Source organism: Panthera leo, chromosome C1 (genome assembly GCF_018350215.1).
Source record: "Panthera leo isolate Ple1 chromosome C1, P.leo_Ple1_pat1.1, whole genome shotgun sequence".
In the NCBI taxonomy this organism is placed as follows: Eukaryota; Metazoa; Chordata; class Mammalia; order Carnivora; family Felidae; genus Panthera; species Panthera leo.
In genome coordinates, this window is record NC_056686.1 from 80392320 (window position 1) to 80497990 (window position 105671).

The following is a 105671-nucleotide window of genomic DNA, read 5'->3' on the forward strand; positions in this document are numbered from 1 at the left end:
CGAGTTGGTTCAGATTGGGGGAATTTACAAATAACCGTGGAGGTAAGAATCAGGATGATAATGGTTAATCTGGAAGGCTTCTGGGCATTGAAGTAAATAGGGATGAGAGCAGGCTGTCAATTCATTTCAGTTCAGTTCTACTAGTACCTAGTATGTGCAACTTGTTGGGGGTACAGTGGTAAGGCAGTAAGAGTTAATACCCAAGCAGTGACTTAACAATGAGCCTGACTATGTGAACTGCACACCTCTTGACAGGGCCTCCTAGAGAAAAGCCACCCAACCCATGCTTTCATGGACTGCTTGGAGTATGGGCCACTAGGGACCCTGGCAGGTAGGCCCCTTCCCACCAGAGTTCAACAATCTTCGATCCTAATGAGGGTAGTAAAGTGCGGGATAAAGAAGACTGAAGCTCTTCTGCAAGAGCCAGAAAGACCGCTTTGGTCAGCATTATGTTTGCCCATGACATGGTAGGGTAAAGCTGGAAGGGAGTTCTTAGTGTGGGCCACAGACAGAACTGTGAACACCAGGACTGATGGTAGTATGCCTTACCATTAAAGATGTTCTGCAAGGTTGGGTAGGATAGGTGATAGAAATTGTCCCCGTACAACCCAAATGATCTGCATGATAGCCAAGTCCTTGTGAGATATGCTAATATATGTTTACATTGCAGTCTTTCCTGGATAAAGCCACTTGCTAGGATTCCTTGAATGCTAACCCTTGAAGGCTAAGGCAATTGTTAATACGTAATTGGCATTTATTTTGTGCTTACTGTATGCAGGCACTTGGAGCATGAATTAACTAATTCTCACAATAACCCTACAAGGTAGGCATTATAATGATACCATTTTACAAATGAAGACATTAAGGTATAGAGAGATCATTCGCTCTGGGTCACACAGCCAGGAATTGGCAGTCAGAATTCCAAAAGGCTCACACTCTTCCCTTCTACAGTATCATTAAAAGTATTCATCATATATTTACACCAGCTGTTGTGCTATATATACCAAAGGAAGGAAGATAGAAATATAATGCTATTTACTATGACTAACTTTTCCTTTATAAAATTAGAACTAAATAGCAGGCAAAGGATTTTTAAAATGTGGCTTTTTCAGGGGTACTTGGCAGATTCAGTTGGTGAAACTGAACTCTTGATCTAGGAGTTGTGAGTTCAGATCCATGTCGGGCATAGAGCCTACCAAAAAAAATTTTTTTTCAGTGGTTCTTTCATATTCCAGTAAAGAGTTGCTTCTCTGTTTTCTAGATTTTTGTCCAACTGCATTCCAAAATGATACCAGGTTAAATAGATATATATCTGTCTGTCTGTCTCTCTGTGTATAATCACTCTTGATTCATGCCTTTTTAAGATAAATTTGCAGTGGAGGCGCCTGGGTGGCTTAGTCGGTTAAGCGGCCAACTTCGGCTCAGGTCATGATCTCGCGGTCCGTGAGTTCGAGCCCCGTGTCGGGCTCTGTGCTGACAGCTCAGAGCCTGGAGCCTGTTTCAGATTCTGTGTCTCCCTCTCTCTCTGACCCTCCCCCGTTCATGCTCTGTCTCTTTCTGTGTCAAAAATAAATAAACGTTAAAAAAAAAATTTAAAAAAAAAGATAAATTTGCAGTGAAATTACTAGACACACTAATTTTATTGCCTTACCTTATGTTCACTTATCTCAGATACATCTTTCCAGATATCTTTATAAATTCCTTGCCCTAGCCCTATACACACAAAATGCCTTATCAGTTCCAAATTTAACTAGACATTAAAATCTCATTTAAAAATACATTTCCAGACAATCATGGTATCACACCATGTCGTACTGTTTATTAATGACAACCACAGCAGTAATAGCTCTTTTCAGTTACCATATTTCCAGTTTTAGACCTATAAATAAAATCAGAAACAACTCTGTTTCTGCACTAAACACTGTTTGTCTTTGAAATCTTGCGAATTAGTTTTCTTCTCATCCAAACCCTCCTTCCCTGCAAAGCCTCTGCCTGGCACGTCTATCAAGTCTGTCTTGTCTTCTTCATTGTACATCTGCCCTTTTTACAATATCATTCCCAAATTATTTTTTTTAACTTTATTTACAGACCCTGAAACTTGATTGCCATATGCTTTTTTTCAATGTCTATTTGAGAGAGGGAAGAGAGAGTGCATGTGTGAGCATGAGTGGGGGAGGGGCAGAGAGAGGGAGCCCAAAAATTTCAGGTCCCGTCTTGAACTCATGCACCATGAGATCATGACCTAAGCTGAAACCAAGAGTCGGATGCTTAACTGACTGAGCCACCCAGCACCGCCCTCCCCCAAATTCTTTTTTTGCTGCGGCAGTGCTCTTTGTCCTTGTTAGAAACACACAAATTTATATCTTCTCTCTTATCTGACTATACATTATTCCTTAACTTTCTATGAAGAGAAAACATGGTCAACGTGTGAAATTCACATGCATGATAAAAACATGCAGGCTACCATTTTGTAGGCATTTATGTACTTTCCCAACTACCCCTCATTACCTCCTATGGACTTAAGCACTGTTATTATCCCTATTTTGTAGGTGAGGAAGTTGAGGCTTTACCACGCTAAATCATCACTGCTGCTGCTTTGATTTGATTTCCTGTGGATATACTGTGGCCATCTAGTGGCTTCAGGAATATGGTGATGTTACCTAGGGAAGGTACTTAATGCAGAAAACATGTTACGTTAGAAGAAGGGGATAAGAAGAATGAAATATACAGATGTGCTTCTTAAAGGTTAGTGTTATTTTTCTCTTGGAAGTGTTGTGTAAATAATATGTGAATACACTTTACAACAGCAGGTAAATAGCTCTTGCTGTGCCCTTTAACCTTGTTTGTTCCCAGCGTCTCCATGATTTATTTAATATCCTGTTCATATTTCCTCAACATTAGGTACCCTCTTCATTGGGAATCCCTTCTCAATTTGTTACAGACAGGCTTGTTAATTTACCAACAACAGCTTTTGATAGAAATCTCAGATGACTTAGCTGTTTCCCAAACTTAAGATTCCCTTCGCCACACTAGTACTCCGATGGGACTTTGCTGGTTGTATTTGTTTTGGAGTAAGTTAAAAGACAACTTAAATGAACCTGAGAAAGTCTTACCACTTTGTAATACTTAATTAGTATTTACCTAGGGAATTGTGGGATAACTGCATCTTAACTTGGAAATTTAAAAGAATCTTTAATAAAATTTCCCTTTCTGAACAAATGCTATAAACTAAATAAAACCTTTTATGGTCAGTGTCCTCCATCAATTATGCCCTGTCTTTCCTGAATGTAACCACTGACTCGCTGTGTCTTTATCCTTAGCCTATAAAGCTCAAGTCTCTCCCATTAAAAAAATAAAAGCAAAATCAATAAAACCCTCCCTCAATCAGTCTGGCTCAGCATAACTCCTTGAAACTACCAGCCAAGCACAGCCCAACCACATGAAAATGGCACTCCAGTCTTTAACCACACCTTTTACACTTTTGCCAGAGTGTTTTTCCACTCCCAGTCTATTTCTATGCAATTGGGCTATTTCATGGAACTGAAGCCTTCTGGTGAGCACAGAGCAGTTTTATTTCAGTTTTTGAGAGGCAGTCATCCTCATCATGTAGCCAGGCAGCCTATTCTGTGGACTCCTAGCATGTGGAGGGTTCCTCTCAGCATATGGAGGAAGCATGGCCCTCTCAATGCTACAGAAATAGGTATTGATTGACACAGGCCTTGCCCTAGAATGACACTGTCCTATGCATAATGGATCCCTCTATGGTGTACTGACCCAAAGAGTGTCTGAGTGTCTAAGAGCCTGGTTGAATTTGAGCAGACCTGATTTGCTCCTACAAAAAGAAACAGAGCCTTTCTCTGATAAAACAAGTAAATGGGGTATGTCAGATTTGCCCTATCTTAGCCTGTCTGTGTTCCCTAGCAGCCACCACCATAACTTTCTGAAAATACTTGACAAACCACCCAAGAAAGGGATTTTCAGATGCTTCCTCTCCATTTTTTTTACATTTCTTTCTTCTAAGTCTCTCATTCTGGCGGTCTCTCTCATCCTTCAGAAATATTCAACCACTTTCCATCAAAGGAGGCTTTATTTCTTGGTTTCTTTTTCCATATCCCAATACCTCAGACTTTATCAGAATGAGCATTCTTTTTTTTTTTTCTTTTTAACTCAGTCATTTGGGGCTCCAGAGGATAATGGGCTTAAGTCTCATGACTGAGGGTGAAGGTGAATCTTCCGATAGTTGGTTAGTCTCCCACCAAAGTGATCTCTGTGTCTTCTGAAATGTAAGCACACATTGCAACAAGAAGCACTTCTTTTCCTCAGAGACAATACACTCTTCTCCTTTATTCATGAAATATTCTTTCTTTTTTTTTTTTTTTAAGAATTTTGGCCTTATAGTATAAGAACAAGAGATTGCTACTTTCTCTTCCACTTTGCAGAAACAGCAGCAACTTTAAGTAGAATTTGTTGATTCTGGGTCTCTTATGGGAGTTTGGGGTAGAAGTGAGTTATTTTTAGTTTGGTCTGCCAAATGAAAGTACCTAATGTTTATATTTTACTATTGCTGATTCTTATTCCTCTGGTTCATTCATATCTATTGATTTATTGCCCCCCTCCACTCCCCACAATTGATATTCTGAAGAGGAAGGGTTTTGCCCAAAGTCCACCTGTGGCTGAGATGTTTTGGGTCCTTCATTTCCAGGCGAGCTTAGATCCCTGATTGTCCAGGGAACAAGCCATCTATCTCATGCAGACATGGCAACTGAGAGTGGAGTAGATGGAGGCACTGTCTCTGGAGGCCCCAGGACCCCATTACTGTGGGATTCAACCATTGTATCCAAGAGTAGTTCTGAACTTGGGGAAAACTTTACCAGCCTAAGATGCAGAGCACTTTGCTTTCCAGCTGTTCAGGGCACACATTATGTATATGCTGGGCAGCTGGAATTGGAGGTCACCCTCATCTCCAGAACCCGATACCCCAACTTAGTCCTTGGGGGCTGGTTCTCATCTTAGTCCACACGTAAGTGAAACTAGTCATAACTAGTTACCATTTTATCTCTCTCTCTCTCTCTCTTTTTTTTTTTTTTTCCAAAAACTCTGTTTTTAAAAGAGACAAGTCCATGTTTGCTGCCTCATTTTTCTTTGTTCATTTTCATTCTGTATTTCGCAGCAATCTAGCTTCTGCCACAGTGATTCACCAGGAACCTCTAGATTTTTGAGTCCAGAAGAGCATTTCCTTTTCTAGCCTTTCTTCTCTTCTCTCAGGCAATTGCATTTTTTTTTCCTCCCATTGACTTTCATTACTATATTTTCTTCTGATTCTCCTCACATCACTATTGTTCTATCTTGATATTCTTCTTTAATTTTTCTTTTATCTACTTCCCTTAAAATAAAAAAAAAAACTTAAAAACATATTTGGAAGATACTAGAAATAATAAAATGGAAACTTGCGTAGCCACCAGCTGGATTTTCCCTTTCTTTTATTCTTTGTCACACTGCTGTTCTCTTTCCTTCTAAGAAATAAATTCCTACTTACCACATTTTGGTCTTTGAATTTCTAAGGATTCTTAACTTTGGTAATCCTTTCTTCTTCTGTGGCAGATGAATGGCTGCCACCATAACATCTGTTCTTTCTGGTGTATGTTCGCTTAGCTGGAGACTCCTTCTTGTCCTCTTTTACAGGTAAGTATGGTTTTGTGGGGACGTTCTTGCCAATGGACTATAACTAGAAGTGGAGAGTACAACTTTGTCCTTACCTTTTTGAAAGAAGGCGGCTTGCCTTGCATTGTTTGCTGTCTCCTCCATGGATGGGTCTATGACCAGTTGCATCCATCAAGATGAGGAAGACATCCTAGGAGAGACTGGAACAACAAGATAGAAGGAATCTGGGTCCTGAATGACCTCACAGAACAGAGTGCCCTTTCAGTCTAGGCCCGACTATTAGGTGAGAAGGGAAGAAATTATTTTCATTTTTCATTTCTTTACTTTCATTTTTCACTGCTTTCTGGGGTTTCTGTGACAGCAACTTAGCCTTTAATACAAAAATTGATACCTGGAAATGGGGGTCCTCTAACAAAATCTTAAAACATATAGTATTACCTAAATGGTCAGAGAATTGTCAGTGAAGAAACAGATCTTACAAGCTGGAAAACTGGTGATTCTTGTAGTGCCATTGCAAAACATTTGGTAAAAATCTTACTCAATTTGGAAGACTGACCATGTTTCTCATATGGCTGCATTTTAGAGGAAGCATTTGGAAAGAACCAGAATACAAATGTGTAACTGTTGTTCCTTGGTTAGTTTAGGAAGGTTTTTCAAGAAAGAAATGAGCTCACATAGGAAATGATGGGTTTTCAAAGAGAGATGGAGGGAAATAGAGCATATAGAAAATTGGGGCCTCACGAGGTTGGAAAATCCAATTATTTCTATAGTCAAACAGGAGAAGACTGTTTTTCAGAGACTTTCTTAAAGCCCACCCGTTAAGATCCCTTAGCCAAAGAAATCTAGCCTTGCAGCAAAGGTCAGATTAGGGGTGTTACCCTCACTTATTTTTTTAAAGATTACCTCACAGCAGCCACCATCAAAAGAATGAAAAGAAGAACAAATAAAGCATAGAAACTAGAGAATAAGCAAGTTTAAGAGCTCGGTCCAGAAAAGAACTTTGGGTATAGTTTCTGGCACATGTAACAGATTGGAGATGAATAGCATGGAAGCCTCCTAAGATCTTGAGGAATTGTATTGCCAAAGAAACCCAAAATCTGACATGCAAAAGCCAATCATTGTGTCCTCAAGCCATCTCCAGGAAAGCATACTCTCCAATATTCACTGAAATTTTGAACCTGGAGGATTACAGGCAAGGGAGAACCTCCTGGAATATTGAACCCAGGGGGCACTGTGGGCATAACCAAATGCATCCAGGTGGGTTAATCAGGGAACTCCTTCCATGGCCAGGGCAGGAATTTCTGTCTGCAAAAAAAACTATGAAGGACTACTGGTTGTTGCATGTTCCCATTCTGTCCTTTTTGAAATGGAAGTTTTGTTATAATTAATTCTATTCCTGCTTCACCACTGCATATTGGGTTAAGAGTGGGAATCAAGTGGGGTGCCTGGTGGCCTGGTGCCTGGATAGGCCCACATATGGTCTCTCTTAGAGAGAGAGGTCAAGAGGTTTGGGAAGAAGAGTACACTCAGATATTTTGAGTGTCTGAAGGATCAAGTGAACTTCTTTGTTTACCTTTGCCTTAATTAATGCAGTCTTTCTGGGGATTCTGATTTGCTTATTCAGAAACCTATCACCTACATGTTGACAACTCCCAAACCTGTATGTCACGCCAGGATTCCCTTTTACGTTCTAGATCTGTATTATCCAACTATAGTTAACCCTTAACAACATGTACAGGTCCACTTATATGTGACTTTTTTTTTTTTTACAGTACATGACTGTAAATATATTTTCCTTATAATTTTCTTGACATTTTCTTTTCTGTAGCTTACTTTATTTTAAGAATACAGTATACAATGTGTATAACATACAAAATGTGTTAATCGACTGTTTATGTTATCAGTAAGGTTTCCAGTCAACAATAGGCTATTAGTAGTTCAATTTTTGTAGAATCAAAATTTATGTGCAGATTTTTGACTGCATGGGGGTCAGTGCCCCTAACTGCCATGTTGTTCAAGGGTCAGCTGTACCAAAGTTATCCAGGACACCTTTGCCTGGACTGACCGCAGGAGAGATCATAATCACAATATGGCCAAGACTAAAATTATTTTTGTTTAAACATGTACCTGCTCTGTGATTGCAATTAATGGTCACAAACTCATCCCCCCACTATATATGCCCCCGTGCACTGTGACTTTTCTGTTCTTCCTATCAAGAAGTAGATTCTGGATCTCCACCTCTTAATATCTGGGCTTGCTTTGTGACTTGCTTTGGTCAGTAAAATGCAGCAAAAGTAAGGAGGTGGGAATTGTGAGTCTAGAGTAAGAAGCCTTGCAAGCTTTGCTGTCACCCTCTTGGCAAGCTTCTGTCATCATGTGAAAAAATGTGGGCTGACTTCTTTGAGAATGAGAGGCTATGTGGTAAAAGATGCCCAGCTGGCATCCAGCATGAACCACCAGCATGACCGGTGACATAATTTGCAAGGCCCAGTAGCCTCTTTATTCTATAATTATTGAGAATCTCAAGACAGGAATAGCAGAACAATAAAGTCAGCACAAGTTGCATGCCCATGAAGCTGGCCTTGACCCTAGAGAAACCACCTTGGGCCATCAAAGCTCCTGCTAAGCTGCCATAGCTGACTGTCACTATGAGTGAGCCCAGGCAAAACCAGCAGAATTTCTCAGCCAAGTCCAGCCCAGATTGTTGACCCACAGAAGTGTTAGCTAATAAATGATTATTATTTTAAGCCATGAAATTTTGTGATTGTTTAGGCAGCAATAACTAACTAAGAAATCCTTGGTTGTAATCTCCTATCTGGGATGAGTAAAGCCTGAATCATTCACCCTCACCCATATATTGTCACATCATCTTATGAGGCCTGAAGAATCCTTTGTGCTTTTAATCTCCCTGTGTATTCTCTTCTTGCCTAGGAATGTGGGTTGTGGAGTCAAGAGTGTCCAAGTGTAAATCCTAGGTCCTCCCATTACTAATTGTGTGACCTTGGACACCTATTTTACCTCTTTGTGCCTCTATTTCCTTATCTGTAAAATAGGGCTAACCTTATCTTTCATTTTAGGGTCTGAGCAGGTTAAATGAGGGAACACTTACATAAACAGCACTTAGCACAGTGACCGTGGTGTTACTATGATTGCCTTGTTTGCACGCTGTCTGTGAGATTTAGGATGAACTGTGTGGGAGCCCCACCAAAGCCCTCTGGGGCACACAGACAGGTAAGAAAACAGTCCTAGAAGAACTGCAAAGTAGTATGAGGGTAGCAACTCGAGCTCTGGAGTCAGACTTGCATCCCTTCCATCTCAGCTCTGCCTTTGGTTCTGTTTCTTTTGCAAGTTATTCTCTCCCTTTAGGTCTTGCTTTTTGTGAACTGTAAAGTGGAAATAATAAGAGCAGATTTCTGATACCATTGTGAGGCTAGGAGGACTAAGTGATTAAGTGAGGCCTGGTGTATAGAGGAAGCCCATGAGCCTGGCCTGTAGAATATGCCTGCCACGTGATATCCGAAATTGAGTATTGGTCAGAAAGGCAGGCCAAGATCTCTCTGCGAGGGTAATTACCAAATATAAAGTACACTATATACAAGACTGTAAACAGGATGTGAGGTGAGAGATCAGGTGCCAAAGAGAGGGTGAACAGATTACATCTGGAGACCAAGGCAGAAGTGAAACCGTTTGGGACTGTGGTTGCTGCATCAGAAAGTCTGGACAATGTAGTGTATGTTTCCCAAACCTCTTGGTAAGCTACAATAGAAAGCAAAGTGCTCTAGAAGCTGATTTTGGATTAGAGGGAACAATTCAAACAAATCTCAGCTTGCCTTCCACCAATTAGCCTTTGAGGGCCCTCCCCCTTCATTTTTAGGTTGGTTCTTGTCTTTTCTTTCCTCATCAGTCAAGAATCCATTTATTCACCAATTATTTATTAAGTACCTTGGAATACAGTGGTGAGGGGCAAATCAGTTTCCTGTCCTCCTAGAGCTTCAAACTAGCAGGAGAATCAGACAATGAAACCAGCAATCTCAGCACTTTGTGAGAATTTAGGAATCAGGGAAACCTTCCTGGAAGAAGTTAGACTTAATGTGAAACTTGAAATTTAGATGAGAAAGGATCAACTAGTCAGAGGATTGGGGGAAGAGAAGAAGATTCCAGGCCAAAGAACAGCATATGCAAATGCATGGAAGGAAGAGATAACCAGAACTTTGTGGGATTTAAAACCGTTCAATAGTGCTGAAAAATTGAGTTCAGAGCCAGAAATGGCTAGAGAGGAGATAATGAGGTGAAATTTATTTACCCTGTTAAGGAATTTAGACTGTATCCTAAGACCAATGGGAAGCCAGTCAAGTGTTTAAGCAGAGGAATCACATTTTGAAAGAGTACTCTGATTATAATGTGGAGAACAGAAGGAGCAGGATAGAAAGTCCACCACCTGATTTTGTAAATAAAGTTTTATTGGAACACAACCATACCCATTCATTTACATATTGTCTTTAGCTGCTTCTATTCTGACTGTCCTGCCCTTTCAAGAAAATGTTTGCTGATCCCATGGTGACTGTTACAGTGACATGGGTAGGACAATGGTGGTCAGCTGTGGGGAAGGCAGTAGGAAAGTCGGAAAGGCATACCTATGGAGTTTGTACCAAATCATGAATGACTCTCAAGAAATCATGACCCGGATATCGGCTAAGATCATCTGTTTTGTTTTTTAACACGTTAAAATGGGTTCAGGACCCTATTACACAACTCTTAAATGAGCACAGTACCTGCTGATTGTTTTGCCAATTTCCCAGACATGTATGATTTGAGCATTACCTTGGGCCCTGGTCCTACTATTGGGTTCAGTTATGGACTCTGTTCAGGGTTTGCTGTCTCCATTTTGCTCCTTTTCTCTTTTAGAGTGGACCTTGGTCCCGTCATTTCTTCACTTACCCCACCCCCACCCCCACTCACATGGTGTATGTGTTTGTGGAGAGGGATGGGAGCTTAGGGATTATGGAAGGTTTACTGAAGATTTGGAAGACATGAGAGGAGTCAAAAAATGCAAAGAAGATAGAGTGTTATAAAAATATATACTATTTTATTATAAATGTTATAAAAATATTTTAGGTATGCTGTGAAGTTACTCTGTCTTCCATCTCTTTTCTCTCTTTCCCTTCTCTTTTCTAACTATTTCTTTCATACACCGAAGTGAGTGTCTGATGTGGAACAGTTTGGTCTCTTATGATCCTGTCTCTTGCTAAACCCAGCTCTTGATCATACCATCTACTCACAATAACTCATCTAGGTGCTTTCCTCTGAGAAGACTTCTAGGACCAACTGTTGAGAAAATTGGTTTAACTTGACCATAGTAACAAGGTGGCTCAGAACCAGGGTACTAAGGATAGGTTTGGATCAAATAGGTGTAATGTGATATGTCCAGCTGGAACAGCCAAGAAAGGAAGTAGTCCAAGGTGGAGGAGAAGGGCAGGTAACCAAGTAGGGAAACCAAGATCATTTCTGCAAGAGTAGTGTAAGAATAAGACCTTAGGGGAAGGTGAGGTTGTAAATAAGAGAGGAGGCCAAGATTCTCTGATAAGGCGGCACCAAAGTAACTATATTGTAACCTGTTGACTCCCTGTGAAAAGAGATCATGTCTTAATTATTTTTAGATATGTACCACGTAATAAAATGTTAGACACACACAGTGGGGACACAAAAAATGTTTGATAAACGGAACCCTTAACCTCATGCCATTCCTGAAATCTGGTTCTTTTTGTGTTCCTGGGCTTTGCTGTTTTGCTATAAATCAATCTACTGTGTCTGAACAAATCAAACAACCCAGGTAAAAGAGTATTGTAACATGTTCTTCCTTCAAAAAAACCTAAACTAGGTCTCTGTGTATTTGTATCACAACAAAAGTAGCAATAAACAGCTGTTAGTAACACCACCATCATGTACTGAATGCCTATTAGATCTGAAGTACAGTAGCAGATGCTTACCTACCTTCTTTCATTTAAGCCTCATGATGACACTATTATTATATTCATTTTACAGATGACGAGAGGTTCTCCTCAAAGGGGTTCGCCTTACTTAGGTCATGATAAGTGGCAGGTTGTTTGACTTCAAAAGTCTTGATCTCAATAATACTAGTCTTTGCTGTCTCATAAGTGTTTGCCTTGCCCCCAATTTCTAAACCTTTGAACCCATTCCCTTGTTTAAAATCTGTCATTGCTTTCATACCCTCCTGAGCAGAGTCTGCAATAGTTAGTATGGCATAATTTGTTTTCTCACAGTCGTTGCCTACTTGACTGGTCTTATCTTTTATTGCTGTTTCCATAAATGCATGTTGACTTCCAAACATTTCTGGTTCCTGGGACCATGCTAAGCTCCTCCATGCTTCTAGGGTTTTGCGTGTTCTCCTTGTTTCTGCAGTATGTTTCCTTCCTATCTGCCTGGCCTTTGAAACCAAGGACACAATTTCTGATCAGTCTTTCTGGGAGATCTCATAATCTCTCTCGGTTTTGATTCTTCTATTAGTAAATTGAGATGATATTTCCTACACTTTGGAAAGAGTTATCTGGGATGCATTGTGGCTTTGCCACTCACTGGCTGTATCATCTTGGGAGAGTTACATGATTTCTCTAAGCCTCAGGATTTTTTCTTCATAAAATAGGATAGTGATGGTTATTTAAAACAGCACCTGGCACAAAGTAAGTATTCAGTTAGAGTGAATAATAGAGCTATTATTATATGGCTCTTCTGTGAATTAAATAAGATTAACAAGCATAATGATCTAGCACAGTAATTGTGAGCACACTGTGCTTTCTTAGTGATTTCCTGCTCACCCTTTAAGATTCAGCTCGAATTCCCCTTTATAATGCTTTTCTGTGAGCATTCTGTACATTGCACACATGGTTGGCCATTTTGTCAATTGTGCTCACATACCTTTATTTTCACTTATTATATCCCCTTATAATCATTTGCCTAAGTTCTCATCTCCTTTGCTGGCCCAGACTTCTTGATGACAAAGGACTATTTTATTATCCACCCAAACCTCGCATGAATAGGTATTTCACACACATTGGTTGACTGACTGAATACAGCCATTAATAAATGAGGATGAATCTCAAGGAACTTAGAGTCAGTGGTAAGACTACCACTAGTCCTAGCACCACTATGTAATGTTTCTCGAGTATCACGTGCTTGACATCATCCTGGGCGCTTGGTGCTCATTAACTCATTTCATTCTCACAAGAGCAATATTAGTATTATCCCCATTAAAATGGTTTTTTTTAAATTATGAAGTCTTATTACCACTTTATAGATAAAGCAACTGAGGCTCAGAGAAGTTAAATAACATACTCAAAGTCACACAGCTAACAAGAGGTGTAGAAAAAATTTTATGTTTCAGTGGAGAACTGCATTGCCCAGAGGACATTTTCTAGACCCACCCGATTCACTGTCTTTGAGCTATTGCACATCTTTCTGGATTATCTGATGGTAGCCTTTTGTCATGTGCAAGCCATTTTATAGCCCTGTAAGTGTGTTTCTTTTGGATTCTGTTTCGACCAGGTTACAACATCTGCCTGGTTCCCTCATTGAATGAGTTAAATGAAGTCTTTAATGTTTTTTTTTTCTTTGTACCAGAGTCATAGTTTTAGCTTTTTCTGAAAATTATCTTTTGACAGAGACATAACTGGAATACAACTCCCAGTCTGACTGACTTCCAGGCCCAGTTCTGCAACTCTGAGGTCTCCGGGATCACCACACACTCTCCTGGGGCGCTTTGCTCTCAGATTGCAGAGCTCTTACCTCGACCTCCCGAGACTCTGCTTCTGTAGCATTTCTGTTTTCGTTTTTTTTTTTTAATTTTTTATTTTTAACATTTATTTATTTTTGAGACAGAGAGAGACACAGCACGAACAGGGGAGGGTCAGAGAGAGAGGGAGACACAGAATCTGAAACAGGCTCCAGGCTCTGAGCTGTCAGCACAGAGCCCGACGCGGGGCTCGAACTCACAGACCGAGAGATCATGACCTGAGCCGAAGTCGGACGCTTAACCGACTGAGCCACCCAGGCGCCCCTATGTTTTCTTTTTTTTAACAAGGTTCCAGTTATTCTGTCCCAGGTGGTCTGAAAAACACTCTTTGAACAACTTTTTTTAGTAGAAGAAATAAAATGCCTGTACAAAGTGAGTTGTAAATTAAAGTTCAAAGAAGGAGAGAAGAGGAAGAGGGAAATTCTGTCTGGAGGAATCTGTAAGTTTTATAAAGAAAGTGGCATTCTGTTAGGGTCTTAAACTAGGAATGCTTTTCGCGGGGAAAGAGGGGGAAGAAAAGACTTTCTGTGTTCCAGAACACAGCATGAGCCAAAAAGCAAGGAGTCAGGAAAATGCATGGCGTTTTGGGGGAATGGCTAGTGGCTGGATTTAGCTAGACTGAGTAAAGAATGTGAGAGGGAGAATATGAACCATAAGCCTGGAAAGGATAGGTTCCAGCTGGAATGGAGGCCTTTCATGCCATTCATGTATTTGATAGGTAATAAAGAAAGCTGACTGAAAGGGAAAGAGTAAGATCATCAACAGCAAGTTAGAGGAATCCTGAAGAAACATGAGGATGGAGAGACAGAGTCAATCTCTGAATGCCAAGGAATGGAAAGATGTGAGATCACAAGGATTTGATGTCTAACTAATGAATATTTACCAAGGGTTTGTTGTGTGTGAAACGAAGTGCTAAGCACTAGAAGAACATGGGAAGAGAAATTATTATCCTGATATACAAAGGCTCAAAAAGGGAAGATGCCAGAGAGACATCAGAGGTTGTCTGAGAAGGTATACAGGTCTAAGTTTGGAGAGTCATGGAGGAAGGGTGGAGGAGGTAATTATACGGAAGGTGATTAGCAAGTAGAATTGACAGAATTTGTTGTCTACTTAGATGCGGAGGAGAGTGTGTAGGGAGAGTCTAGGAAAATTGAGGTTTCTTAGGTTTGATGATTAGAAGCCTGATGACCCCAGGTCATCTATTTTATTGCATTTAAAGAACCTGGAACCTTTTATTGCATTTAAAGAACATACTGTGTAGTAGGATGTTGGGAATAAAGATCTGGAGCTCAAGAAAGAGAGTGTTAGGTATTGTATAAGTTGAGTTGGTACCAGATATACCTCAGTGTTTGGGAGAATAGAGAGGACAAAGATAAATACAAGCTGAGATCGGGTCCAAATTGGACGAAGCCATTTCTTGGAGTGGGTGGAAGTGAACTGAGCAAAAGGTTAATTGCAGACTTTGGAGCTCAGAATTAAGCAGAAAGGCCCATGTGCTATTGGGTGCAAGGAATCATCAAAGCTTGGAGATGAAAAGGTCAAGGGCTAGGAGTATGCAAGAGCTTATTAAGAAATGAGAGCAAAGAAGGGAGATCACACTAGAGAATGTGTTTCCCAGGACCGACTTTAGGGGTTACTGCTACATTTGTTTGGAAGAGCTACTTTCGGCGAGCAGTGAAGCTCCCAAGGAGTTTAAGCGACAGAAAATACTCCTTCAATTCCCACAGAGGGAAGAAAAGAGAGAAGTACACAGAGCTGATGGGAGGCCATTCAACTCCTCAGGAACTCCCTCATGTTAGGTGAAGTTGGGGAAAAATCTTGAAATTCTTGGAGATAATCTTCTACAGAAACTAGGAAGGGCTGAATTCTGGGTTCAGGATGATTAGGTGATAACAGGTATGTCAGTGAGTTAACTCTGTATTTTTATATTGATTTCCAAATTCAAAGAATGGTTAGTTTTTCTTGTTGGGAATAGTCATTACAAACCAAAGAAGGGCAGATCTGCAAAAAACAAACAAACAAACAAACAAAAAACAAACACACACATCTGCGGCTCCATTGTTTAGGAGACACGTGGTTTTGAACTTTAGCTCTATTTGTCCCCTCCACTTTCCAAATCAGTATAACAAATGTTCAAGGTAAATAGTTGTTTTTAATTGTTGGTTATAGTTACTTATTTCTCAAGAATTTCTTACATGGCTAGCAATCAGAATTTACACAATTGTTTTAAAAGTTTCCCAGGATGCTCTTAAAATGTGTATTCTTTGTTGAAAGAATTAATAATTTGGGTTAAGTCAGGGTGAATTGAAATGGAATTCCTTTCACCTCTACATTGATACATTGGGGGGCTACTTTCCCTTTCCCTCCTAGTAGAATACTGTGTGCATAAAACTGTGTTAAAAGCCACATCCTGATAGTTTTTAAAATGTCATCTGGTACAGGACTTCCACTGCAACCAGTGGTCAGTTCCTCTGTAGGGGCTCTAAAAGGAAAGGCAAAGTGGTTCTTTAAATTACTTGATTTTTTCATCTTTTAATTTTTAAAATTTTTTTTATTTTTTGAGAGAGAGAGAAAGCGGAGGAGAGGCAGAGAGAGAGAGGGAGGCAGAGAGAGAGGGAGACAGAGTCCCAAGGAGGCTACGCGCTATCAGCACAGAGCCCCATGTGGGGCTCAGACTCACAAACTGTGAGATCATGACCTGAGTGGAAACTAAGAGTTCAGATGCTTAGCTGACTGAGCCAGCCAGGTGCCCCTTGATTGCCTTTTATTAACTTTAATTGCTCAGGAGGAGAAATAAGTCATCTTTTGCTCTTTTCCTCTGTAGGGTGTAGATTATTGGTTAAGATTCTCCCTGAGCTGTAGAATTTTGGATTCCAAAAGAATTCCTTGACAGGCTGGGAAAAGCAGGGAAAAGATGTGAGGGGAGAATCCATGCAGAGCACCCTGCTTGCAGGGTGCAGTATAAGGTGCAAAGATGTATAGACAGAAACTTTGTCCTTAGGCAGCTTAAAATACAGGTGTCTTTAGTGACCGATCTCCCAGAACACAGTTGTGAGACTCTCAATTGTGCTTTGGACTCTGATGGACTATAATGTTGTCTTTTCCTTCAGCGATGGGCCTTGATAACGGGGCACTTGTCCAGAACTCAGCTGGACTTTGAAGGAATATATGATCTAATTTATTTATAAATTCAGAAAATATTTATTATTTTCCTACTGATGATAACAGAGGTGAATTAGAAGTTGTACGAAGAGGGCTGGAGCCAAGGAGAGTAGTTTGGTGATGGTGGCTCTGAGGCACACAGGGGGTGCTTCTGTGGGGCAGTAGGGAGTCAGAGGTGACTCCATGGTTGGTGGATCATGTAACCTTGCAGAGAGATTGAGAACCACTGAAGATAGTGTTCCAAAAGTCCAAATCCTGGAGACTTTAACTTGTGTCCGTAACTATTTAGGGGAAAAATGAGTTTCATATTTACATCAAAAGAAATAATTTCTATGCTTCAAAAATTTTGGACATTTTGTTTCAATTTGGTGTACATAATATTTTTTGTGAAATGTTTGATTTGTATTTTAGGGGAAGAATTCAGTGATTAAGTTAAATATCCTGATGGTCTTTTCATTATTGATATTATAGTTTCTAATGCATTATGCATAGTTAGTACTAATAATTAACCTTTCCCGTACCCCACAATCAATTTCTTCCTACATTTTGGTTATTAAACATTATGTTAGCATTTTGGGATACTCCATGTGTTGTTATGAAACATATTTGAGAAAGATTGAAAATATTTAATTGTAACCATCTTTCAAAAACCTGTTTTTACCTCATATTTTGTAGCAATGTGAATTTTAAAATCTGCGACTAGAATCATACCTTTCCTTGTGGAAAATAAATTCCCACAAGGTGATTTCTTTTTAATTAAAACTATATTGGCTTCAAATTATGGAAAGAGCCTAAATGTCCATCAACTGATGAATGGATAAAGAAATTGTGGTTTATATACACAATGGAATACTACGTGGCAATGAGAAAAAATGAAATATGGCCTTTTGTAGCAACGTGGATGGAACTGGAGAGTGTGATGCTAAGTGAAATAAGCCATACAGAGAAAGACAGATACCATATGGTTTCACTCTTATATGGATCCTGAGAAACGTAACAGAAACCCATGGGGGAGGGGAAGGAAAAAAAAAAAGAGGTTAGAGTGGGAGAGAGCCAAAGCATAAGAGACTGTTAAAAACTGAGAACAAACTGAGGGTTGATGGGGGGTGGGAGGGAGGGTAGGGTGGGTGATGGGTATTGAGGAGGGCACCTTTTGGGATGAGCACTGGGTGTTGTATGGAAACCAATTTGACAGTAAATTTCATATATTAAAAAATAAATTAAAAAAATAAAAATAAAACTATATTGGCTTCTTTTTGAAGTAAGAAAAATTTCTTAGTATATTGCAAAGTATAACAAAAGGATTTTGAAAAGAGATGGCAAAACATTTACTTGCTGGAGGGCAAAAAATTTTTTTTACCAAAATGCAAAGAATGCAGACCTCAAGATTAAGTGGGAGATCTGAATGCAGCATATACATTTTCTATGTAAATAATAATTATAACTTTTCATGTAGAGTGTCTAGAACAGGAACATATGTTGGTGATGACCACGATTTAGATGTATGGGCGTGGGTATATGCAATAGCATGAGCATTTGTCATAATGACACTGGGAAATCAATTTGATTGGGACATGTAAGGGAGAGATTATGTGTATTAAATAAATACTGTTTTTTCTCTTTTCAGTTATTTTTAGGATAGTTCATATAAATAGTGCAAGTAAACATATAACCAGTGAAGTAATAGATTTATATGACTACACAGATTTGATTTGGAATTTAATATGCTTATGAGTGGATGTGGTGGGGCAGATGTTTATACTAAGGAATATTTCTAAATTCTAAAATTGCATTTAGCTGTAAGGTCTGTGAAAACTACTTAGGAATAATTCAACTATCAACTTTATTTTTAAAGAACATCTTTGTTCATAGAATAGGATAGGGAATAGATTCTGACTTCTATCATATGGTATATGGGTTTTTCATGTTTCAAAACATTAAGCATGAATTTTAATATGTTGATAAACAATAATACTCTACTCTTACCCAGTTAAATCCTATCTGCCTTCTTAGGCAGACACACTTCTTAGAGGTGTTTGGGATCTAGAACTTAAAAAAAAATGTGGGGGGCATCTGGATGGCTCAGTCAGTTAGGTGTCCGACTCTGGCTCAGATCATGATCTCGCAGTTCATAGGTTCGAGCCCCATGTCGGGCTCTGTGCTGACAGCTCAGAGCCTGGAGCCTGCTTTGGATTCTGTCTCCCTCTCTCTCTGCCCCTCCCCCACTCACGTTCTGTCTCTCAAAAATGAACAAATGTTAAAAAAAAATTTTTTTTAAAGATATAGCTTCATAAATTTCCCACTTGTTCCTAAAACGATGATAGAGCCAATCAGAAGAGAACATAGTGAGAAGTAAATGCTCCAGAGTCAGAGTAGTGGGAAAGTAGAATAACAATCTATTTCTGGGATGAAGTTGGTTAATTTTAATTTGTATGTCTTTTATGAATGAGGGCCACTTATAATGTGTACAGGTCATTTTTGTGTTTCTTTTTTTGTCACCTGTCTGTTAATGCCCTTTATTTTTCTTTGGAGTGATGGGTCTTTTTCTTCTTGATTTCTAGAAGCCTGTTATATATGTTAAGGAGGGAGGCCTTCTTTATCTGTGATTTGAGTATCAAAATTTTTTTTCTTGGTTTGTAATTTGTGTTTCGACTTTGCATATGTTATTATTGGTATTTTTTTTAACCTCATAGTGGTTTTTGATTCTTTTTTTTTTTAATGTTTATTTATTTTTGAGAGAAAGACAGAGCGCAGTCAGGGGTGGGGCAGAGAGAAAGGTAGAAACAGAATCTGAAGCAGACTCTAGGCTCTGAACTGTGAGCACAGAGCCTGACACAGGGCTCCAACCCACAAACTGCAAGATCATGACCTGAGCCAAAGTTGGACGCTTAACCAAGTAAGCCACCCAGGCGCCACTGGTTTTTGATTCTTAATTAGTTAGATTTATTAATATTTATGGCTTCTAGATTTTAAGTCCTAGTTAGAAAGACCTTCCCATTCCAAGGTAAGAAGAGAACTTACTCATATTTTCTTATAGTACATTTGAGTGTTCATACTTTACATATTTGACCCATTTGGAATTTGTCTCATACAATGTGAGATATAGTTTTAACTTCATTTTTTCCAGATAATACACATTTATTAAAAAGTCCTTCTTATCTCACTGATTTGAGATGCCACTTATTTGGGTCTATTTCTGGGTTTTCTATTCAATTCCGTTAGTCTATTCCTATGGTAATCCCTGATTTTTCATTTTTGAGGTTTTGTAGTATTGGCTATTCCTTTTCAAAAGTGTTTTGCTGGTCATTCTTGCTTGTTTACTTTTTCATATGAGCTTCAGAATCAGCTTTCCTATTCTAAAAAAATAGCCTCTTGGTATTTTCATTGAGATCGCAATAAATTTAAAAATTAAAATTTAGGGAGACTTGACACACATGAACTTTTCCTATCTAAGAACATGGTCTGTCTTTTCATTTATTCAGTCTACTTTTGTTTCCTGCAGGAGTGTTTTAAAGTTTTCCTCATATAAGCTTTGCATATTCCCTGTTAAGTTTATTCCTAGGAACTTTACATTTTTGCTATAATTGTATGTGGAGTCTTTTCTTTCTTTTATTTTGTAAGGGGATATTGTGTAGGTGTATGTGTACAAATATACACATGTGCATATATATATTTATATGTACAAACACATATATATCATAGACTTTCATAAATTTTATATCCTGCTTCCATACTTAATTTTCTGTTGTTTATATATTTTCTCAGTTGATTTTCTTGGGTCTCCTAGGTATATAATCATATAATCCACAAATAATGACAACTTTGTAATTTTTCCCCAATAGTTCCCAATTTCTCTTTCACTACCTTGACTGATACTTCAATTATCACTGTATTATCAGTGGGAGAGTGGGTATCCCCTTGTCTTCCTCTACCTAAGCAGGAACCCTCCAGTCTTTCTCCATCTAATCTAAACTGACTTTGAATCTTAGAATTAATTGCTAGTCAGACATTGCTATTTTGCTCTTCCTGGAAAACTGACAGTTTGGTCCAACAGTAAGGTCCATAAATGTCTAGCAGTAAGGGATTGCACATTATGGTGCATCTGGTGAATGGGATAGTCTGAACAATTACAAAATAATATGTATGTGTTAGTCCTTTTTGTTTAAAAAAATCAAAGTATACACAAATACACATGGAAAAGTATCTGGGAGGATATTCAACAAACTAGTCTAAAAGTTATAAATATATTGTTGTAGCATTATTTATAGTAGCCAAAATATGGATGCAACCTAAGTGTCCATTAATGGATGAATGGATAAACAAGATGTGGAATATTACTTAGCCATAAAAAAGAATGAGATTTTGCCATTTGCGACAACATGGATGGAACTAGAGTGTATTATGCAGAGTGAAATAAGTCAGACAGAGAAAGACAAAAACTATATGATTTTACTTACATGTGAAATCTAAAAATCACAACAAACAAAGCAAAAACATCCATAAACAGAGAACAAACTGATGGTTGCCAGAGGGGAGGAGGCTGGGTGATGTTTAAAATGGGTGAGGTGAAATGGAGTGAAAGGGACAGACTTCCACTTATGGAATGAATAAGTCATGGCAATGAAAGGTATAGCTTAGAGAATATAATCAGTGGTGCTGTAATCGTATTGCATGGTGACAGATGGCAACACACTTATGATGAGCATAGCATAATGTATAAAGTTGTTGAATCACTATGTTGTCTATCTAAAACTAATGTAACATCGTGTGTCAACTATGCTTCAATAAAAAAGAAAGGAAAAGAATAAATAAATTTATAAAATGGAAAAAAGTTATGAATATAAACTGGTGATTGGTAACATCAATTTCAACTAATTTGAAAAATTTGTAAAAATTTTTAAAAGTTCATGAAAATATTTTAGAACAATTAAAAACAAGTTAAGAAAAACAGTTAAGAAAAATAGATTTGTGTTTTTCCCTTTTTCTGTTCTGTATCCCTTTCTGTTATTAAAAAAAATTTTTTTTGTTTATCCTTATTCTTTGTAAAGTGGTACTAAAATGATAGTATAGAAAGAGGTTAACAGGATACAATCCACAAGGAAAAAGAAAAGAGGCGAAAAGTCTACAATAGATGAAAGATTTCAATAAATTTTGGAAGCCAGAAGTTGGATGGAGTAGAGATAATTGACTTGACAAAGTGGAAGAGGGGTTTAACCAAAGTGCTTCAAAGAGACCAAGCACTTGGCCATCAGTGTACCACAAAGGCAGAGGTGAGGCGTGGAAAGCAGGGGTGAGGCGCAGACCTGAAGAAGGAGAATTGCCATCAAGTTGTTTACGAAGTTCTTGGACACCACTGGGTCCCTTCTCCCCCTCCTTCAGCCATCCTGCATTCATGCACTTCACACTGACTGTACTACCACCAAAGTCCCTCCATGAAGTAGGAAGTTTCTTTTCTGGGAGAAAGGAGTTTATCTTTTGATGGAGAGTTCCCATAACAAAAGGGCTGATTGGAGAATGGGAAAGAAAAAGATGTTTGAAATGGAAACTTCAGTAGAAGGTTGGAAGTAATTCTCCTGGTCCAGGATTTCTCAATCTCGGCATGACAGACATCTGCGATTGGGAATTCTTTGTTGTGGGAGGCTGTCCTGTGCATTGTAACGTGGTTAGCAGCCTCCCTGGCCTCTACTCACTAGATGCCCATGCATGCCAACCAAAAGTATCACCAGACATTGCCAAATGGAAATGAATCAACACCCCCTGCCCTTGCCCCAATTGAGAACCTCTATCTTAGACAATAAAGAATAGAAAAAGAAAGATGCAGAGATCATCAGTGGAATAAAAGGACAACAAGTCTAGAGAATAATAAAGAAGTCCCAACATCCTGCTCACAACAGTTCACAAAGAGAGAAAATACAATATGAGGAAATTAGTGAAGAAATAATAAAAGAAAAAAATTTGCGGATAAGATTCAAAGCACCCCTGAGGGTCTAGCACAATCAAAGAAAAAAGACCCATTCTAAGGTACATCGTTGTGAAATTTGAGAGTATAAAGATAGTAGGAAGATTCTAGAAAGAAAAACAGGCCAGATACAGAGGAAGGGGAACTGGAAAGGCACTAGGCATGTATTTCACTGGCAACCACAGGAAGTAAAAGACGGTGAAACGGTGCTTTTAAAATGCTGAGGGAACATGATCTTCAACCTATCCAAATTATCAATCAAGGATGAGACTAGAATATAGACATTTTCAGATATGCAAGCACTCTAAAAAATTTACCTTCCAGCACACCGTCTTAGTCAACTACCAAAATCTGCTTTAGCTTAAATCAGAGAGTGAACTTCCAATGTTTGGGCTTGGAAGATATTATTGATGGGCATTTGATAGATATGTTGAAGAATCTGAATAAAATTTGGGTTAGATACATTTAAAAAAAGTGAAAAAGCTGGGCAGTTATTAACTCCAGGGAGAACAGGAGATTGTCAAGAGAAGCATTATCATGGCACCTTACTTGATTCAGCAATGGACTGTATTTACACTGACAGGATGATATAAACACAAATTATCGATTTGAATAAAAGTTGTGATGTAGCTGTGTGAGAAGGAAGGGTGGAGGCAAAGTGGTGGTGGTGGTATGTGGAAAAGAGCTAAATCCTCAATACCATGGCAAGAAGTCAATGAATAATGTCTAACACTGAGAGTCACAAAACATTGGCATAAGCATATCATTTAGGAAATGAACACCTAGCAGGGTCATGTGAAACGTGGGGTGATGCTATGTGGGGGAAAATTGGGCAGGGGATTGATGTGACTTGGTGTTTTTGCTATAAGCCTTTCTGAACTATTTGAATTTTCACTTATATGTGTTACTTTCATTAAAAATAAAAATACACACAAAAGTACTGCATACATATAGGAAAGAAATCACAGAAGATAAGCAAAAAGTACACAAAATATGTAAAGATCTCACCCACCCAGAGATAACCATTATATCCTGAAATAGTTTTTTCTTCAAAAATTCGGAAAAACAAGTGAAAGGACTTTTAAATACTCAAAAAAAAAAAACCCTCACAAATTCTTGATACATTAAAACTACCAATAATAATTATAAAAAGTAGTACCGGTTATTAATTTTTGACTAAATCAATCTTTCTGATCAAATGCTTGGTGTTATTTTGGTTACATCCTCACTAACAGAGCAGAGTGGATATTGCAGCAGTCTTCCAAAATATTTTTACTTTAATTATCTTGTTATTTTAGAGAGAAGCAGCTTTTGGTCTCAGTTTGCTAAATAATTGTTTCTATTTAGTAGGTTAGGAATTTTTGGAAACAAATTCATCAGGAAAATTTGTCTTCAACAAGTAGTTCTGGGAAAACTGGACAGCAACTTGCAAAAGAATGAAATTGGACCACTTTCTTACAGCATACACAAAAATAAACTCAAAATGGATTAAAGTGCTGAATGTGAGACCTGAAACCGTAAAAATCCTAGAAGAGAGCACAGGCAGTAATTTCTTTGATGTCAGCCATAGCAACATTTTTCTAGATATGTCATCGTCGTTGTCTTCTTCTTCTTTTTTTTTTTTTGAGAGAGAGCACCTGTGTGCCTGTAGGGCAGAGAGGGGCAAAAGGAGAGAGAGAGAAAGAGAGAGAGAGAATCTGAAGCAGGCTCCACACCCATCATGGAGCCTGACACAAGAGTCGATCTCAGAAATGTGAGATCTTGACCTGAGCGGAAATCAAGAGTTGGACTTTTAACCAACTGAGCCACCCAGGTGCCCCTCTAGATAGGTCTTCTAAGGCAAGGGAAAAAAAGCAAAAAAAAACCCAAAAAAACAAAAAAACTATTGGGACTACATAAAACAAAAACAAACAAACAAAAAACTGCACGGCAAAGGAAGCAGTCAGTCAACAAAACTAAAAGGCAACCCACTGAATGGGAGAAAATACTTGCAAATGACATTCCTGATAAAGGGTTAGTGTCCAAAATATATAAAGAACATATACAACTCAACACCAAAAAACCAAATAATCCAATTTTTAAATGGGCAGAAGATATGAACAGACATTTCTCCAAAGAAGACATACAGATAGATGGCCAACAGATGTGTTCAAAGATGCACAACATCACTCATCAGGGAAAGGCAAATCAAAACTACGAGATATTCCCTTGCTCCTGTCAGAATGGTTAAAATCAAAACCACAAGAAACAGTAAGTGTTGGCAAGGACATGGAGAAAAAGGACCCCTCGTGCTCTTTTGGTGGGAATGCAAACTGTGGAAAACAGTATGTATGAAAAACAGTCGCTGTGGAAAACAGTATGGAGTTTTCTCTGAAAAATCAAAAGTAGAATTACCATATGATCCAGTAACTCCACCAGTGAGTATCTACCCAAAGAATCCAAAAAAACACTAATTTGAAAAGATATATGCATCCGTATGCTTATTTCAGCATCATTTACAATAGCCAAATTATGGAAACGGCCCAAGTGTCTGACAGATGAATGGATAAAGTAGATATTGTGTGTGTATACACACGTGTGTGAGGATGGGTGAAATAGGTGAGGGGGATTAAATGTACACTTATGATGAGGACTGAGTAATGTATAGAATTATAGAATTGTTGAATCACTATATTGCTCACCTGAAACTAATATAACACTTTATGTTAATCATACTGGAATTAAAAAAACAAATTTAGGGGCGCCTGGGTGGCGCAGTCGGTTAAGCGTCCGACTTCAGCCAGGTCACGATCTCGCGGTCCGTGAGTTCGAGCCCCGCGTCAGGCTCTGGGCTGATGGCTCGGAGCCTGGAGCCTGTTTCAGATTCTGTGTCTCCCTCTCTCTCTGACCCTCCCCCATTCATGCTCTGTCTCTCTCTGTCCCAAAAATAAATAAAAAACGTTGAAAAAAAAATTTAAAAAAAACAAATTTAAAAAAACAAATACAGAAAAGATACATAGAGAGGAACAGGTGTAATAAACCATATCTCTTGTCTAGAGACTATGAAAGAAAATTTTATCAGAAAAATTTGCCTCAAGAATTTTTGTATTTTCCTCTATTTTTAAGCAAAGATAAATTTCATCTCTCTGAATTTCATTTCTCTGTTTCAATGAACAAAAGTACGAAAAGTACTGCTCAGCTTTGATAGTTCAACAGTTAACAAGCAGACAAACTTCAGATAGTAAATATAGAACTGGGGGGAACTTTCCATGGGGGAAATTTCCATTGGGGGGAAATATTGGGAAAACAAAGTTAAGAATGATTAAAGACTTAAATGGGAATAATGAAGTGACTATTTTTAAAGAAATTAAGCTGCATTACAGTTTTCATGAAAAATATGCAGTTGATACATTTTTCTACCTCCTAAGGTCATTTTGGGTTTTGACTAGTTTAAAATTTCAAAATTCACCTAATATTTACTGAATTCCTTTCCTTATCTCAGGCCTTGTCCTTGATGTATTCACTTACATGCTCTGTATAATCTCACAATAATCCTGCAGATTTGATGGTGCATTTGCAGAGGCCTAACATGAAGGAATATAGTGGGATATAGAGTAGAGTGGATTTCTGTGGGTTTACTTGGCTTTGGCTGCTGCTGTGGGTGTTAGAAAATATGCATATTAAAGATAATGATGGTGCATTTATCAGGGGAAAAAAAGCAACTATCAGACACGAGACAGTCACAGGGGAGGGTCTGGAGGAAGTATCTTGAGGCAGTCCTGAGATGACACGTGCAGTCTATACACTTAGGGCTGACCCCACAGAAGTGTACACACAACTATCCTGCCCACGCAGGTATGGGGCAAACCAAAGTTGTCAAGAACTGTGTGAAATAAATATGATGCGGCAGGTCAAACGGCACTGGTGCCCTGGTATGTCCCTAGAGTCTTGGGGAGAGAATGGAGAAATGCACTGGGAGGCCTACAGGATCTTCCTCCCTGCTTGACTGCAAGCAGGTTCCTGTCCCTATAGGGTAGAATAGGTTTTGTCTTTCTAGGTTAGTCTGAGGTACTTTAGCCAAGACTGGGTCTCCATAGGTAACTGTGAATTATTATTGCCATTTTATAGATGGAGAAATTGAGCCTCAGTGAAGTTCAGTTAGCTAACATGTATTTGTGTGCATGTAAATATTAGGCAAAACATATTAGCTCTATTGATAGGCATTTCTTTTCTTTTTTTTTTTTTTAATTTTTTTTAACGTTTATTTATTCTTGAGACAGAGAGAGACAGAGCATGAACGGGGGAGGGTCAGAGAGAGGGAGACACAGAATCCCAAGCAGGCTCCAGGCTCTGAGCTGTCAGCACAGAGCCCCACGCGGGGCTCGAACTCACGGACCACGAGATCATGATCTGAGCCGAGGTCGGCCGCTCAACCGACTGAGCCACCCAGGCGCCCCTTGATAGGCATTTCTTACAAATAACTGCTCTACATTATTAATAGAGGTGCTTACTAATTAACATTAGAACTCCCCTCTTTCTGAGAAAATATTTGTGATCACTTTTCACAAACTATAACAGCCTAAATGTACTTCATTATTTTGTTTTATTCAAAACAATTCCATCCTGTTGATCCAGAACATTTGAAGCTTTTTGAGGCTCTATTTAGTAGGTCAGAAGAGCTACTATTGAATGGCAAACTTTATGCGCTGGACAACTTGGAATTCTCTACCAGCACCAAAAATCAAATCCTACTTCCCCACCCTGACAGCAGAGGGGCTCCAGGTGTTGGGTGTAGGCGCCTTGCTAGTGCACTCTCTGGGGTTTTTCAGGGATTCCGGAGGAGGCTGCTCCGAGAGAACGTGCCTCTTCCACACGCCCCCTACCCAGTTTGGAGTGCACCTGCAGCCCCAAGCAAGAATAGGGCTGACTCGGATTTGGCCAAGTCAGACGTGGCATGAAAAATCAGCAGTTACTCTTCCATCTCCTATCTGTTATAAATACAATATAAATTGATAATCTGAAAAGAATTTGGGTTACGTGGCGAGCCCCGGATACTGACCGCTGCGGATGCGGACTGAGACCGTTCTCCTCACTTGCTAGTTTCGCTACTTGTTTTGGGAAACCGAGGCACCGCACGCCCTGTCCCTAGCGAGGTGGGTTTTTGCACGATCCCACCGCAGCCCGCCTTGGGTGTTCCCGTTTCCGAGCCCTTTCCGGGACCCAAGTCCCAGCTCCCGAAGGTCGGCCCCACAGCTGGCCTCGGGGCCCCGCCCCCTTTGGCCGCGGGTCGGAGCCGCCACGAGCCGGAGCGGGAGCTGGAGCCGGAGCCGGAGCCGGAGCCGCCGCGGCCCCTTTAAGAAGCCGCTCTGCGGTAACCCGAGCCCGCAGTCCGGGCGGGCGCGGCGGCCGCGGCGGTAGCTGTAGCCTCCGTGTGACTGCTCCTCCAAGCGGCCCGGGGCCCGCGGCTCCCCTGGCTCCCGCCGAGCATCTCGAGGGGCGGCTCTGGCCGGCGCCAGCCCTCGGGCCGGGCCGGCTGACCAGGCGCCCGTGACCACCCGCCGCCCTCCCCGGCCCGGTGCAGCCGCCGCCCGCGCGCTAGTCGCCCCGGGACCCGGCACAGGTGACGCTGTTTGGAGGGGGTTCGGGGAAAAGGGCGGGCTCGCTTTGCCCCGCGGCTCCCCCGCGCCGCCGAGCGCAGTCCCCGGGCAGGGGCGCCGCGGCTTCCCGCCCCCGGCCTAGCGCGGCCGCGGGCTCCGGCGCCCGGAGCTGGGTGGGCGTCCCGAGCGCGGGAGGCGGCCAGGGGCGCCCGGGCGGGCTGCAGCAGGTGTGTGCGGCCGCTCAGCATCTTCCCGGCCCCGCGGGCTCGGGCGCCGCTCGGGGCGCTGGCGTGTGTCCCGGGGCCCGCGGCCCCGCGCCGCCCGGGCGCTCCGCGTCCCATCTCCGCCTCCGGTGTGCGCGATTCGTGCTGCGGGGTCTGCCCGGCGGTGCCTCTCGGGTCTCAGCTCAAAGGGATGGGTGCGTGGGGCAGCCAGGGAAAGCTTTCTTGTTAGAGGCCGGTACATAGTCTGGTGCATCAAGTGGGTAAGTCTCCCCCTCTCCCACCTCCCCTCTACTAAGTAAAACAAGCTTTTATTCACCCCACCCTTGTAGTTCTCAAGTGGGTCCCATTTTTAGCCACCTCATGCAGTAGGGTCTAGTGGGAAAGGGGCTGGGTTCTGTTTACAGCTCTACCATTGTAACCCCCTCAAGTTTATTGGACTGAGAACCTCGGTTTACCCAGCCTTGAAATGGGATCCCTAATGCTAGCATTTTCCTACAGCCCAAGAGGGTGGGAAACCCTCTGTGAAAGTACATTGAGTTGTCAAAGTTCATTAAAGAAAGGCTCACTGTTGCTGGCCAGTATTTTTTTTTTTTTTTTTGAAGTACACATCTGAGTGTTAGTTTAGCTCACATTTTAATGTGAAATTATAAAATTGTTCTTAAAGAGTGATCTGTGACCAGGTTGAAATGAATATGATACCAGTTTGGGGACAAGATGGAAGAGTTTGTGTGGATATTAGGAGTTGACATGTGAAGCAGGAAGAAACCGTCATTTTGGTGAAATCTTCGCTCAGTCGTAAGCAGAGTTGAGACAAATGGATCTTGGACTGTGTGTGTGTTAATTAAGAAAGATGCTGCCGTCTGGGCACATGGTATAGGCTAGAATGCAGCTTCATCTTTGTGGAGCCAGTGAAGGTAACATGACAGAATCCCAGTTTCCTTTTACGTGTGAAGTAGAGAATTTTTTCCCCGTGTTAATCTTTTCCTTAAATTGGAGGGATGAAACTGAATTAGACACGTGGCCCCCTGCCGTGCTAGAAAATTGGAAAGAATGGCGTGGGGAGCGGTGGACTTCGGATGACTTACCACCTCCCTGCTCCTGTGCCATCATCAGATGATCCGGAGAATGTATTTGGAGAGTGCTTCTTTTCTTCCTGCCCCTGCAATTCCTTTTGCTGCAATACCTCCCTCCAGCGTTGGGATCCTTGCTGTGTGATCTCCTATGAGTTTTACCTGCTGGAGCTGGGCACCTGGCATCCAGCCGCTCAGCGGTCATAATTGTTTACACTATGAGCTTTCTATGCCTACGCATTTCACTCTAAGCCTTCTTGACCTTGTTGGAAAGAATAAAGGCTCTTTGCAGCTAAAGCTGTGTACACTTGGAGGTGCCTAGGAAGCTGAAGGTCAAGAAGCTGAAGGTAACCCAAAGAAGCTGGGTCTTCTCAAAGACCCTGGGGGTATGGTGCAAGAGTTGGCTTATCTTTTCCTTGCTTTTTTGAAACCTCCATGGAGAGAGGTTGATTTGATTACCAAGGGAGACGGAGGCCTTGGGAGCAGGGAGCTATCAGAAACGTAACTCTGAGCTACACTGGTTGAGAGCATTCCCAGCAACGGAGTTGGGAGGAGGAAGTGGCGACTTGGGAGGGGAGGGAGGGCCATCCCAGCAACCAGAGAGGTAGTAAAGGGGCCCTGGAATCCCGACTGGGAAGTGGGAAAGGAGTCGGGCTACAGGAAGGGAGTAGTGGAGCTTCCAGGCAAACTCTAGAATGTGCCCTAGGTGTGACCTCTCCTTCTCTCCCTTACCCTCAGAGAGTGTTTCTTGCCATTCTGAGTCTAGTGCAGCCCTCCCCTCCCCTGGTGCTCTAAAAGAGGCCCACCCAGCGCTTATGTTTCTCCCTCCAAGCTGGCCTTCCAAGTCTGAGAAGAAACTGAGCAGAAAACTTCAGACCTCCATGTCTCCCCACCCCCTTCTTCTCAGATCAGTGTCCCATATCCTACACATTAAGGCTCCTTTTAGCTTTGATATCTCTTGGAAGGTTAAAAAGTAGGGTAGTCATTTTGGCAGAAAAAAGTAAACTGAACAGTGTACAGGAAGATACAGCAAACTAGTTTTTTTCTGTGGAGGAAGATAATGAATTTATTGTCTGGGCGAGAATTGTGGGCGGTTGGACAAGGGAGGGCAGGAGGGGGTGGTGGAACTGTGCCGGACAGCTTGTGCTCTCGTCCTTGAGAGAGGAAAAGATGCCACCACACGCGTAGAGCCACCTTGCTGTGCTCTCCCTCCTTCCATTTGTCTTGTGAGTGGAAGAAGATAGCAATATGGAGGTGGAGTAACCATCTGTTCTCAAGGATGGGAACCAGACTTTAACTCACCACTCGAGATGAGCTATATTCACCTGCCATTGCTATCAGGCACTGAACGTATGACACCGGAGAATGCATTACATCAGGAAAGCAAGGTTCATTTTGTAAGAAAATCTGAGGTATTGTGAGAGTGACTTTGGTGGCGGTTTTTTTCTTGTTGGAGATGAAAGGTAGCACACAAAGAAACGGCGTCCTACTGCTCTGAGGTTTGTTATTCATAGGGAGACAGTTGGATGTTCTGCAAGCAGATCCCAGACCTGAAAAGAAGGCAGGAATAGCAAAGGATTTTTTGTTTTTTTCTCAGAACATTGGTCTGTTCAAGGAGAAGGCAATCCTGTGGCTACATGAGAAGGAGCTTGTGAATCATTGTAAAAGGCCAAGGTTTGTGAAAACAGTGGGTAAAGAAGACAGCTGGAAGTCAGTTCAGAGCTTGAGCCAGCATGAGGAAGAGTTGCTGAGCAGTGGGACAGATAGCAAGGGGTGGGGGGGGGGGGGGGAGTCTGACTAGAGGGACAAAGGCTTGTCTATAGCAGTGTTTCAAACGTTTTTGGATTACAACACAGTACAGAATGGGTTTTGCACTGCGACCCAGGACAGAAGTAAGTATGTGTGAGTCTGAAACCAGTTTCATGAAACAATATGTACTCTCTTGTGTACCGCATTCTGGTTTCTGTTTCTATGCTTCTGTTCCTATTCAGTGTTCTGAAAAACTCATCATCTATTAGTGGATCAGAGTCCACTGTTAGGAAACCATTTGCCTAATGGATGGATAAACAGGTTGCATTTGGGTTGGAGATGCTGGAGGAGGTGGAGGGGAGCACAGAGTTGATCGGGAAATCTGGACCCCTGTTGGTCCACATGGGACAGGTGGGAGTGTGGGAGCCCATCTGGTATGCTCATTCATGCAGGACTCACATTAGTGAACGCACCTGGATGGACAGGTGCCAAAGGGGACTTCCTATCAATTGTATCCACTTCAAAGCAAAATGGTTTTGAGGGAAAAGGTAGCGTGGAAGGAGTAAACTTGAATTTGAAAACAGTGTCTTTAGAGCAGATTTCTCTCTGTAGGTGAAGAGGACAAATGGATCCAAAACAAATTGGCTGGTGGATTTAGGCCACGTTCACTTTCATCAGCTGGATAGGGAGCAGAGGGGCTTATAGTGCGAAGTGTAGGCTCATAACTTTCCTCACAGCTTTGAGAAGTTCTTACAGAAGAAGTCAGTGCAGTGTGTTGTTTCAAAACTCCATGTGCTGATCAAACTCATTAGGAAATTAGCTGCTTGCCTCCCAGAGAAATGGAAAAGTACTCTCATTACGTTGTGTAAAAGGGTTAGGTTATCAAAGCTTCCTTAGACCTCTAGTTCAAGATCTACAATCAAACTGGAATCATCATCCATAGGCGTTGGGATTGCCAAAAAAGCTTCTTGGAGAAATAGGTGAGGCAGCATGCAGCATCCTTGAGCTAATTTCCAGATCTGTGGCCTGGAGTTAATGAGGGGCAGTGTATCTGCACGCCTTTGATCGCCTTTTCATAACAATTACCACCTGCCTCCTCCACCTGACACCATCACCAGTGGGCAAGCACAACAGAGCACAGAAGAAAACGTGCACGGGGGTCAGGGTTCACTCTGGTTGCCTCCTTATTTGCTTGTTTTCATCATCCATATTCTGACCTAGGTGGAGACTCCCTTTGACTCATCCTTGCTTTGTTTGATTTTCTTACCTCAGTTGATATTTTCAGTGTGTGGCTTTACTTCTCAGCTGTCTGGTATATATATCTAATGCTTTCTCCGATGTTACCTCTGAGCTCTGGACTTAGCGGTGTCCACCTGACTATTTCCATAGAGTCCCGTGGTTGTTTTCTGGCCTGTGTTGTGTTGGTCACCACCATATCCCGTCATGGCCGCCCTAGAAATAACTGTACATTGATGGGTTAATACATTGGTTTTGATTTAATTTTTACATTTTGGGGACATGGAGAATCTATCTTGGTCAAGTTAATTTAATTACCTTCTCCAAATAGGCTTAAAAATACCTTTCAAAATTACATTTTGAAGACAGAGAAAACTTCTATTTGGTATATATTTATTTGGTGCGATGGGGAAGAAGGAATTTTCATTCAGGGAAAAATTTAGAACAATTAACCCCCCATCCTCCTTTACAAAGTGTTAACATTTTAGGGACAGAATTCCCCAAACTGGTCTTGCTCAATTAATTAACATGTTTTGCTCTAATACGTGCAAAAACATTGAGACAGTTAAGAATTTAAATGTTTTCTAATTTATTACCTGCTATTTTAAGGATTCGTAAAGACTTCGACTGTATGCTAATTGAGAAAGATTCGTTGCCTTTTCAAATTTTAAAAGCCTGTGTGAATGTCAGGAAACAGTCCAATTTCCTACCTGCTTAGTGGAGGAACCCAGGGTGGGATGAAGGCTGTAAGGGGGGGGAACCAAGTTGCCCACCTGGGAGGCCTGGCTGCCTGGACTGAAGGGCAGCTGGTTGGGAGTATCCCAGCTTGGGATCTCCTAACCAAATCCTCGAGACATTAGGCATCTTGAGGATTGGCGAATGCTTTAAAACCTCAAGTCGCGGGGTGCCTGGGTGGCTCAGTCAGTTAAGCGTCTGACTTTGGCTCAGGTCACGATCTCACAGTTCGTGAGTTCGAGCCCCGCGTCGGGCTCTGTGCTGACAGCTCAGAGCCTGGAGCCTGTTTCAGATTCTGTGTCTCCCTCTCTCTGACCCTCCCCTGTTCATGCTCTGTCTCTCTCTGTCTCAAAAATAAAAACGTTAAAAAAAAAAAAAACCTCAAGTCGTTACATATTTTCTGCAGTGTTCTTTATTTTTAAATGACAAAAGCGAAACTTGCTCGTTTAAAAAAAAAGAAAAAGAAAAACCATTAAAACAGCCAACACTGAAGAGAATGACAGTTCACACTTTCCCCTTTCTCCACCTGCTGCCTCCTCTGGTTTGACTCCCAAACACAGCCAGGTAGCAATTTGGGGGCACAGCCCTTCTTCTCTACAAATGCCAAAATAATCCAGTTAGGTATTTATGAAATATGTATTATTTCATAGCCTGCTTTTGTTCCCCCCCCCCACACACACTCCATAGTGAATGGTGAATGCCCTTCTGTATCATCTTGTGTATTTGAATGTCTGTGTAAGCTGTGGTGTGGCTGTGCCAGTATAATCATTTCCCCATCATTGGACCTTAGGGTTTCTTCGAATGCTGTATTAAACACCCTTGGACATGCATCCTTTGACACATCTGTGCATTTGTTTTAATGATAAAAGATGAAATCATCAGTATACTGCTCATTTTATAATCTAGTTAACACAGTGCTATCAAAATTTACATATTCTACCATTTAGTTCCCCAAATATTCATTCAGCTGTAAAAGTAGAGTGCTAGACACATAGTGGGGCAATGCACAGCCCTTGCTTCCAGGAGCTCCCCATCTGAAGTAGGGGGGGGGGCTAGGCATAAACACTGGTTATAATTCCTTTAGTTTTTTTTTTTTTTTAATTTTTTTTTTTACATTTTATTTATTTTTGATAGAGAGCACAAGTGGGGGAGGGGCAGAGAGAGAGAGAGGGTGGGACACAGAATCCGAAGCAGGCTCCAGGCTCTGAGTTGTCAGCACAGAGCCCGACGCGGGGCTCGAACTCACAAACCGCGAGATCATGACCTGAGCCGATGTTGGACGCTTAACCGACTGAGCCACCCAGGCACCCCATAATGCCTTTAGTTTTATTTATACCCTACTTTGTTCCAAAAGCGATCTGGGATGGCTTACAAAGATCCATACAATATGACAAGATACAGTAGATTTAGGATGAGAAAGAAAAATAAGCCAAAAGAAAATAAGATGGAGTTATGAGTGAGGTTGTAAGGGTACCTTCAAGTTCTGGCTGTAGGCTTTGCAGCAGCCTAGGAGAAGAGACAAACAGCCCACAGCAAGGTTTAAGGTGTCCAGAAGAGAAACCAAATTGGAGAAATCCATCTATTCCTGATTCTGGGAGGTGAGAGAAACTTCTTTGGATTTTCAGCAAGAAAACACTGCATATGCAATGGCCAGCATTCTCAACAACGTCCCCAATGTTGTACAAAACCTAGTGACCTTGCTTCAAGATGCCATTTCATGTCCTGTTCCTCCTTACTAGCGAGGGGTAACATACCTTGGCCCTCCTCAGTAAGAGTCATTAGGGTGAGGGGTAAGTTCATGGGTTTAATCCAGAGAGAGCTTTAGGAGTACCAATGAAAGTAGCAATCGGGTATTATTCTTAGACCATGTTTTCTACAAGGTAATACAGGATATATAATCTTAGTGGAATTTCTGTGAGTAGAACCCACTTCCCTGAGATTACTAGCCTTGCAACTTACAAAGCAAGAAGTGAGGATATTTATTGTTATAGTTTTTTTTTAATTTTTTATTTATTTTTTTTTTTTTAATTTTTTTTCAACATTTTTTTATTTATTTTTGGGACAGAGAGAGACAGAGCATGAACGGGGGAGGGGCAGAGAGAGAGGGAGACACAGAATCGGAAACAGGCTCCAGGCTCCGAGCCATCAGCCCAGAGCCTGACGTGGGGCTCGAACTCACGGGCCGCGAGATCGTGACCTGGCTGAAGTCGGACGCTTAACCGACTGCGCCACCCAGGCGCCCCTTTTTTATTTTTTTTTTAAAGTTTATTCATTATTGAGAGAGACAGAGCATAAGTGGGCGAGGGGCAGAGAGAGGGGGAGACAGAGAATCCGAAGCAGGAGGCTCCAGGGTCTGAGCTGTCAGCACAGAGCCCGACATGGGGCTCGAACTCACAAACCATGAGATCAGGACCTGAACCGAAGTCAGATGCCCAACTGACTGAGCCACCCAGGCGCCCCCATTGTTATAGTTTCTATTTAAATTCTGGTTGACATACAGTATAATGTTAGTTTCAGGTGTGCAATTTACTGATTCAGTGCTTCTGTACATCACATCACCCAGTGCTCATCACGACAAGCACGCTTCTCTATCCCCATCACCTATTTAACCCCTGCTCCTCACCCACCTCCCAGAAGTGAGGATTATGTTTAAATGGCATTAATGTATTGGGACTGTAACAATGAACAAAATATTTTCCTCTTAAAAACACACATGCCCAAGTCTGCAGTTGGTCCATGCAGGAAGGATGGTATGTGTTGACACTGAGGAGCTCCGCAAGTGAGAAGCCATCATTCCAAGAAATCTTGAGAGCGTCTCCAAGCTTCCAGTTATTACTAGGTGGTAGCATGGGAGAGTATTAGCAAGACTCAGAGGTCTACAGAATGGGGCAGTGTGACCCTGTTTTGTGAAGCTGGGAAAGTTCCACTCTCATGAGCCACCTGGGTCTGCGTTTCCATGACCACATCCACTTAAGTCTTGCCTCAGAACATCGTCCCAGGACAGTTCTTTGTTACCAAGTCTGTCGGTCAAGCTGAGGTACTTTAACAGGACTTACCCTAAATTTAAACATGAGGTTTGTATGTTTGTCAGTGTTAACCTTGAGGTCACCCAGAGCAACGTGTGACTGATTTGCACATCACCTCTTAGCTTGTGAAGTGTTTCAGAGAAACGTGTCTGTGTGTTCAGATTTTTTTTGGCTGCCTGATTAAGTGTCAAACCAGATACTGAATCAGGCTGCTAAGTGCCACATGTATTGGGAAACATGCATTTGGCAAAGGCAATCTATGGGAAGAGGTCAGAAGAGAAACCGCTCTCAAAGTACCTTAGTAGGGGTGTTAGTTAAGTGGCCCTTAGGGACCAGCATGAAAATTCACCTAGAAAATTCAGGAACCCCTTGGCTGTCTTCTCATTTAAGCCACTACACCCCCAATCAGATTAGAGGTGAATATAAGCTGCCGGACTCTTAAGCCAAAGGTGAAAAAGGAGAGGGAAACGATGACACTGCTTCAGATACCAAATATCTATCCCGTTGTGACTTGGTAACATTTGAGAGATGGGTGTAACATTTCTTGGTTAGGAAAAGGTGGTGATAATAAGTGCTATCCTTTATTGAGTGGTGTTTTGATGTATTCCTGAATAACCACCCCCGGAACCTAGTGGTTTACAACAATGATTTCTTATTTGTCGTGACTCTGTGGGTGGCCAGGCAGTTACCCTGCCGCCTCTAGGCTCATTCGTATGGCAGTATTCAGCTGGAGGGTCCGCTGGGCTGGAAGATGGAAACAGGCTTGCCAGCGCGGCTGGGAGCCCGTACTGAGTGTTGTCTATCAGCTGGGTGTCTCGGTTCTCCAGGTGGTCTCATGCTCCAATAGACTAGTCTGGTTTCTTCACATGGCGGGTTTAGAGCAGTGCTCAAGAGAGCAAAAGGCGGATGCTGCAAGGTCTTTTGAGGCCTACCTATGCTTCAGAAACCTCACAGCCTCTCTCCTACCGATTGCGTGTCAGCAGATGGCAAGGTCAGCCCAGATTCATGGGGGCAGAGGCATAAACTCCACCTCTGGGTGACAGGGGTGGCAATGTCACACTACTGAGGAATTATCACAAGTAGCTACATGTGCCGAGCACTGTGCCTGGTGCATTGATTTCATCTCACGTAAGCCAGACAACCCTCTTGCACTGTAGGCATTCTTAATCCCTTTCATCGGACTTGCAAGTTAGAAAGGTCATATTCTTCTTGCCCATGGCAACTTGATAAATCCTGGGACTACGATTTGATTCTAGGTCTCTCTCTAGTTGAATGAAATGCATTTTAAGACTCAACAGGTGGGAGATTTGCTCAATTGTTCTTCAGCTCCTCTAACGCAGTTAATATTGTCTCTGATTCCTGTATAGAGCAGACGAACAGAGAGAAACATAGAAGGCAGGCAGGCTTTGTTCTACCTCAGCCACTTCTCTGCATCCCAGAGACTCTCTCAGGGGGAATTGGATCAACAATTTGAAGGTGAGACGGACCTCCCTCTCTCCTTAGGTTCTGATTTCCCAGCTTGCTTGGCAGTGATTCCTTTAGAAAAGGAACAAAACATATTTTGAAAAATCTTGCTCTGTCCAGCTTTTCCTTGATTTCACAGTGTTGGCAGGAACCCAAGAGATATCCCAAGCCAAGAGGCTCCCTTCCAGGAAGGGAATTGCAGAGAAATCAGGACATCCAAAGTTGGGTAGAGGTTGGCTGCAGAACCTCATTCCTCTTCCTGAGTCCCCCAGGTGACATGACACCACCTGCTTCAGCTGTAGGGCTCCTCACACGCTAACCTCTTCTAAGACTAGGAGAGTGTGTTGTATTTGAAATGTTGATTTCCTTAAAGGTGACACCTCCAATTGTACACATTTTCAACCCCTTATTATTTGTGCCAAGTACTGTATTTGTGTGATCTTCCAATTACTTGCCAAGGCCTTCCAATGCCTTGGTTTAAGACATTCTGGTTTAACCAAAAGCTAATGGCTACCATTGGAGCTCTTAGGTTTGAAAAACAAAACCTTCTTTACAATAAACTTTTAAGTGGGTTGAGATGCTAGGAAACATTTACCAAGTAAATAAAATGTGCCATCTGTGCTCTCAGGCTTAAGGCCCTAGAAAGTGAACTGAATTTCTAAGGGGAGAATTCTATGGTGGATTGGGGGCTGGGAACCAGCAAAGTAGAAGGGAAAGCTGGGGAAGGTGGCCTTTTTTCAATTGTCACTCCCTTATACTTCTTGTTAGGCATTAAAAAACAAATCCCATATCAGAGAGTCAGTGTAAAATGAAATAAAAAAATGTAAATAAGACAAAAAACTTAAAAAGTTGACACAGCATAGATTAACTATATTAGATTTCATTTTATTTATTTTTAAGTTAGTAGCCAGAATATGTAAAAAGTATAAATGAGCATAAGTTAGGAAAATAAGAATAAATGTTTTATTAAAATCCTAATTGAAAATACCTGTAATAGGGGCACCTGGATGGTCCAGTCGGTTAAGCTTCTGACTCTTCTTTTTTTTTTTTTTTTTTTAATGCTTATTTATTTTTGAGAGAGACAGAGACAGAATGTGAGTGGGTTGGGGCAGAGAGAGAGGGAGGCACAGAATCTGAAGCAGGCTCCAGGCTCTGAGCTGTCAGCACAGATCCTGACATGGGGCTCAAACTCACGAACTGTGAGATCACAACCTGAGCAAAAGTCAGTTGCTCAACCGACTGAACCACCCAGGTGCCCCTAAGCTTCTGACTCTTGATCTCAGTTTAGGTCTTGATCTCAGGGCTGTGAGTTCAAGCCCCGAACTGGGCTCTGCGCTGGGCATGAAGCCTTCTTAAACAAAACAAAACAAACAAACAAACAACCTATAATAGAAGGGAGACCTAATCAAGTGCTGTGGGAAACAGAGGAGAGAAATTATTTCTTGAAAGAGCAGGAATTCTCAGGGAGGGGTTAAGGAGGAGATACCCACCCGTCCTTGCTGTGCCAGAATGTCGTGGTGGGGACTCTGGGCTGAGTGAAAAAATATCAACCTCCCAACCCCCCAACAACAACCAAACTTTAAAAAGAAGACTACAGAATCTTCTTGACTGGTCTGCATAAGAATACATACAGAGAAAGTACTGTATGAGCACATGTGAGAGGGGCAGGGAGAAGCTCTGGGATATGAAATTTTGAAAAACAATGAGAAGGGTCAGAGAAAGATCTAGAAGGCACTGGCATAAGGAGACAAAAGGGAAATCTTGGACTAAAGTGATTTGTAGCAATATGAATTAGCTATTACAACAGTTCTCCAAGTTGTTGCAAGATGGGGCCACCCCACAGCCCCTGAGTGTGGGGGTCTCTTACAGAGCCAGTTTGGGGAACAGAATTTTAGCCTCCCTCCTGCTTGTACATCCTGTGATTATAATTATTACATAGGACGGTGGGAAAAATAAAGGTCAGGTAGAAAAGTATGAATATTTAACCTTAAATATTTAAAATTTTGTTATTAAGACAATCTATAAACCAAAAAAAAAAAAAAAATTCAGGGAGGTGTCCATTGCCAGGGTGTGTAACATGGAGAATTGAACGATTTCTCTTTGATTTGAATTCTGTTATATGCTCTTGGAAGAAAAAGGATTGAAGGAATGGGAAAAATATAAAGGATACCCTTATTCAAAGTTTAGTATCTTAAGTGACAGGGAAGAACCATAGAGAATTCTTTTCTTATCCTCATGAGCAGTTCCTTGTTAAATCTTAAGTAACATCATGTATCTGAGAAAGGGAGTGTAATTTAATCATTTTCATATAGGGTTCCTTACTCCTTCCTGGTTTAGTCTTCATTTTCTTCCCATTGCTTCTGTTTAAAAAGCAGTACCATGAATATTTGAGGATTTATGGAAGTTAGGTTGATTTCTTATGTAGCTGCCTTCTGGTAGACCTTCACACTAATGCTAATGGTACTTGGTACTCAGGAAATGAAAGGAGGTGGAATGTTTCTGCACATAGTTTTCCTAACTTTTTTTCATATAGCTTTTGATGTAGAATGAAAATAACAGTAATGACAATAAGAAACAAAAAGTATAACTGTAGTTAGTTGAGAACTTTGTACATATTTGATTAGATGTTTAATGGTTTTTACAAGAATCAAAAGACAAAAGTGGGTAGTGTGGTAGTTATTTTTTACTAAGGGGGGGGTGTTATTGTCTCCGTTAATTACTAACATTTCACAAGCACTTAGATAAGCATTTGCCCATATGTAAATGCAAACAGAAACCAGAATGAATAGGTGAGGTGCTGGTGTGGCTTTTTTGAAAGGGTTTTTGTTTGGTTTGGTAAATGTCTCATCTTCTGCAGTCATGCGTTCATTTAAAAATGGCTTATAGTTTGCAAGTAGAGACTTTTAAAACACTTTCACATGTTAGGCTTACTGACATGGTAGATAAATCAGTAAGTACTTCTGTAGCTGGTAAGAGTATGAAAATACAGTGCAGATTATAATTATTATGAAACCTTTGAACACATACTATATGTTATAAGGAATTTGGGGTAGACAAACTATATATGCTACTCCTATGACCTAAATGTTTGTTTTCCCCTCCCCACCCTGCAAATTCATATGTTGAAATCCTACCCCCAGGAGGTGGTAGTATGAGCCAGCAGGGTCTTTGGGAAGTGATTAGGTCATGAGGGTGGAACCCTCATGAATGGGATCAGTGCTCTTGTAAGAGACCCCACTTGAGCCACCTTGCCCCTTCTGCCAGGTGAAGCCTGTGACCTAGAGGAGGGCCCTCACCAAACCATACTGGTACCCTGATCTCAAACTTCCAGCCTCCAGAACTGTAGGCAGTAATAAATTTCTGATGTTTATAAGCCACCCAGTCTGTGGTATTTTGTTACAGCTGTACAAATGGACTGAAGCACTTATTCAGTATTAGGTCACTTTAAAATATTGATGGGTACTTTTTGCTCTTGGACATTTGAAGTGATTTTCCTTTTGAAGGAAATATGTTCTCAGGTTTTCCCAATGTTCTGACTACACTGTAAAATGAGGGACCTGTTGCTGATGAGATACTAGCAGAATGAAAAGCACATATAAGAATATGAGTATCTGTTATTGTCATTTTATTTAATAGACATTTATTGAGCACATGCTATATGGCAGGCCTGCGCTAGGCATAGGGATGCAGTGGTGAGGGAGAAAATGTTCATGTTTCCCACCTTTATGGGGCTCACATTTCTCTGGGGGAAGGAGACATTCATTGAAATTGCAGCTACATCTGACAGAGACAAATACCATATGATCTCACTCATGTGGAATCTAAAAAAAACCAGATGAATATACAAGCAAACAAATAGAATCAGACCTATAAATACAGAGACCAAACTGATGGTTGCTAGAGGGGAGGGTGGTGGGGAGTAGGCAAAATGGGGAAAGGGGAGAGGGAGACACAGGTTTCCAGTTAAGGAATAAGTCACGGGGATGGAGGGCACAGTGTAGGGAATACAGTCAGTGGTACTGCAGTAATGTCGTATGGTGACAGATGGTAGCTATGCCTGTGGTGAGCCTGCTGTAACATACAGAATTGTTGAATTGCTATGTTGTGCACATAAACTAATATAACATTGTGTGTCAACTATACTCAAGTTAAAAAGAAATTTTTAAAAATAAATTGCAGCTGTAAAGGCGAGGGACTTGGCACTCTGAGAGCAGATGAGGGGAGGGGGGCTGATCTGGTGCTGGAGCTTGGAGAAGGCTTCTCTGAGGAAGTGAGGGTTGACCTGAGAGCTGAAGAAGTTTGAGAGTTAACTCGGGAGTAGCCAATAGAAAGATCAAGTTGCAGAGAATAAAGGGTAATGGGGAGCAGAAGACTCCCAAGGCAGCCAGAAAGGATGGATTCAAAGTGCACGGGTTAGAGAGCTTGCCCTGAGGTGGAAGGACAGATGGGTGAAGGTGCAGGTAGTTTGTGTGCAGGTAGTGTTTTCATATGTTGGCTTCTGTGTGTGTGTGTGTGTGTGTGTGTGTGTGTGTGTGTGTGTGTGAAGTCAGATGGGGGTTATCTGTTAAGAATGGGGGTGGATGGTTAGACATTTGAAAAGTAGAGATGATTTGAAAAATCATTTGTGGAGTGGGAAAGGATTGGTTGGCCTGGGCAGTGCGTGGGAGCGCTGTGCAGCCTTGAGGGTTGTTTGATCCCACTGTCATTCCTCACTCACCAGCCTCAATCTCTGCGGGTATGTGACATTTCCCAACAGCGTTCTGATTGTTTAGGGCTCATCACTGAGTAAATAGTTGAGCAGCTCTGGGGTTGGAGTTTTGCCAGCTCTTGGCAGTGGAAAGGGAATGTGGGGTGTTAGTAAGAGTATTACTGAAATGATGGTCTTTAGGATCTAAGCTGATGAAAAAGGGAAATAAAACAGAGGAAAGGACTAATGCATAGGAACAAGCAAAGAGGTCAAGTAGTCTTGAGAATGTTGTAATACTTAGCACACCTGAAGGAAAAGTCAACAGGGGAATACTTGAAATGCTGTTTCTGAGGCAGATAAACAATGAGTAAGGGACAATGAAGGTCCCTGATTGGTTGAGGTGGCATGGAAGAGGTGCCATTTCTGATAAAGAAGGACTGAGTTGTTAAGGAAATCTTGGCCTCCTACATAGTAAGAAGTCACTCAGGATGATATCAGGGCTGGAGGAGATCAGTGAACTGAGACCAAAGTCCCCGAATGGAAGGAAATGTTCAGGAGGTCGGAATACAACACTGAGGAGGGGAGAGGAGGCATTACCGAATAGTAGGACCAAAACACTCTGGGTGTTTCCAGGGAGCAGGGGGATGGAGGAGTAGGGCCTGAAGGAGACCACAAGGAGCAAAGAGGATATAGGCTGGCCTCCTGACTCTGAAGTGTGGGAGACTAAGGCATCCGCTCCCTGAGAGGGGCTGCCGGGGAGGAGGAGTGTCTTCAGAGCACGTGGAGGAGAGGCAGGGGATATGGGTGGGGAGCAGCAACCCCAGGGGGTTTAGTGGACAGGTTGGAGAGGTGGAGGGAGAGAGGGACTGGGTCAGGTGGCTGCCGGGAAGGAACTTTGGAGCATGACAGAGGTAGTCCTGTGGTAGAGGATAGATTTCTGCAGTGGGGTCTGCCTGCATGGGTGTGTGTTGACTGATGTAAACAGGGATGAGTTAGGGGCCTAGGGCTAGTGGTCAGACACTGGTCTTGTTACCCTTGGCTGGAGTGGTAACAGACCCAGAAACTGCATGCCATCTTGCTGCCGGGGATGGATGACGGTGGAAGCAGAAACTTCGTGTCTGCCATATGCTGAGTACTGTTCTAAGTATCTAACACACATGTGGTTTGTGCCTTAGGACATCTGTACCAGGTTAGGACTGCTGTTACCTCCATTGTGCAGGAAACTGAGGGCCAGATAAGGCAAATTTAGAAATCTGTCCTGGGTCACACAGCAAGCAGTGGAATAAGGTTCAATCCCAAGACCACGACTGAGCCTGTGTTTGTCCCATCATGTTACGTGTACTTAATGTTTTCCTACAGATGTAGTTGTGATTTTTAAAAACCTAAATGATGGACTGTTAGAAGCTTATGTAGTATTTAATGCAAAATTGTCTTTTTAGATACCAAAGTTCAGTTCAGTCCTAGAATCCCAGAATCTTTGAGAGCTCTCTGAAGGCTAGACTTGGGCTCAACATCTCTCCCCCCACCCCCACCCCCACCCCCACCCCATGTCCTTTTATCTCTTCTGTGATGGATGCCCAGGCACCTCTAAATTGTTAGAAGGTTCTTCCTTGAATTAAGCTGAACTCTCCTCTCCCTGTAATTTTTGCCCATTTGTGCCTTTTTGAGTAATGCAGAGTAAGTTCCATCTTTTACTTTTTTACACGACAATGAAGATGTTTGAAGGATGCTCTTGAGTCCTTTCTAAGTAATCTTGTTCCCAATGGTTTGTGATTAATTCAGAGTAAAGTGGGACTCGTAAGTGTCTTGATCCAAAGGACATTTTTATGCTAACTACCTGAGCCTGAAGTTTGTTTTTTGTTATTAGTATCTTCATTACATTATCATCTCTCATAGGTTTGTGTATCTTCAACTGCTGAGGCTTCCACTGTGTGTGTGTGTGTGTGTGTGTGTGTGTGTGTGTGTGTGTGTGTGTGTCAGAGAGAGAGAGAGAGAGAGAGAGAGAGAGAGATGTAGCCAATGTGTTAAGTCCTATACTTAGGCATTGCCTTTGGACAATTTATTCCTGTTATACTTTTTCTTTTTGATTGGGACTCACTATTTCCACTTATGAAGAGAATTTAGGAACCTGATTCTGTTAACCCATTACATTAGCTATCCTTCCCAGCTCTGCATTATGTGCAGGTTGAGTATCATATAAATATTTGTAAAAATGTTACTAATACAAACCAAAAAGAGAGAACCTTATAGGATATTAGAATATATTTCTCAAGTTTATTTTAGCTCATTGATCCACAGGCTGCTTCTAGTTTTTCAGCTAGCTCTGGATCTACCTAATTTTGTTTTCCAGCCACATTTCTTCATATTATTCATAAAGCTTTCAAGAGGAACTTTCAGAACTCTCCTGGAATCAAGTTATCCTTCATTTGGTATTCATTCTGCCAGGATTTGACAGTCAGTTAATTGTGGGAATAAGGGATAGGAAGGGGACCAGAGTGACTGAGCTATTCTAGATTGGAAGATGGGAAAGTGTGGTGGATAGCACCATTCTCTGAGCTGTGGTACTCTGGGAGAAGTACTGGTTTGGGATTAAGTTCAGCTTGAGTCATGTAGAGCCCATGGGGCCTCCAAGATGCCCCTAAGGAGCCATCCAGAGGGAAGGTGATCATCCAGGACTAGTATGCTGGGGGATGGTGAGGTTTGATTGCACACAACAGAAGCTATGTTAAAGATTTGGGTCATATACCCAGGCAGAGCCTATAGAGTGCAAAGAAGAGGTTCTGGGTTGGGGCAGGGGAGGTAGACATTTCAACACTTGAGGGAGTTCTTGCTCAACAGCCTCCACTTTTTGGTGAAATGCGAAGGAACCATATCTATTATAAGAGAGAGAGAACTGAAGATTTAAGTCCAGTGAGTGTTTGGAATCAATGTGGGAAATAGGAAAGGAAACTTAGGAAGGACGGGAAAAGGAATGCTAAACACAAGGAAGCATTCTTCCCAGCTTCCCCCTTCCTTGCTGCCCTTAAAGACAACCACACAAGACCTTTTCCTCTTTAACATTTTTACTGCTGATCACTACAGCAGTGGTTCATGTTGTCTCAGAATGGGAAGGAGTGCAGTTCTGCATGTGTCTGGAAGTGGCATACTTCCTAGGGAAGCCCTTGTATTACAAGAGAATAACGAACATGGGAAGTGAGAGTAATCATTGTGTTTCCAGGTCGGTAGTTCTAGATTCAGCTGGGGGAACTGAGTCTTGCACTTCAGCCTTAAAGAGTCTTGTTGGGACTTTAACAGAAGAGAAGATGTCCTGTTGGTTTGCACTGAATACCTTCCGATATTTCCTCACTGTTTACTGTCCTCTCTGTTGGGTATTTATTTCACGGAAAGTGGGGAATACTCCCTTAGCACCCTGAGCTTGGCACTTTATGTGCTAGTGATCAGTTTCTTTGCTTCCCTACTGGCCTATAAGCGTGTCCCTTTTTGTATTCGAGACCTTGCACAGGAGTTGGCTGGTGGGCATGTGACAGATGTCCAATGAACTGTTGGCTGAAGTGAGGGCTGAGTCAGTTTGGCTGTGCTTTTTCCGGTGACCCTGCCTCTGGGAGTCCTGCTGGAGGGGGCTCTTATAAGCTGACGGTAAAGAGATGTACTTCAAACCTTCTCATGTTTTTCTTCTAAGAAACCAGCTCGAATGGAAGCTTATGGAAACCGTCTTGGGAGAAAATGTTCAAACATCATTGCATTCTGGAGTCCTCTGGAAGAGTTTCTCTGGTGTGAATCAAGATGGGCTAATTACATTGTAAAGTTCATGTCTAGACACTCCCCTTGTAAATTGCCACAGAAATATTTCCCACTTCCTGTTCTGGCTGTTCCTTCCTAGCCTAGAATCCCCACTTTCTGCCAGCTCCTAGCCACATGTAGAGGTGTAGGAACCAGGTCTAATACTTTTCTCCTTTTACTGTGTATTCTTCTACTCAATAATCTCCAAACTCTCAAAAGTTCTTAATCTATGTCAGTAATTAGTGTTGTTTGGCTTTGTCCATTTTCCTCCTTCTCTTGCCTGATTTGGTGAATGAACAGAGGTACTTGCTTTCTACCAGAAGCCTTGGTTTTCTGGGGGAAATTTATTAAAAAAATCACAAGATTTGTCCTTGATTTGGCATGACTAATGAAGCAAGCAGCTGCTTAATAAGAAGCAAAGCTGAGAGTAGAACAATTTAATTAGCTTCTGTCTGTTGAGCCTTTAATAGAAGCCACAACTGGACTATATGGAGCTCTTTAGTTTTAAATGAAATGTTTTTGTGAAGGGAGACTCTGAACATGTCCCTCAAAGACCCCAGTTAAGTGAAAGGAAATCTGTTAAAAATATAAAGTAGCCAGTATAACAAAGACTTAATAAAAACTAGCTGTTTTAGGAATCGGGGAATTTCTTAATGGTGAGTTGTTAGAGTGCTTTTGTTTTTTAATGTATTGATTACATCAACAGTTCATAAAATGGATAATGTGTAATACTATGTTTTATAATACAAATTTTAGCAAACGTTAATGAAATAAATGCTCATTATATACGTTGAATTTTAACAAAAGTGAATGAGTAGCTCATATCCAGCACCCTCCAGGACTCGTAGGCAATGTGTAGAAAGAACCCTTCAGGGCAAACCATCCTTCACATTTAAGATTAGACTGTCCACTCTTTTCTGGTTAGTGGCTTCATTTTCTTCATTTATCTGTCCACCTGGCCCCCATTTGCTTTAATCTTAGAAAACCATTTTGCCTTTTACATCTCACTTAGTGAATTATAATGATGTTTAATTTATGCACAAAACTTACTTTTATGTATTATTTGGTTAATAGGCTAAAAGATCACAAATTAAAAAATTTAATACCCCAAAACACATGTTGAATTAAAAAAAAAGTAAATGAGCAATAAAGTTAATGGAACCTCCTGCAGAAGAGTGGTATTATCAATATTTTCACTGAGCACACACACCAGAAAGAAAGAATGGGGAAAGAACTCATTATAGACACATGAGTTCTGTCAGAAGGGGCCCTGTGGGAGCCTGATTCTTATTACAAGGTCCTGGTTGGAAGGGAATGAAGTGGGGTTATTGCTAGTGCAGTCAATGACTTGGTTTTTCTCTAGTGAATTGGCTCCACGAGGTGACTTTATTTCTTCACATTAGGCAGCTGGAAATATGTATTGATTCATTTCCTTTTCATTTGAGGGTCAGCTCTATCAAAGATGGAGCCATTTCTAGAAATGCTATATTTGCTAGATATGAGTAAATGCTTTAGTGTCTTTCTTTTGGTCTGAATGTTCCTAAGATTTTTAGGAGACAAATAAAGTTCAGTTCAATGAGAAGGGAAACATACTTTGAATGTGTATATATGCATATTCTTTCTGCTAACTCTACCCTTAAAACCTGAAACGCTTTTATAAAAATCTTTTATTATAAAGATAAAAAGTCATGGAGGATTTTTGGTCCAAGGATGTGTGATTGCAGAATTATTTTTAAAAGTTAAATACTAATTTAAGTAGAAAAGAACCAGATGGTATTATTCTTCTTAAGATTTTAATTTTGGTTTAAATGTTTTTTGTCTCACTGTACAATTAGTTTTTATAACATAATTATTTTTTGTTTTGCTGTTGCAGATAATGTTAGTTTTATTATGATTTTTGGCTTGTTTCCTAGAAATTATCTAATGAACTCATTTTATAGATGAGGAAATAGAGGCATAGAGAAATCAGGTGATTTGTCCTAAGTTTAATTAAAAATTAATATTACTAAAAGAATACCTTCAGTTATAGTACTTGAAATTTCCTCTTAATGTTAAACACTAAGACTTAGATAATTTTGAATATCATGCTATTAAATTTGCCACCTGAGATTTGTAAGAGTGAAATATTTAAGATAACCGATTTTCCCCCTTTTTTATTTTAATACAGATATAAGATACATGACAAATATCTGGTAAAGACTTAAAAGTCTTTTAGTTTCTTTGTATTCTTAGATTTGTGCTAAATTAAAATAAATTACTAAAAATATAACCACATACTCTTTTAAAATTAAAAATTAATGTAGGTTTATTATGAGCAATTTAAAGCAATTTATAGCCATTATTTCTCTTAACAGGTTGAAGAAATATGGATACCAACACCAAACTGGTCTTCAGCACTGTTTTTACCAGCTTTTTCACCTTTCAGCTTCTTTTCCACTTTATAAGTTACTGGTTTTCAGCAAAAGTTTCTCCAGGTTTTAATAGTCTCAGCTTTGAAAAGAAGATTGAATGGAACTCAAGGTAAAGCATATGAAAATGTAATTGATTTTAAAAAGTGAGTTTTATGAAATAAAATCATTTAAAATATTTCCAAAAAATCTTTCATTTAAAATCTAACAAAATTTAAGGTCAGGTTTTTTTTTTTTTAAGTTTATTTTTTATTTTGAGAGAGAGAGCACGCAGTTGAGCGGGAGAGGGGCAGAGAGGGAGGGTGAGAGAATCCCAAGCAGGCTTTGTGCTGCCATAGAGCCCGACTTGGGCCTTGAACTCAGGAACTGTGAGTTGTGACCTTAGCCAATATCAGGAGTGGGACATTTAACTGACTGAGCCATTCAGGCGCCCCTAAGGTCAGATTTTTTTTAAATTTGACCTTGGGAATAAATAAAAGGAAAGTAAGTAGATAGATCTTGTATGAGAAAATTCTAAAAATTCTTCTATTGAAAGATGTTGGGAAAAATTGAACTTTCTGGGGAAGTGTGGGAAGGTTAAGTAGGCTTCAGTTGATTGCAGAAGAGTCCTGTTTTACATTCTTCTCTGAAACATTTATGAGAACAAACACATGTCTTTGGAAATGATAACATAAATAAACGTTAGTTAGGGCTGTGAGTAGCCTATATATAGTGTTGGCTGGCTTAGCCAGACTGGGGGAAGTTATGCTACTCACCAAAGAACATGGTGTATGGTTAGCACATCTGTATCTCTCTTTTAATGAACTTTTCATTATAATTCAGAGACCAGAATCGACTCTTTTGCTAAAATAAAAATTGCTTTTTAGATTTTTTTTAAACAAAAAATAAAGGAAAAATGCGTAGTACATGTAAGTGATAGAAATCTGCAGGAGTTTTAATTCGTTGGTTTCCAGTTTTTGTGTGAGTGCAACTCATTAATCTTTCACGATATGTCAAACACAAAATGACTCTGATGACTGCTTCATGTGCTTTGGAGCATTTTGCCCCCAAACCACCGGGCATTTGCAAACTGCAGTGCATTGGAGCAACTATGGGCATATTCTTTTGTTGTTACTTACTTGAAGTTGATGCTAACTGTAAAATGAATTCAGTAGGTCTCTAAAATCGCTATAATGATTTCTCACTGAATTTTCCTTTTAGAATTAACTTCTGCCAAAGTCGAAATGTTTATTTGAGAATGGTCACATTTGACCAGAAATTCCCTGTCTTTGAGCCAAATTGTTTTCTAGGCATCCACTTTTATAACTCAGACTGGGAATAAGACTCGAGTTTCCTTCTGCACCTTACAGTGATTTGTCCAGTTCATACATGCTGTAGCTCTTTTTACCCTAAAAGTGAGAATTATTTCTCTCTGTATTTTTGAAAAATAAGAAGTAGGATTTTTGTTTTGTCTTAAGAATAGTGCGAAGCTGCTGTTAAAATGTGGAATACAAAAGATACTAACCATTATTTTTAAAAACCCTTTCTAACCTGGAGATAGGTGGAGAATAGGGAAAGAGAAGGAAGGGGCCAGGGACTGGGTTAGGAGACCAGATTTGCTGAGAGTCAATTTTGAACTGTTTTTCATTTCCTTTTCACCATGGTTAGGGTAGGTAAGGGCATTTGAATCTTGGAGAGCAGCAGGCCAAAGAAATAGGGATGGTACAGAGAGAGAGGCAAAGATGAAAATGAAACGAAATTGAAAAATACTTTGCATTATTCAGTCTTATCGCTGCCATTCTATGATGCGCGGAATCACCATTTGGGAAACCAAGTTCCTATTTGAAAAGGAGTCTAGGATTATAGAAGACTCATTACCCTACTCAAATGATGTTCTCTTCTCTCTCTTTCTCTATCATATTTACTCCTGTTCCCACTCCAGCTTGGTTTACATGAGACTTAAGCTGTGAGGTAGAGTGCAAAGAAAGAAAAAAAATTGGCTGCTTTTTGTGTAAAGTACATGTATATGTCTTGAAATTCAGCTTCTAGTCTTAAAACACCAAGATCAATATAGCTCACATAATTCTTACTAATCAGGAAAGTTTCTGAACAACTAGTCGTCTGAGCCGTACAGTAGCAAAAGGAGGGAAAAAAACCCAGAAAATTCACACCCAAGGGATAACAGTTTAATTAATTATAAGTGACAAATTGCTGTAATTCATCGTTGCTTTTTCTGGAAAAAAGCATACCTGTAGGTATTATTTATATCTTATAATTAAAAAACATTTTCTTATATCCACTTGTTTTCCTATGGTATAGAAAGCCCAATTGTGTTGAATACTCCTAATTTTGAAATCTACTTCTCTAATTTTTAACTCTTATCTGTTTGAGCTAAATAATTTCTCTTGGCAATATTCTTAATACTTGTGAATGATTAAGTCAGTAACTTTAAATTGCTGTTCTACGGTGGTCATTATTTCCATTATTTCACTGCCTTTTCATTAGCATAAATGTTTGTTTTTAACCTTCTTTGAAAAAAAAGTATGTTCTTTTGGGTAGAATCTTGGTGTTTCATTTTAGACAGTGAGGAATCTACATCTTGCTTTACCAGGAATCTGATTTTAAAGAATACACTGAAATGTTTATTAACAGAAGTTTCTGAATGAATAGATTTTTAATGCAGCATGCAGTATGTAAGCACAGGGTTTTTTCTTTTTCTGCTCATTGTAGTGGGAGGTTGTTTGACCCAAGTTAAGTTTTAACTTTTCTCTCATGAATTATATGTCATTTCAATCAGCTAAGCCTTTTTAATCCTTCCCATTTACCATGTAACATTTCAACACAAAAGGGAATTTGAGGACTAAGTATCAGGAACAAAAAGTTGTCATTTTTCCAAGGGGAAACATTCTGATCTAAGTTTACTAAACACTAGAGCAAGTTAGTAAGAAGTTGTGGTTTCTCCTTTCGTAGAATTTTTGAATGGCAGTAGAATGCTGGTTGTATGATTATTTAAATGGAGTGTTTTATTTGACATAAAGGAACTTAAATCCTTAGACTGCTATGTTCAGTATATAGGTGTGTTTGGCGTGAAAATTCCAGACTTGTAAACCAGATAAACAGGGTTAATTATTCACACTTCAAAATGATCCTTTGGTATTACAAAGGATTCTTTGTTAGTGCCTTTAAATTAGTGAGGATTTTTGAGCATTTAAATATGATTTGATTTAACATGATATATCTATTTAGGACCACATCATTTATTAGATCGAGCATACTGATTTTTCAAGTTACAGTAAAATTTTCTAATATCAAGCTTTATGTTAGTTAATATATATTTTTATGTTTATATGTTTTATGTTTATGTTATATATTTTTATGTATTTTATGTTTATGTTATATATTTTAAGTTTATATATATATTTTTTAATGTTTATTTTTGAGAAAGAGACAGAGACAGAGCTTGAGTGGAGGAGAGGCAGAGAGAGGGAGACAGAATCTGAAGCAGGTTCTCGGCTCTGAGCTGTCAGCACAGAGCCCGACGCGGGGCTCAGACTCCCGAAATGAGAGATCATGACCTGAGCGGAAGTTGGATGCTTAACCGACGGAGCCATCCAGGGACCCCTATTAGTTGATATATTTCACTGTTAAAGAATTGGGGTCATATTTTAGACAGAAGTCTATTGTGCCCCATTAATTTCTAAAGAGAAAATTTTGTCATTCCTTTGTCCTTTATTCTAATGAAGAGAAAAGAATCTTCATTACTTGTCAACGTTTTCATTATGTGAATAAATATATTGCATCCTGTGTACAGTTCTTTAGCAAATCCGAGAGCTTGGGTATTGGTTGAACCATTAAATTATTAGCAAGATTTCTTTGTAGAAACTGATGTTTTTCATCTAAACCTTTCTCCTTCTATGCAAGAAAATTCAGCCTGGATTTCGTGAACATTTTGCTTCGCTTGAGCATGTCTTTTAAAAATAGATTTTCTGTATAAATTCATGGTCCTCAATTTTTCTGTTTAGAAGTGGTTTCATAATAATAACAAAAAGAGACTAATAATAGCTGCTCTAGCTTTCTCATGAATTGGTTACAGGAATCAAGTGCAGCAATGCATGTGAATGTGCATTTGACACTGAAATCTCCAAGGTAATAAGTTTTAATTTCATGATCCATTTGAATCCTGATTCAAGGATATGGAATTGGTTAAGGCCAGTAGGTTTGGAAGTTATTCCTAACTGATTGGAACAGGAAACTAATGGCACAGCAATGCTGTTAGTGATGGAGCTTGGAGTCAGGTGCCAGGTAGTGGGCTCACCAGTTGCTGTCTGTCTGCACAAAACTCTGCCAACTGCATCATCAGATATGCTTCCACTTTGGAACTTTTAACGAATAAGTGACTCCACAGTCTTCTAGCAGAAAACTGTAGACCTGGGCAAACTTCTCGTTATTAATTCCAAAGTAAAGTTGTAGCCCTTGGATTTCCAAGTGACAATTTTGTTATGCTTTTAGAGCTACTCCATTCCTATACGTAAATGCTTCCAGATTTCACATCTTCAAATGTTAAATGTCTTTGCCAGAATTAAAGTTTATTGCAAAGAATCTAAAATCTTTGTATGTATTTTGTTTCTTTTCAGGGTAGTATCTACATGCCATTCTTTGGTGGTTGGGATTTTTGGCCTCTACGTTTTCTTTTTTGATGAGGCTGCAAAAGCTGATCCACTTTGGTAAGCTGTTTCTTTCCAATATAGTCCATTTGATTTATGTTTTGATATTAATTATTAATAAGAACATTTCTTACTTTAAAACAGAAAATGTATTGATGGTGCATGGTTTATTAAAATGCTTGTGCTCAGACTTATTTTAGCGAGGTGCAATAAAATGATTTATTTTAGATTTGAACAAAAATAATGAAGGCCACTTTGCACTAGCATTGCAATTGTTACCCAAGACGGAGAATGTGATGATAACGATGTAAACATTTATACTGACTTAGTGAGTAAAACCAAGTTGTTGTTACCACTGTTCTGAGCAAAAAATGAGTTCCTATTGAGATAGGATAGTCAACTTGGATAATATCTACTGAAGACTGAGTTTTGTGTTTAACCCATCATTTGATATCAAAGGTATAACAACGAGAATCATTCATATCCATGTGAGAGGACTTTAGTACCACACGAGAAGATTTGAAGCACTAATAATAACTGTGTTCAGCCATAATAGGATAATTTCTAAGGTGATTCTTTTTGAAAAAATTAAATGTTGTTGCAATGGCAGAGATACTGAAAACTGTTTCCTAGAATTATAGGAGAGGGCTTAATTCAGCTTGGTTTGAGAGGTGAGGTATGTTTTGAGAAAGCCCTGCATAGGGATGCAGTAGATGTGGGGCTCTGGGGGATGTGGGACGATATAACTTTTGACTTATTTGTTTGACTGCAACGATGTCATTTTAATAAATATGGAATTATGCCCATCAGGATAGTACCAGTATTGATAAATTTTCATCGGGAAGGTATTTTTCAATGAATCAACTTAGTGAATTTAATTCCATGATGAGGTTTTTTATGTAATCTACCTAAACAGTTTCTAAGGTTTTTTTTCATAATTTTATTAGAGTAATATGGTTGTCAACAGAACCAGTTCTTTTGGGAGATGAATTTTATGACAAAGGTTTGATTCACTGATCAATTTTTGTCCCTATCAAATGTTTACCTTGTGTAATTTTTGATATTTTCACATTTTCTTTGATGCTGTAATTTATTCCAGGTTCAATTTTCCTGGGCCATATTTGCAGATCAACATTTGTTAAGAAGACAGGGCATCTAACCTTTACATTTGCATTTCAGTTTAATTTTGTGTTCATTTCACCAAGAGTTCACATTATAAATTGATGAAAAGACTGATAATTCGTATTTGTTTCTTGGAGTAAAGATGATTATTAAGGCAAATTGTAGGATCTTGATATGTATAGGTGTTGAAACAGCAGGATTAAGCTGTCTTGTTCCAACCATTTCCCAATAGTATATGGTCTCAAGATCAGGGGCAGGCTAGAAGATTTCTTGAAGTATTTGAGTCTCTGATTTAGAATAAGGAATCAAAAAACATCAGCATCTGGAATTCTGTTGGAATCCTTTCACAAACAAATCATATGAGAACACATTTATAACAAGTTATCTTTTGGTAAAATTGTTTATGTAAAACTTTTAGCTCATGTAAGAAATTATGATCATTCGTGCAGTTAGAAGTATATCACAGCTAACACAGTGCCTTGTGCAAATGACAATTCACCTTTCAAGAATCTATAGAAAGCATTTTAATTATACTCTTCAGTAGAATAAATGTAGCTGTCATCTATAACACATGTGCTAAAAAAAGAATTTTTTTTTAAAATATTTATAGGGGTGACTCATCGTTTGTGAAAGTGACTATCTCTATTTCTTCGGGCTACCTCATTTCTGGTATGTGATAAGTTGATCACTGTCTGTTTCTTTTTAAATTACTCATGGGATTTTGCAAAGAATACATAGTCTATGCTTTTGGTTTATTTATTTGAGAAGTAGCTTGTAGGACTCATACACAGGAAAAAAAATATCTGCTGTGATGGTAGAGCATGAAACTTTTTTCCTGTTGGCTCTCTGGTTCTCTTTGAAGATAGAGCTGCAGAGTGGGGCCTCAGTTAGGCCTGGATATATATATATATGTATGTATATATATCTATATCTACACATATATATATATATATATATATGTATAGATATATATATATATGTGTAGATATAGATATATATACATATATATATGTATAGATATATATATACACACACACACACACACATATATACATACATATATATATATATATATATATATATATATATATATATATATTTTTTTTTTTTTTTTTTACTAGCAATGGTCCATTTTTGGCTTAAAGAGTTTCTTAAGTGGAATTCCTGGAAAACTCACGAAACTAAGCATCAAAGTCTCTCACTTGTAACGGTCCTTGAAACATGTTCCTATGCTCATGGTTTGTAGTGTTTGGGTAAAGATTGCAAAGGGAAACTTTTAGCCATAATCAGTTAAGATCAAGAACTCTTCCTACACCATGTTTCCTTCTGTCATATTTCCCCTTGTGTGGGATGGAGTTAGAATAGCCTTTTACATTATGAGACAAAGGGGGAAATTAAGTGACGATATGCCATTTAAACTCTTTGCAAAGATGTTGTAGACCATCTCAATAAGACAAAAGAAAGAACAGATCCCTGATTTGGACATTTTATAGAGAGCCCTGTTTTATAATTTTCAAATTTAATAAATAGCTGACAGAGAATCTAAATAAAAATAAGGAGATATGAAACAGAAGTGATACGATGAGTGATGGGACTCAGTAGAAAATTTTCTGCCATCAGGAAGTGAATTGTAAGGAAAAGATTAGATTATTATACCCAAACACATTCATTATGAGGAAGAGATAAATTTTGAATTAAAATAATGAGTAAGCTGTTGAATTATTTGATGGCCCAATTAAAAGAAGAGTGAATCATGTGAACACATTAGAAAAAGATTTGCTTGTTTGGCACAGAATGTGCTGTCATTGACAAAGATGACACAAAATTTATAATACGTTTGCCTCATGCACTGGTTGATGAGCGTTGTCAGTTCAGAGAGTAATCAGTACCCAAAAAGTCTTATATGAAGGAAACTTGATAAAGTTTTCTCCAAATAAGATAATAATCTGAAGCACTTATGAATTATGAACTGAAACAAACTTTTCTAAACCAAGCTAAATGAAAAGTGAACTCTCTATGGAAAATATTACAAGGTCATTATCATATAAATTGGTGAACAGAGTATACAGCCAAAGTATATAGAGAAGATGTATCCAGAGAGGTATATCATGCAGTTAATTACTAATATGATTTGCACATTTGTGCTGTTTATTTTCCCTTTAAAATTTCCCTTTAAAATTTCTAATCTGATTTTTTCTTTTTATACATATTCACATCAGTAATTTTTATTTTTTGTGAAAAAAGGTTCCCATATTATAGAAGCTCCAACCCATTAAACCTGAATCCTCTCCCCTGGTTTCCATCTATGATGGCCATTTCTTCCATGTCTAAATTTCACGTTTAACCATTTGGTAAAGAAAATAATTGCATTTACATTTTGAGAAGTTTCTGTTTTGTTAAACATTCTGTTTTGGTAAAGGAAACCATTTTCTGAATCGTGGTGTTTAGGTTCAGGATCTTTTAAAGAGAAATTGCCTTGATGTCTTTCTTTGCCTATCTTTTTAATAGTCATAGTTCTTGTTTTGTTTTTTTCCTTTTTTTTAGCTGTTTTGAATTAATATTTAATCACATCCTTTAATTTTTAAAGGTTGTTTGTTGAATTTGTCTTATAAACGAGTTGGTCGTTATGTACCTTTTCTGCAACCAGCTTACCTGTTTGAACTGTTGTAGTAACAAACATTAGTAATTTAAGCTTACTTAAAAGTTGTTTTCATTCAATAGTATTTCCATTTTATTTAACCCCAGAAACAAGTTATTCATTTATACTTTCAACAAATATGTAACCTGTGAATATATTCAGCAAATAAGTATTAACTATATAGGCATTGTGTTAGACTCCCACGCTTGTTCTTCGTCCTGGAGCAGTCACAGTAGAGTGGGGGAAACAGCTGTACGGAAACAGATACTTTACAATAAAGTGGGTATTGGGACTGGTGTGATATGAACGAAGTGGGGTGGGATCAGGGTGGACTGTGACCAGTTGTCAGGAAGACAGAGTTAAATACACTTGAGAAACAGTACAGCTTTCTTCCTATGTGATATCTCACTTATGTTTCCTTCTTTCAGATTTGTTGATTCTCATTTTGTATTGGAAAGTGATTGGTGACAAATATTTTATAATCCATCATTGTACAGCGCTGTATGCATACTCCTTTGTACTGGTGAGTGCCAGGATCTGTGGTAGCCTGACAAGTAGACAAGATTGGGAGTAATGACTTACTGGTGAGCAGAAACCTAAACATCCAGTTCCCAGTGTATCAAGACCAACTCCAGATTCATTCAGGGCTCATGCTTGTGATAGGTTATCTTATTCATTAACAAAAATAATTACTTGTGTGTTTGTATTAGTGTGTCTGTTTGGATTCATAAAATTTAAGAAAGGCGGATGACCCCAATTTCACTTAATTTCACTTAATTTTTTCACTTAATTCAATTTCACTTGAATTTTCACTTAAAATTTTTACGATTGTGTAGCTGTTGGTATTTGCCCGTCTTTCTAGATGCGTTTATGACTTAACAGCCAGAGCTAGGGATAGATTCTTGTATAACTAGATTCAGTATTTCTTCTCTATTCAATTCCCATACAATTACATGTACATATGTGATTACATTTAAGTAGACCGGAGCAGTGGAGGAGTCTTGCTCAGAGACTTCATCAGACTTCCAAGCCTGAGCTGATAGAGGATACTCACAGCAAATCTCAGGCAGTAATGCATAATAAATTTTAGATCTAAAATTATTTTTCTACATTACACATTTGTAAATTAGTGATTTTACATTCCTTTTACATTAGATAGGTTTCTTCACAATCAATTATTTTTTAGTCAATCTAGATATACCAACAAGCCCCAAATAGATATTTGGAAATAATAGATATACGTAAACCAGAATAGTATAAATTTTATGTAATAGTTGTGGTATACCATTTCATGTTTTCTCCTTTTTAAAACTTAAATATAGCCACTGCCTTTTTTTTTCTGACTTGGTATTGCTAAAGTCCTTATGTTACCAGATATCTGTGACTATTTGGAGGGCTTTAAAATATTAATGTGTATTAATAGTCTTCTATTTTTCTTTATGTTGGCCTGCACAAAGATAGCTGGTGAATCAGATGTCAGTTTGGCATTATTTCTGCAAGAACCAGATATATCAAAATATCTCTCTGTATCACCCACTTGAAGTAATAAATCTAAAAAGTTAATACGAATATTTCAAAAACTATGCTGGTTTTAATGCTATCAATAAGTGCTTATGTATACCCAAAAGGTATCCTTAATCACTTTGTTTTTCTGAAGCAATCTGCTGTTTTTAACTGGCATTTCCTACTGTTTGTCTTCTTTTTAGATTTTAATTGATTATAGGTAGTTGTGAAATATAGACTCTTACCTTTTACATGTCTTAAATATCTGGTGTACAAGCGCTTATTTCCTAAGCACTTGGTAAAAAGCATGAAAGCTGACTAACAAAACACTGGTTAAATCTGGGAAGAATGTGTGGGTGCCCATGTGAGTTTAATATCATGCTGCAGTGTAGAAGTATGTTCTCTGAGCATGAATCACAAGTAACCATTGTGCTATGAAAAGAATATAAGCTGGTGAAAGATAACAGGTCACTTACGTGGATTTGTAAATGTGAATACTATGAGCTGCTATTGTGCCTCGGCCACTGAATCACGGGCTTGGCAAACAGCTGGCTGTGCGTGCATTGGCAAGTTGAGTATTTAATTATGTGGGATGGATACTGTTTTCTCTTTGGACTTTTAGGCCTTTATTAAAAAAATCAATAAAGTGCATGCTGGATATTTAAAAAAAAATAAATTAACTCTTATTTTAGTTAAGTTGATAAGAAAATCAACTGCAGTGTTTTCTAGAGGTGATTGCTTTTTTGATGCCTTCCTGTGTTCTATTGTATGAAATGAATGATATGAAGTAAGTCTATCGAATTAAAGTGAATCTATTCATAGGGAAACAAGAAAATTAGAAAATAATAATTGTTCATAGATGTAGTGATCCTGTGTCATTTATAGATTTTACATTTCCTATTTGACTATAATGAATTCCCAGGTCACTTTGTGCTGTTTAAGGCTAACAAAATAACAACAGCTACTACTACTATTATTATTTTATATAAACTTTTATGAAGTTCTTCACTTATATGATGAGAACTGGTATTTGGAAAGTACTTTGACTTGATACGTATGAGACTGTTTAAGCTGTTTGTAGCAGCTTCTTAAAAGATTTTCTGATTGTAACTAAATAAAACTTAAAGTGGAAAATGGAGGCAAGTTATCCGTAAGTTTTAAACGTATGCTGTACTGAATAGTTGAAAAGTAAGATTCTTCTAGATTTAGGTTATGAAATAAGTTATATGTAGGTTATATAATGTCTTGATCACTACTAGTTTTGTACCTTTCTTTAGTGTATTTACTGGCATTTTAAGATTCTCTGGGGGGAATAAGTTAGAGCTTAAGGAATCTTCTATATATAAAAAGGTAAAAATCCTACAGATTTTCCCCTAATATTCAGCTTTTCCTCCCTTGGTCAGGATCCTAGTTGTCAGGGAAAATATGACAGGGTAATCTCTTATAAAGGGTGTGAACACATTTATGCTTTAAGGTCTCTTTCTAAGGATAAACCACTGTCTTTTGTACTCCCATTGTGATCTCTCTGGTAGCCTTAGTTTTCTTCTGTGTTTCCTATGAATCACCCTCTCTCCCCAAATCACACCTTTAGGTAACAAGTTATATAACACTGGAAAACATTTAAATTTGAAAAGAAAAGCACTCCTGTAACAGACTTTCCCCAACTCTTATGCATTGGTTACACTACCCTGGAATTTAATCATTACACCATTCAGCTACAATCCAGGAAGAAAATTTGGTTTCAGAGGCTCTCAGTGCCTTTATTTAAGGGTATTTAAGGTGCAGAGTGAATACCTTGAAGGTGAGAACTTGTTTCTTGTTTAATGTTCTGCCCCAGTGTCCACATTTTAAAAACACTTTGCAAGGAGGTATGTAGGAAGTGGTGCTGAAAAATGAAAGGCTTGTTATGTCAGATACGATAAAGTTGTAATTTATATCAGGAGACAAGAATTAGAAAAATATTAGTCTTAGGTTTAGTCTAAAGAATTTCCACAACACCATGCAACAAATGCCATGACTCACTAACAGTTTATCATTAACAGTGTTAAACTGTTTAAATGTTTTAAGATGGTTTGAATAGTGTTGCCTATTCTCAGTTACGCATAAATAATGTATTTCCTTCTTTTCTCCCATTAAGATAGTCTTAAAGAAAAATTTTAATTAACTATCATGGCTGTTACAACAACATTTTAAAAGTAATACAATTTCAAAAATTAACATTTCTGTTGACTAGGCAAGTATTAAAATAGCCACCTAATATAGCTTACTAAAGCAAGATTCAGTAGTAAGGTCTGTGTGATTTCTATTTCCCACTAAATTTTCATATGATATAACATGTTAGGGGCACCTGGGTGGTTCATTCAGTTAAGTGTCCAATTCTTGGTTTCAGCTCAGGTCATGATCTCATAATTAGTGGGATCCAGCCCCGCTCGGGCTCCACACTAACAGCGAGGATCCTGCTTGGGATTCTTTCTCTCCCTCTTCTCTGTCCTTCCCCCACATGCACACTCTCAAATAAACTTAAAAACATATTAAATATTGGGGCTCCTGGGTGGCTCAGTCGGTTAATCGTCCAACTTCGGCTCATGTCATGAGCTCACACTCTGTGAGTTTGAGCCCCGCGTCGGGCTCTGTGCTGACAGCTCAGAGCCTGGAGCCTGCTTCAGATTCTGTGTTTCCCTCTCTCTCTGCCCCTCCCCTGTCCATGCTCTGTTTTTCTGTCTCAAAAATAAATAAAAACATTAAAAAAAATTTTTAGGTAAAAAAAAAATCAAATAGTTAAATCAAAGAAAATATTTTAAAAACTGGAATAACATGTTAACCTTTTTTTCCACTGAAATAAAAGATTACCAAAATATTGTCATCTTATACTGTAATGAGCAATAAACTAGCAGAAGTAAGTCCTAAAGTATTTTATTATTTATATAGCTTACTTATTCAAATCTGCATACAACTAGAATTATACAGTGAGCTTATAACTCTACTAATTGAGGGATTTAGTCATGGTAAAAATGTTAAGTGGCCATTTAAAAAATAATATGTGTTATATATGTATGTGCATCTATGTAAAGACATGTGATGTACATATGTAGGGGTGAAAAAATGTGTTTGGGTTTTGGAATTTGTTTTAATATTTACTTTTTTAAATGTTTGTTTATTTTTTAAAGAGTGGGGGGATGGGCAGAGAGAGAAGGAGACAAGAGAATCCCAAGCAGGCTTCCTGCCATCAGTGCAGAGCCTGATGCAGAGAGAGAGAGAGAGAGAGAGAGATGGGCAGAGAGAGAGGGAGACAGAGAATCCCAAGTAGGCTCCCGCCCTAAGCACAGAGCCTGATGTGGGGCTTGATCTCACAAACCGTGAGATCATGATCTGAGCCAAAATCAAGAGTCGGACACAGAACTGACTGAACCTCCTAGGTGCCCCTAATATTTACTTTTTCTTATAGAATATCTGAAGTGACCATTGCCGATATTTCATGAACATAACAAACCTCCTTAAGGCCTTCCTCCATTTTGTTTTAGGAAGAGTTCAAGGCTACCTCTTCTTTCCTTATACTGTGCTTACCACTTCACTCTTTTCTGTGTGGAAAAGCATCCCCTCAGATTTGCACAGTTGGATCATTTTAGCAGAACTGTCTCCCTTTCTTTCTCTAACCTGGCTTGGCTTTTGAAGCCTGTTTCCTTTCAATACCAGGAAAGGAAATAGTTCATATATTGGACTTATGTGTGAAGATAAAATAGATGTCAGCCAAGATGATTGCCATGTCTACCCAGGTCAATATTTTGTTCTTAATTAGATTTTTATTTTATTTTATTATTATTATTTTTTTTACAGTTTATGTGTGGTGAAGCTAGTGATTTTTTTTTCTTAATTAGATTTAAAAAAACCCAGTCTTATATGATTCTCCTTGTACGATGTGCTAGAACAGTCAAATCCTTGGACACAGAAAATAGGATAGTTACCAGGGGCTGGGTGGAGGGGGTATTGTAAAGTTACTGTTGAATGGAGGAGTTTCGTTTTGGGGATATGAAAAGTTCTAGAGACTTAAGCATTTAAAAGTAGTTAAAAGTAAATTTTATGTTATGTATATTTTACCACAATAAAAAGATTTTTTTTTTTAACAAGCTTATCAAATGACTGAAACAAGGTTAAGAAGGGGAACTAATAATATGCTGGATGATGTATTACATTTTTAAAAAGTTTCAAGCTGGAGCAGTAGGGTGAAACAAATAGATGGAACCTAATAATGATAAATGTTAGGTTTTGCGGTTAGGTATGACGATGTATATAGGTGGGGAGGAATGATCTGGAGGTGATAAATGACCACAACTTCAGTTGAGCCAATAGCATGTCACATCTGCTTAAAAAGAAAGCTGTTTTCAAATTTAGACTCTATTAGGGGCGGCACAGCATCCAATTCAAACACAAATTACAGTTTTCCTTGTTAGACCACACCCAAGCTCATTATCTGGAGCCCTTGACCTTGAATATGCAGGGGGTAGGGGAAAGGGCTGCCAGATGACAGAGCAGAGATTAGAATAGGAAGCTATTGTCCTGAGACAAACAATTGAAGGACCCAGAGAGGTCAGCCCACAAAAGATAAGTTGTAGGACATGATGGTTTGGAAAGGTCCTGGGGAATATGAGAGGATTATTAAGTAGAAGAGAATGGACTAATTCTGGATTAATTCAGGTGTTAGAACTAGGACCTTTGGGGACAGTAAAAGTGAGGCAGGTGAGACTTCTGTTTTACAGAAGAGACACCATTGAATGAAAAGAAAATTATTACAATGGCCTTTTAAAGTAGTTCTTCCTACCATAAGATATCTTCAATAAGATAGATACGAAAATAGATATAATAAGTAGAAACTTTGAGTAGGAGTTTGCACTAAAAAATCTTTGAAGTTTTATTTTAATGATGAAATTCTGTGATTCAGCTGTTTTGTTAAAATGATTTGATTTGGTTCTAATGCTTGGGGGGTAGGCAGTGGGCAAGTAAGAATAAGCTAAGCTATGTCACCAGGTTCCTAAGTAACCCTGGAAGGAAGGGGTGAAAGCAGCTGGCCTGCCAAGCCATTTGTTTCTTGGGAGAAAGGGAGGGGAAGAAAGGAGGGCCGGTGACTCTAGTCTAACCTTGTCAGCAGGACCTTTGGGTAGACAGAGTACTGACACTTGCTGGGAGATGAGACCTTAACTGTGGAATGCCTTTAGGATGTCCCTGGTTAAAGACAACCCATGGTAAAGAGAACACAGGAATGTGAGGCCTGCCTCCTTGGAGAATGTCATGTGCACTGTACAGCTTTTGGAGAGTATAGAATGGACATGTTTTATAAGTTAAACTCTCACTGCTGTGTGGGAAACTTGGTGAACCTCGCTTAGTAGAGTGTTCATACCTTCTGGGCCGGAGTCGCCTGTTCAGCACAGGGAGGACCTGACTTACCAGCTGCCTTTGATGTCCCACACCTCTCTCTGTGTCCTCTGAATCATTTGATGGCCTGTATCCTTGGAACATTTACTAAAAGCTCAGTACCGGGAAAGATCACGGTTTCACATGAGTCTGATTTGGCGATCATCTGATCCTGTGTGTTCACTCAGACCTTCGATTGTCTTGTAAATAAATGATCAAAAACCTTTAATGATTAAAGTTTAGCAAAAAGTTATTAAATATAGGATGGGTTTTGTTCCCAAATGTCACTTTTAGATTGGTGGAACTCTGAAAGGGGTTTCCATGGAAATGTGTTAAGTCTCCGGGTCCGTGCAATAACCTATAAAACACCTCACTATTGCTCCCATGGAACACAGTCACATTTTTACACGAGTGTCCGGTGTGGGATGCTCAGAATTTCTCTCCAGCCCTATGGTGGGAAAGGGTGGCCACCCCACTCCCACCCATCGATGGCAGCACAGTATGTAGCACCACGCCAACAGAAGTAGGTGCGTCATACTTTTAGTTCTCTTTCTCCCTTCCCTTCGAAGGCCGTGACCCTAGCTACTCTCAGCTGTTAGAAAATTAAATTTCCCATGGTAAGAAAATCCAGATTTTCATAATCACTGGCAAAAAGGAGAATTTTCTTTTAAGCTCCGGAAGGGATCAGACAAATCCTGTTTTGTTTTCCCTCACAGAATCACGTAGAGGCCAAGGCAAGTATGAGTTTTACTACAGGCAGAGAGCTCCTTAAAGGTAGATGGCAGAGGTGGAAAAGTCATATTGACCAGAAGTGAATTGTGAGTTTTGTCATAATTTGCTAACAGTAAAGTATCAAAATTTGTAATTTATTTGTCTAAAACTATTAGACTTGAGCCTGTCCCTTTAATCGCATCTATCTCATTTGTATTTCAGTAGGTTTTCTTGAGTAGGAGAGAAGGGGATACGGTGGTGAGGAATCACGCATAACCTAAAGCTTATCTCATGGTTGCCATGTCCCACCTAATGCTGTCACAGGTGTACTGGAGTAAACAGGTGATGAGTCATTGATATACAGGAGCAGAAAATATAGAAGCAAGACTGAAGCATAGTCCTCCACCCCTGTGTGGTTTTGAACGAAGGAGCTCTGGGGGTACAGGGGACAAGGCATATGATGGAACCTGTGCAATTCCGTTAGGTAGCTAAGATTTGAGCGTAAGAAACTATCAAAAAATTCAAGGAACACATCGCCCACTGATAAATCGGTAATGCCATTACAGTTTAGGGAACGGAAAGATGACTGTGTTAACTTCTGTTAATTTTTTTAGTCTGAACATGGATATATGTAAAAAAAAATCTGAGACTGTTGAAATATAGGACTTAGTAAGTCCAATGTTGTCTAGGTCTGATTCTTCAGAGATAACTACTGACCATACTTGATGTATATTCTTGTAGTGAATATGAGTTGTGCATAAATTTTCCTATATATATTTGTGCTTTTTTGAATTTTCTAAAAGAGCTTTTGAGGTAGATGGGACTTAACCTCATTCTCAAAAAAAAAAAAAAATATTTAGATTAGCAGGAAAAAGTGGGGAAGACTTCCTAGGTCAGAAGACATGAGGAAAATCCCTGAGGAGAAGAAGTCAGACCTTCGGAGGTGATAGTAAGGACTAGGGTGTCAGGGTGGTTCTGTGTGCGCTTGGTAGTGGTTGTACATTTGGATGAATAAGATGGAATCACCTGATGGAGTCAACATCCCAGATCACCAGACTTACATTTTCACTTTTCACAGAGTTGTTGTAGGCCCATTAGCCAAAAAAACCCAAGAAAACAAAAAACAAAAAACTTGATACAACTGGCATACTAGACAGATAAGACTGATGGTGATATGTAGAAAAAAATGCTACATGGGGGGAGGAAATGTTGTAGGAGGTTATTGGAATAATATGAGTGATAGATTATGAAGGAATTTAATTTTAGGGGTTATGGTGGTGGTCATGTTAATGAAGGAAAAAAAAATCTAAAAGCCATTTTGTAGTCAACAGAGCAGGGTGACTAATTTGGATTTCACAGAATGAAGGGAAAGAAGAGGGCAAAAGGATCCAGAGCACTAAAGGGATGTGATACTATGGAAGGACATGGGAGACCGTTTGGGCAGAAAGATACTTTGAGATGCTGTGAGACCTTGTGGCAGTAGCACAGCTGTCCCAGGGGCAAGGGGCCCGTATGCATTAGAAGTAAGCTTTGTCTTGTGGGGGCAGGGGCAGGAACCAGAAGAAGGATGATCCTCTAAAAGAGGCAGAGGAGAACTTCAGAGAGGTAGAAAGAGAACCACAAAAGTATACATTTGGGAAGACCGTGATTAAGGCCCCTTATAGCAACACTGTGAATTGAAAAAGGGCACTGGGGTGGCTCATTTGGTTAAGTGACCCACTCTTGATTCCGGCTCAGGTCCTGATCTCGCAGTTCATGAGATAGAGTCCTGCATCCGGCTCTGCGCTGACAGTGTGGAGCCTACTTGGGATTCTCTCTTCCTCTCCCTCTGCCCCTTATCTCTCTCTCTCTCTCTCTCTCTCTCTCTCTCTCTCTCTCTTTCTCTCTCTCTCTCTCTCTCAAAAATAAATAAACATTAAAAACGCTATGAAAAACGTATAGGCAGAGGCCATTTGAAGAAATTAGACAGGTCATTAATTTTTATTTGAGGATTAGAAAATATTGACAAGCAAAAAGAAAAAATAATTCCCAAATCCCACAACCCAGAGATGACTATATTTACTTAATTACCATTTACATTTAGGTATTTCCACTTTTTTCCAATGGGTATAGTATGCATAAGTCAAAAATAGCATTCTGTGTTTGATTATATATGACAAAAATGGGCTCAAAATTTAAAATTTATTTTACACACTGAAGTATTGCATACAACAAAATAACTGGCAATCTTATGTCAGAAAGCAAGAAGCCTATCAAAGACTAATGGGGTTATGTCTAAAGGACATAAGAACTAACATGAAAGCTCTCTCATTGGCTAAAAATGTGACATTTTGATCATCAATTAGAATAACTATTGTAGCCATTGAAAACCATTGACTCATGAGTTCTTAAAAATATAAAAAAAAAAAAAAAAGTGGGACGGTTCTTGCATGGGATCTCTCATGTGGGTGCTGTTAAGTAGCATTTGGGACTGGAGTCCTCTAAAGGCTCAACTGGGTTGAAAGAGACTCATTCCAGTGTCTGGCAATTGATGCTGGCTCTCTGCTGGGACCTCAGCAGGGCTGTCGCCTACAGTGCCTGTTTGTGGCCCCTCCTGCGGCCCCTCTGCAAATCTTCTCATGACTGAGCTTCAGAAGACCCAGGATGTTACTTCCACTGCATTCTGGTGGTCACGTGAGTTTTCTAGGGCAGCCTAGATTCAAGGGGAGGAAAATAAGACCCCACCTCTTCATATGAGGAGCACTGTGCACATCTAGGAAGGGAAGGAAGTGATGGCAGCCATCTTTGGAGACTGTCACCATCTTATTTGTCAATGTTGGATGACATTATCTTCTTGTTACGATAAGCATTTAACTCTCACATCTCTCTTTCCTTTCCCTTCTTCCTTTCAGTGTTGTTAAAGGAATTTTAGTTTCTAAGTTCCTCTGAAAACTTCCATTTCTGGTTCTGTAGCACCTCTTGATACTTTTTAAGGTGAGGGTATTAGTGCTCCTATGCTACTTTTTGTGTCTCTAACCACTACTTCACTTCTCAGTTTGTCATTTGTACTTGGTGGGGGCGGGGGGTTGTATTGTCAAGATTTTGAACCAAGTTTTCCTTTACATCTGTTTGATCCTACACAGAGAAAATCAATATGAAAATTATGACAATCAATTATGACAATCATATTAAAATAGTGGACTGCACAAACAAGATTACATTTCCTGTCTAATTTTTGTTTAGAGTTTCCAATGCTTCCCTTTTTTCTTGCAACATATTCTTGGCCTTTATCATATATTTGAGTTGTTCCATACTCTCAAGAATAGCGTCACATCTCTGCGATCGTTTTTTTCCCAGATACCTGCCCTTGGAACCCTCCATTCTCTACTTCAGTCTGAACAGACTGCTCTCTAGGTCTGCTGCCCAGTGTCCTGGGCTTCCTGCCATGACTTTCCTGGTTTGGGGCCACTGTTTCCTGGATCCCATGTCTGTCTTTCTTGGTTCACTCACTCATTTGCTGCAGCATAACTTCAAATGATTTCCTAAGGAAGAGTGTAAAGGAGGTAAATTCTCTAAGTTTTTTGTAAGTTCTGAAAATGTGTTTTATTCTCAGGCCATCTGGTGGGATCATTAGCTCTATTGGCAGCATGTGGATATATAATCATATTTAACCAATTCCCTATTGTTATACGTTTGTTCTGAGCTTCACTATTGTATATAACTTGCGTGAACATCCTTATATCTTTTCATATTTGTGCCATACACAATTATTTTCAAAGAATAATTCTGTAGAGAGGAAATCCTGGGCAAGTGGGATGTACATTTTTAAGTATATGGACATGTTCTGCTAAAATTCTCTTTGGAAAGGTTACCCTGCACCTTCAAAAAGATGTTTGTACATGTTTGACTTTACTGGCTAATGTGTAGAGATTATTGTGTGTAAACATTTTTTTTCACCAAGAGATTGGTTGGTTTTTGTTGTTTGTTCTCTTTGTTCTTGTCTGAAGACTGCCAGTTAATAAGGCTCAGGAACTCTGAAGGGGGTAGACCAGAATTTTCTGAGCAAATTGGAAATGGTACCTGGAAAGAAGATAGACATGAATGGTCTTTAAATATTTCAAGGGTTATCATGTGAAGAAGAGATTTTGGATTACCATGATCAGAAGTAGGACTGGTAGGTGGAAGTCAGAGAGGGTGCATTAGAGTTCTGAAACTTATGAATAGCACTCCCAGGAAGGAGCAGGCAGCTTTAGGAGATGCTGCACTTCTCACCATGGAGTTGTGCAGGCTGAAGGGCAAATTGGAAGAGCTTTGGTAGATGGGATTTAAAAATCGGTTGGTAATAGAACGAGGCCATCTTCAGAGTCCATTTCAACCCTACCACATTATGATGGTAAGAAACATAAAGTTGTCCTGAACAGAGTGAAATATGAGTTGAGTGAAATATAGTTGTGAGGTGGAAAGTTGGTGTCACCTATTTGGTAGATAAAACTGTTCCCCCGTGGAAGTATTTATTTTCCTTTTCAAACTGGATGTTTTTTTCCTGCAACAATTAGAAAGTAAGATTGACGACTTTTTGAGAAGTGATGTGTGGACATAATTTGTTTTATCTTGAAATAGCAATAGTGAACCAACATTTAGTCCTCACTAATTGTGATGGCGACCTGTCATTCTTATTATCATCCCTTTCTTCTCATCATTTCAGGCTGGGCCCTTAGTCCTGTGAAGTCACTCAAATATCCAGTGAGGTGGAGACTTCTACATAGACAGGATGGCATAGGCCCTTTTAGGACTTGTTCTTAAACTTAATCAGTCTTCTGTACAATCAGGATATGAAAAATTACTGGGTTCAGTTTCACCTTTAACTGCAAAATTTTTTCCACTATTTTACTTTTTATTTATTTTATTATTATTTTTTTTAGAGAGTGGGAGAGCAGGGGAAAGGGGCCGAGAGAGAGAGAATGTTAAGCAGGCTCCACACTCCGCATGGAGCCCAACATCAGGCTTCATCCCACAACCCTGGGGTCATAACCTGAGCTGAAATCAAGAGTCAAATGCTCAACTGACTGAGCCCCCGAGATGCCCCTTTTTTCCACTTTTTGAGTGCCTTTTCTATTTTCATATTTTTCTTGGTTGCTATTAGCACATGTCTTGTTCTCACATCAGTTCTGTAAAAAAAAGATGGTATTATGCCCATTTTACAAATGGAGAGACTTAAATTTATTTATTTTTAAAAATTTTTTTAACGTTTATTCATTTTTGAGAGAAAGAAGAAGACACAGCACAAGCAGGGGAGGGGCAGAGAGAGAGGGAGACACAGAATCTGAAGCAGGCTCCAGGCTCTGAGCTGTCAGCACAGAGCCGACATGGGGCTCCAACTCACAAACCATGAGATCATGACCTGAGCTGATGTCGGATGCTTAACCGGATCTCAGTGCCCTGAGAAACTGAAATTTAGATCAGCTTGGCCAGAGGTCACCCAGGAGTGCTAGGGTTCAAATCCTGGCCTCCATGCCACAGGCTTGTGATCCTGTCCTAACATCCCTGCCTCCCCAGACTTACTTGCTTAATTATCATAATGAATTGCCCAAATAGAATAAGAGTTTGAAAGATTCTAGCAGTCAGCTGGCCAATAAATATTTATGGAAATTCTGCCATCAGCAGCAGGATATAGTGGTTCATAGACACTTCCATTTCTCAGTTAATTCTGTCATTCCACTGTTTCATAAAATGGGGAAGAGGAGGACGGTGGGAGGGGCAGCCATACACTCCTAATAGCAGCTCTTTAAAAAGTATTCACCATATTTATAGAGATATGGAAATGGGGTTAGAGAAGCTCAGTAATAGCCACAAATCATGCAGTTAAGAAAGGGCTTCTTAGTTTGCTGGCATGCTCATACATAACCAGCTTCTAGCCATTTTCCTTCTGATCCATAGCTGTCATGCAGGTCTCAAATTCTCCTACCTCTTTTTTTTTTTTTCAATTTAAGTATACTTAAACAATATCCTATTAGTTTCAGGCTTACATTATCATGATTTTATGTTTTTATACATTGCCAAGTGATCTCCATGTTAAGTCTAGTACCATCTATCACCATATAAAATTATTACAATATTATTGACTATATTCTCCTTGCTGTACATTATATCTTTATGACCTACTTATAACTGGAAGTTTGTACCTCTTAATACCCTTCCCTTTCCATTCTGTTAGGCTTCTGACACCCCCCCCCAACACCCCTCTCCTCTGCCAATCATTAGTTTGTTCTTTGTATCTAGAATCTGTTTATTTTCCCTTTTGTTTATTCATTTGTTTTTTTAGATTCCACATATAAGTGAAATCATATGGTATTTGTTTCTTTGTCTGACTTATTTAATGTAGCCTAAAACCCTCCAGGTCCAGTCCATCCTTGTTCTCAAACATGGCAAGATTTCATTCTTTTTGATGGCTAATATTCCATTGTATATACGTACCACATCTTCTTTATCCATTCATCTATTGATGGGCACTTCAGTTGCTTCCATAGCTTAGCTGTTGTAAGTAATGTGATGAATATAGGGGTGCATTGGTGTTCTTGTTTTTTTTTTTTCAGGTAAATACCAAGAAGTGGAATTGCTGGATCCTATGATAGTTTTATTCTTAATTTTTTGAGGACCCTCTATTGTTTTCCACAGTGGCTGCATCAGGTTATATTCCCACCGACAGTGCATGAGGGTCCCCTTTTCTCCATACCCTTGCCAGCACTTACTTTTTGTCTTTGATATTAGCCAATGTGATGGGTGTGAGGTGATCTTCCCCACCTCTTACTTGCCAACCCACTTTTTTGTCTTGTTTCACTAATCTAAATGTATCAAGTTTTGGAGATTAAATATCAAGACTTTTTTTTTTATCATAACACATTTCTCATGAGCTCTAATTCTTTTCTACTGATCTCTTTACAAAATTAAAATCTGGATATTTTTCTCCTTTTCTTTTACAATGGAACACTAATATTCTCATCAGAGTGCTCACCCACTCAGATATAGGTTTGCAGGACTCTTAGGAATTGGTTTTGGAGGTGATTCTCCTTGCTTCACACTGAGGAGTAGGCGAGGTTCAACTCAGGAAATATGCACCAGGCACTGTACTAGGCTTTATGGATACAACAATAAACGAGACACAAGGAATATAGATAATTTGCAAGGGTGTAAGTACTTTAACAGACAGGCAGAGAAATCTGTTGAAACACCTGACCTAGCTCAGGATTCAGGAGTCAGGAAAATATTTCTAGAGGGATGCAGCTGGTCTACCTTGATAATGCTGTAGGATCTGATGGGGGGGGGGGGGGGTTGTAAATCTTCACTAATTACAATTTTAGAGAAGTGTGGAGCTAGTTTCCTGAGGGCTTAGAGATTCCTAGATCATCTGTAAGCTAGGATGGTAGTTCTCTAACTTTAGTCAATATTGGAATCACCTGGAGGGCCTATTAGAAATATGTTGCTCATCTGACCTCCACGGTTACTAATTCAGTAGGTCTGCGATGGGGCCCAAGAAAATGTACATCTAGCGAATTTCCAGGTGATGGTGATGCTGCTAGTCTGGGGACCACACTTTGAGAATGACTGTGTTAGACATGAGAAAAACATTTTTCTTCGGGAAGAGGGAAGAGAAATTAGAAGAAAAGCCAGGATGCTATGCCCATTTCTTTTATAAACTCAAGAGGTTTTTTCAGAGTGGAGATACTGCATTTTGGCTAAATTTAGATGAAAGCAGCATATCAAATTGACTGTTTTTTTACTAGTAACTTTTAGTATTTAAAGACTATTATTGAGTCCGGTTTTATCTGATACTAATTTGACACTTTGGTTAATAGTTACTTTTAATTTTATAACCACTTGAAAGGAGTTCGAAGAAATCTTCTAAACTCTCAAAAAAGTCTTAGACATAGTATAGTTAATAAGTTTGTATTTTTAAAATTCACTAGAGAGAAATGTTTACAATTGTTTCTTAAAATTTAAGAGTAAGGCGATGGCTACTATTTCAATATTTTGCATGACTTTGGACTGTCTGCTTGAAAATGTTTTAGAAATCACAAACAAAAACTTAAAAAATTTCAGTATTGCATTTCATATGTGGATAAAATGATTTATTTGAAAGATATAGTAAGTAATTTAGCAACGCTTTGGCTGACTTTAGGAATATATTAACTCATATTATATAGCAATTTGGTATGTCATATTCTCTAAACATTGGATATAGTTACCTAGAATGCCATACATTTTTAAAAAACTAAACAAAAGAAGATTGTTAGGAAAAGTAGATTGGAAAAAGAGCTACCTTTAACTGAGGGAGAAAGGCAATGTTATAGATGGGAAAATTTATCTTTAAAAACAAAAGTGAGTGTTAAGTACATGAAGTTATTATGATAGAGGATTATACTAATCAGCTATTTCTGAAATTTTTCTGTCTGGTTCAAGTAAGAATCTCACTAAAGTAACTCTTCTCTTTGCATTTGTTGCCTCCCCAAGGGTCATGTTCTAGTTGTGCACTATTTTCAAAGCTCTTCTCCCTTCCCCTAGTCACTGAAGAATTTAACTATGGGAGAAGAGGAAAGCAGAACATTTCAGCTTTTTAATTTTACCAGGATGGTCTCCAACTAAACACAATTACTTATTTTTCTGACCTTTTCTTAACTGAAATATTCCAATCACTTCCTTTGGAAACACTCACCTAAACTTTAAATGAATCACCCAAACTAAAAAATAAGTCCATAAAACATCCAGGAACTTGGAATATGAAAGGCAATTTGCTTCCTATTACTTGAAAGTGCTTCTTTGTGCTGGATGAGTTAGAGAGGTCAGACATTTACTCTTTATTCATTCCTCTTTCTCAGAGCTAGGAATGTGATTTTAATTATGTATTAAAATGAAAAAGTTTACCTACCATTTGGGATTCATTATAATAAAATTCATAATAAGGGAGTGGCCTGCCCAAGTCCATCCTGGTTTTTACTGTTTTACTACTGAAAATCCTGTATCCTGTGAAGTCTTTCCCTTTGATGCAAAAAAATTGTGGCAACCACGATTTGCAGTTCATAATAATGGATCATTTATTGTCGCATTACACTGAATGATACCATGGAAGTGTGTTGTAATCATGAGCATTAACAGTCATCTTTGCCCTTTGGAAGATCAGATGAGAATGAGAACACTATGATACCAACACCAGAATGCCCCCAAAGTTCACCAATAAAGAAGGTTATAGTTATTATATATGGAAATATGTATAATATATATTATATACATTAGTATATAATGATGTTATGGGTGGATGGAAAGACACATGGGTTAGGGTATTAGATGACCAAAAGAGACTAGACTGTACAATATGCAGAAAAGAATTTAGGATTGGGCATTGTTACGGATTGAATTGTATCCTACCCCCAAATTCTTATGTTGAGGATCTGAGCCCTAGTACCACTGAATGTGACTTTATTTGCAAATAGGGTCATTACAGATGTTTTTGGTTAAGTGAACATGAGGTCATAGGTGAATAGGATGGGTCCTTTAATCCAACATGACTGGTATCCTTATAAAAAGGGGAAGTTTGGACATATACATGCACGTAGGGAAAATGCCATGTGAAGATTGGAGTTGGGATGCCTAGAAGCCAAGGAACTGCAAGAAACTAGGAGAGAAGCCTGGAGCAGATCCTTCCCTAGAACCTCCAGAAGGAGCATGGGCCTGCCAACACCTTGATCTGAGACTTCTAGCCTCCAGAACTGTAAGACAATACGTTTGTGTTGTTTAAGCCACCCATCCTGTGGTACTTTGTTATGGCACCCCCAGCAATCTAATACAGGCCTGCTAGAGATGGGGATGGAAAAGCGCCTAAAGAGACTGCATCTCACAAGTCTGAAATGAGACAGACAAGTACATCTAACTGGAGCTGTACGTTTTTCATCTTCCAAAAAGACACTGACGCTCAGTTGAAATAATAGCAGGCATAAAACTTGGACATACCACATGGATATACACATTTTATTGTTCCCTTGACTGTTCTACGAAACTGAGTAAAGTTACATTTCCCGATCCAGAGGTTGCAACGAAAACATCCTGTCGGCGAAAAAGGGGTAAATTCTAATAACAGATGTGTTGGTTTCTCACAGTAGAGAGAGCTTACTCTGTTGGATATTCCCAATAATCGTGCTTTCTTTCCTCTAGCAGATGTTGCATGGAATCACAGCAATAAAAACTCTTAGCTCCTGGGATTTGAAAAATGGAGTTTCAAGTTGAATTTTTGACTCCTATGAAGATTATAAAGAAACCACATGAAATAACAATTGTTGATGTGTTGTTCAAAGACGAATTAGATTTTGCTCAATACGTCTGCACGTTTGGCAGACAGTGCAAATGTAAACGTGGCAAATTCCATTCGGTCTATACACTTCTCACCAAAGAAAATGAAAAGATACTACCTGTGAAACACCTTCCACACCTCGCATAGAACAGTGCCACAAAGAGATGTGATTTGCTTACCTCTGATGTTGAGGCTTTCATAATGAAAGTTCTTTCCCACCTTTAGCTTCCTCAAGACCTGAAGAACCAATGAGAGTTTTGACTTCACAGAAATGGAGGGAGATGGCTTCCATAGACCTGTGCCTATAAGATAGCTACAATTATTGCCAGCATGCGTTGGCCAGCCGTAAAATCACATGTGTAGAGTGTGAGGCAAAGAGAATGTCCTTCTGTAATTTGGAAATAAATCGAGGATGAGAAAACAGAAAAATATTACATTAAATAATCAGATATTTATGTACTGTTTCTTTAAAACTGATGACTGCTGAGGAACCCGTAAGCATCTAGAAAAGGATGAACTATTAGCACCTCTGTTAGTTAATGTAGTCTGAGGGTTGTGACAAGCATACAATGGAAGAATGGCTCATTTGGGGAAATAAAACTGCTTCTGAACTCAAAAGCATTACCAGAAAATGGTAGCCACATTGAACAGGATTTTCTTCACTAGAACTGTAACTTATTTGGAATCCATTTTGTATGCTTTCCAGTATTGAAAAAGGATGGATATTTTAGAAGTGGATAGTTTATATGATGAATTTGTACATGCAAAAGACCTTAGAGACAAATAGCTGGTCTATCAAAACAAGCCTATAGATACAAAGTGGATGGACCTTTTCAGAGAGCTAGGAACTTAATTCTTGTAACTCCAAAAAGCCTGCTGTTGCTAGTAAAAGTCTCAAGTATTTTATGCTCACACCTTTGTTAAGAAAATATTTAGGTTGAGGTCATCCTATTGGAGTGATACTGTAATGTGGATTCCTAAGAGCAGAGCTACAAGTCAAAGTAATTTTATGTTAGACTGTATTTCATTCTTGAAAAAAAAATATGTGTGTGTGCGTGTATGTGTGTGTGTGTGTGTACTTGCTTGTGTACACGCGCACACACACACACACACACACACGCACGCACACACACACCAAAGGCTGTAGGCAGTTAAGAGAAGTAATACTGGAAAAAGAAAAAGAAAAATCTGTATTGTGGATAAGAAGATGTCACTATTATTTTTTATTAAATATAGGTAACAACTATTTAATTAGTCCCATTGTATTTACATTCTCCTTTTACAAAGTCTCGGATTTATGTCTCTTAAAAATATATAATAATGTAGCCTCCTAAATTTAAATATCCAAAAGAAAGTTAAAAGGGCAAAAGGAAACCTAAAAATATTACAGTTTCACGCATTTTATTTGTTAAATTAGTCCTATTTTTAATTACGACTAATTACCACTCTTAACTAATCTTGTTTGTTTAAATAAAAGCTTTTATTGTAACAGAAAAGTAAATAATACAGAAAAATATATAATTTCAAATAAACACCGATTCTTTATATTTCCGTGATAAAGTCGTGACACATGTACATAGTTATTTCTCCTATGTTGTCATGTGTGCTTGGACTGGTATGGCTGTACTCACCTTGCCCACTGCCTTGCCCCTTTGTCCCTCCTCCTTCCATTTCTCCTCATCACACGTTTCAGTTTCCCTAAGGCCAGTGAGTTTGAGATTATAAAAAGTTCTAGATTAGTCTTGGAAAAGCTAAGTCTTGAAACCAGCTCTGAATTTTTAATCTCTAAAATAATTTCCATGGAGAAGAACTGAAAACCCTTCAAATAAAAAGGGTTTTTTTGTTTTTTGTTTTTGCTTTATATTCCCATTTGGAAAGCAGCATGTATATAGCTTTTAGGACTGAAGTTCCACGTATACCTAATGTTTTGGGGGCAGGTAGGATTATTTCTTTTTATGTACAATCATAATTCTGATTTAACTGGAAGTGGTGGAATGACTCTATTTACCTAGTAACAGTTTTTAAATTACATGATATTTTTGGAATGTATACGTTTGGTGTTCTTTCTAATGCTTATTAACTCTGCTCTACTTTTCGTATTTTTAAATTCATACAGTGTACTAGGTATTATGTTTCTAAATTCAGAAAGGTCCTGAAAGTATGGGTTTTAGCTGTAGGATCTTCCGATTGACAAATATTTTTGCAGGTCAAATGTGATAGATCAGTTTTAGCATGTGTTGTTACATTTGGCAGATAAGCATCGGCTCACAGTCTCACGTGTTGTTAATTAGGATATGAAGTACACTTTTGAGATTTTAAGGTGCTTTCATTAATAGATATAAGAATGAGTTTCTGTTAGGTATTTAATTGCTCTAAAATTCCTCAAGTGCTGAAATTCACGCTACTTTGGTAATTATTTCTACAGCAATTTGAGGATGCCATTACTGATGGCTATTTGCAGAATTCATTAATTCAACATGAGACAACAGCTTAAAATCTGTTTTTATAAATGAACATAAGTGTATACAATATGCTGTCTTTTAAAAATAATGTAGAATTCTAGTGACATTTCTAATTTCTCATGAAGAAAATTAGGAGACTTGGTCTGTTTTGACATTGATATTTTATGCTGAGAAGTTATTGAATGTTCCTTTAATATTTGGAAATTTTGATAAGAATGGCCTCCCTGACATTGTATTTTATGTTTATCATCCAGAAGGATGGAGTGCTGGCATACATTGGGAATTTTCGCCTGCTTGCAGAACTTTCCAGCCCTTTTGTGAATCAGCGGTAGGTTATTGATATCATTATTTTACACTTATGCTGTTTACCTTTAGTTTGGGGAAATTTTTTTCCAAGATCCTAAAGCTACTAAATAAAAATGAGAATATGTGATATGAACTGTTATCACCATTCTGCAAATGAGGAAAGTAAACGTTGGAGGGGTTGGAGAAACTTGTCCAAGATCCCCTAGCTAGAAAGTGGTGGTCCTAGCTTTTGAACAGAGCTCTCTCAGAAAGGTGATGATGCTTTATTATACTTGGGTTCATCTTGGGTCCTGTTCATATTCTTTTTTTTTTTTTTAAGTTTATTTACTTTGAGAGAGAGCATGTGTGAGCACTTGTGTGCATGCGTGCGAGCAGGGGAGTGGCAGAGAGAGCATGGTGGGGGGGGGGGGCGGAGAGAGAGAATCCCAAGCAAGTCCAAACTGTCAGTGGGGAGCCCTATGTAGGGCTCAACGCAGGGTTCAAACTCGAGAACCATGAGATTATGACCTGAGCCCAAATCAAGAGTCAGATGCTTAACCAACTAAGTCACCCAGGTGCCTTTCCTGTTCATATTCTTGACACCAACTGACTCCTGTTCCCAAATTCTGATATTGACATTACCTTAGTTCCTCATTTAAGAAAAACAGTGTTCTAATTTTAGATTTACAGAAAAGTTGCAAAGATAGCACAGGAACTCTTATATCCTCCTCACCTAGTTTTTCCTATTGCCCATGTCTTCTATTACCCTGGGACATTTGTCAAAACTGAGAAACCGATATTGATACATCACTCTTAAGTGACCTACAGACTTTGTCGGATTACACCAGTTTTTCCATTAGTGTTTTCTTTTTTGTTCTAGGATTCAATCCAGACTGCCACACTGCATTTAGTTGTCATGTCTTCCTGGTCTCCTGTCGTCTGTAACAGTTCTGAGTCTTTCCCTATTTTTCTGACTTTGACAGTGTTAAGAAGTACTGTCCAGTTATTCTATAAAGAGTCCTCCAGTCTGGATTTTTCTGTTTTTCTTATGACTAGATGGAGGTTATGGGGTTTGGGGAGGAATTCCATGGAGGCAGAGTGCCCTTGTCATCACATCGTATCAGGAGGTACATGCGTCCACATGACATCAGTGGGGATTTGAACTTTCATCACATGGTTGAGGTGGTATTTGCCAGGTTTCTCCACTGTGAAGTTTTTTCTTTTCCTTACTCTGTTCTTTAAGAGCAAGATACAAAATGTAGCCCACTCTCAAGGGAGAGAAGGAATTAAGCTCCACCTCATGGAGGGAGGTAGTTACTCATATTTGCCAATGGATTTGTAATGAGGCTTTATTACCCTTATCCTGTCATTTAACGAGGTCTACTGATGTTTTTTTCTGTGCAGTGTTGGCTGTTCCTTTCACTCCATATCCATGGTCCTAGTTGGGGACCTTCGGGATGTCCATGGTTCACTTACTGCCATAGCCTTCCAACTGACTTCCCTTGTTTCAGATTCACCCTCTCTTCAATCCTTTCCTCACAGTGCTGCTGACGTAGTGTTCCCTGTGTTCCATTTTCTATACCTTATTTTCTTCCACAAACTGAATCCTGTTTAGACTCTTCTCTTTGACATTCATTGCAGCATGCTCCCTGTGTCTCCAGCCTTATTTCTTACTACTCATTAGAGTCAGGTTTGAACACTTACTGTCTCATGCACCTCTGGGTTATTCTGACATTTCTTTCTTTATTCACATCATCCATTTACCCTCCATCTTTGAAAAATTTACCTATCTTTAAAATCTTAGGTCAAAGTCCCAAGCCAGGGGAGGCTCCCATGATTGCATGTAGCCTTTTGTGACGTAGTATAGAGATAACCCAGAGAATTGAAACTGTCAAATCAGACTCATGTGAGTTAGAGAATATATCCGGTATTAAACCTTACTAATAATCTCAAGGATCCTGATACATCAAAATGGCTCCCTGGGTCCTTTTTGCATTGGGCACACTGGAAGTTATCTATGAGGGCCATAAACAATATGCATAGTTTATATTGCGGACATAGAAGGAGCTTTCTTGGTTATGACACATCTCCATATAATACTCAGATAATTACATAACTTATGTAACATTCCCCAGAGGGTCAGGCCCCATAAATCTGTACATTCTAGGTTTGTTTGCTATAAGCAATCCTAGAGTAGGTTAAGTCCTAAAAGCATTCGTGGATGAGACTCTCCAGCAACACATACCATTAGTCTATTTATTGGGAGGCCTGTCATTAGTATGCTTACCAAGCAATTAGCCTGATCTTTTTTTCTTGCCAAAGGTGGTGGGGGAAGGGGGAGGAGTGGTCCTTCCACCCCCAAAACAGGAAAGAATGGGTTATAGATCTGCTGCTTAACCTTTTCTTTCCCAAGTGCTTATACACTATCTTATTTTGTATGCCACTGTTTCGGATGGTGTAATCTTTTCTTAACATTTACGTATTTTTGAGAGAGAGAGGGAACACGAGCAGGAGAGGGGCAGAGAGAGAGGGAGACACAGAATCTGAAGCAGGCGCCAGGCTCTGAGCTGTCAGCACAGAGCCCGACGCGGGGCTCCAACCCATGAATCGTGAGATCGTGACCTGAGCCAAGGTTGGACGCTTAACCGACTGAGCCACCCAGGCACCCCTATGTAATCTTATTTTTTGAGGAAGATAATCAGTTCCTTGGGCTCTGCCATTTAATTTTTTAAAATAATAATTCTTCTGCAATCCTCAAAGACTGAAATCGTGGAAGTATAGAGCAAAGAGCACGTTCTTTGAAGTCAAAAGACCCACATTCAGACCCAAGCTCTCCCACTTACCATTGGACATGAGTGGAAGACTATTTAATCTCTCTAAGCCTGGCTTCTTACCTATAAAACAGGGATAACGATGCCTATAGGCCTCACAGTTTGTTGTGAGATTCAATGAGATTTCGTGCTTGCCGTTTGGTATATGTTCAATAAGTTCTAAATGACGTACATATTCAGTATGCTAAACTGGAAGTGCATAGTCTATACTTACTTTCTCTACTTTTTTGTATCTTTTTTGCTCTTTAACTCATTAAAGTTAGGCTTTCTCCTCTGTCATTCTGCTGGAACCGCTTCATTAGAGGCACCAGTGACTTCTAGTTGCAAAATCTAGTGAACACCCTTGGTGCCTGTCTTGTGTCTCTCTGTGGACTCGATGCTATTCCTCACCTCCTTCTAAGGCCCAACTCCCTTTGCTTTCATGACACTGCACTCATCTGGTCCTTGTATTTCTCTGACCATCCTCTCTCACTCTCCTTAGTAAGAGACAGTTCCATACATGCTGGTGTTCCCTGAGGCTCTCTTCTGGGCCCACTGATCTTCCTCTGGGGTGGCCCAGTGCTTCTCCCTGGGGTGAGTTCTATTTTCAAGGCAGCAGCAATTACCTGTTTGCTCATTTTGGCATAATGAGCAATGTGTGAGTTTTAAAATCAGATACACTCAAGTTGCAATTCAACCTTGCCGCTTACCTGCCCTGACCTTGGGTAAGTTATTTAACATCCCTGTACTACAGTTGTTTTCTCCTTAAAAAGAACATATTTAATACTACGCACTTCTTTGTGTCTTAGTCAAGTGTTTTCTCCTCCCAGGTGGCACATCAAATTCAACATGTCTAAAATAGAATGCAACATATTTCCCTCTGTAGTCTCATATCCTCTTGTTCACCATGTGGCCCAGCCATTCTTGGTCACTCCCGCTCGATATGTGGGAATCACCTTTGACTGTTCTCCCTTACCCACATTTGGGTCCATCACCAGGTCTTACCAGAAAACCTCCTAAATATTTCTTGCCTTGGCCACTGACTCTCCATCTCTACTGTCAGTGCCCTTGATCATCATCTCTTGCCTAAGCTACTGTACTAGTACTCTAACCCTGTACTACCCAGTAGGGTAACCACAAGCCACATGTAACTATTTAATATTTAAATTAAGTTAAAAATTCAGTTCTCAGTTTAACTTGTAACATTTCAAATGCTTCACAGCCCCATGTGGCTAGTGTCTACTGAATTGGGTAGCACATCCATAGACCATTTTCGTTACTGCAGAAAGCTTTTTAGGACAGTGCTGTTCTAGACTGCAGGTTGGCAAACTAAGGCTCGAGGGCCGAACCCATTGCTGTTCTTTAGCAAATGAAGTTTTATTGGGGCACAGCTCTGTTCACTTGTTTACATGACTGCTGACACACTGCAACAGCAAAGTTGATTGTGACAGAGACCATACAGCTTCCAAAACCTCTTACTTTATGTCTACTCTCTCTTTGTGGAGGAAGTTTTGCTGATCCCTGCTCTAGATCGTCTACCTGTCTCCGGTCCTGTTCCCCGTTTGTCTCTCTTCTCTATCAGTATCTTCCATGATGATCCCCCTAAAACCCAAAAACGAACATGCAGCTTCCCTGGTTGAATCCCCTCAGTGGCTCCTGCTGCATTACAGGATAAGATGTGGGCTCTTCAATGTGATACAAAATTTTCCAAGAATAGCTGTCTTCTCTCTTTCCACCACATTTTTCCCTCCAAAATCTCCTCTCATTCCAACTTGTCCATATGCTGAAAAGGTCTCCTGGCTCATCCTTCAAGACTCAGCCTGAGGATTATTTCCATCACTGAATCCCATCTCTTTTGGGTTGAGCTGGGTGTCCCTCACCTGTGCTTCCGCAATAGTGACATACATTTACCCCATTAGGATTAGTGTATTTTATGATAATGTTCTCTCTCTCTCTCTCTCTCTCTCTCTCTCTCTGTTTCTTCTGGTTCATCTCTGTGTTCATTAGATCAAGGGTGCAATTTTGTTCAACTTTGCATGGTCCAGCACTCCAACATTGTCTGGCACATAGTAGCCATTTAATTGCTTTTTGAAAAAATGACCCCTGGGAAGTGATCAGTTAAACTTTAGCATCTCTTGAATGTGATTCAGATTATGAGACTTTGAAGCAGGAGAAAATTAACTGACGCTTAAAGGAACTTCAATTTGTTTTTGTTTGAAACTCTCTGAGAACTCATAAAATTAGAGATAGCTTAATTCTACACCTTTATCTAAAATCTTTGAGTCTTTAGTAAATTAAGAAAGGGAGAAGTGTGTTTGGAATGTGAACAAGAAATGGTATCACGGAAGAGCAAGCAGATAGTAACAAAATCAAGCGCAGCCACTTAAGCTCTCTTAGAGTTTTCTGTTGGTTAATTGTTTTCTTTAGAGTTTGTGGTATTTTTATGTTTTCTCTATTTTGGAGCTTTGTATAATTTAAGAAGACACATGGGATGCATGTGGTGGCTTCTAGAGGGAAGAGGACTAAAATAAAGCTTAGACACCTGGGCTTCAGTTAAATTTCTGCTGCTGAGTTATACCCGTGCATCAGGTTTCTTTTTATAAAAACTAATTCAGTGGCGGTAACTTCTTTCTTCCCTAAATGCAATGAACTGTCATGAGGACATATTTATGCATTGCATTGATATTAAAATCCAATATCTTATAAGAACTTTGTACATATGCTCCTTGATATGTGAATTCAGTACTTACTAAATACCTCCTCAGTACCCAAATGTCCCAGTCCCTGCCTTCCAGACACCACTGGTGTCTAGTGGTGTGTCTGTGTTTGAGAAAATAAGACTTAAAAATAGAAAATAATGAGCTAGTAAAACAAGACATTATGTGAAAAAAAAAAAAGTGCTGGTATTAATGGTATAAAACAGCTGTTCTCAAACTTGTAGATCTCATAAATTATTGAGGACTTGAATGAACTTTTATTTCCTGTGGGCTTATATCTATTGATATTTGCCAGATTGGAACTTCAGACTGCGACATTAAAAATATTTATTAATTCATTTAATAGTAACAATAATATTTTATGTCAACATAATGTGTTTTTTGTATGAAAAATAACTGCATTGCCAAAATGAAAACAATCCTAGAGGGAACAGTGTCCCGGGTGTACATTTTTGCAGATCTTTCTGGTGTCTGGCATGATGGTATTTAGCTGGATTCTCAGGGCTGGCTCTTGTTTTCAGTCTGTTGTGAAATGTTGTTTTGGTAGAAGCACATGAAAAAAAACAAAAAACAAAAAAACGCTGGCCTCTCAGAGTTAATAATGTAGTAGGAAAAGGTAGAAACACCTTAGTAGCCTTTTCACATAATTGTGGATATTCTTCTTGAACATTACACCAAAATATACCAAGAGGTAGTTTCTTAAAGGTTAGTTAAATGTAGAATCTGAAACCATATCAACAAACTTTCTATACATAGTTACATTCAAGTCCATTGGTCTTTCTTGCGCTTTGAATCTTTTGCACATGCCTAATTATGTAACATCATGCCTTGGTCATTTGGCCGTTTGGGTCGCTGAGTTATGTAGGTCTTCCAAATGTTGGTACGTTTATTAGTAATATTAAAAAAAGTCACATTAGTATCACCACTGATCTCGTTTAAAAAGTCTAAGTATTGGGAGGCTACCAAATTCATAGTGGCAGATAAAAATTTTCCAAAATTCTGATTTTCATTTGAAAGTTCAAATTCTGTTATTGGCAACAAATACAAGCTTCTTCTCTCGATGTGACAAACTCACTTTTCATTTTTGAGAAAACGCCTGCCAAATACCCGAGTTGAAATAACCATAGTTTTTCAGGGTTTTTTTTTTTTCAAGTACAAATGATGGTCCATGGAAAAAGCATGTAGTTTAGCTCACAATTCAAATCATCATCCAAGGGTATTTCCTCCAGACAACTATTATACTTCGTAGCAGATGTGTGTTGTATATACTTCCCATTTTATCACACAGAATATTAAAACGATATACTCAAAGGCCATGATGCAATGAAATTATTATTCTTCATTAGGGGCATTTATCTTAAGTGAAACTGGCTTTACCCCCCACCCCTTTTTTTTTAACTTTGTCCTTTTTTTTCTTTTTTTTTTTTACTTCCTTGTTTTGTTTTAAACTGCAAGAGTCTGGCAGGAGAGAATACAATGTCTACTAGTACCATTTTGTGCCAATGCCATGATTTGCACTAAGATCCCAGGTTTATCTACCAGTGCTTTGCACCGTCGTTATAGAAATCAACCCAAGGAGCAAGGTGGATAATATTTTAATATTATTATGAAAATAGTTTTCCCCTGTACCCCCTCCAAAAAGTCTCAGAGGTCCAGGGACCACATTTTAAGATCTATCATTGATTGATATTTGCCATGCAAGTCTTCACCTGAGAAGGTGGGAGCTATCCTTAAAATGTTTTGGGATGATTTTAGAAGTGGGTGGGGAGGGGAGGCCCTCCATTCAAGCAGGAAGAAATGAACACGAGTTTTTAAAAAGTGAGATAAACATGCCATGTGAAAGAGAAACCCAGACTTGTGGGATTAAAGAGTATGCCTTAGGAAGAGGATGGATAGGCATAGAGGGTATTGAGTGTCAGAGAGAGCTGATTGAACTTGATCCAGTGGACAGTGAGAATGTAGTCTAGCAGAGGAAGACATTCTGAAAATAGCCCTGAGTTAATTGTAGTTTTTGGTATTTGTAGGATAGATTGGAAGATTGGAGGCAAAATGTAGAGTTAGGAGGTTAGCAGACAGCTCTTAGTTTTGTGAATGAATGGTGTGATTTCATTAGTCCTGAAAATAAATAGGAGTCCAAATTAGGCTGTGGGGATAGAGAAAAGACAACGAAATAGAGATTTTCAGGGAAGAAAAGGGGATTTTGGCAATGGATGAGAAATTAGAGGTAGATAAAAGGGATGAGTTTAAGATCACTTAATTATATACCTTTGAGGAATTGACCCACGAAAAGAGACAGGGTATGAGGAAGACTGGGGGCGGGAAAGGTGGTGGATTTGGCCTGGAGATGTCAGATAAGAGGACAAACAGAGCATCTGAGTGGAAATGTAGTGAGAGGTACAGAGAGGAATTTTGGGATGATCAGGTAGAGGTGACATTTGAAACCATGAGAAAAGATGGCATTTAAATGACGAGTGTCTAGAATTGAAGCATAAGATAAGGAAGACTACATATAATGAAGGAATAGTTTAGAAGGGGAAGGAGAGCCAAAATAATATTGGGGTGTGGGGCAACTTCTCTAAAATTAAGTTCCTGAACCCCTAAAATTTCAGGATTAATATTAAATACCAGTGTTTACATGCCTGAAAGAATTACATTTGCAACCAGGATATAACCAGGGTCAGCTCACTGCCCAGTCTCTGTGTAGAGTCCCAGAAACAGTACAGCATCCAAAACCTTTTTGGAGTTTTTCCAAGGGTGTCAACAAAGATCGTTTGTTACTCACAGAAACACTTCTTAAAATTCTCTTCGCTCCTCTTGAACTCACAATATCTCCGAGACCCTGCAGTTTTCCCAAGGCTCATTCAAACTTCTGATCCTTAACTCCCAACTCCAGAAACTCCCCGAACCATTGCTGTGTGGAGGGATTGATTCTATGATCCCATCCTCTTTCCTCACATTTTTTCTTTCTCTATCTGCAAAGAACCTTCCTGCTCTTTCCAGATGTGAATTACACCAAATAATACCTTGTTTTTACATGATTTGTAGTTAGTACCACACTCTGCACAGTTAATTCCCAGGACTTAATTAAAAGATTCAATTTTCTTTAGAAGGGCAGTGGAGGAAGAAGTGCTAAATGACCAAAGACAGATTTTTCTCTGTGGGGTTGGGTGAAGATTATAAACGCCTACAATTTGCTATCTTTTCTGTACACCTGTCTTAGTAATAACTGTGGATGTGGGCAAAAGAGTGTTTTCCCTCTGTTCTTTCTTCTCACATGCATGTCTTCCTTCTTCTTCCTGCCCGTTTCCCTTTCAGCTTCAATACATATGTTCACAAACTGTTAGCCTTTATTTGATGGAATGAAAGTGTGTTCGAATTAGGGAAGAAGTAGATGCCAACAAAATAAGTGGTCCTTCTGATGTGAGAGAGGAAGATAAGAGTATATAAATATTATTTCACCTTGTATTAATATATGAGCTCTTCCCTTTAAAAGAGACTGACTTAAAGACCAGGCACTAGTCACATGGAAAAATTGGCAGACGATGAATATGGTTGGTGATTGCATAGTAAAGCCAAAGGACAAATTCCATAAGTCTGGATTTTTACATAATCACCCTTCCACACAATCAAAAATTTGGAAAGTACACGAAGTGCTTGGAGAACAGGAAGTAGTCTGGACCAAATACAGGACTTATGAAAAGAGAAAAGGCTAGAATCAAGGGAGACCAGTTAGGTCAATGTAGTCATTGAGGTAAGACATACTGAGGACCAAAAATTATAATGGCAGCAGCGGGAATGGAATGAATCAGGAAGGGATAAGGAAGACTTTTAGCAAATAAAATAGACAGGGCTTGGTTACAGACTGTGGAAATAGTCTAGGGTGACTGCAAGTTTCTGATTTGGATGACTAAGTCATTGGTGACACCGTTGTTGAAGATTGGGAAGATCAGTAGGTATAAACTTCCAGTTATAAAATGAGTGGGGATGTAAGGTACAGTGTGGGGAATACAATCAATAATGTATCAGCTTTGTATGACGACAAAAGTTAGCTAGACTTACTGTGGTGATCAATTCTGGTGTATACAAATGTGGAACCACTATGTTGTATACCTGAAACTAATATACTATGTTATGTCAACTATACTTCAGTTTCATCAATCAATAAAATCTACAAACCACGCACACGCACGCACACACGCACACACACATGCAGGCGCATTTTTCACAGAAAGACCTGAATTTGAACAAAGAAAAAGCAGACATTGGGATGCTTGTGACACACGAACACACAAACTGTACTGAAAAGATGGCCCCTGCACTCTTTCTAGTCTTATCTAGCTGTCTGAAATATGGCCGTTTAATTATACAAAACAATTTTGTATGGCTCAGTGTTATATGAAAGCTTGCTTGTGCAAATTCCTTAATTTTTATATTAGAATGGCATTTATTCTTGAAAATAAAAATGTTTCCATGTATCAAAAACAAACAAACAAACAAACAAATGATTGAGAGGGTCAGAAGAGAAACAGGCAGTTTTTGTGGTGGTGGTAATGTAGAGGAGGGGTTGCCAGGCAGGGAGTAAGGTATTGATTCTTGGCATGTTGAGTTTTAGGCATATTTGAGAATTTGTGATTTGTAAATGCTCACCAAAAATTAGGTGAAAATGTTCAACAGTAACTTAGAAATATGCAACTACAAGTAGTCTGTGTGAGAGAACTTGAAGTCAAAGATTTGTGCTAGGGTGGTGAGCCTCTGAGAGTGGATGAAATGACCTTGGTAGCACATATAGAAGGGAATGGTGTTTGGGAGACACACATATTTAAAAAATTTTTTTGTTTAATGTGTATATTTTGAGACAGGGAGAGACAGAGCACAAGCAGGGGAGGGGCAGAGAGAGAGGGAGACAGAATCCAAAGCAGGCTCCAGGCTCTGAGCTGTCAGCACAGAGCCCAGTATGGCTCTAACTCACGAATCATAAGATCGTGACCTGAGCTGAAGTCAGACGCTTAACTGACTAAGCCACCCATGCGCCCCTGGGGGCACACATATTTAAGGGACAGGCAGAAGAAGTGGAGACTGAGAAGTGTGATTATAGGGAATGAAGAGGAAATAGTATCATGGAAGTCAGGAGAGACGGAAGTGTGATGGTTGGCAGTGTCATATGCTATAGAAAGGCCACCTGAGATGAAGGCTAAGATGAGCCCACTGTCTTGGGCCTGGGGAAGCCACTGGTGACCAGTTCCTTTGCAGGGGAATGTGATCGTATTGTACTGGGCTGTGAAGTATCACAAAAATGTCTGTGAATATACTGTTGACTTCTCTTTCAAAAAGTTGATAGGGAAGACAAGCAGAGGAGAGACTTTTGGATTAGAATTGAGCATGTTGGTGAGAAAGAAGAAAGGATCGATCTAGATGGAACAGAGGAAGGGGAGAATTGATGGACTAAAGTCCCAGAAGGTGGGGTGGGGTCCTGAGCATGGCAAAGAAGTATACATCTGAGTATAAAGGTAAAGGTGCCCAAAAAGAAGTTTCGAGACCCTGAGGTCAGAGTTTGGGGAATTCATGCTTGATGGAACCTTAATACCTCAGTAGTTAGAAGAAGCCAGTTCCTCTGCAGGGACTAAGAGGTAGAAAGGAATGAGGAAGAGAAGTGACTTGAGTGGTGACACAGAGGTTGGAAGCACTTTATGGAGAGTGTAGAGTTAAGTAAAGGGACTAAAGCAAACTTGAGAATTCAACAGAAGCCCAGCTCTCTTTAAATTATAGTTGTGCCTGCCATTTCCCTTAATATCCATATGGGTGAGGAGGGGCGCCTGGCTGGCTCAGTCAGTTAAATGTCCAACTTCGGCTCAGGTCATGATCTCACAGTTTGTGGGTCCGAGCCCTGCATTCGGCTCTGTGCTGACAGCCCAGAGCCTGGAACCTGCTTCAGATTCTCTCTCAGCCCCTCCCCTGCTCATGCTCTGACCGTCCTTCTCTCAAAAATAAACATTTAAAAAAATATATGTGGGTGAGGAATAGTTATTTATTGAGTTGTTAATACGGCAGGGGGAGATTCTTACTGTGTGTCGTAACAGCTTCCTAGCAGAAAGGAGGTCCTGTCGTCGTCCCCAGGTTTGTAGAGCTAGACCTGAGGCATAGAGGTCAATAACAGGAAAGCCCGTGCAGGCGTTAAGTGGCAGAGGCAGGCTCTGAGCCCCGGCAGCCCGTCTGCAGAGCACAGCACCCACCTGCGGTGTACGTGACGTGCCTGGGAAAGCTGGTGTGATGAGCTTTTGGAGGTAGGCAACAAGGGTGGGATGGGTGAAGTGGCGAGAGACCTGAGGGCGCTGATAGGTCTTCTGAAGCCAACCAAGGTCAGGGAGGTAGGAACGGAAGTAATCAAAGTCTGAAGGGTGATACTGAGGGACTTGAGAGTCAGGAGGTCAAAGAATGGCTTTAGGTGGAAATGGGCAAAGTGAAATGTGGGATGCTAAGGGTTGTGATGACAGAGGTCATTTGAGTGATCCCAAGGCCACCGTATAGTCGAAGAGGTGAATGGCTGAGGGTAACGGGAAGTCCTTGGAGCAGAGGAGACTGTAGGATGGAAGATCTGGATTAGAACAAAAGATTTTGACTTGACTGCTTCCGTGACGCTTTTCCTATTTGTGATATTTTATTAATTTGACCATTGCTGCCTAAATAGTTTCTCTTTTAATTGCCTTGAATAATTGAGCTTCTCTCTTGTCACCCTACGTACACTTAGAAATTGTAACATACCTCTTATCCTACCAATTACTCCTACTTGATCTTTTGATCTCTCTTAGTAAAATATTTTAAGGTTTTCTTAACTGTTAAACTTTAGCTACCGAGGTTGAGCAGTTTCTAGCTTAGTCGTAACTAATTCAGCCAAGTTAAATATTAAGATACATGGACATATTTTACTATAGTTACAACTTAATCTCTAAAATAATGAGGTAAAATTAGGCAAGATCTTTTTTTTAAGGAGAAAAAAGTAGAATAGAGAAAGTACTACAATTTTAAAAAGAAGCTTTATTTAAGAATAATTTTAAGGGTGCCTGGGTGGCTCATTTGTTAAGCGTCCGACTTCAGCTCAGGTCGTGATCTCACGGTTCATGAGTTCGAGCTCCATGTCGGGCTCTGTGCTGACAACTCAGAGCCCTGGAGCCTGCTTCAGATTCTGTGTCTCCCCCTCTCTCTGCCCCTCCCCTGTTCGTGCTCAGTCTCTCAAAAATGAACAAACATTGAAAAAAAATAAAATAAAAAAATAATTTTAGACGTCTCCAAAAGTTGCAAGGATGTTACAGAAGGTTCCCAAAGACTCCTCTCTGTTGTGATGGTTTCTCAGACTTTGGTTGTTTTTTGAGGAGTCCCGGTCAGGTGTTTTGCAGAGTAGTTCTCAATTTGGATTTGTCTCATGTTTTCCTCATCATTAGACTCGGGTTATGGGTTTTTGGAGGAAGACCGTGTAAGTAAAGTGCCATTCTCACGACAGCGTGCCAGGCCTGAACACTATAAACATGACTTATCACTGTTGATGTTCACCTTGCTCACCTGGCTGAAGTAGAGTTTGTCACATTTCTGTTTTAAAGTTACTCTTACTACATCACCTGCCTTCTATACTGAACTCTGGAATGGAGTCCCTGTGAATAGCAGTGGGGAGTTATGTTTCAACTCGTTGAGGTTACAATATCTACATAAATCATTTGTAATTATTCTGTACAGGATATTTATCTTTTCTCCTCCAATCATTAATTCCTTCATTTGTTTATATTACTATGGATCCATGAATATTTATTTTATACATCAGGTTTTTTTTTTTTAAATCCAATACCACATTATTTATTCATTGTTTACTTTGTTCAGAATGTTACAGCTTTTGCCATTGAATTCTTTCACTTGGCTTCTGTGGCCCTTTGATATAACCTTATCATTTTGCTTTTGAGCACTTTCTTACTTTCTGGTAGTAAAAAATATTCTAGATCCATATTGTATGTATGTTTGCATTCATTTTTTTGTGTGGACATAAATCAGTTGGGAAAAGTACCTAAGAGTGTGATTGCTGGGTTGTATGCTATGAATATGTTTAGCATTGTAACTGCCATATTGTTTTCCGAAGTGGCTTTACCATTTTATTCTCACCAGCAATGCTTGAGGGTTCCTGTTGTTCCATATCCTTGCCAGCAATCGGGATTTTCAGACTTCAGGATCTTAATTATGTTTATAAATATGCAGTAGTATCTCATTGTTTTAATTTACAGTTTTCTAGTGACCAATGATGTTGAACATCTTATCATATTCTTATTTTCCTTTTGTGTATCTTCCCTGATGAGGTGTTTAAGGTCTTTGGCCCATGTTTTAATTGGGTTGTTGCCTTATGGTTGAGTTGTAAGTGTTCTTTTCATACATTGGGTATATTATCCTGTATGTATTTTGAAATATTCTCTTCCAGTGTATGGGTGTCTATTTTAACAGTGACTTTCACAGAGCAAGTTTTTAACTTTAGTAAAGTCCAACTTACCAACATTTTTTTTCCACGGTTTATGCTTTTGGTGTTATATCTAAAGTACTATCGCCAAACCTCAGATCATGCAGATTTTTTTCTGGGTTTTCTTCTAGAAGTTTCATAGTTTTTCATTTTACATTTATGTCTGTGGTTCATTTTGAGTTATTTTTTGTGCAAAGTGTGAGGTCTCTGTGTAGGTTCATCTTTCTGCATCTGAACATCCATTTGTTTCAGCTGTTTGTTGGAAAAAATGATCCTTTCTCCATTGAATTACCTTTACACCATAGCCAAAAGTCAGCTCAGTATATTTCTGTGGGTCTGTTTCCAAGCTAACACTGTTGATCTTTCACCAATGCCATGCTGTCTTGATAACTGTAGCTTTATATAGCAAGTCAGTCTTGAAAGTGGGTAGTATGAGTCTGCCAACTTTCTTCCTTTTCGGTATTGTGTTGGCTATTCTAGGCCCTTTGCCTCTCCATATAAATCTTAGGGGGGATGTTCACTGAATTTTAAAAACTGGAAACTAAAATTAAAATGGTTAATCCTCAGCGATGCGAGTAAATGTGATGCTTTTAAAAATTTTTTCCAGGTGGTTCTTTGAAGCTCTGAAGTATCCTAAGTTTTCCAAGGCTAACGTCATCAATGGAATTCTCATGACAGTGGTGTTCTTCATCGTGCGGATTGTCTCGATGCCTCCTTTTTATAGCTACATTTATTCTGTGTTAGGAACAGAAGCCTACATAAGGCTTGGATTTTTAACCCAATGCTCCTGGATCTCTACTTGTATTGTTTTGGATGTGATGAATGTCATGTGGATGATCAAAATTACAAAAGGTTGCGTCAAAGTCATCTCTCTCATCAGACAAGAGAAAGCCAAAAGTAGTCTTCAGAATGGAAAACTTGACTAAAAGTTGGCTGTTGATAAGCATACTTTATTACTACCCGCATTATATCTACTGATAGGATGAATTCTCGGCATGTTCTTGTGCTTCTTATTAATTATACTTGTTATCGAGGGTTTCAGTGCTTTCTCTTTTTTTAACCTTTAGAAAAGAGAAACTAAAACTTAGCTTTTAGTCCAAAATTTCGTTTCTGATTTTCTTCTGCATTATAAGCATGGATAAAATCTTAAAGGTTCAAATAAAAAAATTATAAATATAGTGGCGAATCGTTCCAGAAATCTGTTAACCTGCATTGGTATTTTTCTCTGTGAAAAGATGACTATTCTAATTTGATGCGCTTGTTTTGTGTCACCAGGTTTTCTGAAAGAATGGAAACTGCTTTTAAATTTGTAAATAGCTCTCAACCTTTCGTTGTACTGCGCTCATTTTGTGCTATGGCTGTCAATACCTGTGGAGGGTTTAATTTCTGAATTGTTGAGCTGTTCTTTTTCTTAGGCTATTAGTAATAATGTATTTTTTTGTTTAGATATTCTATCATCTATTAATGGTGAAGTATTTTGCTTGCTTTGGGAATATTTAATTAGTTCAGTCATGGAAAATACTTCTTTCATTTTTCGATTTTTCAGACCTCACTTTATTATTTCTATTTTTAACATTTTATCAAAGTACTGCTTTTTTATTTGTAGTAAGTCTTAAGACAGATCTTTCAGAGCTCCTTGAGAGATGAATTCCTCTTTCTAAAAATGCATGTTGTAGATGACTATTTAGGCTAATAAGAGGAATCATTAAGAAAAAAGCTTTAACACTGCTGTCTCGGTTTCCCTGGCACTTTTTCCATGAAAAAAAAATATGATTTCTATTTGCAAAACCTCCCCTAAGTTCAGAACCCAACATCATCAGCACCAAAGTGTTATGCAGTATGTATATATCATGCTCCTAAGGTAGGCCTCTCCTTGATGAGACCAAAACTCTAAAAAATCAGTATTCACATTTTACTCACAGTTCACACCCATGCTTGCTTAGTCAATATTTTGAGTGCTTTGACTTTCTATCTTTCCTAAAGTACAGGGAAAAAAAAATAGTTAATTTAATCCAAGTATTCTGATCATCAATATTCTTGTCTTATGCGATAATACATGACTAGGGACTCTGGTTTTTTGTTTTCTGTTTTTTGGGTTTTGTGTGTGTGTGTGTGTGTGTGTGTGTGTGTGTGTGTGTGTGTGTAAGTATATGTTTGCTTTTTCTTTGATTCTTGCAACCCAAATATAGAATTATATAGTTATCTATTATTGCCTTTATTTTTCTCAAGTACTTGACTTTAATGATTGTTCTTACGTAAGAAAAAAAGAAATTTAACCAGTGACAGATACTTGAATTTAATTGAACCCAAACCAAAAGATCGAATCCACTCAGTTTCTCAGTTGGTAGAAGAATGATTCTCTTTTCATTGTTCATGTTATGATGAATCAACTTTGATTTAATTTGACTTGATTTGATTTGATTTGATCTGGCTGTCTAATGCAGATAGAGCCTGATAAGTTTTAGACCATTTAAAGAAGGTAATTGAAATCTCAGTCAGTGAGAAAATCAAATTGATCAGCTTATACTAGGTATACTTATTTTTGAATGACTTAAAGTAATGTAAAGTATAGGTATTTGCTTTTAAAGCTACTGATATTACATTGATAATTTGTTACCAAATTTTGTGCCTTCCACATCATAGGCACTTAAATGTGTATTGGTGGTTTAGAGAGGGTAGGAAAGCACATGGTTTTATCTTGTTCTTTTCTTGCTCTTTTGCAAGAAAACTGACTTTTTAAAAGGAACACATTTATATTAGAAAACTATTTTGGAAATCAATTCCTTTAGAAAGAAGCAAAACTTGAAATAAATATTTTTGACTCTTTGGATATTTCTATAGTTTCTGAACAGATTTTAAACCCACCACAAAATGAAGTCAGTATAAAGCAATATATTGCAATGTATTGTAATATAAAACTCACTGCTCAGTGAGTTTCCATATAGTAGTTTGGGTTTTTATGCTTGCTACTTCATGCTTAAAACTTCATTTTTACTTTCATTGACAGTACTTTTCATCAGTATAGCTGCTCAGTGAGCAAGTGTGTTTAAAATAGCAATGCTTTGAACTAAAGTTTGTCATTCCCTTGGTCAGCAATTCTTATTTTATGCTGGCTGCATGACAGCTAATTCAACATCCAGATTCAATACCCAAAAGTAGAAGCTCCATGTTTCCTCTCACAACGCACATGAAATGGAAGAGACACTGCAAACTGCCGTGCTACTTTAAATCAGATTTTCATAGGAACTATACTTCGCTCTTCTAGGATTGTGTCCACCTACCTAAGATACAAGGCGTTAAAGACAGAACATATCATTTATTAAACGATGAATTTTTCATTTATTAAATGACAAACTTTTGCTAGACATTTTACATATTAAATATTTTGACTACATGGATTAATTTAAATGATTCTATTAGGCGTTCTGATATTTAACAACTCTATTAAAATATTTGTAGAACATAAAAGCAAATTGGTATAAATTTTTAAGCAACTCTATTTTTATAGAAAAAGATTAGTGACAACCTGTAACTATAAAGATGTTCTTTGAACATGTAGTTGTCTAAAAAAATAAACGATTCTTACAAAATTTTAGAAATGAATGAAAATCAGCATGCAAGATCATAGATTCTGCATCTGATATTTGGGAGAATTTAAAAATTATGAGTTTGAGTTCATAGAGTTTGCATTCTTGTGTCGAAAATCTTTCTAGTGAGTATTGTTTGCATTTATTTAAAACTCAAAATGGAGTTACATATGAGTAAAAAAAAATAACTCCTGCATAAGTTGTGTCTTGATACCTTATAGTGAGTTAAGATGCAATTTTTATTCCACCTGTTTTATTCCACCTGTTTAGTTTTGTTGTTTCATGAGCTAGCACTGTGTTAAGAGAAATAATAATGTCTTCACCATTCCTAAGGGTGACTGATATACCGTGGATGCCCCAGAACTATTGTAAAGGTCTAGTTTTAAAAACTGCCTAGTATATGGGTGTTTGAATCAAATCCTTTTCTAAATTTTAATCTACTTGATTCAATCGTTTGCTAAACTATCAGTTTTTAAATTGGATACTTTCTTTGAGGTGTATCCGGTGTTTGGAGAACCGTCCCTTCACGGGCATGAAGGGCCAGCTTTATGCGTTACACCATTTGTCATCCTGCATTAGAAACAGTCTTATGGAGATGTCTAGGGGAGAGTTGTAATATTCATGTTCTGTTTTGCTTTTGAGGGAAATAAACATGTTCCAAAAGACACTATTAAAATAAACGTTTGAACAAATTTCTGTTTCTAGGTTACTCTTAACTCCAATACATAAATATACATATGAATTGGCTTATCAGTGGTTTACTCTGTTGCTTGAAATGGAAAAGTCCATGTCATTGTTGACATCATCACTTATATTCATGGAAGACTATGCATTTATATGTTTTGAATTCCAGAAGAAGCAAACTCGTAGAATTTTATCAGAAATGTGGCACAGTGTTTCTCCGCAGTTATGAACCAGCACAGCAGTGAGACCCCTCCTGTGTCTGGAGACTGTGGGCACACGCACAAACCACCCAGCCTTACCCACAGCTGGTTGACGACAGGCACACTAAAGCTACCGAAAGTGAGTTTTGACACGAAACATACGTAGTACATGTGAGAACAGTGGGAAGCCAGCAGGACCTGGAGTTGGAGACACCACGACTGATTTTCCCTTAAAAGTCATGATGCTCCTCCATCATGTAGAAGTTTCTCTCTGAATCCTCCCAGCCCTTCCATCTCCTCCTCTTAACACCCTGACGATTTTATCGGCACCTCCATCTCTTATGCCAACACCTTTCAATGTCAACTCTTGAGGCTTCCCCATGCCCTTAAGCTTCCCAGCCTATTGTGGCAAATTTCAAAGTATTCAAGCATGTTCTTCCGGGGCGGGGGGTGGGGGCGAAGCATTACAGTAAGTTTAAGTGGGAATCAGACAAACCATAATTGCTAAGAGGCTATCGGAAGCCATTTAGTACTTAATAACACTTGTTACAAGATGAGACAAGGCTAATGAGACTATAGTTTTATTGAGAAACATCTGTAGTCTCTTTCTTAAACTGGCTCAGCAGGAAGAGCTTTAGAATACGTTTCAGCTGGGGAGTCATTGCAGGCATGCACATTATCTAAATGCTCTTCCTTAGACCCTATGACTGGAAGAGGAGGAACTGAGGTGTCTGGCAGCGTTACTGAGTCCTGCTCTTTAGTTGACCAAATTTAGTTATGGTCGTGTATCCTTTAAAAACAAGCTGACCAGCAAGTGGATTACTCAGCATACTTTACAAGTGCAACACCCAAGGACTTGAGCCCTGTCCCTTTCCAGCCTAGACTTCCAACTGCCTCTATATAGCTTTGGTAGTAAGTTGTACCTGTATTTGAAGATATTTTGCATAACAATGAAGAACTGAAGGCTAGCTGCTAAAGATTGGGTTGTTTGCATTGAAAATGTTTACACTGATTCCCTTGAGCAGTAGACAGTTTTGATATCAGGCCCTATATATAAGACCAAAAACAATGAGAAATATTTCTAAATCTTAAAGATAGAAATACAATACCTCTGGCTAAAAACTCGTTAATTATCATCTGTATATGTTTTTCTTTATATCTTTACATAATTCTTTCTGTAATTAAGCGCGCGTTAGGTGTTTGCTGCTTCTTGGTTAATGAAGCCTGAAAATATAACTGTAAATAAAATATGCTATATTTTTTCTGTTTCTTGCTTGGTTTGCTTCTAGTGTGGTCATATCTGCTTTTTACTTAAGGAATTTTTGCACAGATAATATTCTCTTACTGACTTGTAACTAGGATGGTTATGAGGTTTTTCTGGTAATTATTAGAATTTGTAAAAATAACCTTTAGACATAGATTTCATTTGAAAAAGTTACTCGAAAATTGCAGCAAATGTGATAGCCATAGTGATATATACAATTTTTTTTCTGGGAATATATACAACATTACTACTTAATTGTTAGAACGATTTTGGAAGTCTTTCAAAATACATTTAACACTTTGAGAACACGCCTTCTAATTTATTTACATAAGGCTGAATGAAGAACTTTGTTTTCTTTACAAAATGTGAGACTTGGTAATTTACACATCAGTGTTCTTCAGATTTATCAGCATTTAAAATAGCAATTTAGTATTCTTTCGTCTCTGGTTGTGCTTAATTTGGAGGGGACTACTTAATATCTCTAGGTAATTCCCTTAACATTTTCAAATGTTTGTATACTTTATATGTGTGCCAATTTAAGGTATATGCAACTTCTAAGCAATAATCTGCATGTTATACAAGGTTGGCATTCCTTTATCATGACAATTTTATTTGATATGAATTTTAAGAATGTGTATAAAATCAATATCCTATATATAAATCATCCCACCTCCCAAGGAAAACCTTCAGATTTTCTTGTGTTAGAACACTAATGTGGTGCGAAGCTTTGTATTTTGTGAGAGAAAATTAATAAAACCACAGTTATTTAGTGCAAAAGTTCGAGTCTGCAAAGTGTACACTTTAATAGTAATTAATGAATACATTGATGAGAAAAATTACTTTCCTCCAACCCAATCCTCTCTTCTAGCTCTTGAATCCTAAAGCTCCTATTTATTCTTCACGATGCTTATAGGACTTGTTCACTCTGCTCCCTCCCTTCTCTCCCTGAGGTCCCCGCCTTGGAACAACCCAGAAGGCCCAGCAGACAGCATAGTCATGCTTGTTGATGGAAGGAATGGCGCTATCTAATCAATAGGCTCTTTTAGATTAGGTAAAACTTTGGCAGTTATGTTTTTAATCTCTCTCCCCATGTCCTTTAGGCCTCTCATGCGGTCTCAAGTGTTTTTTGCCAAATGTCTTGGCTGAAATTCCTCCCTTCTCAAATTGCCCCTGGCCTTAATCTTGCATCTTGGTCCGAGAATATCCAGTAGATCAGGAAGCAGAGAGCTAATTGAATAGAATACTGAAGTGGTTTGGCCTTTGGAAAGAGTATCATGAGTCATGCTTCAGAACATGCCTAAAATGTTGTGTCAAGACTGGCAAAGGAACAGCTGAATTTCAAAATTAAAATAGCAGCCACAGCTGTTAGTGGAGATAGGCCACAGGTAAAATTACAAGGACTGAAAACCCCTCGAAGCAAGTGTAAATGGGTGCTCTCTCTCTCACACCTCAGGCAGTCTCAAAGATGAGCCACCCTTTATTTCCTGTTCCTTAGTCTTTACCAAAGTGAACTTACTGCTTTCCCTCCCTGTCACGGGTCTTAGACATGCACAAAATAAGCAAGTTGGCAAATTTGCAATTTCCCCCCATTCTAGTAACTGATAATCTGTTCCTAGATGCTCCTCACAAATCAGACTCTTCGCAGCTGCTTGAGTAGCCCATGGTTGCTTATGGCACAGTGCTACTAGGCTTGGAGCCTGACTCCCACCTTGGCGAAATAGCCCCTTCCTCTGTTCATCTGCCTCCCGCTAAATTCTTCCACATCTAGTCTTGTCTTCTTACCCAATTATACCACTCCAGAAATTACCCGGGCAGTACTTTCAAAGAGGACTTGTAGGGAGAAATGAAATGTAATATGGATGATGGGCTGCATTTCTAGGGAGTATAAAGTTCAGGGATAGATGGAAATTTGGAAAGAATGACAGAAAAAGAGAGGTAAACTTCAGGAAATAGGAAAAACAAAGTAATAAAATGCTATGCAGGTAAGCTTTGCATTTTGGGTGACACGAACTTCTCAAAAGTGACTACGGTGAAATTCATGTACACGTTACAAGAATTTTTGTCTTTTCTTCATTAAATTGCAATATGAACATTCATTGTATATGCCTTTTTTCCTTCAGAATTTTATTTAAGTCCCAATTAGGTAACATGCAGTGTAATATTGGTTTCTGGTATAGAATTTAGTGACTCATCACTTCCATACAACACCCAGTGCTCATCACAATTGCCCTCCTTCATCCCCATCACCTGTTTCACCCATCCCCCCACCCACCTCCACTCCGGTAACCATCTGGTTTGTTTCTTAAATTCCATTTATGAGTGAAATCCTATGGTATTTGTCTTTGTGTATGCATATACATGCAGGTATGGTGTGTGTGCATGAATCTATCATCTTTCCATCTTAGCAGTGTGTCACCCACTGCTGACAGATGTCTCTTTTTTTAAAAATTTTTTTAACATTTATTTTTTTGAGAGACAGAGTATGAGCGGTAGAGGGGCAGAGAGAGAGGGAGTCACAGATTTGAAAGCAGGCTCCAGGCTCTGAGCTGTCAGCACACAGCCCAACATGGGGCTCGAACTCATGAATGCGAGATCATGACCTGAGCTGAAGTCAGATGCTTAACTTGACTGAGCCACCCGGGTGCCCCTGACAGATGTCTCCATGCAGAGGCAGGACTGAGCAGGCATCCCAGTGGAACAGTGATTCTGGTGGACTGCCTGAGCCCACAGCAGACCCTGAGTCCTGGTCTGTTGTAGTTACCAAAAAACCCAACTATGCCCAATGATTAAGCTTTGTGGAATAATTTGTGTTGTCAGGTTCATCATGAGAGGTTTTAGAAGATGAAATGTGCAGTTTCAAAAGTATACTGCGCTGTGTACAGAAAGGATGTCTGAATGGATGTGGCACAAGAGGGTAGGATTTTGTTTGAATTGTAAACTGGAAAAGAGCAATGTGCAAAGAGTGAGGTGCCCGAGAGCCCAAGGTACCGGTGAAGAAGTATCTTCATTTCTGAGAGTCTTAGTTTTGTGATCTGTAAAATCATGTTTCAAGTATCTCTGATGTTCCTTTCAACTCTCCCATCCTGTTAGTAAGAGCTTTAATTCGAAACAAAGCAATTAGAACGGAGCAAGTGTAGCTTTAAGGCTTAGTGAATGTGATTGGAACAACATCTGAGAGAGTTTCTCAGATGGGAGTACAGAGAAGTAGGCAGTAATGGAGAAATTGACTAAGCAACCGTGAAATGGTTAAGCCTGATGTGTGCCCTTGGACAAGGAAGAAAAACAAAAGGGCCAGATCTGGTAAATATTGCAAAGGGAGAACCAGAATGGTTTAGAAAAACTGAACGGAACTGACGGTTAAGGCTGTGGAGCGGGGAGGTGACAGATGCCATTGGATGTGATGTCAGAACGTGGGGAGCCGAGGACTCAGCTGGAGGTTGGAGAATGACTACTGTCGGCAGCTCTTAAGGGGACACTGTGGATGAGAGGAAAGAGGGAAGTCAGGGACTGAGGCATTTTTCTATAAATGAGGAAGGGCAAGGTACAGTAGTTGGAAGAGCAGAGTGGAGCCTGGGTGGACTTCTAACATAATGGCAATGTGAAGAATTCAATCTGGGGGAAAGAAGAAGTCTCTCAAAATGCCTCACTGTTGTAGTTTCTATTGCTTTTCTCATTTCTGAACCATGGCCTTGCCTTGACCCCTCATATCTGTGTGTTCTGTGTTCCTGACTGTCACCCATAGTCTCCCCATGGTCCTTTCAGAGCTTGGGTACAGCCTAGAGATGATACCCAGGGGCCTTATTCTCTGGGTATCATCTCTAGATCGTACTAAGGCCCCTTCTGGAGAGTCTGGCTGCAGGTCCGGTAGTTGGGGGCTGCTGCAGATGGAGAGAGCTGCAGCCTTGGGGGGGGGGGTGTTAACTGCCTAGGTGCGGTGGTCTTTGGATGGTGGGGGGGGGGGCAAGGTTCAAAGCAGGGAGCAGAAGCCGGTATAACCTGGAGCAGGCACAGGGAGGCTGCTGTGAATGTCTTAGGTCTCCAGTTTCTGTGTATGAATTGCCAGGAAGGCGACACGGAGAAGCACTCTAAAACGTTCCCTCTTGGACTGCCATACGGTCTCCTAATTGGTCTCTCCCACTACACACTCTCTTCCTGCCCATCTGTCACACACGCTACTGACTGACTCACTTTCAAACACATCCTCAATATGTGTCACAGCCCTGCTCAGAATTTCTGAATATTCTGAGAATACTCTCCTCCCAAGTCTAAACTCCTACAAGGAAATTTAAAGTTCTCCGTGATCTTGCCACACCCTATCCATCCAGGTTCCGGCACACGGGTGCCACTACCTGCACCTGCTCGGCCAGCTGCACACACCCTTGCACACTTGCTGTGCCTGTAGCCTAGAGGGCCTTGACTCTCACAAATCTGTCACCTACGTATCCTCAAGACACATGCTAAGAGAATCCGTTCCTCTTTTCTCCACTAAAAACAAAACAAACACGTCTAGATAGAGTTAAGAGGAATACACTCATTAAATCATGTTAGTATTTATTAAGCACTGGCTAGATTGCCCAGTGAGTTCCTGGAACAACCAGGATAAATAAATTCATTCTTGACTGAGCCTGGATCTCAGAACTTTCCTGGGGAAGCTTCTACGGCCATAGCCAAGCTGTTATGTTTTCTGTCAGCCTAAAGATCAAAGACATTAGTTCACCACCCCCACTGGCTAGGGCAAGTAGTAGGAGCTCAGCCCTCCTCAGACTTCTGCACAGGCTTTCATATTTTGAGTAGCACGGTGGAAGGACTTCATCTGGGAGTCTGAAAACCTGGATTCCAGTTCCAGTTCACCACCTGATAGTGACCAGTTTAGGCAAGTGTTTTCACCTTCTTGACATTTGGTTTTCATCTGTCAGGTGATGAGTTCGGCTGGGTGAGTCGAAGGGCCCTTTTCTTTCAAATTCCAACATCCTATGATAATAGTAATTGGAATCGAGGTTGGGCAGCCTATGAGCATAATTCTCATCAGCCAGCAATTCTAGAATATTGGTTTCAGTTGGATAAGTTTTTGGAGGTGGCTTGAATTCAAGTTTGATTGTGACTGTGTGCCCTTGAGTAAGGCCCCTTGTCTATGCCTCCTTCTTCCCCACTTGCAGGAGGAGATGGTATCACTTGCAATCGATGAACCTAGCCAAAAGAGGCTGAGTATAATATTTGCTGAGTGCTTCAAGATTCTTAGGGGAAAGAGATAAAGTTTTAATGATGTACTTTCCCACTATACTTGAAGCCAAGTTGATTTTTTAAATACTCTTCCCAGTGTTAACCTTTGAAAGATGTAAACATCTTGATCATGGTATCCAAAAATGGAACCCATTTTCTTTATTTCCCACAAGAAAATATAATCGGAAAGGAAAAGAGACAACCAATGAAAATGTAAATAGTAAGTTATTTTTTCCTGTCTCACCAAAACAAAAAATCTGAATCCTCCAATTATCTTGAGAAGTCAGTCTACCACTAATAGGTCAATTACCTTGGTTGACTCAGTACTGGGTAAATCAGACTTTCCATAAGATTTCTGTGTTCTTAGTGACTCTAAGCATCATGGCCTGCTAAGGCTATTTGATGGGCTCTGTGCAGAGTGAAGTCCAGGATCAACTAGGATGGGGAAATTATTTTAACAATGTTTATCGTCTGTGACTTAGTTGGGCGGTACACTTAGTTGTTTCCTGTAACTTTATTGGTCTTCAGCTGACTGGTAATGGAATAATCTATAGTAAAGATCCACTCCAGGTTTTTACACCCTAAGACACCATGTCATGAAGAAAAGTAATGAAATAAGTAAATCTGCATTGCTCTAGGGGAAGATGCGAATGATTCCTTAGCATTCTAATGAGTAAAAATAAATACTAATTAGGATTTATGTTCTAAAGAATGGAGTGAGAAAATGAATATGTCAGTATGTTAATTTTTTTCTTTAAAAATGACTAAAATACTTTTATTTATAACTTTGGGCCATTCTTTTTAGTAAGGCGTCTAAGCTGTGTATTAAAAATGTGAGGCACCCTGGGGTGCCTAGGGGGCTCAGTTGGTTAAGTGTCCGACTTTGGCTCAGGTCATAATCTCACAGTTCGTGAGTTCAAGCCCCACATTGGGCTGTCTGCTGTCAACACAGAGCCTGCTTTGGATCCTCTGTCTCCCTCTCTCTCTCTCTGCCCTTCCCCTGCTCGCTCTCTCTCTCTCAAAATCATTAAAAAAATATTAAAACTGCGAAGCCAGAAAGAAGTCTACACTCCACTGTCCATCCCTTTCGTGACTCCCCAATCATTAGCTTCAACTCTTAAATATCCTTATCCTGGATCTAACCAAATGCCTACATTTTCTATGTTTGACTCAGGCTCCAGAGACCTGCCGGAAAGCCTGTGTAATTGGAGTCATCACAAGTTCATGGTCTCAGTCATTCACTTAAAAAACACTTACACATTAGGTACCAGGTACCATGCAAGGCAGAGGGTATAAACAGTGAACAAAACTGTCGGGTCCTTCTCCACAGGGAACAGAGGTAAGGAGCAGCAAAGCATATATATGTCAAGCGACTCCATGGGCCATGTCTCCTTTCCTCTTTCATCCCAGATCTAGCACAGTGTTTCACATATAGTAGGTCACGCGATCAGAAAACATCTAGTCAGCACTTACTATGTGCCAGGCTCTATTTTAGGCTTTGGAGGACATCACTGAACAAGGTAGACAAGGAAGGCTCTGCCTGCTTAGAACTTACATTCTAGCCACTGGAGAACAGCAGTAAACAAGCCCGAAAAAAAAAGAAATTACAAGGTAATTTCAGGCAATGCTAGGTGCTGTGAAAGAAATAAAAGACAGTGGGGATTGGGAGGCATTTTAGAAAGGCCATTTTGTGGAGATGACCCTTGTACTAAGACCAAGTGTTGTGATGAGCAGTCCGGGCAGAGGAAATAGCCAGTGCAAAGTCCCCGAGGTGGGGATGCTTTGGTGTGTTTCATTAAAGGAAGTCGCTGTGACTGGAGTATGGTTAGTGAGGGGGAGGAGAGAGATAAGATGTGGTCTGAGAGGTAAGCACGCACCAGATCATACTGGGCCATTAGGCCATTGTAAGGTGTTTGGCTTCTCATCATGCTTGGATGAAGCATTCCAGGTTGGAAGCAGTCCAGGGGAGAAATATTGCGGCTTACATGCAGGCTTTCGCACATTTGTTAGCACAATACCCAAGAAGACATATATTCTATGTTATGACTCTGTACGTAAACACATATGCATAAACAACAAGTTCATGAGACGGTCCCCTTACCATGAGTGATGTGCTCTGAGATTTTCTTTTCGATTTCACTGTAAAAGAAGAAATACTGGTTGTCACCCACTAAACTGATTTCATAACTCATCAATGGGTTGCAACTCGTGATTTTTGTAAAATACTAGTTCAAACTAAAGTGCTGACAGTAGAGATGGAGAGAAATGAACAGATTCGGGGTATATTTTAGAAGTAGGGTTGACAGCGGTTATTGACAGACTTGTGGGGAGGTAAGGAAAAAAGCATGATAAATGATTCCCTATGATTTTGGCTTGAACAAATGGGAGGATGGCTCTATATCCTGAGATGGGGAAGACCAAGGAAGGAATATGTTTGAAGGGAGGGGTAGAGGGGAAATCAAGAAATCTTTAAACACTTTGAAAAATTCTGATTACAAATGTTCATATACATATAGAATATGTGTAATATTAATTGCACAAACCAACAATAAAAAATCTTTTCATGTAGACTCTTAAAAATGCTTCTAAAATGTTAATTTTATTTTGATGATAGAAGTAAAGCCTGGTTACTAAAATAAAAGAGAAAGAAATGGGATCCATGGTATGGCCACATAAAAATGACCACGATTGGTTTTTTTAATGTAGGAAAGTTTGTTTTTTAAAAATGTTTATTTATTTATTTTTGAGAGAGAGAGAGAGCACACAGAGGCATGCCTACATGCTTGAGCAGAGGAGGGGGAGAGAGAGAACCCCAAGCAGGCTCCACACTGTCAAGCGCAGAGCCTGACACAGGGCTCCAGCCCACAAACCATGAGATCATGACCTGAGCCAAGATCAAGAGTCAGATGCTTCTAACCAATTGAGCCCCCCAGGCCCCCCCCCCATGATGAATGTTTTAAATGTTTCCTTAATGTAACTTTTTCTATGCATTTTTTTGTCATCACCTAGGCTTTTATACAGGTAATTGTTTAGGATTGGAATTATGTAAGTAGTTTAGAGCTAATCAGT

The 105671-nt window shown here is 39.3% G+C and overlaps 1 protein-coding gene across 3 annotated transcripts; it reads left to right on the top strand.

Moving 5' to 3' along the window:
• The first annotated feature begins 255 nt into the window (after positions 1-255).
• On the top strand, positions 256-97384 carry LOC122228084 (TLC domain-containing protein 4-like). 3 transcript variants are annotated; one of them, XM_042952952.1, is made up of 8 exons: positions 256-331; positions 2550-2745; positions 48491-48656; positions 53158-53247; positions 54920-54978; positions 57376-57470; positions 77602-77675; positions 92255-97384. In XM_042952952.1, exons 3-8 carry the CDS (start codon positions 48502-48504, stop codon positions 92571-92573), a joined length of 792 nt encoding a protein of 263 aa, XP_042808886.1. In that variant the 5' UTR covers positions 256-331; positions 2550-2745; positions 48491-48501; the 3' UTR covers positions 92574-97384. The 3 variants fall into 3 exon arrangements, with proteins under 3 accessions (XP_042808886.1, XP_042808887.1, XP_042808888.1); XM_042952953.1 differs by lacking the exons at positions 256-331; positions 2550-2745 and adding an exon at positions 27917-28188; XM_042952954.1 differs by lacking the exons at positions 256-331; positions 2550-2745 and adding an exon at positions 46042-46127.
• The last annotated feature ends 8287 nt before the right edge of the window (positions 97385-105671 follow it).

Coding starts and splice junctions, on each gene's coding strand:
- LOC122228084 (XM_042952952.1), top strand. CDS start 48,502: ATGGATACCAACACCAAACTGGTCTTCAGCACTGTTTTTACCAGCTTT. Junction 48,657..53,157: donor AAGATTGAATGGAACTCAAG/GTAAAGCATATG, acceptor GTTTCTTTTCAG/GGTAGTATCTACATGCCATT. Junction 57,471..77,601: donor ATGCATACTCCTTTGTACTG/GTGAGTGCCAGG, acceptor TTTATCATCCAG/AAGGATGGAGTGCTGGCATA.